The sequence below is a fragment of the Palaemon carinicauda genome, chromosome 1 (genome assembly GCF_036898095.1).
Source record: "Palaemon carinicauda isolate YSFRI2023 chromosome 1, ASM3689809v2, whole genome shotgun sequence".
Classification (NCBI taxonomy): Eukaryota; Metazoa; Arthropoda; class Malacostraca; order Decapoda; family Palaemonidae; genus Palaemon; species Palaemon carinicauda.
In genome coordinates this window covers 82,606,714-82,750,892 of record NC_090725.1, presented here as the reverse complement: position 1 = coordinate 82,750,892, position 144,179 = coordinate 82,606,714, and the positions used below count along the sequence as shown (strand labels likewise).

At 45.9% G+C, this 144,179-nt stretch overlaps 1 long non-coding RNA gene and 2 pseudogenes across 1 annotated transcript; 1 reads left to right on the top strand and 2 right to left on the bottom strand.

Moving 5' to 3' along the window:
• Positions 1 to 30,016: 30,016 nt before the first annotated feature.
• Positions 30,017 to 30,135, bottom strand: LOC137659200 (5S ribosomal RNA; annotated as a pseudogene).
• A 40,599-nt stretch (positions 30,136 to 70,734) lies between these two features.
• Positions 70,735 to 70,853, bottom strand: LOC137659289 (5S ribosomal RNA; annotated as a pseudogene).
• Positions 70,854 to 81,554: 10,701 nt separating this feature from the next.
• On the top strand, positions 81,555 to 134,706 carry LOC137642606 (uncharacterized). The gene is made up of 3 exons (XR_011044821.1): positions 81,555 to 82,041; positions 130,901 to 131,078; positions 132,621 to 134,706. It is a non-coding gene; the product is annotated as an uncharacterized lncRNA (long non-coding RNA).
• Positions 134,707 to 144,179: the final 9,473 nt, after the last annotated feature.

The window sequence follows — 144,179 nt, the reverse complement described above, 5'->3', positions numbered from 1 at the left end:
TAACCTCCATAACCTATCTTAATTAACTAAACCCTAGTGTAATCTAATAACCCAACCGACATTAACCAACCCTATGACGTATAATATAACCTGAACATCATGATCCAACTTATTTTAGCTAAATTATTAACACCCTTGATTACGCAGGTTAACGTTACGCCAAGCAGTTCAAACTACATACTAAGTGACTTACCCAAGCCCCACCACTTCCCATCAAAGTTTCCTGGGCTTAATATTAGCGCTAAAATGCTGAAAATTTGGTTAAATTAATACAGCCGAATAAATTAATCCTATATAAAATTCTAAGCAATTACGCCAAACGCAAACTCACTCGATTACGCCAAAGCGCACTCTGATCATTAGCAATTTAGTTAATAGGAAATTGATTGTTAAAAAGTCAAATAAAATAATCCAAACCAGACGACGACTGAAATGGAACGGAAAAAACAAACCAAAGTTAAAAACGCCTGTTTTTTTCTCTGAAAGAGAATGGAAAAAATGCAAAAATACATTTAAGGTTATGATTAGTAAAATATAAAATATTGGCAAAAAATGGTTCAACGCTTCAGGAAATAGAATGATTAACACTCACCAACCGCAGACATCAGTATGGGTTTTTTTTTCCACCATGGATGGAACCCTGAAGGCTATCTTGAATGAAAAGGAATCTAAGAACTTGTCGAATATGAAAAGTAATAAAAAAAAAACTTTTCTAAAATTCTAAACAATAATATCCATATACTGTAAGTCTAATATGATTTACTTTTAAAATTTAACATTTTTATACACCTTTAAACATTCTACTTGCCCATGACCATAAATTATTTAAGGATTAAAATTGAAACCTGTTTGCAAAAATAGTTTTTAATCTTTCATGTCTAAAGAGAAGTTTTGAAATATTTTCTTTACTAACTAAGGCAAGAGTTTACTATCATAAATTTTTCTCAAATAACAAGAACGCTCGGCCCAACTAGCAAATCTCTAGAACCACAAGAAAAGAATGTCTTCCTGTGTCCGTATCCTGTAATATTGGGGATCATAGTATCTTGCAGTAAAATGTACTAAAGAATTTAAATTTCTAGTGACGTCTTAAATGGAACAGCAGTGTGGATAAACGCAAATCTCATTTGGGCAATTCTTTCAAATGTATTGAAAGCTTTACCAATTGTGTGTTAGATCTTTAATAATTCTGCATTTTTTCGATATTTTCTCAACATTAGAATGTAATTAAATTAATCATAAATGTCTACTCAAGGATAGCTTTCAGGGTAGCATCATATACAGTGAGCTTTGACTATCTTGCATGCACTACCTACGGCACATTTAAAATAAAATTTCATGCAAATACGAAGGTTCTAACAATAACAAAATGTAAAAACGGAACAAAACATTTAAGCACACATAAGAGTATCAATTAAAATACTCATACATCAGAATGGCATATAAAATTAATCAACAATATTTGACATATATCATCAACAAATTATAAATATAATTGGCATAAAAAATCAATCAACAAATTATACAAACAATTGGCATATAAAATTAATCAACAAAATTGTATAATACAAAAATGCATTTAGAATTCAACAATATTCAATATACTTAATAAAATATCAACATAAACGGAACATACAAAATCAAAATACCAGGTGACAAAATTTTAACGAAACGAAAATTCGATATCAAAATTCGGTCTTGTCGTTACGCATAACGTATATACCGCATCAATCAACGAGTCAAATGAGTACAGTATTTGCATTTCCATATCTTGAATACAATTTCCATTTTATCACTGACAGATAAGGAAATTACCGAACTTCCGTAAACTGGCGTCGCAACGACTATGGTCACTGACGCAGGGATCACCACTGGACAAAATTTCCATCAATGGTAAAATTTCCTAAATCTTCTTAGATTTATTTTCTGTCTACAAGCGTCGTAACGACTATGGTCATTGACAACGGGATCACCAGGAAAAAATTTTCATCCTTGGTAAAAAAAAATTTCCTATAACACCTTTGATTCATTCTTCAAATTCTGTCTACTGGCGCCTAAACGACTATGGTCTTTGGCGCCGAGATCACCAGATACCATTTTTCCTTAGTTTTGATCTCTGGTACAGAATTGGTATTTTTCCTCAAGTTTCAACTTAGGAACAAAATTTCCCGATGCTCCTGGATAAAAATTTGTTTTTAGTCTATGGAGCGAGTTCTCATATACAATTGGACAAAATCAGTCATTTCAAGGTACACAGCGTTACAAGAATTAAATCAAATAAAGCACTACATAAAACAAAACATGCACTTATTTTGCAATCTTTACCAAAACTAAAAGGAAAATTTACGAGAAAATCTAAGTGTCAAGGCTCACGTGTATCATGGCAGACCTACCTTTCTGTATCTGTAAAGAAAAACCAAGAATATTATCAAAAGTTCATAAAATTAAAGATAAATTAAAATATAGGCAACAATACCTTAAGCAAACATGCTATTGTGCACTAGAAAAAAACTCTGAACAGTATATCCTTAAAATGACATATAATCTATTTGATACTCTAGAATCTAGAGTCTAGATGAAATAACCAATAAAAGATTAGTTTTAATGCTGAAATGCAGAATTACTGGAATAACACAAAAAGAATTTACTAAACTATCAAGAATTAGACTGTCAATTATTGGCCTCTGAATAGCAATTATAAATCACAAAAAAAAAGAAAAAAATAATAATAATAACAATGGCTCGACAAGCATCACCCTACTCGTGGCATCAGGAGTGGACTGCCGTTTCAGTGTTCCTTTCTTCCTCTACTGCCCTTCCTTGCACCGCCATGCTAGGGGCAAAAGGAAGAGACATTGTTCCCACCTTTCTTCGAGGTGGAAGGGGCTGGAGTAGCAGATCGAGATCTGGAGGCCTGTGTAGGCTTCTTCAGTGCTGACTTCAGAGGGTGGGGTGTAGAAGAAGCTCTTGGTGTGGCTATCTTTGAAAGGACTGGGCCCTTAAAGGTAACCTTAACGTCTTTCTGACAGAAGAGGGCCACAGACTCTAGCGCTGGGGCGTTCCTCAGGCAATTGTTTCTTCTTGCCCCACTTGACTCATGAAGATGGAACGAACTGGATTCCTTTTCTTCAGGACCCAGTTGGCCAAGTGGTTCACAGATTGACAAGTCAAATATATCACCGCCTTCTTACTTAAGAGGACTAAGTCTCTGTACTCCTTCATCTTGGGATATATCAAATCTTGAATTCAAGCAAAATAAGAAACTGCCCCTAACCATTGGTCGATACAGGAATTTGCTTGGAAGGTGGTTATGGGTCATGGAAGCAGCCTCCAAGGCAGCAGACTTGGGGTGCCAAGAATGAAGTGCCCTCGTGATTGAGGCTCTTCTCTTGAGTACCTGCTGTCAGCACTGCTACTGCTAGATCGAGAAGAAGAGATAACAGAACCGCACCTTCTGGCATGTAGAATCTGCGTTGTTAAGAGAGGACGTAAAAAAAGGATCTCGTTCGAGCGGCTCTACCATAGGGATTCTTTGGACCAGAGATCTGAGATTTGACTAAAGGCAGGGTTTCGACCAATGAGGGTCACCAAAGTGTTGATCAATGGCTATCATCCAGCCTTTGATGGACTCCATGGAAGCATCCCCAAGGTTGTTAAACTCACGGACAGGGGTTTGGGGGAGCCTACAGGTCTATCTGCTGAGTCATCAGCAGCCATTACCAGGCCATCTCTGGTCCTAGCTTGGGTCTGATCATATGTATATATGGTCAGTCTCTAGGGCATTGTCCTGCTTGTTAGAGCAATGTCACTGTCCCTTGCCTCTGTCATTCATGAACGGCCTTTAAACTTTTAAAACTATGATTCTGACTCCAGATTCTCCATCTCCGGTGGTAAAGGACCTGAGTCAGGTGACATAGGGTAGATAACCCCCAAAGATTCCTCTCCCCTCACGAGGGTGGAAATACACAACCCCTCAATGGTTTCCTCTTCCCTTTGAAGTGCTCACTAACCAGGCAATACTCTACAACGGAAGAGGGAACTGACAAAAGTTGCTTGGACTCCCCTTTGGAGGGTACTTTACTTTTTTACTTTAAAGGCTGCTTATCTGGTTCTGTTCAGCAGGGGAAACCCCTACTCTCTACAGGGCCTCCACTGTCGTTTCAAGATGTTCATTTGGGAGCATTCAACATTTTGCAATGCGTACTGTTCACTTACTGTTTGATCATCACTGTCAAAACACTCTCATGCTCGCTATTAAGACATTGAATAGAGTTTATCTTGCATAACATGCCTGGTTGTGAAGACTTGACCTCTGTGTTCTATCACTGCTGACCCCTTGGAACACAATTCCTGTTCAAATATCGCAGTTGGGCCTTCCTGTCGTGAGGCCTCACCAATTTCTAAGTCTCCCATAACCACCCCTTTTTCCCTTACCCTTGTGCCAGTTAGTGTGCTCCTTGCTGTGGAACTTTGTTCCTATCCCTGTGTACATGGTTTTCTAAGAGAGCTATATGTTAGTACTTTTAGGATTCGAACCACAGGACAAAGATGGATTGGTGCGGCATATGGCATCCCCCAACCTTCTTTTGATGCATCCGAAGAGAGCATCAGTTCCAGAGGCGGAACAAGAAAATTGGCCTCTTTGCAGAGGTTTTCGTCTGTGGTTCGTTCCGAGGGGGTCGGGAGATTGCATAGCAAGAAAAAACATCTCGAGATGATGTCAAGACAAGTCTACCTACAGATCAGTAACACACATGTGAGGAGGAAAAGCATACAGGAATTAAACTTGTGTCTGGAATGCGGTTGGAGAACGTTGAAAACATTTGTAACCGAGATTTCTCTTTCTTAAGACGAAAAACATTTCTATTTCTTCGTCTCCGATTGGTAAAACTGGCATAAGTATAGAAGGTTCCCTTCTAGGGAACAGATATGTTAATGAAAGTTTTCGGTCCAAGTATTTCTAAGAAAACTAAGACCTTTGATCGGAAAGAAAGGAAGGAAGTGCCTATGAAGGCAGACCATATATACAGTACAGTATGTCTGGTTACAGGAAGGTAGACGAGTAATGTATAACCTGGTTTCCAGTAAGGGATATAGCCATTACAAATTATTGGAAGGGAGTTCTGATTGTAGGCTCAGATTATAAGATGGTTTATAACCCTTGTTAACAGAATGATCACTTGCATGCATATGTACTTGCCCCTTTGTTTTAGCACATACAAAATCTTAGCCTCCAGTAAAAGTTTGAAAACAAATCAGGTTGCAGGAACAGTGCATGTGCAACAAATTACTACGTTAGTGCCCAAGGAAAATTTGATCGTCGACTAGCCGTAGTACTTTTTTAAGATGTGAGCGCATATGCTCACACACAAAATACTGTATACAATTACTGTAGTGATCATTCCTCGCTTTTACGCATATGTAGTTGGCATGAGTAATCTTTCCCTCCGGCTAAACGTTTGAAAATGAATCCGGTTGCGGGAATAATGTATGCGTGATGAATCGCAACATTATTGCCCAAGGTAAGTTTGATTGTCGACTAGCTGTAGAATTTTTTTAAATGTAAGAGCATATGGCCACAAACAAAACATACAGTTATTGTAGCGATCATTCCTCCTTTGGTTTGCCTATCCTCCTTGTGGGAGAGGCTTGCCAACATTCATACACAGACAAATTTGTCCCGCTTCCTTGTGGGCTAGCTTTGTAACATTCGTATACATAATGAAAGATGACCAAGTTGTTGCTATCGTTCAAAAACGTAAGCTAACACTGCTCCCTTCAGACTACTAAGCCTATTTTGTGTAAAACTGTAGAAACTGAGTTTGGGGCAATAACCTTAAGCTTTTGACTTGGAGAAACCACATGCGCCAGAATGGAGTTCTTACGGCCTTTATGAAGTTTAAACAAAAGCCTGGTGACGAGAACCCGAAGGAACTACGTGATCGTTACCTGGAGGTAGATGGAATCCTTAAGGCAACGTGTCGTGTGAACCCAAAGGGTTCAAGTGACCAAGGATAATGAGAACCCAAAGGAACTACATCATCATTATTTGGAGGGAGATGGCTTCGCTCAGGCAAGGTGTCGTGTGAACCATAAAGAGCGTTCACGCTGCGAGAAGGATAACGAGAACCAGAGGGATATACGTCATCGTTACTTGGAAGGAGATGGAATCCCTCAGGCATTTTGTCATGTGAACCCAAAAGGTTCATGCGACCAAGGATAACAAGAACCCTAAGGAACAATGTCATCGTTACCTGGAGGGAGATGGAATCCCTCACGCAAAGTGTCATGTGAACCCTAAACAGGGTTCACGTGATGAGAAGGATGACGAGAACCAGAAGGACGAGAACCAGAAGGAACTATGTCATCGTTACCTGGAGGGAGATGGAATCCCTTAGGCAACATGTCGTGTGAACAAAGGGTTCACGCGACGAGAATCCGAAGATTCTCTGTTATGCGAGTCGACAGACTATTCATAACGGTAGTCACGAGAGCCTATTCAATGTAACCATAGAGCTTAAGCAACAAGAACCAGAAGGTCCCAGGTTACAAGAGCCGGAAGGCTCCACGTAACCTGAACCCAAAGGCTAGATGTCCCGTAAGTCCGAGGGGCTAGCGAGACAAGAACCTAAAGATCCCAGGTTGTGGGAGCCTGAAGGCCAAAGGTCACGCAAGGCCAAAGGTCACGCAAGCCCAATGTGTGACAGTCACGAGAGCCCGAAGGCTCAACACGACAAGGACCCGAAGGTCCCCCCACTTGCCACAAGAGCCAACAGCTCAGCGTGACAAAAACCCGGAGGTCCCGGGTCGCGAGAACCAGAGGGTTCAGCGTAACCAGGGTTACAAGAGCCCAAAAGGTCAAAGCAATGGGAACCCAAAGGTTCCAGGCCATGAGAACCCGAAGGTTACGGGCCACGAGAACCTGAAGGCTCAATGTGACTAGGACCCGAAAGTCCCAGGTTGCAAGAACCTGAAGGAACAACGAAGCCAGAACCAGAAGGTTCGTTGTCTCACAAGCCCGTAGGCTTAGCGAAATGAGGACCCAAAGGTCCTGGGATACGAGAACCCAAAGCAACATCGAAACCAGAACCGGAAGGAACATCGCAACATCGCAGGGGGGGTGTTTGTCCTCCTAATGGAAAACATCGCTTAGGACAACACACTACCCCACCCTTGGGGGAGAAGCGAAGCACAAGGAGACCACTGACCACAAGCGGTTCTCTCTCACGAATGAGAGATGTTCCTCTGGAGGAGTAACAACCTAGGACTTTGCTCTTCTACCCGCCCTGGAGTAGAAGCAACGTCTTCGGCCACGAGACCAAGGTCAGACAAACAGACTGCAGTGCTTGCGATAACCCGAAGGTTCAAAAGGGCGTCTCCTACTGCAGGGGAAGGAGAAAGCCCAGGGAAAAGAGGGGTTAGAAACTCCTCCCAACGGACCTCTAAAGGGGAACGTCGAGCAGGAACCTCCAGAGAGGGAGCCTGCTCTGTCACAAAAAGCTGAAGTAAGAAATCACCTAGAACTAGTTTTCCCCAAGTCCAATGGGAAAAAACATAGGTGTACATCATGTGTAGGACACTGAACAATCTCTCGTGAACGAGAGAGAAGTCCTCCTGAAGGAGGACCTTGCCTTGGACTTTGCTTTCCCCCAGCCCAAGGGAGAGAAGCACAGTCTTCAGCGACGAAATAGCAGCTGAGAATCTTTGTCGTGCTGTCAGCAATTCTCCCCAAAAGAGGGAAGGTTGCTCTCCCTCAGAAGGAAGAGTAGCTCAACACCTGAGGAGGTTAACTCTATCTCGGAAGGGAAAGTTCTCCAACCCATGGAGGCAAACCTCTCTGCTTCCCTTCAACAAGCCTTGTTCAAGTTGAAGGTTGGCATCGAGTGCAACCTCAAAAACAGCAAGCAGCTTATGAGCTGCCCCCAGTAGCAGCGAATAGAATGGAGTGGTCGATTCCTCAGGAACGAACAGATCTGCTTCTACGTTGGCTGTTTTAGCCGAATGAAGAAGAACTGCATCGCTATCTGAGGAACAAATAAAAGTTACGATGAATACAAATCATATAACCGCTGGACAAGTTCAATAACAAGCAGTTAATAAATTTAACTTGAGAACTGAAGCAACTAATAGGAGCGAAACCTAGTCTGCAAGCAGTAAAGTTGAAACAACTCCCTTGAGGAACTGCCGGCCATGCACGTAAGAGGGAGGGCAGCAAGTAAGGAATTAGTAGTATCAACACAATGAAGACTCCCTTGCGGTGAAATTGCCGTAATACGCTATCACACAAACAGCACTTTAATACAAGTAACATAAATATATATAAAAACATGTGAATGTTTTCATATATATAACGAAAAAGAGACAATTAAATGTAAAACTATCAGCTGGCCATCCACGTAAGAGAGAGGCTCGTCCTTTCAGCTTCGCCGAAAGTAATACCCTTATAAATAACATAGGTTTGTATTCCAGTTATGGAACAAAGAAGAAATTATGAGGCTAGTTTTATATTCAAAGTTACACAAGCAGCCAAGATATCAAAAAATTGTGTTGCCACTACAACGTTCAATGTGACAGAGATGCTGGTGTGAGTTCGAAAAAAAGTGAGGTTACTATAACTTGAATCAGTGAATTTTTATGAAAAATAAATATGTTAATCTAGATTTTGCGCTACCGACATTAACACTACCATCAGAATTTTTGAAAGGTTAAAGAAAGAGAAAGATAAGGGTTGCTGAGAATGCACCCATAACTCGGTTTACATTTTCTCAGCTGAACTTGCATAGATAAATGTTGATTTCCTTGATGATATGGAATATTTCATCAAGAAGGCTATTTATCATGAACTTATGCCAATAACATGTAATTCAAATATGATTTGGTCACCCTCAAGGTGTGATTTTCATATCGGTTGTATAAGACGACACCCAATTTTCTGGAGTACATTTTAGGATTTATGGGTTGTCTTATACACGGAAATATACGGAAAACTACCAGGCTAGGACAGAAGATCTCGTTAGAACACTGTATTTGCCGAAAACCCCGAAGGGTTGGCGGGCTCAGTGGGAGAAAAATGAAAGCTTATCCCTCACGAAAAGACTAACTTTCACTTGAGTATCCAAGGGTGACAAGAAGCAGCACAAAACGCGAACTTCGATTGATCGCTGGCCAAGTCAAGCAACTGGTTGCAAAGCAACTGCTTCCAATAGGCATTGTTAGACTCCAAACCCCGGGACGCAAGATGCTCCCATGTGTCTGCCAACGGATCGGCTAACACAGACAGGAAAGTCTTCCTATCTAAATGACCTCTGATCCAAATCGCTGACCAAATCAATCGATCAGTGGCCAAACAACTGCTTCCAGTAAGTGAGGTTGGACTCCAAACCCAAGGGACAAAAGTTGCTCATGTGTGTCCGCCGACGGATTGGCAAACATAGATAGAATACACTTCCTCTCTAGAAGATTACTGATCATAATTGGTGACCAGATCAGGCAGTCAGCTGCAAAGTAACTACAGAGGCTAATTTTATATTCAAAGTTACACAAAAAATTGTGTTGTCACTAGAATGTTCGATGTGACAGAGATGATGGTGTAAGTTTGAAATAAAGTGAAGTTACTATAATTTGAATCAGTGGATTTTTATGAAAAATAAATATGTTTATCTAAATTTTTTGTTACCGGCATAAACACTACCATCAAAATTATAGAAAGGTTAAAGAAAGAGAAAGATAAGGGTTGCTGAGAATGCACCCATAATTCAGTTTACATTTTCTCAGCTAGACTTGCAAAGATAAATGTTGATTTCCTTGATGATATGGAATATTTCATCAAGAAGGCTATTTATCATGAACTTATGCCAATAACTTGTAATTCAAATATGATTTGTTCACCTTCAAGGTGTGATTTTCATATCGCTTGTATAAGATGACACCCAATTTTCAGGAGTAAATTTTAGGCTTCATGGGTTGTCTTATACACAGAAATATACGGAAAACTACCAGGCTAGGACAGAAGATCCTGTTAGAACACTGCATTTGCCGAAAACACCGAAGGGTCGGCAAGCTCAGAGGGAGAAAAATGAAAGCTAATCTCTTGATGAATGACTAACTTCCCCTTGAGTGCACAAGGGTAACAAGAAGCATCAGAAAATGCAAACCTCAGATTGATCGCTGGCCAAGTCAGGCAACTGGTCGCAAAGCAACTGCTTCCAATAAGCATTGATAGACTTCTAACCCTGAGACGCAAGATGCTCCCATGTGTCCGCCCAACGGATCGGCAAACACAGACTATTACTATTACTATTACTATCCAAGCTACAACCCTAGTTGGAAAAGCAAGATGCTATAAGCCCAGGGGCTCCAACAGGGAAAAATAGCCCAGTGAGAAAAGGAAATAAGGAAAAAAATAAATGAAGAGAACAAATTAACAATAAATCATTCTAAAAAAAGTAACAAGGTCAAAACAGACATGTAATATATAAACTATTAACAATATCAAAAACAAATATGTCATAAATAAACTATAAAAAGACTCATATCCGCCTGGTCAACAAAAAAGCATTTGCTCCAACTTTAAACTTTTGAAGTTCTACTGATTCAACTAACTGATTAGGAAGATCATTCCACAACTTGGTAACAGCTGGAATAAAACTTCTAGAGTACTGCGTAGTATTGAGCCTCATGATGGAGAAGGCCTGGCTATTAGAATTAACTGCCTGCCTAGTATTACGAACAGGATAGAATTATCCAGGGAGATCTGAATATAAAGGATGGTCAGAGTTATGAAAAATCTTATAAACATGCATAATGAACTAATTGAACGACGGTGCCAGAGATTAATATCTAGATCAAGAATAAGAAATTTAATAGACCGTAAGTTTCTGTCCAACAAATTAAGATGAGAATCAGCAGCTGAAGACCAGACAAGAGAACAATACTCAAAACGAGGTAGAATGAAAGAATTAAAACACTTCTTCAGAATAGATTGATCACCGAAAATCTTGAAAGACTTTCTCAATAAGCCTACTTTTTGTGCAATTGAAGAAGACACAGACCTTATATGTTTCTCAAAAGTAAATTTGCTGTCGAGAATCACACCTAAAATTTTGAGTCATACAAATTTAAAGAAACATTACCAATACTGAGATCCGGATGTTGAGGAGCCACTGTCCTTGACCTACTTACAATCATACTTTGAGTTTTGTTAGGATTCAACTTCATACCCCATAATTTGCACCATGCACTAATTCTAGCTAAATCTCTATTAAGGGATTCACCAACCCCAGATCTACATTCAGGGGATGGAATTGATGCAAAGAGAGTAGCATCATCTGCATATGCAACAAGCTTGTTTTCTAGGCCAAACCACATGTCATGTGTATATAGTAAGAAAAGTAATGGGCCAAGAACACTACCCTGTGGAACACCGGATATCACATTCCTATAACCACTATGGTGCCCATCAACAACAACTCTTTGAGATCTATTACTTAAAAAATCAATAATAATGCTAAGAAACGACCCACCCACTCCCAACTGTTTCAGTTTGAAAACAAGGGCCTCATGATTAACACGGTCAAAGGCAGCACTAAAATCAAGGCCAATCATACGAACTTCCTGACCACAATCAAAGGATTTCTGTACAGCATTGGAGATTGTAAGAAGGGCATCACATGCTCCAAAGCCTTTACGAAAACCAAATTGCAAACTAGGGAGTAGATGATTACCGTCAGCAAACCTATTAAGACGTTTTGCCAGAAGACGTTCAAAAACTTTAGATAATATGGGAGTTATGGAAATCGGGCAATAATCAGTGGGACTTGAGCTACCACAAACACATTTACATAGAGGAGTAACATTACCAATTCTCCAACAAGTGCTAAAAGCTCTTCTTCTTGCTAACTTGCGCAAAATAACAGATAACTTTGGAGCTAAGAAATCTGCTGTCTTTATAAAAAACAAAGGAAAAATACCATTTGGGTCTACACCTCCATAAGCATCAAGGTCCACCAACAGAGCTTTAATCTCACGAGATTGAAAAGCTAAACTAGTTAGTTTAGCCTCAGGAAAACAGGAATGAGGAAGTTCAAGTTTTTCATTACTCTGTTTACTGTCAAAAACATCAGCCAAAAGGGTTGCCTTTTCCTTTGGACAGTGAGTGACTGAGCCATCTGGTTTAAGTAAAGGAGGAACTGTTGCATCTACACCAAAGAGTGCAGATTTAAGGGTAGACCACCATTTATGTTCCTGAGTTGTACCAGAAAGTGTTTCTTTTATGGTTAAATTTTACTCCTTTTCAGTTGAGGCATAAACTCTCTGAGCAAAAGCTCGAAGCTGAGTATAGTTGTTCCAGGTCAAATCTGATCTGTTACCCTTCCAAAGGTGATAGGCCTCCTGCTTCTCCAAATAAGCACGTCTACAATCATCATTGAACCACGGTTTGTCCTTCACTCGGTACCTTAGCACATGAGAAGGGATACGCCTATCAAGTATGTTGACTAGATTCTCATTCAAAGGGACAACAGGCTCTACACTATTATATAATTGTGACCAATTCAAGCACAAAAGATCATGCAAAATCCCATTCAGTTTGCTTGGGATTTCATATAAATTTTACAAGAATATGATATATCAGGGACAGGCTGCTCAGTCTTCACTAATAATGAAATCAAGGCATGATCAGATGTCCCAACTGGAGAACCAACCTTACTAGTTATAATGCCAGTGTATACGAGGTCCAAGCAATTACCAGACCTGTGAGTAGCTTCATTTACGATTTGCTCAGGCATCCTGACATCTAAGGTCATTGATGCCGATATCATTTAGTCTACATATATATAAAAAAAAATAAAAGAATATTCAATTAAAACCATAAAAGTTTAATGTCATTGTAAAAGTTAAATAGTTTTCAGAAGAATCTTGGTAAGGATGAATGTGCCACCCTCACCTCGAGCCTCAAACAAATATCTATTCCGCAAGTTATTATAATTGGGACATTCGGTCAACAAATGCCTCACTGTTAGAGGTACCAAACAGTCGTCACAATATGGTTGGTGTTGGCCCTTCAGCAGAAACTCGTGTGTCAACCGAGTGTGACCAATACGGAGACGACAAAAAGACGTCTCCCATTTTCGGGGCATCATGTCATACCTCCAAGGAGATATGACATTTGTTACTTCTCTCATTTTGTTCCCATCTAGACTATCCCAGTGCTGTTGCCATTTATTGCAAAGCAATTTCTTGATATTAGGTAGGAAGTCATTACAGGGAATGGGATACCTTCTTGGCAGCAACTCTGATGCTGTATTCTTCGCCAATGAATCTGCCTTCTTATTCCCACACACCTACATGAGCTGGAACCCAACAAAATCGAACCATTATACCTCTCCTTCCAATAATAATCCATTCTAAAATCTTTAAAACTAGAGGGTTACTAGAATTAAAAACTTCTAAAGCTTGAAGGACACTCCTAGCATCACTAAAAATGGTAAAATTACCCTCCTTTTCCAACGCTATTATCTCAACAGCGGTTAGTATGCCATACAGTTCGGCAGTAAATATTGAAGCTGTTGGAGGAAATGCACCTCTACAATTAAAACCATTACTATGTACTCCAAATCCAACGCCAGCATCAGATTTAGAGCCATCAGTATATATATAAAAGTCGATCCTCTATGTTCTTCAATATGTTCCATAAACAGAGACCTGGATTCTAAGTCAGTCATATTCTTCTTAACTCCAATAAAAGATTTACATAAAGATATCTCTGGTAATTTCCATGGAGGCATTGATGATACCTTAAATGGAAGCACCTTAATTTTAATTATATCAAGACTGTTTAAAAATTGTTTCACCCGAAACACATAGGGTTGAGGAGATTTTGGGTGCATCTCAAAGTATGTTGAGTGACTTACATTGCTTGCAGTCTGAAAGGCTAAAGAATTAGGGAGTCTTTGCAATCGAAACCAATACCGAATAATAGCAGAAATTCGGTAAAGATCTCGCGGTAACTCTCCAGCATCAACAAGGAGACTTGGGATAGGTGGTTCTAAATGCTCCTGTGGACAATTTAATACCACCATGATGTATTGAATCTAATATCTTTAACCGGCTTGGGGTGGCCGAGGAGTATATTTCACATCCATAACTGATTTTGGAAAAAATCAAGGCCTTGTATAATTTCAAAATAGTATTGCGGTCTGCCCCCCATGATGTATGGGACAATACTTTTAAAATATTCGGAGCCTCGAGACATTTAGCTTTTTACAATTTTAAGTGAGAAACCCATGTAAGCCTACAATCAAATATCAAACCTAAAAATTTAGCTTCACTTGCACATGGTATCCGTTGACCTTTAATGTATATATCCGGGTCTGGATGTACTCCCCGGATACAACAAAAATGGACATTAGTAGTTTTACTTGTCGAGAACTTAAATCCATTCATATCGGCCAACTGGATAATTTTGTCAATGGAGAGTTGTATTTTTCTCTCAACCATTGCCATTCTAGCTCCAGTAAATGATATTGAGAGATCATCCACAAATAATGTTGAGAAAACATCCCGGGAAATGACTGAGGATATCCCATTAATTGCTAGTGCAAAAAGGGTTACACTCAGCACACTCCCCTGAATAACTCCTTCTTCCTGACACTTACTCTCTGATAGAGTTTCCCCCACTCTCACATGAAAAACTCTATTTGAAAGAAAAGCCTGAATAAATAGAGGCAGCTCTCCTTTCAATCCCAATTCATGAATTGTTTTAAGTATACCATATCTCCAAGTAGTATCATATGCCTTTTCAAGGTCAAAAAAGACTGTCACATGGTGCTGTTTGGAAGCAAATGCTTCACAAATAGAGGACTGAAGTCTTATCAACACATCAGTCGTTGAGTGCATTTTTCTGAATCCACATTGAATCGGTGATAAAATACCCTTCTTTTCAAGGTACCACATCAGTCTTGCATTGACCATCTTCTCCATAATTTTACATAAACAAGATGTCAATGCAATAGGTCGGTAGTTTGCTGCTGAAAACTTGTCCTTACCAGGTTTTAAAAAGGATAAAATAATGGCTACTTCCCAAACACTTGGGTAACTATGATCATGCCATATTCCATTAATAATGCTTAAAATAAATAACTTTGTATCAAAATGTACATGTTTAATCATTGCATATGGAATTCCATCGGGTCCAGGGGCTGTATCATTACATGTAACGAGTGCGGAATCAAGTTCTCTTTCAGTAAAAGGAGAATTATAAGATTCTTCCTTTCCTGTTGCAAAATTTAAGATTTTCTTTTCTTCAATGCTCCTGTACTGGTGACCAGGAGCTGCTACACTCTTGTGTGATACATTTGAAAAGTGGTCAGCCAGGGCATTGCTAACTTCATTTGCCTCAGTCACATACTGACTGTCAGGGAATTCCTTAGACATTTTTCCCTGGTAAAGATAGCACTGCTTATTTGTGATTAGGTATGGTAAAACAAATTCAGAAATTTAGAAATAACGTTTAATTACAAATTTTAATATATTAACACCACTATGGATTATGAAATTAAAAGATATAATATTGAAATAAGGAAATAAACAAATAACGAACAACAAAAATTTTAAGTAACCTATCTGTCTGACACCCTTTTAATATCAATTACAAAAATAATAAATTCACCAAAGGACTTGTTATGAATAAATAGCTCAACAATTGCTCAAGAAAAATAAACCTTACAACACAGTACATAACACAAGTCACTGTTCATGGGTCTCTATGACATTTATCATACGCAAAATAACACACCAATTTGGATTTCGGATTCAGTCACTTATATAACGTATGCTTCGATGTAACAGCGGGAACCTGTGATTATAGTTCGAGTATTTCCAAAAAGTGAAAAGTGCATCTATTGGTCCAGGATTGTTTAAGGTCATGCACTGTTTCCCCAAGGGTCGAGGATTACCCTAGTGCACGGCTAGGGGATTATAACGTGACTAAGGAGAATACAATATTTATTTTTCCAAGTCTATTATGGAACTGAAAATACAAGGACAAAATCGTTAACAGAAACTTCGCAAATACTGTAACTTCAAATCCAGTCAATAGATGGCGTTACTAACATTATGAAATTCCCTGACACTGACCATTCACTTTCAACACTGGTGGTGGGTTTGGGGTAAATTTGCCGGCAATCTTTTTTATTTTCCTCCATACAGAAGATGTTTGTGTTCTACAATTAATGGAGAAAACAAAAGCCACCCAAAATTGGCGTCTAGCTTCTTTCATGGCATGACGGAACTGTGCTCTACACTTTTTGTAGGATATCAAATTTTCATCTGTACGGCGTCTACGCAATCTAGTCAGAGATTTTCTGGTGGCTCTGTGCAAGGCTGCTAATTCTGAAGACCACCACGGGACTGGTCGTCTTTTGAATAGTCCTGTGGTTTTTGGAATCGAATTGATTCCTGCTGTATGGAGAGTTCCATTTAGTAGGTCTATGGCATCATCAACACTCAAACTGCTCTGCAATACCCTCTATTTCACTTAGCTCACGAAATTTAACCCAGTCTGCCTTGTCTAGATTCCATCGTGGCGATCTTTGTAAAGGCGGACCCTTGTTGGTGTTTATAAGGATTGATGCATGATCACTAATACGCCAATCCTCTAATGTCCTCCAATCGAAATCAAGAAGGTAGTTAGAGCTTGCAATTGAAAGGTCAATGCATGACAAGGTACCTGTCTGAACATGGAAGTGTGTGGGCTCTCCTGTATTAAGGAGCCCAACATCCTCGTTTTCCACAATTGATGACATATTGCCCCTGGTGTTTGCTAAAACATCACCCCACAAAGGATGTCTACCATTCAAATCTCCAAGTAAAAGAAAAGGTTGAGGGAGCTGTTGAATCACCTCTACTAAATCATCATACGATACGTTATCATTTGGAGGCAAGTACAGCGAACAGATTGTATATTTTCTCCCTATATCAATCTGTACAGCCACTACCTGCAGAGTTGTACGGACAGATAAAGGTAGTTGGGGAACATCTCTACGTACGTATGTGAGACTTACGCCATGGCTCCCTACTCCGTGATCATAAGGTGTCCTATAACTAATATGTTCGTGAGGACAAGGGGTATTAGCATCAAGCTTGCTCTCCTGTAGACATACAATTATGGGGGAATGCTCGTGAATTAAGAGCTTAAGTTCTTCATATTTGGTCCTCAAACCGTGACAATTCTATTGCAAAATGGATGAAAAAACTATGTATTATTTTCTGGAAGACATCTGTGATGAGGTCTTCCCATTGACAGTTTTTGATTTGACAATATTTTCTGTAGGCTTCTTAAGTTTGGGTCTTGATAAGTTAGGTTTTATATTAGCCTTTTCAGTGTTGTTCTTACCTAATGGATGGTGGACCTCTTCTTGAATTTTTGATTGATTCAAGAAGTTTTCCTGTTGATCTGAAATATCAACAGGCAAAACATCATATCTATTTGATATCATAACTTTGGTGTTTTTAATGGATGAGGGTGAGAGAGATGGAGGTCTCTCTCTCTCTCTCTCTCTTCCTATTGACAGGTGGTGATTTATTAGGTTTTGGTGTTTTCCCCACTACAGATGCACCTGATAACTCTGTTTTATGTGGAACCTCCATCAAATCAGGCAAAGATATAGCCTGAGAGAGGTTAGTGTTATCCTTTTTAGTGGGGGACAAAGGTTTACTAGAGGTGAGCAAAGTCTTACGTGATATTCTTGCCTTATCCTCTAGAATTCTATCAGTAGATGGCAAATTTCTTTTCTGGGGAATAGAGGCAGTATTAGGTGGGTTGGATGTCTCCTGCCTCATTTTTTCTCCTGATCTCAATACTTTTGCATAACTTGCTGATTTACTCAATAGTCTCTTGGCATGCCCCACACTTATGTATTCAATATTGTATTTATTGAGAGCAGCCTCTTCCAACTTATATTTCTGGCAGCTCCTATCAGTAGATTTGTGATTCAAATTGCAGTTTATACAATTAGCCTCTAGAGTACATTCTCCATGGTAAACATTGGACCAAGTACTACACATTTTATCATTCTTGCAAACTTTAGATGGATGCTCATATCTAAAGCAATTAAAACATTGCAGCGGCTTCTGCTTAAAAGTTCGAGCTTTAATTCGTTCATTTTCTAAGTAAATGTGGAAAGGCACATCAGCATCCTGGAAAGTCAGGATAATCATTGACGTTCCAGGGACTTTATGCACTTTCCACACAGTTAAAGGACACCTAGCCAATATGTCCTCTTCTGAAAACTATTATAAGTCTCTATTAAAAACTACTCCTCTTCCATAACATAAGTTTAGATGGGGTTTCACATCCAGCTTTATGTCATCGTTCTCTGTAATTAAATTGCAAAGTATAACAGATTGAGTTTCTGATTTGGCACTTATTAGGAAACTGTTCTTTCCAAAGGAGATGTATCTCCTGGTGTGATGGTACCTACTTTCTTTTGAAGAAATTTGCATATCTTGAAATAATTTCCAATACTCCCTTTTGATTGAGCAACAAGCAAATTTGGTGGTTTTGGCTTTCTCTGGGAGGGTACAACTACCTCTATACCTTTATCAATCCAATCTGCAGGTTCATATGCATCTAGATTCTTAGGTACCCGATCGCAAAGAGCACCCTTGAAATTCAAATTATTGATTTTAATATTCATGATATCATTGATCGCATTGAATGCTTCATCATGGTTATCAAATGATATCCATGAATCCCATTTGTCACCTTCAAGCCTCATTCTAATTTCCCTGATGTGACCATAACATTAAAATTATTTATACAGCACATCATAATTGGTTTCAATGGGAATCCGAGTGACATGAAGGATTCGCAAATTATCCATGTCACCCAAATTACTTTGTTTTTTAACATTAGTAGAATGGTCCTTTGGAGTTTCCAGGTCGTCAACAGAGGGGTTAGATTTTGAAGTAGAAGCAAGCCGGGTTATCCACCTCTTATCGGAGGATGTCAGTCCTCCTATCCCATGTGGCCCAACACGAGAAGAGGCTTCAGTGGAGACCAGTCCTCTATTAGAGAGGGGCTGCCTCTCTTAAGGTGGGCGTACACAGGTCAGTGGGGGTAGCTAGCCCCTCCCACCGACGACTCCAATGCCTGGCGTAACCCATTACTCGCAAATATGGGCGACTTAAAACCGGATCACTGGAGCCCGAGTCTTAACAGACTTGGTCGGCACCCAATGGGGTCTACCAGAGGGTGATGGCGTCTAAATTTGTACAGGTTGAGATGGTATGACATCCATCCCACCCTGTGACAAATCCAAAGCAGTCAAAACCTAAGTCATACAAGCCAAAGTCGTCAACTAGTTCATGCCAAAGAGGAAGAGATGGGAGAATAAAAGAAGTAATCAAAAGAATGGAGAGAAAGTGCTGACTAATTTAGTTGGATCAACAGTTGAGCACCGAGGTCCAGTGGGAGAGTAGTTCCCACTGTTCATCAGAGCCCAACTGCTAATCCCTAAGCCCCCCATCCTCCTCAAGGCTTCAGCATCTGGGGGGCAGACAGGGGTACACAGACGGAAAAAACTTCCTATCTAAATGACTTCTGATCCAAATCGCTGACCAAGTCAGGTGATCAATGGCCAAACAACTGCTTCCAGTAAGTGAGGTTGGACTCCAAACCCAAGGGACAAAAGTTGCTCATGTGTGTCCGCCGACGGATTGGCAAACACAGACGGAATAGACTTCCTCTCAAGAAGATTACTGATCATAATTGGTGACCAAATCAGGCAGTCAGTCGCCAAGTAACTACAGAGGCTAGTTTTATATTCAAAGTTACACAAGCAGCCAAGAAATCGAAAAATTGTGTTGCCACTAGAACGTTCGATGTGACAGAGATGATGGTGTGAGTTTGAAAAAAGTGAGGTTACTATAATTTGAGTCAGTGGATTTTTATGAAAAATAATCATGTTAATCTAAATTTTTCGTTACCGGCATTAACACTACCATCAGAATTATTGAAAGGTTAAAGAAAGAGAAAGATAAGGGTTGCTGAGAACACACTCAAAACTCGATTTACATTTTCTCAGCTAGACTTGCATAGATAAATGTTGATTTCATTGTTGATATGGAATATTTCATCAAGAAGGCCATTGGTCATGAACTTATGCCAATAGCATGTAATTCAAATGTGATTTGGTCACCTTCAGGGTGTGATTTTCATATCGGGTGTATAAGACGACACCCAATTTTCAGGAGTGAATTTTAGGATTTTTGGGTCGTCTTATACACGGAAATATACGGAAAACTACCAGTCTAGGACAGCAGATGGCATCAGAAGACTGCATTTGCCGAAAACCCTGAAGGGTTGGCGGGCTCAGAGGGAGAAAAATGAAAGCTTATCTCTCAAAAAAAGACTAACTTGCACTTGAGTGCCCAATGGTAACAAGAAGCAGCATAAAAGGCAAACCTCCAATTGATCGCTGGCCAAGTCAAGCAACTGGTTGCAAAGCAACTGCTTCCAATAAGCATTATTAGACTCAAAAACCCCGGGACGCAAGATGCTCCCATGTGTCTGCCAACGGATCGGCAAACACAGACAGGGGTAAACACAGACAGAAAAGACTTCCTCTCTAAATGACTTCTGATCCAAATCGCTGACCAAGTCAGGCGATCAGTGGCAAAATAACTGCTTCCGGTAAGTGAGGTTGGACTCCAAACCCAAGGAACAAAAGTTGCTCATGTGTGTCCGCCTATGGATTGGCAAACACAGACGGAATAGACTTCCTCTCTAGAAGATTACTGATCATAATTGGTGACCAAATTAGGCAGTCCAGTCACAAAGTAACTACAGTATTTCTAATAAACGAGGTTGGACTTCAAATACATGGAACACAAGTTTGTTCATGTGTGACCACCGACAGATTGGCCAACACAGAGAAAACAGACTTCCTCTCTATAGGATTTCTGATCCGGAGACTTCAGAGAAATCGAACGCCATGGTAGTAGAGGCTAGCCTTTTGCTACAGTTGCTCACGTTTAACAAACCTAGAGTGTTAATGGAGTCTTGAGTCTAATCAAGCATCTAACTCAGGGAATAAATCCCCAAAATGCAAGCATCTGCAAGAAAAATCAAAAGAGAAAAGATTCATTTGCCATAGCAAGTGAATGTAGAAAGAGGCATCTGTCTCATACCACAGCTGAGATCAAAGTCAAGAAGCTATACTTATTTCTGCTACCACTAGTAACAACAGCAATGGTTGTTGATACAATGTTTTTATACCATTTGCTATATATATATATATATATATATATATATATATAACATATCAACCTGTGCCGTCAACCTCTTTAGCCCAAACTCCCCATCCAGATCCACTGATTGCCAGGAGCGAAGCGCTCCTAGAGTCGATTCAGCAGATGATGGCAGTGTTCCGTAAGGAACAGCAGGAGATTAAGCAAGATCTCAAGGAGACGAAGAAAGAGGTAAGAGAAGTGAAACGCCCTGGCGTTTCCAGAGGCTTTTATAAGCCTCTTATGGTTTCTGATTTATCTCAATGCTCTGAAACCAACCCCTGGAGGTACACGGAGCATATGCTCATGATAGATGGGAAGCTCTATATCTCCAAGAAGTTGGGGGCCAAACCCCTTGAAGATCTTCAATTCTGGCCTAGCCTTTCGGCATACCCAGACTGTTATGTGAGACTGCAGGATGAGCCAGCATCCCGTGAGGAGACGGAACCGAAGGAAGTCATCGTCTTCGAGCATGACAAGGCACAGGCTCTTCTGTCCAAGACCCTAAATGGAGCCGGTTACACCAACTCCAAAGTCTCAGCATTGAGCAAGAGGCATCCTACCTTCATTGCTCCTTCCTCCAGAGCCTTCCCCTTCTCGGTGAAAGCTCTTGACTGTGTCATGAGAGCAGTCGATGCAGGCAAGCCATGCCCAGTGCTAGGTGAATGCAGACCATTATCTCTAGCCATGCCTACCTGCGAGGAGAAGTGGAACGAGGTTCATCTAACCTTCTCCGTCTCTAAACTGGATCCGTAGATAGCAGGTCAGCAGTTCAATGAGAACCTTCCAAAACTGCCTGAGCATCTTTTGAGAAGGGAACAGGAGACAAAAGAGACACTAGCCACTTCTTTGTCTCTTCAGAACTGCATGGAAATGTGTGCAGGCCTTACCAATGCCCCAGACATGTACATGGTCTTAGCCCAGTCTCACATGGGTACCCTTGTGAAGGACTTGTATGCCTTCATTAGGTCCAGGAGGGCCTGTAGAGAGCATGTGTTTGCTGTAGCAACGGCCAAACACGAACCCAGGAAGCTGATCACTTCATGCATCTGGGGCAAGGACCTCTTTCCACAGGATGTGGTTCAGGAGGTCATTTCCAAAGCCGCCACGGAGAATAGGAACCTTCTCCAGAAGTGGGGCATATCTTCCAAGAGGAAATCATCCTCAGACGCTGGTCCCCAACCTAAAAACAGGAAGACAAAGAAACCACGCAGACCTGCACAACTTCCAACCGTGACCATGGCCACAGCCGCAAACCATCTTTCAAATGGTACCCCAACAGCTAGTAGCTCAATCGTTTGCATTTAATCCAGGCTTTGAGAGGCACACAACTACCTTTCGCCCCAAAGGTAGAGGCTCAAAAAGAGGTTCCTCAAGAAACCCCTCAAGGGGTAGAGGAGGACGCGGTCACGGAAATAGATCCTCAGGAACATCTCAGCAATGAGATACCCCAGATAGGAGGGAGACACTTCCACTTTCGGGATCATTGGACCTTCGATCCCTAGGCCCACAGGCTAATCAAGAATGGACTCGATTGGAAATGGAACAAAATTCCACCCCCTTTTCCTCAATTCTTCCATCACTCCATCCCCTTATTGGAAGAATATACCTAAGAACTCTTGAACAAAAAGGTAATAAGGAAAATGAAGTCCATCAAATTCCAGGGAAGGTTGTTTTGTGTTCCCAAGGACTCGAACAAACTCAAGAGTCATTCTAGACTTGTCTCCACTCAACAAGTTCATCGAGAACGACAAGTTCCGGATGCTTACCTTACAACACATAAGGACCGTTCTACCAAAAGGGGCGTACACAGTCTCAATAGACCTGGCAGATGCTTACTGGCACCTACCAGTCAGCTGCCCCCTCTCCTCCTACCTAGGATTCAGGCTACAGAAGACGAAATATGCCTTCACAGCCATGCCCTTCAGGCTAAACATAGACCCAAGGATATTCACGAAACTTGCGGATACAATCGTCCAACAACTAGGCTTAGAAGGAATTAAGGTAGTGGTATACCTGGACGATTGGCTGGTGTGGGCAGCATCCAAGACAGCCTGTCTACAAGCAGCCACAAAGGTGACCCAGTTCCTGGAACACCTAGGCTTCACGATCAACCGCAAGAAGTCTCGCCTTTCTCCAGCTCAGGAGTTTCTATGGTTAGGAATCCATTGGAACTTACAGTCACACCGTCTCTCCCTTTCACCGAAGAAGAGGAGAGAGAGAGAGCGGGATCTGTCAAGAGACAACTGAAACTCAAGAAGATTTCAAGACGCCAACAGGAAAGAGTACTGGGCACTCTCCAGTGCTAAAAGCACAATTAAAAGTATGCGTCAGGAGTCTGGAAAAGATACGCATCAAATGCTCGAAGAGATCAACAAAGGTTGACACCAACCCAATGACGCACGCTCCTAAGGCCATGGTCAACAGTCAAAAGCCTAACACGAACAATTCCCTTACAACCACCTCAACCATCAGGGGTAATACACACAGATGCCTCCCTGGAAGGATGGGGAGGCCATTCCCAACAAAGGAAAGTGCAGGGGAATTGGTCGCACCAGTTCAAAACCTTTCACATCAACATCTTGTCAGCTATGGCAGTCTTCCTAACGTTGAAGACCTATCCCCTCGCAGATCAGTCCATATCAGACTGGTCTTGGACAGCGAGGTGATAGTAAAATGTCTAAACCGAGAAGGCTCGAGATCACCTCACATCAATCACGTGATGCTAGCCATCTTCCGCCTGGCAAGGAAGAGGAGATGGCACTTATCAGCAGTTCACCTGCAAGGGTTCCGCAATGTGACAGCGGATGCTCTATCCAGGTGAAAGCCGATAGAGACAGAATGGTCCCTAGACGCAGACTCATTCTCCTTCATCTAGGAAAAAGTCCCGGAACTGCAGATTGACCTCTTCGCAACGAGCGACAACAAAAAACTACCTCAATATGTAGCCCCTTACGAGGACCCTCAGGCAGAAGCGATAGACGCCATGTCTCTCAATTGGAACAGATGGAATCAAATCTATCTGTTCCCACCAACCAATCTCCTGCTGAAGGTCCTCAACAAGCTAAGAACCTTCAGAGGAACAGCAGCAGTAGTGGCCCCCAAATGGCCCAGAAGCAATTGGTTCCCTCTAGTTCTAGAATTGAAACTGAGGCTGTTCCCTCTACTGAACCCAGTGCTATCCCAACTGGTTCAGATGTCGACTGTCTACGCTTCACACTCGAGAACCAACAACCTACATCTCATGATTTTCTCGCCTTAGCAGCCAAGAAAAGGTTTGGGATCTCAAAAAACAACATCAACTTTATAAAAGAATACAAGTCAAATTCAACTAGGAGACAATATGATTCATCTTGGAAGAAGTGGGTTTCCTTTGTGAAAACAAAGAAATCGACAGAAATATCAATAGATTTCTGTCTCTCCTTCTTCATCTACCTGCATGAACAAGGCCTGGCTTCCACCACAATAACTGCGTGTAAGTCGGCTTTGACTAGACCTCTTCTTTACTCCTTTCAGGTGGACCTTTCAAGTGAAATCTTCAATAAGATACCGAAAGCATGCACTAGACTCAAACCAGCACCCCTCCAAAGCCCATATCACAGTCATTGGACAAAGTCTTGCACTACGCTTCGAACATGAACAACGAGGATTGCACCCTAAAGGATCTAACACAGAAAGTGATATTTGTTTGTGATAGCCTCAGGTGCTAGAGTTAGTGAAATAGTGGCCTTATCCAGAAATGAAGGCCATATTCAGTTCACAGAAGAGGGAGAACTGAACCTTTTCCCTGATCCTACTTTTCTCGCCAAAAACGAGCTGCCCACCAAAAGGTGGGGTCCTTGGAGAATCTGCCCTCTGAAGGAAGATGTCTCTCTATGTCCAGTAGAGTGTCTTAAGGTCTATCTTCGAAGAACTTCAGACTTCAAGGAGGGACAGCCCTTCCGAGGCGAAACCTCAGGATCAAACCTATCCCTAAAACAACTGAGGGAAAAACTCACCTACTTTATTCGCAGAGCGGATCCTGACAATACACCCGCAGGTCACGATCCAAGAAAAGTTGCTTCTTTGTTGAACTTCTTTCAACACATGGACTTTGATAGGCTCCACTCATATACGAGTTGGAAATCATTCAGAGTCTTCTATAAACATTATGCGAAGCAAGTGCACGAGATAAAACACTTTGTGGTGGCAGCAGGTAGTGTCATAAAACCTGTCTAGTGCTGCGATGAACAGTGGACTGTTTTGGGACTCAACAGTGTATCGGGTGAATAGGTGATAGCACCTTCGAGTGTAATACCTTTTAGTAAAAATCACTATGGTGATTTATGGACTGTTCTATATAGGTGCAGAATCTAACCAATAACACCAGTGCTGTGTGAACATTTGTACACACTGTTGAAGCATATCCAACATCTAAGTGAAACCAAACAAATTAATTTCACATTATTGAGTGGCATTTAACAAATGAATTAATATACAGTATGTATATTCTTCCCTTACAGGTTAAAAATATATATACTGTATACCATGATGTTCATATATGCAGGCTAGATTCCTTATCATGATACTTTAATATATTTTGACTTTGGCTATGAAAATAAAAAACAAAATGTATCTGCATCTTCTTTATCCTCAGAATTACGAATAAAGATTTCCAGAGCCTTTCTATTTTCCTTAAAATAGAAATCTTGTTAGTAGGATTTTTAAAGAACAACCAGGTAATCTCGAAGAAGTTTCCCTCTTGTTCCTACGGAAATGCAAACTTTGAATCCTTATAGTCGAAGTCGACAATTTCCCTGCAGGGGGCAGGAAGCCGTAAGTTAGTTCCAAACTTAGTGGATATGACAAATAACGGTAAGGTCATATATAAAGGTCTAGGAGACCATATAAGGAACTCATTCAAAGTAAAGGCACTTATACAAACCCACAGATATAATACTTTCAAGTTAATTCTCTGGTAAGCTTCCATCAGAACAACATGGCTGAGCCAAAAAAACGGATTTTGACCAAAGCGAAAAATCTATTTTTGGGTGAGATAGCCATGTCATCTTGATCGACCCACCCTTCTTTCAAAAAGAAAAAACAAACGACTATGTAATGGAAAGACCCCATCCGAAACTACTCTATCTGCGGCTATTCCAGCTTAAATGCAACAAGGAATAATGGGCCGTAGTAGTACAGGGAGGGGGTCAACCGGGTACCTTGATAACAGCTCCCCTTCGTTCGAAACTCTTCCCCCTCAAAGAGTAAAATCTATTCGGGTGAAGATTGCTATGTGTCGTATCAAGAAATACGTCTCCTGATATTATGCGATATCCTTAAAGATATATTAAGGATACTCGTGCCAGGAGTTAGAATTCTGGAGACCTAAGGTTAATTCTCTGGGAGTATCACTGTAGTAAAATATCCCTCAGAAAGCTACATTAAGGAACCTTCCATCAAGACAACATGGCTATCTCACCCAAAAATAGATTTTTCGCTTTGCTCAAAATCCGTTTACACACATATACATATATATATATATATATATATATATATATATATATATATATATATATAAATACATATATATATACACATATCTACATATATACATATACATATATATATGTATATATATATATATATATATATATATATATATATATATATAAATATATATAAATATACATACATATATATACATATATCATATATATATATATATATATATATATATATATAATTCTATATATATATATAATTCTATATATATATATAATTCTATATATATATATATATATATATATATATATATATATATATATATTTATATATATACAATATATATGACAAATTCGAAGATAATTTGTATTTTTCCTAACCATACAAACCTTAGCTATTTACATTGGGTTTACCTTTTAGCATAGATGAAATGGCGAGCCATTAGAATTTAACGAGGGTGTATTACCCCCGCGCTAGTTAGCGGGGGGTAGGGGCGTGGTAGCTAGCTACCCCTCCCCCCCCCCCTCACACACCGGTGAAGCTGACTTTCACTTAGAGGTAGGACTTGTCTTGGGGGACAGGGCTGGCGGGCAAATATGTGTAAATAGCTAAGGTTTGTATGGTTAGGAAAAATACAAATTATCTTCGAATTTGTCATTTGTTCCGTAACCGAAATACAAACCACGCTATTTACATTGGGTGACTTACCCCTTAGGTAGGGTGGAAAGTCCCCAGCCATACTGGCTTTGGCTTTACCCAGGGACTCAGAATCCGAGTGAGTCGCACTCGAGAAAAGGAGTCCCTGCACCTCACAAGTTCCTTGCTCCGCAAGGAACCGTGTGGCCTACATAAGCTTGTGTGTGAAGGAAGAAGTGTGACCCGTCCTAGGCAGTTGACCTGGAGTTCCAGAAGGAACTCTGGGTTAGGACGTTTCCAATACCACCTCGTCAGGGTATGGGGGACGCGACAGTATTGACTCAATACTCGGAACACAAGGAAGCATGGTTCACCTGCAGAGGTTCGAGGTCAGCTATGCAGAGACCAGGATGCTGCTTCCCAGTAGAGGGGATGATGAAGAAAGAAGTAAGGGCCAGACATACTTCTTTCGTTCATGCAGACTAAAACCTGATAACAATGCCCTCAGCCTTCTGCTACCTGTCCAAAAAGGAGCCTGAGGTTAGACCAGCTGTTGTGTAGCCACCACAGAGCGATAGAAAACGTATCGAAACTCCTGTGGGTCACGCCCTGCAGGAAGCGGGCTGCGAAGGTCATTAGACGCTTCCAGACTCCAGCTTGCAGCACCTGCGTCACAGAGTAGTATTACTCGAAGGCGAGGGACGTTGCGATGTATCCAACATCGTGCTGTAGGGCGACGTGACGGGGGAGGGTCTGGAGACAGGTCGAGATGAATGTCCTTGAGTCCGAGCTGAAGAGGTATACTGGCGACTCTCCCCCGTGTCCTCCTTGTGCTCCCAAATCGGCTGCAACTGAGGACAAACTACAGCTGTTCCCAAAGCTAACCCCTTGATTCCTTTACTGGCAAAAAGGAGAAGGTTTTGGGACATCAGATACAGAATGGACACTCGAAATCTTGAAGGAATTGGACCGAAGGGCTGGGACCCCAAGATTCTGAATCTAGCCAACAACTCAGGAGCGAACCTGAATGTTGCCTTCCCCTCTTCCTTAGAAAGGGGGGAGTCGTACGGGACCAAGAAGATTGCTTACACACTAGCCGTGGCCAGAGTGAGCAGGAGACCCAAGACGGAATACAATCAGAGGTCTGTCGTAAAGGGTCCTGAGAAGATCTCTTAAGGGACTAAAAAGTCCGAGCCATGCTCCAAGTTGGAGGTCTCACTCCGACTAGGGCAGGACGTTCGTAGCTTCGCATGAGCGAGGAAAGATCCAGCGGGAAGGAAAAAGTTATTCCTTTTCCTTTACGCCTGAAGGTCAGGGAAAGGCTGAGCGACAGGCTTCATTGCCGAGAGCGGAAAGGAGTTTCCTCCCGCCAAAAGGCAATAAGATCGTTATTGCTGGAGAAGAGGCCTCAAGGGAAGAGGTATATCTCCCACGGCACCAACCACCGAAGACTCTTCACTTCGCCTGGAAGACCCCTGCGGATGACTATCGCAGATGACGCGACCTCCGTCCCGCGACTGTAGCGGGTTGTCTCTTCTTGAGGAGGCGGCGTAGTGTCTCCAGGCATGAAGCCGAAGCGACGCCCCGGCTCGTGAAAGATGTTGCAGTGTGGTTGTTTGAGTAGTCTGTGCCGTGGGAAAAGCTCTCCCAGGAGTTCCGTCAGGGGAAGCAGAGGGTCCGGAAACCGTTCTGCGCATAGTCCCAGTGGAGCTCTCCCATTGAAAGGTTGACAGACAACCTGGTCTTGTTGAGACCCATTCTCAACAGACAAAAAGGAGGGAAGACACAGGCGTCGAAGTTGTCCCACCATCACCGGAATGCATCTTGCCAGAGTCTCAGGGTCTGAGACTTGGGGGGAAGAACAGCGGAAGCTTGAGGTTCCAAGATGTCGCGATCAGGTCCCCCAGACCAGGACTTGCTGGTTACTCAAGGCCAAAGACCCCCAGGTACACTCTCTCTACGAGGCTCTGCTCGGATAGTTGGAGAGAACATTCCTCTGCCTGGAATGAGAGAGCCGATGGTGGTATTGAGAGTATTTCAATCATCTCGGTATCACTACTGCAAGATGTGAAGGTGTGAAAATGCGTCCCCTGCTGGTTAGAACACGCCACAATCATGAAGTTGACGCGCACGGAGCGACTCGGCAGGAGCTGTAGGATCTGTAGAGGGGCCAGACTACGGCCCCTTAGCCTGCCTGAATGATGGAGAGGTATCCTTCAGGTCCTGACCATAGGCCTGGACCGGAACATGCCCCCCCCCCTTTTCTTTGACGAGTCCAAGAACAGCATCAAGAATGTGGGGAAAGGACGAGAATATCCACTCCCAACAAGAGGTTCCATAGGTCAACACCCATTGCAGGTCTAATAGTTCCGCTGGTCCCATAGGGGCCAGAAAGTCTGGTTGATCGTTGCCTGAAACCACCGGAACTTGGACCGCCCCACATGGAACTTATCCTGAGGCGACCGTTCGGAACTATAGACGGGTCAATGAGGAAAGGAGAACTAGGAAACGTTCCAAGGTAGGGCTGAAAGTTCTGCTTGACTGAGAACAGGTACTGCGACTCTCCTCAGCCTTGCCACAGTCAACTGAAGGGAAGGCTCGGAGGAGGTGGCAACAGAATCTGGCATCCCCAGGTGGTCACCCATCCAAGTACCGACCAGAACCGACGTTGCTTAACCTCGCTGGACGGACGAGAAGCGGGGTTTCCAACGTGGTAAGGCCGTTGACTCAATATCATGGCCAGATACTCCAGATGTTGAGGCAGAAGAAGAGAAGGCTCCTAGCAAAATACCATGAACCCCCACTCATGGTAAGCATCCGGAAGCTTGTCCCGACGCTGAAGAAGGTCGAACCCGAGCGTACCGAAGTTGACCAGACATCCAAAAAGCGAAGGAGGCGGAAGCCTGCACCTGAGCGGCCATGAGGAAAGCAGGGAGAGTTCTCTGGGGAAAAAAACCTGCGATGCCACGGCGGGATCGCCACACTGCATCTTAAGCAGGAATACCTGCAGTCTAGGCTGAATTCCACGAGCTTCCTGGAAGATGGATGGAATGGAAACTGAAAGTACCCGTCCTTCCGATCCAGGGCCTAAGGAGTCCTGTCGCCTCGTTACCAGTCTGATCGATTCTGCTGTTCTACGCTGGCCGAAGTTTGTTCGACAAACTTGATCAGGGCTGAGAGGTCGACTACGGAACTCCTGTCTCAGATACTTCCTTACAAGAAAGGATCGACTGAAGAAGCCAGGGGTGAAGCCGTCGATGATCCTATGGAGGACCTTCTCCTAAGGTATGGATCATTCTGCCCAAACAGGCAAACTCTCGCCGACCCTATGGCATAGAGGTTCAGAGACACTGAATTCGCTGACAGAGACGGCAGGCGCGATATCCTTGGCTGATCACAGAGATCGAGCGGGAATGGGCATCGGGAAGCTGTCATCCGGATGAGTAACCTTAGGCATCCTCCCAGCGTGAAACCTGCAAGGGGGTGGTGCCAATCCTAGAGTTCGTGAACTCTGCCCCCCCCCCCCCCCCCCCCCCCCCGGGGAGCCTCCCGTGCCATCTGTTCCTGACAGGAGGAAACTGCAATTGGACACCTTGTCTCAGTTGTCGTAGCCGGTCCGATAACTTAGGCCGACGTGGTTGAAAGAAAAAGGCGCTGGAGCCCTGCAGAGTCTGGAAGAAAGCGCCTTGGAGGAGTGAAAATGGAAGTCGACTTCCTCCGCACACCCGCTGTCTATGTCTCTGTCCTTGGGCACAAACAAACTCTTCTCAAGGATGGAAGGGTGTCTGAGGTTGTCGACATCCACGGATGAGACACCCGAAAGGAAGCCCTCGGTCAGCGCGTCCAGATGGTCCAACATCAAGCTTGCCCGCAAGTTCGATACTTAACGACGAAACGCCAAGGTGCCTGAGCTCGAAAGGAGGGAAGTACCCATGACCTTCCTATAGCTTCCTTGAACCAAACCTCGGGCCGTAACCGAGGAGGGAAAGGACCTGGTAAGCCCCTTACACGAGATGGAGAAGAGGAAGGGGTAAGCAGTCACCCCTTGGCCGATGGAGAAATCTCGAACGGAAAGCCCCCCGCCAAAAATCCTTCCAGGGAATGACGGGGAAGGGCTAACCCAGGTTCTGGAAAGAGGAGTGTTCCTCAGACCTCCCTGAAGATTCTTCTTATTCTTGCATGTGCCATGCTCTGCGTTTACGGGGTGAGGCCGTGTTCTGGAAATACGCTCCAGAAGAACTCGCCAAGCTGGCCATGCTGCGAAACCCCAATGGGAATCGTGGTCGCAATCGCCCTGGAGCTCGCGCGATGGAAAATCAATGATTTGCGCGTGGGCGAACGTGGAAGCGCCCATGCGCGGTCACGCAGGAACGCAAACAAAGGTGAGCGAAGGAGCCCAGAGGAGGGCGAGCGTGGTAGGAAGGGCGAGAGCTGGTGGTCGGCGAGCGATAACCCATAGGCGAGCAATGGATACTGCAAGAATTAAGCCGACGTTCGCACGAAGAAACACTGTCGGTTCGCGCGACGGACCCCCGTCGGTCCGCGCGACGGACCCCCGTCGGTTCGCGCGACGGACTCCCGTCGGTTCGCGCGACGGACCCCCGTCGGTTCGCGCGACGGACCCCCGTCGGTTCGCGCGACGGACCCCCGTCGGTTCGCGCGACGGACCCCCGTCGGTTCGCGCGACGGACCCCCGTCGGTTCGCGCGACGGACCCCCGTCGGTTCGCGCGACGGACCCCCGTCGGTTCGCGCGACGGACCCCCGTCGGTTCGCGCGACGGACCCCCGTCGGTTCGCGCGACGGACCCCCGTCGGTTCGCGCGACGGACCCCCGTCGGTTCGCGCGACGGACCCCCGTCGGTTCGCGCGACGGACCCCCGTCGGTTCGCGCGACGGACCGCCGTCGGTTCGCGCGACGGAGCGCCGTCGGTTCGCGCGACGGAGCGCCGTCGGTTCGCGCGACGGAGCGCCGTCGGTTCGCGCGACGGAGCGCCGTCGGTTCGCGCGACGGAGCGCCGTCGGTTCGCGCGACGGAGCGCCGTCGGTTCGCGCGACGGAGCGCCGTCGGTTCGCGCGACGGAGCGCCGTCGGTTCGCGCGACGGAGCGCCGTCGGTTCGCGCGACGGAGCGCCGTCGGTTCGCGCGACGGAGCGCCGTCGGTTCGCGCGACGGAGCGCCGTCGGTTCGCGCGACGGAGCGCCGTCGGTTCGCGCGACGGAGCGCCGTCGGTTCGCGCGACGGAGCGCCGTCGGTTCGCGCGACGGAGCGCCGTCGGTTCGCGCGACGGAGCGCCGTCGGTTCGCGCGACGGAGCGCCGTCGGTTCGCGCGACGGAGCGCCGTCGGTTCGCGCGACGGAGCGCCGTCGGTTCGCGCGACGGAGCGCCGTCGGTTCGCGCGACGGAGCGCCGTCGGTTCGCGCGACGGAGCGCCGTCGGTTCGCGCGACGGAGCGCCGTCGGTTCGCGCGACGGAGCGCCGTCGGTTCGCGCGACGGAGCGCCGTCGGTTCGCGCGACGGAGCGCCGTCGGTTCGCGCGACGGAGCGCCGTCGGTTCGCGCGACGGAGCGCCGTCGGTTCGCGCGACGGAGCGCCGTCGGTTCGCGCGACGGAGCGCCGTCGGTTCGCGCGACGGAGCGCCGTCGGTTCGCGCGACGGAGCGCCGTCGGTTCGCGCGACGGAGCGCCGTCGGTTCGCGCGACGGAGCGCCGTCGGTTCGCGCGACGGAGCGCCGTCGGTTCGCGCGACGGAGCGCCGTCGGTTCGCGCGACGGAGCGCCGTCGGTTCGCGCGACGGAGCGCCGTCGGTTCGCGCGACGGAGCGCCGTCGGTTAGCGCGACGGAGCGCCGTCGGTTCGCGCGACGGAGCGCCGTCGGTTCGCGCGACGGAGCGCCGTCGGTTCGCGCGACGGAACGGCGTCGGTTCGCGCGACGGAACGCCGTCGGTTCGCGCGACGGAACGCCGTCGGTTCGCGCGACGGAACGCCGTCGGTTCGCTCGACGGAACGCCGTCGGTTCGCGCGACGGAACGCCGTCGGTTCGCGCGACGGAACGCCGTCGGTTCGCGCGACGGAACGCCGTCGGTTCGCGCGACGGAACGCCGTCGGTTCGCGCGACGGAACGCCGTCGGTTCGCGCGACGGAACGCCGTCGGTTCGCGCGACGGAACGCCGTCGGTTCGCGCGACGGAACGCCGTCGGTTCGCGCGACGGAACGCCGTCGGTTCGCGCGACGGAACGCCGTCGGTTCGCGCGACGGAACGCCGTCGGTTCGCGCGACGGAACGCCGTCGGTTCGCGCGACGGAACGCCGTCGGTTCGCGCGACGGAACGCCGTCGGTTCGCGCGACGGAACGCCGTCGGTTCGCGCGACGGAACGCCGTCGGTTCGCGCGACGGAAACCGTCCGTACGCGCGACGGAAACCGTCCGTACGCGAGACGGAAACCGTCCGTACGCACGACGGAAACCGTCCGTACGCGCCGTCGGTTCGCGCGATGGAATACTGTTAGTTCGCGCGGGCGAACATTGGAGAGCATGTGCACAGTCGCGCATGAGCGTAGACGTGCAGGCACGTAGACGTGCAGGCACGTGGGCGTGCGGTCGAGCGGGAACGTGGGCGTGTGGCCGCGCGGGTGAGCACAGGCGGTCGGGAGACCAATGGCGCGTTGACGAGCGATGGCCCGCAGGAGAGTGATGGCGCGTCGGCAAGCGACGGAGTGTTGGTGAGCGGTCGTGCGTTAACAAAACGCTAGCGAGCAGATGAAGAATCGCGCGGGTGCGTAGGCGATTGCCAACGTGAGAGAGACTAGTGATGGTTAGCGCGCATCGCGCTAACAGAAGGCACGCAGGTGCATCAGGAAGGTGAGCGCTGAAGCAAGCTGTTAATCAGGCGATCCTAGACGGTCAGAAAACCGTTGGCGCCCATTGGTGCGTGGCAAAGAAGGGCGCGCAGATGTGCGCTGGCAAATGAAGAAAGCTGGCGCACAGAAGGACAGAAGAAAAGGTGAGCGCTGGCGAGCAGGAGGAAGATCTACGGCAAGACTCAGCTACCGGAGATCGTGGTCCACAGCAGGCGAGCGCTAGATCGCTACTGATGGTGATCAGGGGAACTGACACGCATGGCAGATCGATGGCGATCGTTGAAGCGTAGGAGATCGCTGGCGAGCAGGTGAACGTTGACGCGTCTAAGGTCGCTGGCGAGCTGATGATCGCTGACGAGCAGAAGGCAACGCGTGGAAGCCTGCGCATAGAAGAAGAGTCCTTGACCCAGAACTGAACCGAAGTTCTAGATCGCGAGGGCGAACGTGGGCGCACAGGGCGCGTAACAGGAACCAACAGGAACAGCAGAGATGATCATCAAGAGAGCGCTAACGAACAGGAGAGCGCTGACGAACAGGAGAGCGCTGACGAACAGGAGAGCGCTGGCGAACAGGAGAGCGCTAGCGATCAGGAAGCGCTGATGAGCTGGAGAGCACCTGTGCGCTAACACTGAGCAGGAGCAGGAGAGAACACAGCAGAAGGGCGCGCAGGGGAACCCTGACACGCAAGGAAAGAACCCCCGTGGGAGGCAACCCTTTGCCCCGAAGGGATCGTTGTCCGTCGGGAGACAGATGTCCGTCGGAAGACCGTTGCCTGTTCGCCGGGAGACTGATGTCCGTCGGAAGACCGTTATCCGTCGGGAAGACCGTTGTCCGTCGGGAAGACCGTTGTCCGTCGGGAAGACCGTTGCCCGTCGGAAGACGGGGTCAGACTGCTGTCCATCTGCACCAGGGGCGGAAGATCAAGAAGAAGGAGTTGTAGGCTGCAAATGGAGATTCAAAAAGGCGCCTCTTAGCACCCTTATAGGGAGATGAGAGGCCCTTATGACGAGGCGGACGGTGAGCCTTACGGCGAAGGAGGCCAACAGCAACAGCAGCAGAAGAATCCTCCGAAGAGGAGTCTCTATGAGTGTACTCTCTCGCGAACGAAAGAGAAACACTTCGTAGAATAGACTGGTCAGCCAGTGACCTAAAAGAAGCAATCCTCCGAAGAGGGGCTCCTGCAGCCCAGCCCCTTGAGCGAAACTGCAGGTGTGACCGCTCAGCACCAAGAGCATAGTTGCACGAACAAAAGGCAAGAGAAGAACCCCCCAAAAGGGGAAAAACTCAAGCCTGGACAGGAAAAACTTCCTCGGAAGGAAAGTTACCCACCCAAGGAGGCAAGCCTCCTGAGAGTTCTAAAATGAGCTGGAGAGCTGTTAATCGTCACGGGAGTACTTCCAGTAGAAGGAGACACGCCCCTGACGAAAATCCAAAGGGGAGGCAGCAACAGCCGAATCCCCAGGCTTCAACAAGACAGCTCACACCGTTGCCATATTACAGAAATGAACTAGATCGGTAGGCTAACTGTAAAAAATAAAACAAAAATCATTAGTACACATTCATTCCCCCGGGAAGGCTCCGAGGAGGAATCCAGAGGGAAAGGAAACAAGAATTACACAACAGGCACGTGCCCTCACAACCACTTACACTCACGGAAGGAGAGCTGTAACCAAAACAGAATTATAACCATTATAATTATGAAACTATGTAATTATGTAATTTAAAAATGAATGAACACTAAGGAAAGAACGAAAACCCCGAAAGGAATCGTTCTACAAGCTGAAAAATTAACTACAATTAGATTCATAAACTAATTGAGACAAAACGTACGGCATAGCAACCCCCCACACGGGAAGGAAGCTACAAGGGGCGTAGTAAAACGTAGTAAAAGGGTGAACGACCTCAAAAGAGAGAGAGAGAGAAAGACCGAAGTCAAACTCGATCAGAACCCATAAAATTATGCCGTGGTGGCCTAACTGCCGAGGACTCCACGGAGATATCGTACACTACACACACAACTCTGAAAAGGAAACTTACTGATTTCTATACTCAAATATATATACAAACATGAAAAAATGTTTACATATATATTGAGTAAAAGAAAAGTAAGTGATTAAGTAAAGACAAAACAAACAATGGCTGCCAAGCGAGGACAAAGACAGAGACGTCTGTCCCAGTCCGAGCCAAAAGTGAAAGTGAGCTTCACCGGTGTGTGAGGGGGGGGGGGGGGAGCGGTAGCTAGCTACCACTCCCCCCCCCCACCCGCTAACTAGCTCGGGGGTAATACACCCTCGTTAAATTCTAATGGCTAGCCATTTCAGCTACGCTAAAAGGTAAACCCAATGTAAATAGCGAGGTTTGTATTTAGGTTACGGAACAAATATATATTATATATATTATATATATAGATATATATATATGTATATAATATATATATATATATATATATATATATATATGTATATTTATATATTATATACAGTATATAAAATATATATATATATATATATATATATATATATATATATATATATATATATATATATACATACATTATATATATATATATATATATATATATATATATATATATATACATATATATATATATATATATATATATATATATATATATATAAAACCATTGTTGGAAAACCAAGATGCTATAATCCCAAGGGCTCCAACAGGGAAAAAAAGCCCAAACAGGAGATCCTTTTGTTGCAATGGTCTCGAGCTACGATGATTTGCCATTACGTAGGCGCTACCATTAAGTACTTAAAAATCATTAAAACTATTTTGAGTTACAATGCTTGGTTCGTTGATATGATTAAGCACTTGCTGATGTGGAGAGCAGCTATGAACATTGCCTGACAGTTAATTAGTGCATTACACATCACTTTAGCAATAGTTTGTCCTCTTTGTTCTCAATATGCATTTGGAATTTGAGTGCTGCTGTGTTCTGCATATTTTTTTGCCTTTTTTTTTTTGCTGTCCATCATATGTGATAGTGTGCATGCCAACCATAGGAATAAAGGCAAAGAATTGTTATACTGTATGTATTACTTTTATCTACTAGTACAGCTGGTCTCTCGAGTTACGATAGGGATCCATTCCAATGATGTATTACAAGCTGACTTATGTCATAAATTTGGTTTTATATACGGTACATAAGATACGGTATGTACATACATACACATTGTATATCTAATATACTTTAAAAAACAGAGAAAACAATCCCTTACCATTCATAAATAACTGCATCCTTAGCCTATACATAATAATACCTGTACCCTGTGCAGTACAGTACCTACACTAATAGGCCGTAATTCTAATAGATAATATGTAATACACATAACAATTCTTTACCTTTATTCCTGTGATTGGCTTGCACACTGACATCAGCAGTCTCTCTTACACTTTCCAGGCATGATGCACAGCATAAAGAGACACAAAAATAAGACAAATTTGTAATTTGTATTTTTCCTAAAATACAAAACTGAAGCTCTTTATAAGGGTATTATTTTGGGGAAGCTGAAAGACAATTCATTGATTGATTGATTGATTTGAAGTTTTCTGGACGAGCCATGATAATTTTAGTGAGGGATAACTACCCCAACTGCTAGTTAGCGGGTGGGGGGCGGGTAACTCGGCTACCGCCCCACACTCACACATGGGTTGAACAACTACTTTGCTTTATTGTTATGACTTCTGGGGGACAGGGTGGCAAGCCAATTTGTATAAATAGCTCCAGGTTTGTATGTTAGGAAAAATACAAATTACTTACAAATTTCTCATTTGTTCCTGCACAAATACAAACCCTTCGCTATTTTTAGAGATGGCTCACTCTTAGGAGGGAGGAAGTCCTCACCAACTGGCCTTGGTAATGACCTGGTGGGTTCTCACTGCTTCGATATGTGATATAAGTAGTAGGAATCCTATCCTTGCTAAAAACAAATGCTATGCACTATTAGCGGCCAGCAGAAGTTTGTGTTTGCGAAACTAGCAATACGGCTGGTCTCAAACGTAGGAATTTTACCCAATATCCTCCCTCGAAGAGATATTGGTGATGTAACAACGTATTATTTCTACACTTAAGATGCACAGGGGAAATGAGTCTTGCCTGCAAAGAGGTGAGGTCAGCTGTGCAGAGAACCATAGAGCTGAATTCCCCTGAGGGGGAGAATGTGAAAGAAATAAAGGAGCCAGTCAGTCTTACTCATTCCCCCCAGACTAACCTCGGTAACCTAAGCCTCAACCCTCTGCTATTTTTCCATCAAGGAGCTTGAGGTGTTTAGACCACTTGCTGTGCAGCCACCACAGGACCAATAGGAAACATATCCTTGTTCCTGTGAGTTATGTCTTTCAGGTAGTGGGTGGAAAAGGTCATTTGACACTTCCACACGTCCACTTGTAGTACCTGAGCCACAGTGCTTCCTTTTGAACGCCAGGGACGTTGCAATGTCCTTGGTGTCATGAGCTCTGAGTCGTTTGGAAGGAGGAGGGTCTGGATTGAGAGCAAACTCAATTACCTTCGAAATCAAGGAGGAAATGGTATTTCTTGTGACCCTCCTCTTGACCTTCCACGTGCTGACACATGGGGGGCGAGCTGCTGCCGTTCTTTTAAGGTAACACCAGACTCCTCACTGGGCAGAGTACCAGGTGGTCTGGATCTGTGGTTACAGACTGAAGACTCTCTATCCAGATTAGGACGAACCTACAGTCCAGCACACCCGGATTTTGAGTATTAGCAATGAAACTCAGGGATGAAGCCGAGAATTACTTCTCCCCATCTCATAGAGTGGGAGATGTCGTAAGATATACCATGGAGCTCACTAACTTTTGGCCGAGGCCAAAACGAGTAGGAACACAGTCTTCCATGTAAGGTGACAATCCGTTGCCTGGCATAATGGTTAGAAAGGAGGACCCTTCAGAGACTGAAGAGCCTGAACCATGTTCTAAGAAGGAGGTCTAAGTTACGACTGGGAACAAGTAATCTCATAACTCCATATGAGTAAATAAAGTTCCAACGAGAAGGAAATATCTACTTCTTTCAGTTTAAAGGCAAGACTCAAGACTGAACAGTAGCCTTTGACTGCCGAACCAAGAGAAGCATTTCTTCTTGAAGGGGTAAAAGGAACTCCACTATAGTTGAACAGTAGCATCAAGCGGAAAGATACCCTTCCATGCCACCCACCACAGAAAACTGACCACTTCGCCTGGTAGACTTACGCTGTGGAGTGTCTAAGGTGTTCAGCCATTCTTCTCGCAACTCGTTGCGAAAAGCCTCACTGTGTGAAAAGGTGCTGGACAGTTTCCAGGCATGAAGACGAAGTGATTGTGAATGTTGGCATGTGGTTGTTTGAGTAGATCATGACATGGAGTGAGTTCTCTCGGAACCCCCATGAGGAGTTGCAGAAGATCAAGGAACCATTCTATGATGCCATCGTGGAGCTATTAGAGTCAGTAGGAAGTTCTTGCTTACTTACTGTGGTATTGTCCCTCATCAATACCACGGAGTGCACCGCTAGGAACTGGTGGAACTGTTGGAGGGCAAGGAAGGCTGCCCTAATCTCTAAGAGATTTATGTGCTCATACCTTTCGGATTCAGACCATTGGCCGGCGATATTGTGGTGCAGTATGTGAGACCCCCACCCTTCTTTTGACATATCTGAAAAGAGCATCAATTCCAGGGGAAGGAACAAGGTCGACCCCTTTGCAGAGGTTTTGGCTTCTCAGCCACCATCTGAGATCCATACATTCTTGTCCTATGTGGAGTGGAAGATCCCTAGAATTGGTCAATTGATTCCATTGGGATATTAAGACGCCACTGGAGAGATCTCATCCTGAGGCAACTGTTGGGAACTAGACGGGCCAGAGAGGAAAGGTGACTGAGCAGGCGTAGCCAGCTATGTTGGGAGCCCTTCTCATCTGAGGATGGGCTATGCTACCTTCTTCAGTCTCTGAATTCTTTTGTCTAATGGAAACGCTTTGTGCCTTCTGGTGTTTAATAGCATGCACAGATATGCCAGTTTCTGAGAGGGAAAGAGGTAAGACTTCTCGAGGTTTACCATGATCCCCAGATCCTGGCAAAATCTTAGTAGCTCGTCTCAGTAGCAAAAAAAGTTGCTGCCGAGTCTGCCAGAATCAACCATTCGTCCAAGTGTCTTAGGAGACAATTGCCGAATCTGTGGGCCTATGATGACAAAAGCGTGAACACCTTGGGTGCTGTGGAAAGACCGAAACACAGCACCTTGAACTGGTAATGTTTCTGGTCTAGCATGAATCTTAAGATACTTCCTGGAAGACGGATGGATTGAGATCTGGAAGGATGCATCCTTCAGGTCTAGAGAGCACATGAAGTCCCGTGGTCTTATTGCTTGACGGACTGTGCCGGCTGTCTCCATCCTGAATGGAGTCAGTTCGACAAACCTGTTCAGGGCTGAGAGGTCAATGACTTGTCTCTAGCCTCCAGACACCTTTCTCACAAGAAAGAGTCGAGTGAAAGTCTGGGGACCCGTCGAGGACCTCTTGGAGAGCACCCTTCTCCAACATAGTCTGGACTTTGCCTGAAGGGCTAACTTCTGTGCGGATACCTGCGTAAAAGAGTTTGATGGAAGTGGTACTCAAGTCAGTGGAGGGAGAGAGTGAATGGGATGTGATAACTTGCACAAATCGCCTCGATTGTCCAGGGTTCGACCCCATGATGCAGACACCTCTGCTAGCAGCTTTGCAGGCATCCCCCCAACAGGTGGATGTATGGGAGGACTGCCCGTCCTAGTGGGATCGGCCACAGCCAGATCCCCTTCTACCCTCACTTTTTGCCTCAAAAGAACTGCTGAAACACCTTGGGGCCCTGCTGTTTTGGGTCCCTAGCCCTCTTTGTCGGCGGTTTGATGGTTGGTCTCCTTTGTGACTGAAAAGGGTAAGGCTTTGATATTAAAGCCTTCTGGATGAGAGTCCTGGTTAGACTTTCTCCACTTCTCAGCTACCCGCTCACATCCTCAGGATTGAACAAGTAACTCAACCTCTCCTCTTCAGAATGGTGTTGGCCCCAGGGTTCACCACTTGATGAGAGAAGAACTCGATTGCCCGAGTGCTGGACAATAGGAAAGTCTCCATAGACTTCCTTGTGGACTCCCGAGACCAGTCATGGGACCAGATCAGTTGTCCAACAGAACCCAACCTAAGGTCGAGCCACGAAGTAGCCTGCATGGCATACTTAAAGAGTTTCTCTTGGTTGAGAATCTCAAAGGGTGAGGATGAAAGTTGCAATCCCACAAGCTTCTCGTAGGACATACTCTTTGAGAGTGCCTCTATCGAATGATCCAGAAGCAAGGTTGGGAGAATCTTACCGAGGATTTCATAAAACGTACTCTGCAGCACATAAGGTGGTGGGAGGAGTTTGGCGCAGGTACTGGCACGGAGGGAGCAAGATGAACCTGTTGCCTAAGACACAGCCTTCTGTTTGCCACTTTTCAACCCCTTTGACCAGGGGCAAAGCTGCACTGGTCCTAAGGGGTCTCTGGGTGCCATAGAACTGGTTGCGTACCGTGTCTTTTCCCTCAAGAGGGTCTGCCAGATCATTGATGAAACGAATGCAGGCTAAAACCTGGCAGAAGGCATGCTCAGTCTCCATCCGTTCACTCTCTGTCATCATAGGGGTAGCGGTAGCTTGCAAAATGTTGTCCTTAAGATCGTTCTGCTCATCCAATTTCGAGCTCTCATCCATAGGAGCCCGGAGAGGGTCAAGGTCATCATCAGGAAAGGCCATAGACAGGGAAACCCCCATGGACATGCTCAAATGAAGTTCCCTTTGCCTCTCTGGACAAGGTAGGGGAGGTTTGGCTGCGGATTTGTGCATGGTAAACAAATCCTTCAGCTCTCTGCGCTGGGGCAGAAGTTCCTCCATCAGTGTAGGCCTTGGAGCCTACACTATCCTACGGGAGAGATGGGATTGCGCAGGAGGAACCACAGCACACTGCGTCGAATGGCGTTCCTCCCTTGGCATTATCTCTAAGGATATAAGGAGGAACGAGTCCGTAAAGGATGATGTCCTGTCTTCCTTAGGAGGAAATGGTCTTATCCTCTTCCTTCTTCCTGAGGGATCTTGAACTGAAGTTCCGGAACACTCTCTTCCTGAGTCCTATTGCGAGGAGCCATGGCGTTCTCCTTGCTGAGTCTTCTGAGCTCCTTCTGGGGTCAGCAGGAGGAGAGGAACTCGGGATGAGAGGAGGCAACAAGGGAATCCTGGTTGTGCTTCCTAAGGATTGGAACAGGCTTTGATCGCCGTCACGGCTTGCCGCATAACATTAAATAATGCACGCAGCCATGGGAGGTAGCTGGCTCCCAATGTACAGGGAGGGAGGTCCTCGGGCCAATACGGAACCCTGGGTTTCTAAACCTCTGCAGGAATCTTAGCTCTCTTGCCTGCAGGCAAGACCGGAACAGGCCTTCCTTTCGGGGGAGGATCTGGGCGTTGTCGTGTGGGCCACAACAGTCTCAAAGCAAGAGGAGGCCCACGAGACTGGAGAGATTGGTGGGAATCTGTCCTGGCGGAAAGTTTACCTTGGGAAAGGACACCTTCTGCAACCAAACAAGGCGATGGAATCTCGTCCAAGGACGAAGAAATCACTGGAGGGGAACGAAACAGATCTCACGAGGATGGAAAACCGCAGAAACCTGTTCTATTGTGTGACGCTGCCACGTCACAGGACACTGCTCCATCATGTGAAGCTGCCACGTGACGCGACGCTGGTCTCCTACGGAAGCGCAGCAAGAGACCGAGTTGGTCCAGAATAACCTTCATCATATTTTCCAGAGGAAATTTTAGGTGTAGCTCACACCACGGTATAAAGTTTTAATATACTGGATAATCAATAAAGAAAGAGGTCACTTTCTTTATCCTGTACGGTCTCAACAAAAGGCTGTACAAGGCAACACCAAGTATGTTGGAAAAACTTTAGTGTTATAATATATTCTATACTACAGTGAACCCTCGTTTATCGCGGTAGATAGGTTCCAGACCCAGCAGCGATAGGTGAAATTCCGCGAAGTAGTGACATCATATTTACCTATTTATTTAACATGTATATTCGGAATTTTAAAACCTTCCCTTGTACGTAGTACTGTTAACAAACCACCCTTTAATGTACAGAACACTTAATGCATGTACTACAGCACCCTAAACGAAAACAGGCACAAATATTAAAGGCAATTTTATATCATGCGTTTCCTAAACACCTAAAAATCACGATAAAAAATGGCAACCAATGTTTTGTTTACGTTCATCTCTGATCATAATGAAGAAACAAACTCATTTAGTGTACACATAGGCCTATATGTATAGGTTAGTTTTTGCATCGATTATATTGATTATACAGTATGTTGATTTTTTATTACCAATGTTTTACTTTATTTTTCTTAGGACTTCCAAATGAATGTTTTTCTTTATGACGCCGCCTGAAACGACGGCGTCATAAAGTACTGTACGCTCAGTAAACAACCACGCTCAGAACAAACAAGGCATTTAACGCGCATGATGATAGTGATAAATAATGATACAGTACAGTATTTACAGTAAAAGCATTTACAAAATATGTTACCTTACAAATATAATTTACCGTATCTATATAAAATCATACAGTACTGTACTGTACAGTACATATTGTACGTAGCAAAGCAGGAAAACAATTTACGAGAGAGAGAGAGAGAGAGAGAGAGAGAGAGAGAGAGAGAGAGAGAGAGAGAGAGAGAGAGAGAGAGATTGTTTTACGTACGTACTGTAAATGTAAATTTTAAACAAAAAAAATCAATTTACGAGAGAGAGAGAGAGAGAGAGAGAGAGAGAGAGAGAGAGAGAGAGAGAGAGAGAGAGAGAGAGAGAGAGAGAGATTGTTTTACGTACGTAAATGTAAATTTTAAACAAAAAAAATATGATAGGTTACAACATGTAGACTTTTAAAACCTTCCCTTTAACTTAATGCATACAGTACAGTACTAAACTATAAAACAGGCACAAATACAGTATTAGAATGTGAGAATATTAAAGTAAAAAATAAAGATTGTTACTGTACTCACCACGAAAGAAGTTCAAGAAAAACTTGAATGATGATGGCGATGAATTTGCTGCACAGTAGAAATGATGATGATGAAGCTGATGATGTGTTCTACTGTGCAGCCAGGTAGTATTTTACGTCTCTTCAGACGGAGGTGTCTTTTCCTGGGACACCTCTTCAACTTCTTCCTGGGAAACTTCTTCAATTTCTTCCGAAGGCGTACTAGCAGGAGGAACTGGCTCTTTTTTGCGAGGCTGGAAGAACATTGTGATCGGAAGTTGTTGCCGCTGCTTCTTTTTTCGATCTAAGAGCATCTTGTAGGGAGTCATTATGTCATCAACCTTGTTGCAGAATTGCATCGACCAAACCATATCCTCGTCCCACTCTTGCAACATTTCTTTCAACTCCTTCGCATGGTTGCAGGCCTTGGCAAGCCGTTCTAATGTTAAGCCCATTTCTTCAACATTTTCTTGGGTCTCTTCCTGGGTTTCACTCTCTTCTTCGCTTGCCGATTTCGTCAGGTCTTCGAGGTCTGCGTCAGTTAGGGGCTGGGAATGGCAGTCCAACAACTCATCGACGTCTTCAGTCGTCATGTCGCCAAACCCGTCACCTCCAATTATGGCAGCCAACTGCACAGATTTGCGTATTGCAGAGTGTTGGATTTCAGCAGGTGTAAATCCCTCGTCGTCGTAAACAATCTCGGGCCACAACTTCTTCCAGCTCGCATTCACGGTTGCAGGTTTCATCTCTTGCAGTGCCTTCTGAATATTCTGCAGGCACGTGGCTATGGTGTACTGCCGCCAGTACGCCTTCAAGTTAAAATCTTCATCCTCATTATCTTGGGCAGCATCCACACACGCAACAAGGTCCGCCAAGGTATTCTTCGTGTAGAGGGCCTTGAACGCCCTGATAACCCCCTGGTCCATCGGTTGAATTAATGACGTGGTGTTGGGTGGCAGGAACTCAACCTGAATGCCCTCATGCGACAGGTCAGTTGCGTGTCCACCAGCGTTATCCATTAGGAGAAGGATCTTGAATGGCAAGCCCTTCTCTAAGAGATATTTGCTGACTTGCGGGATAAAACACTGATGGAACCAGTTGGAGGTCAGCATCTTCGTAATCCATGCTTTTTGATTATGCATCCAGTACACGGGAAGGAGATTCTTATTTTTATTTTTCAAAGCGCGAGGATTTTCCGACTTATAAATAAGCCCCGGCTTTAGCAAAAATCCAGCAGCATTGCCACACATCACGAGGGTAACGCGATCCTTGAATGCTTTAAAGCCAGAGGCTTTGGCTTCCTCTTTGAACAGGAAAGTTCGCGATGGCATTCTCTTCCAAAACAAGCCGGTCTCATCCATATTAAAGACTTGTTCCGGCTTGTATCCACCTTCGGCGATAATATTCTTGAATGTCTGGTTCGCGTAAGTTTCAGCAGCGGCAGTGTCAGCCGAAGCAGCCTCGCCATGCAGGGAAACGCTTTTCAGGGCGAAGCGTTTCTGAAACTTCGCGAACCATCCTTTGCTAGCGGAAAAACGTTGTTTCTGAGGCTGGGAATCAGTGGATGTCCCTGGTTGAGGATCATCTGCATCATCATCTTCTTCACCATGGTTGCCGTCGTCGTCTTGAGGTTCCTTTGCAGCAAAATTCTCATACAAGCTCAAAGCCTTTGTTCGGATGGTGTTCGTATCCAAGGCTATGTTCTTCTTCCGGCAGTCGGCAATCCACACAGCTAAAGCACCTTCCATGCGTACGATCGTTTTATTACGCGTTGTAACGACTCGCTTCGCTGATCTGCTAAAGGTGATTGCAGCCGTCTTTCTAATGTTCGCCTCGTCCTTCTTGATATAGCGAACAGTAGATTCGTTGATCCCAAAATGGCGCGCAGCGGACGCGTAACTTCTACCATCTTTTAACATATCGAGAAGCGTAACCTTCTCAGCAATCGTCTTCATCCTTCGGTGCCGTTTAGGCTCACTACCAGCCTTAGTAGAAGCAGAACGCTTGGGAGGCATTGTACAGTAGGATTTGACAAAAAGTTCAACTTAAAAAGGTCGCACACAGCACAGATTAAACTTCACAAACTTAAGAACGTCTACTCAGCGATACGCGGGAACAGAGAGTGGACGACCCGGGCCCGCGAGAACCTAGATGCTGGAAGCTGGAGATGAGGGCAAAACACCAATCACAGGCTAGATAACAAAACTTGAGTTCTGATTCGTCATCTATCAGCGCTTGAACCAATCACAACCCGTCTTACAGTATATGATGCGTAGGTTACCAACTCATACAAGATATCCCACGCATTAATAATAATAATAATAAATACAGTAATGATAATAATACAGTACAGTACTGTAATAATAATAATAATAATGATAATAATAATAACAATCATAATTTTATTAACAACAACAATAATAATAATAATAACAATAATAATAATAGCTTTACGTATGCTACAGTATTTTATTCTTTTGTAGGATGTGTGTGTGTGTCTCTCTCTCTCTCTCTCCTCTCTCTCTCTCTCTCTCTCTCTCTCTCTCTCTCTCTCTCTCTCTCTCTCTCTCTCTCTCTCTCTCGTACGCTTATTCGAAATGTGATTTTTGCAACAAAGAATATTATTGGATGCAGTACTACGTACGTATACATACAAAAGATTCATGGAAAAGAAGCACATCCATTACATTTGTAGTACGTACAGTAGTAGCCATCAGCAGCCTTACACCATTCTAATATTGTATGACTGCATCTGATTTGCGTTTCATGTTCGATTTAATTTTACTACGTACTGTATACAGTACTGAATTATCGTATGATAATAATACAGTAATAATAATAATAATAATGATAATAATAACAATAATAATTTTATTAACAACAACAACAATAATAATATTAATAACAATAATAATACACGTAATAGCTTTACGTATGCTATTTTATTCTTTTGTAGGATGTGTCTCTCTCTCTCTCTCTCTCTCTCTCTCTCTCTCTCTCTCTCTATCTATCTCTCTCTCTCTCGTACGCTTATTCGAAATGTGATTTTTGCAACAAAGAATATTATTGGATGCAGTACTACGTACGTATACATACAAAAGAATCATGGAAAAGATGCACATCCATTACATTTGTAGTATGGTAGCCATCAGCAGCCTTACACCATTCTAATATGGTATGACTGCATCTGATTTGCGTTTCATGTTCGATTTAATTTTACTACGTACTGTATACAGTACTGTATTATCGTATGATCACATTCTCTTTTCGTGTTTTATTTCTTTCTGTGCTGAATTATATATCATATGTAATGCAATGAACAATCAGTAAGAGCAGATATTACTAATTACAGTATTAATGGAATTACAGGTAACAAAATATCGTATTTGGGGGTCTTCAGATTTCGCGGTATTTTCGAAATTTCCGGAAAATCCGCGATATGTATATATATATATGGGTTATGGAAAAAACCCGCGAAGTGGTGAATCCGCGATGGTCGAACCGCGAAGTAGCGAGGGTTCACTGTATAGTTTTCTCCATGCAGTATATACTATACTGTAAAAATACTGGCTACTGTATATAATATAATATCCTGCCGGCCGGCAGGTACCCTAGTATAGTTCAAAGGTATATTACCTTCAGACTATTGGGCGGCAGATCGCTGGTTTCAGTGTGTGTGCCAGCCGGCAACCAAAAAACAACAGTACCCAGCTGCCGGCCGCTAATCGTAGTGGCCGGCAGATCTTATGGTGTGCTTCCGTTGCTGGCCGGCAATGGTAGGTGATACCTATGCCGGCCGGCAGTAATTAAGAACCAGAGAACTTCCACCCGCCCGGCTGCTGGCCACTTAAGCCGGCAGCCGGGCTAGGGGTACAATACACTAACAAGAAAAACAGTATGTATGTAAGGATATAAGGTGGCACTGCCTTACAGCCTTTCATCCAGAAAGAGTGAACATAAGGAAGGGGAGAATGTAACATTCAGGTTTCCTTCTATCCATCGTCTGCCGGGCTCTACCGACATAAATGGATGGTAGACCAAGGGAGGTCTGGGGGACACACTACAGAAGTTAGGCCTCTGCCGGCCGGCATGTTTCTGCCGGCCGGCAGAGGACTGAGCCAGTCCCACATCCTAACCTACTATAGGTACAGATGTAGAACAACGGCCAAGAGTTGTAATAGCTGGGCCATTACTTAGGATAGGGGGGAAAAGGGTCCTGCAAAATTTGCTCTAGTATGAGATTTACCCCAACGGCTAAGAAAGCTCATCCTAGCCTAGGGTTTATCTATAGGGAGGGAGGTCAGCAATACTTGCCACCTTCCTCAATACCAAATCAATGTTTGATGTTGCTATTCACTAGGAAATGGAGAAACTCATCCTCCAATCTGAGAATAACAACACTGGACTAGTCTGCTAGACCACTAGAAGAATGAATCATCTCTTACAGAAACCTTCGGATGTGGTCTAGGGAGGCTAAGCCTCCTATGTCTGTACCTAACCTAGCAAAGGAATCTCATTCTCTATGCCAGAAAGATATAGACCAGAGACTAATTACTCTGATGTTCTGCCCAAACCTGAAACCAGTCACTCTGGTTACAGGATCAGGACAAAAACACCCTAGTATAGTTATACCTGAATACTATTCAGTTAAAACCACTAGGATTAAGCCTAAGGCTTAACTCAGAGGGAAAAGGGGATTGAACTTAATCTCCAGAGGAGAAAAGAACAACCGGGGAAGTGTGCGAAAGTATACTAAATCCCCATAGGCTACTAGCCTAGGCGCGGTGAGAATCGATTACCTAAATCACCGAAACTCTCGTACACAATCTTGGAAGATGAATATTCAACAATATCTTACATGTATAAATATGCCTATAGCTTCAATAAATTTAAAACACTCGGAAATCTGTAAATCATGCATGAAAGTACTAGGGCCAAACGCCTAGGCTACGCAGCCTAGCGTAGGCCAGGATCGGTTACCACAATCGCCTTAACTGAATTTACTAACAGCATCATATAAAGAATTCCCATTTGGAAAGATAAATAGCTAGATTTATTAAAGCATAAAGACCGGGAACGACGCTTTGGCTAACTAAATGACTCATGCATAGCGAGCTACAGCGTCCAGGACGCCTCCGGTAGGCAACAGCTCTTGTTTACGTTAATATGACAAATTTGTAGATAATTTGTATTTTTCCTAACTATACAAACCTTAGCTATTTACATGGGGTAATTACTTTGGCGCAGCTGAATGACGAGCCATTAGAATTTTAACGAGGGAACTAGGGGGGTAGGGAGGGGTAGCTAGGTAGCCACCCCCCCCCCACACACCTGTGCTTGAGCTCACTTTGCTTAGAGGTAGGACTTCACGGGGGAGAGGACTGGCGGGCAAGTTTGATTAAATAGCTAAGGTTTGTATAGTTAGGAAAAATACAAATTACCTACGAATTTGTCATTTGTTCCGTAACTGAAATACAAACCACGCTATTTAATATGGGTGACTCACCCCCTAGGAAGGGTGGCAAGTCCCAGCCAGTACTGGCTTTTGGCTTTGCCCGGGGACTCGGTATCTGAGTGTGTCAGCACTCAACAAGAAGGAGTCCCTGCACCTCGCTAGAACCTTGCTGCGCAAGAGCTGTGGCCTACGTAAGCTGTGTGTGAAGGTCTGAAGTGTGACTCGTCCTAGGAAGTTGACCTGTAGTCCTTTAGATGGAAACTTTAGGCTAGGACTCTCCCAATACCACCTCGTCAGGGTATGGGGACGTGACAGTATTAACTTAATACTAGGAACACAAGGAAACATGGTTTACTGTACCTGCAGTGGTTCGAGGTCAGCTGTGCAGAAAACCCAGGATGCTGCTTTCCCCAAGAGAGGGGAGGATGAAGAAAAGAATAAGGGCCAGACAAATCTTTTCATTCATGCAGACTAAGACCGGGTAACAATGCCCTCAACCTTCTGCTACTTGTCCATTAAGGAGCCTGAGGTTTTAAACCAGCTGTTGCGCAGCCACCACAGGGCTGATAGAGAACGTATCGAGCCTCCTGTGGGTCATGTCTTGCAGGTAGTGGGCTGTGAAGGTCGTCTGACGCTTCCACACCCCTGCTTGTAGAACCTACGTCACTGAAAAGTTCTTCTTGAAGGCCAGGGACGTAGCTACACCCCTGACATCATGTGCTCTAGGTCGACGTGACGGAGGAGGGTCAGGATTCAGGGACAGATGGATTACCCTAAAAATCCATGCTGAGATAGTATTCTTGGTAACCCTCCTCTTTGTTCTCCCAGTGCTCACAAACAATGCCTGCACTTGGGGATGAACTGCAGCCGTTCTTTTGAGATATAGCCTCAGACTCCTTACTGGGCACAGTAGGAGATGGTCTGGGTCATCTGTTACAGAACGAAGATTCGAAATCTGGAAAGTCGAGTCGAACCGAGGGTCGGGCACTCCCGGATTCTCAGTCTTAGCAACAAACTTAGGGACGAATCTGAACGTTACCAGCGAGGAATAAATGTCCACTCCTTTGAGCCTGAAGGCTAGACTTAAGGCTGAGCGATAGCCTTTTACTGCCGAGACTGAAAGGCGTATTTCTTCTCACATATACACGAAGAACTCCGCTATAGCTGGAATAGTGGCATCGAGTGGAGAGATACCCCTTCCACGACACCAACCACAGAAGACTCGCCACTTCGCCTGGTAGACCCTTGCGGATGACTTGCGAAGTTGACCAGACATCCTGTTCGCAACTTGTTGCGAAAATCCTCTCTCACAGAGGAGATGCTGGATAGTCTCCAGGCATGAAGTCGAAGCGAAGCTATGGCTTTGTGGAAGATGTTGGCGTGTGGTTGTTTGAGTAGCTTGTGACGTGGAGGGAGTTCTCTCGGAACCTCCGTGAGGAGTTACAGAAGGTCCGGGAACCATTCTGCGTGATGCCATAGCGGAGCTATCAGGGTCATTGACAGATTGACTGATATTCTGGTCTTGTTGAGCACCCTCCTCATCAGACAGAACGGGGGAAAGGCGTACAAATCGATGTTGTCCCACCGTTGTTGGAAGGCATCCTGCCAGAGAGCCTTGGGGTCCGGGACCGGGGAGCAGTACAGAGGGAGCTTGAAGTTCAGCGCTGTAGCGAACAGATCCACTTTCGGGGAACCCCACAAAGTCAGGACTTTGTTGGCTACTTGAGGATCCAAAGACCACTCGGTACTCACTATCTGCATCGCTCTGCTCAGACTGTCGGTGAGCACATTCCTTTTGCCCGGAATGAAGCGAGCCGCTAGTGTGATCGAGTGGACTTCGGACCATCTCAGAATCTCTACTGCAAGATGGGATAGCTGTTCTGAAAAGGTACCTCCCTGCTTGTTGATATAAGCCACCACTGTGGTGTTGTCGCTCATCACCACCACAGAGTGGCCCGCCAGGACTTGGTGGAACTTCTGAAGTGCCCAGGAACACGGCCTTCATTTCTAGCAGGTTTATGTGAAGGTACTTTTCTGATTCTGACCACAGGCCTGAGGTCCTGTGGTTCAGAACGTGGGCCCCATACCCTTTCTTTGATGCGTCCGAGAACATCAAATCCGGGGGAAGGACGAGAAGATCCATTCCCTTTCGTAGGTTCTCGTCTGCCACTCACCACTGACTGGAGGTCTGTCCGTTCCGCATGACCCACGGGGACCAAAGTGTCCGGGGAGTCGTGACCCTGATTCCACCGGGACTTGAGTCGCCACTGGAGAGATCTCAATCTAAGGCAACCGTTGGGAATGAGACGGGCCAGGGAGGAGAGGTGGCCGAGGAGACGCAACCACGTTTGGGCAAGAGAGCTCAACGACACTGGATTCGCTGTCAGGGGAGGTAGAGAAGCTGTGAACGGGACGCGATAACCCTGACCGATTACGGAAATCGTCCAGGTATCTACCCAGAGTTGCTGCCACCTTGCCGTGCAACTCTGTAGGCATCCCCCCACTGGTGGACATGCAGGGGGACTGCCAACCCTAGCGTTTACGGCCTCGGCCGTTTCCTCTAGGGTTCTTGCCTCCCCTGGAGGACTTCCTGCTCCTTCTGCTCTTGGCAGGAACGGGCTTAGACACCTTCGGCTTTGCTGATGTCGTCTTCGTGTCCTTAGCCGGACGGGGCTGTTGGGCTGCTGCAGGTTTGTAGGGCCTCGATGTCAGGGCCCTATGGATGAGGGAATCCTGGTTGGACTTCCTCCACCTCTCAGCGGTTAGCTCCACGTCCTTAGGCTCAAACAAACACTTACCGAGCACGGAAGAGTGTCTGAGCCTGCTAACATCTGAACTGGGGACCTTCTGGTGGAATCTCTCAGCCACTACGTCCCGTCATTTGAGAATCGTATTGGCCCACATCCTCGAGACTTGGTGGGCCAGAAACTCGATGGTCCGCGTGCCTGAGAGCAAGAAAGTCTCCAGTGCCTTCCTGGTGCTTTCTTTGGAGAGGTCCTCAGACCGCACCAGGATGCCCAGAGACCCCAGCCAGATGTCAAGCCAAGAAGTTGCCTGCATGGCACACTTGCGACCTTCTTCTAGCTTAGGATCTCTGTAGCTGAATAGGACACGGGCCAGTTGGAGAGTCTCTCTAGAGGGACTCCCCCGGTGAGTTCTTCCACGGAGTGGTGAATTGGAAGACCCGAACAAGACTCCTCAAGGATCTCAAAGTAGCTCCTCTGATGGACTCGAGGAGGAGGGAGGAGCTTGTTACCGGCGCTGGATCTGCTGGAGGAGGCAAGCTCAGAGAGCTGGTCCTCGACCTTGTCCCTGGTACTCTTCATCCCCTGAGACTAGGGCAAAGCTGCACTGGCCCTAGAGGGTTTCTGGGTGCCGTAGACACGGTCCAAGACCGTGTCCTTACCCTCACGAGGAGGAATCTCTGGGTCTGGAATCCCGTTGAGGTTCCTCATGAGGGTCAGGACTTGCCAGAACGCGTGTTCTGACTCTTGGTGCTCTCCTCCTGAAGGACTGGCAGCAAAGTCTCCTGTCCCCAGTGGCTCTTCCTGGGGGGACACGTTGACATCCTCGGAAGGTCTAGCTGGCTCCTGTCTGATCCTTGTTGACGACTTGGGAATCGTCTTAGAGTCCTTTGGTTCCCTCCTGGGAGGGATACAGGACTCGAGTAACGATGGGTGCAGGCTCTTTTCCACCCCTGGACGAGAAGACTTCTCAGGGAGAGGCGGAGTTTCCCCCATTGGTGCAATGGGGGAACGGTCCGGCTCATCCAACTCTCCTGAGGATGGGTAATCCTCATCTGCAGGGGAGGGGAGACAGAATAGCCCTCGGAGGTGTCTCCACGGAGGGGACTCCTCTCTTCCTCTTCAGGGGGAAGGAGGCCGCCACTGATTTGTGACCCATGTCAGAGAGGACGGGGCTTCATAGCCTGCACAAGAGCTCTGACCAGGGTCCCGAACCAGGGCTGCTGGCTGACAGTCGCGCTGTCAGACACTCCCTCTGGAGGGAAGGGGATCATTCGATCCCTTGGAGGAGTCGACAAACGAGGGTTCGCTTGAAAAGCTGAAACAAGAGAGTCCTTAGACCTGTCCAGGAACCGCCCCTCCTGCGGCGAGCGCGCTGTTCTGCGCTTGCGGGGAGGGGAACGAGATGATGACCTGTCAGCCTGGCGACGATTGCGCTGGAGGTCGCGCGATGGGCCCTGTCCAGGATCGCGTGCCATAGGAATCTCGCGCTCGCGTGGGCGCGCACGCATGGGTGCGGGCGTGAGAGGTTGGTGGAGCGGGCGCAAGGGCGCGGTGGCGTGTAGGCGGTGGCGCGCCTCCTGCGCGGGCGCGTAGGCACGCAGGAGATGGCGCGGGTGAGTGGGCGCGCGTAGGAGATGGCGAGGGCGTGTGGCGCACAGGAGCTGGATCGTGAGGAGGCTGGATACGAGGGCGCGTAGCGTCCTAATGTGGAACTGACGGGTGCGAGAGAGTAGTGGCGCGTAGGCGCGTATCCGGAAGAACCGGGCGAGGGCGCAAGTGCGCAGGTTCGAGATAGCGCGAGGGTGGGTTTGCACGTTGGAGCGCAGGTGGGCGCTGATCCGTTTGAACAGGAATATTAACCTGTGGGCGTGCTGGTGTGCGCTGCTGCGGTGGGCGCGCAATCGGATTAGGGCGCAGAGGTGTGCGCTGTTGGGTTGCATGGGGTGCCTTGAGAGAGACTGAAACCTGGCGCGCAACCGGAGCGTCGCGCGCGACTGGAGGAGCGAGTGCAGGATAGCGCGGTCTGGAAGGAGAGCCCAGGGGTACCTGGGAGCACCCGTGCGCTAACTTGGCACCTCCTGGACTGCGCGCTGGGATGTAGAAGCGCGCTGGTGCATTGGCGAGCGCGTGAGCGCTGTGACTGGAACTGCGTGCAATGGGCGCACCTCGCGCCTAACTCCAGAAGGGCGCTGCGAGTCCAGAGGTACCTGTGAGCGCCTGTGCGCTAACCTAGGCGCCTCTTGGACTACACGCGACGTGGCAGGAACCGGAGAACGCTGGGGCGCAGGTGGGCGATTGTGCGCAGGTGAGCACTGGCGCACAAGATCAGAAACTACTGGTGGGCGCCGGGGCGCAGAAGGATGTGGGCACGCATGGGAACCCTGGCGCGTAACAGGAACAAGGGCGCGCAGCCGTGCAGGTGAGCGCTGTGACGCTAAGACTGGAACGGTAGCAGCAGCAGCATGAGGGCGCGCAGGTTGAACCTGGCGCTTGAGGGCAAGAGGTACAGATTTGCGCTCAAGTCCCTTATGCCCCGAAGGGTCCGGTGCCTGCGCAATGGCAGGTTCAGGTGGCACGTAAAGCGCATCAGCATCCTCGAAGAGTGACGGCAGGTCAGCAGGTCTAGAGGGAGACTGGTCACAGGGTCCCGAAGGACGACCTTCCTCCGAAGGGGATCGCGAATGATCCCCGGAGAGGACTAAGGTGGTAGCTGGCAGGATTGGCGAACGGCGAGTCGTCTCCTCCGCAGAGGTCTGTGGTGACGACGAGCCGAAGAGGCGCCTCCTAACTCCCTTGTGAGGGAAAGGAAGACCTCTACGGCAAAGGGTAGGACGAGCCTTCCGCCTTATACGCCCACGAGGGGCCGTGGGGTCAGCAGGCTGACCATCGTAAGGCCTCCGAAGAGGAGTCTCTGTGAGTGAACTCCCCCGCGGGGGAGAATCACCGGCAGGAGGGACCGTAGGACTTAGTTCCTCCCTCGAAAGGTGTTCGGAGGGGGAAACTAAGCCTTCAGCTACCTCAGCAACAGGAACGGGGGTTTGACTAGACCCACGAGAGGCCTCCATCACAACAACATCAACAACAGACAGAGGATCTATCCCTGCTGTAGTTGGCGATTGTTTGACAGCTGCACCAAGTTTGATCATGTCAAACAGGGCTTCCCTGGAGGGCAAACCCTGCAGCCCCAAAGAAGCCCAAAGCTGCAACAAATCATTGTTATTGACAGATAAATCAATGTTCATATCCTCCTCCGGGGGAGGATGGGCAGCCGCCTCGCTATGGGAGGCAACTACCTCTCCCGCACCCCGGGATCGGTCAACAGCAATACGGTTTACGCTACCACTCCCCGGCCTCTTGGAAGAGACCGCTCGAGGGGGAGCTTCGGAGGAGAAAATGGCTACGGAAGAAGAAGTCTTGGCATTTTCTCTCTTCAAAGAAGCTTCTGAAGGAGAAAGATCCCTTTTAGACTTTTTCTTCCGGCGCCGGGCAAACCTCTCCCACTGGGAGGTAGACCACTCCCTACATTCGATACATACATTACCGCTATCACACCGTTGGCCCCTACAATGAGGACACAAAAGTCCCACAAGGGCGGCCGGGAAGTCCAGGGCATGTACGCATAATCAGTAGAGGCCAACTTCAAACACACTGTGAGGAAGAAAAAGCAAAAACAGATTAATGGCAGTCAAAGCGAGGGAGAGAGCAAACAGGTCTGTTCTCCGCCCGAGCCAAGAGTAAAGTGAAGCAATCACCGGTGTGTGTGAGGGGGGGGGTAGCTAGCTACCCCTCCCTACCCCCCCGCTAACTAGCGGTGGGGTACTAAACCCTCGTTAAAATTCTAATGGCTCGTCATTCAGCTACGCCGAAGTAATTACCCCATGTAAATAGCGTGGTTTGTATTTCAGTTACGGAACAAATCACTTTCGATTTAATTCAAAACAACGAGAGCTTATATTTATACATAATAATGATAATACTAAACTTTCCAGAGGCAGAAGAGGCTGGAAAAAGCATCATAATGTTGAAATAAATCCAAGAAGACGAGAGAATCACAAGGGAAACACCGAGTAGTAGAGCTACGCGATATGGAATAGAGATGGCGCAATCGGCGGCATTGTGTACACACTCGAAGTGGGATAGGAGAGGTACCTTATTAACAGCTCTCCTTTCATTCTCATTTTTCGTTTTCTTGCCACTTTGATTCCTCGAAGTGTTAACTCTGTTCGGGGTGAAGATAGCTATGTGGCGTGTCAAGAATACGTCCTCTGATATTACGCGATATCCCATTTAGATTTATCTAGGGATATTTGCTCCAGGAGTTAGAATTCTGGATACCTCAAGGTAAAATTCTCTGGGAATATCACCGTAGTCAAATATACCCTAGGAAGCTACCCTAAAGGAACTTCCATCAGGACGACATGGCCTGAGCCCAAAAATTCCCTTCAGCAGATGGTCCACTTCAGAATTAGACCACATAATCTTCGACTTGCTCATGGCTGACCTGAGTAAGGAGTCAACGAGTCTGGAGAAGTCTCCCTGGGAAGAGGCAAGAACTCCCAAACCGGGAACTTCCCCAGTTGAATACCACAAACTATATCTGGAGGCCAGTCGAGTTGGAGGAAAGGAAAAGGAGGCCTTCCCCAGATCCTTCCTTTTGGTTGTCCATTGGTTGAGAGTTGAGAAAGCTCTCTTAACTGATCGTGCCAGAACCATCTTCTTGAAGGAGGATGTTTTTGGGGGTCTGCCCTTCAAAAACTGAGAAGGTGGGCTTTGAGGCATAGGTTGCGTAAAGTCTTCTGGATACAGAGATGTTAAAACTGTCAAAAGCTTTTTAAGGTCAGCTGCCTGCAGCGAATCCTGAAATTCGTCCTCTAATTCAGCTAAGGGAACATCGATTCCCTGAGTCGAATGGGTAGGAGACAAAACCGCGTCATCCTGTCGGTTATTGTCTGCCAAAAATAATTCATCCTGTCCTGAAGGAATCTCATGAAGGATATCATCCAGTTGCGAAGAAGCATCACGTTTACGTTCTGTAAGCCTCGAGGGAGAGACAGGTTCCAGTGCTTCCAGCATAAGTTCATCATGCTGTAAGGAAACATCAACATCGTGAACCCCATGCGAGGGTAAATCCTGTTCGCGTGCGTCCAGCGTGCGTTCAGCATGTTGTATGTCAACAGCGTGACGCGAGGGAACGTTAGCTGCGCGTTCAGAAAGTCGTGAAGGAGACAATAACTTGTCTATCCTGTTGCGAGGACAAGTCGTGACTATATGCGTCCATCATGCGTCCAGATTGAGACTGTTGTATGTTTCATGAGAGGTATCAGTGTGCTGCATGCGTCCCGTATGCCGAAAGTCTACCGCGAGCCGCGAGGAAACGTTAGTATCGCGTCCAGCAAGTCGCAAAGAAGAGACAACTGTTTATCTGATATGACACGGGGACAAAACCTGACTGCTGCATGCGTCCAGGTTGCCGCGAGCTTCCAGATTGCTGCATGTGTCCAGATTGCCATGAGCTACCAGCGTGCTGCATGCGTCCCGCATGACCGTTAGTCGTGCGTCCCGCAGATCGCGAAGGCGAGACAACTGCTTGTCTATCTTGTTGTGTGGACAAATTTTGACTGTATGCGTCCAGCATACGTCCAGACTGATGTCCGCGTCCAGAATGTCGCGATCGAGAGACCAGAACCTTGTCGCTTGCCACAACACGAGGGAACGTTGCTGAGTGTAGGAGAAATACGCTGTCCGATAATGTCTTGATTAATGGAAGACCCTTTTCTTGGTCTATTGATGTCTTTAGTTTCTTTTAGACGCAATTTCTCTGCCCGAGAATCGTAAGCGTGAAACGGACGAAATCGACCTCTTTAATTCAGACAAATCAGATACATGATGAGCGCCGTGTGCGCTAACTGAACGATATACTGATCGCTGCAAGGGATCGTCAACTGTAGTCGGGCGACCACCAGGGGAATGTCTTTGCGACATTTCCAGCGTGTCTTGTACGCGATCTGAACCGTGTACCGATTGTTGTGAGGGATCGTCAACAGTATTCGGGTAGTCACCAGGAGAAAGTACTTGCGACATTTCCCAATCTGGAGGAGGAGAAGAAGCTTGTACTGATGTAAACTGAGCACCTTCTTCCTCAGACAAACTATGCGTCTTACGTGAATGTTTCGGCGCTGACACGTCGTCTTCGTCCGAAAGGAAAAGCTCCGGCGAACACCAGTCACTGCAGGATGGTTTATTAGGAGACATACGTCTCTTGAATGGTCTTGAACGCAGTGGTTGGCGCCAACCACGTCGCGGTTTTGCGTCGTCCGACAAAGACACATACATTTTAACCTCGCCTTTCCAGCGGCGAGGGGGAGCGACCTGGGGATCGTCAACATGATCGCTCGAGGGGACGTCCGTTCGCTGATCAAGGTCTGACATATCCTTTGGCCTTTCGAAATTCCTTCTCCCAGGGGTTGGGGAGCATGGAAGAGGTTGAGGGCTGAGATTAAGACAGACACGAACGGACGCTTCCTCCACTTCACTTTAACTATTCACTATTTTGCTTTGCAAGCCACACAATGCACCCCACATAACTTCTTTTTCCGTAGTTAGGGAACGAACCCGTGCGCCTAAGGCTGAAATAGCAGCCATCACATCCTTTAAAGAAGGTTCACTTACCTCCAACACCATATTGGGGTCTGGGACTACTGCTTTAGGAATAGGAATATTAGAATGTACATTGCAAGGAATATCACCATCAGAAGATCTATTAGAAAGCACACTGGTCAATTGAGACCTTCTAATTCTATCCTTTTCCAGTCGCTTAATATAGTGATAAAAAACATTCGACTCTGAATCAGACAAAGATGACAAATTCGTAGGTAATTTGTATTTTTCCTAACTATGCAAACCTTAGCTATTTAACATGGGTACAGTAATTACTTTCGGCGTAGCTGAAATGACGAGCCATTAGAATTTTAATGAGGGTTTACTACCCCACCACTAGTTAGCAGGGGGTAGGGAGGGTAGCTTGCTAACCCCGCCCCCCTCACACACACCTGTGCTTGAGCTCACTTTGCTTAGAGGTAGGACTTCATGGGGGAGAGGACTGGCGGGCAAGTTTGATTAAATAGCTAAGGTTTGTATAGTTAGGAAAAATACAAATTACCTACGAATTTGTCATTTGTTCCATAACTGAAATACAAACCAAGCTATTTAATATGGGTGACTCACCCCCTAGGAAGGGTGGCAAGTCCCAGCCAGTACTGGCTTTTGGCTTTGCCCGGGGACTCGGTATCTGAGTGTGTCAGCACTCAACAATAAGGAGTCCCTGCACCTCGCTAGAACCTTGCTGCGCAAGGGCTGCGGCCTACGTAAGCTGTGTGTGAAGGTCTGAAGTGTGACTCGTCCTAGGAAGTTGACCTATAGTCCTTTAGATGGAAACTTTAGGCTAGGACTCTCCCAATACCACCTCGTCAGGGTATGGGGACGTGACAGTATTAACTTAATACTAGGAACACAAGGAAACATGGTTTACCTGCAGTGGTTCGAGGTCAGCTGTGCAGAAAACCCAGGATGCTGCTTTCCCCAAGAGAGGGGAGGATGAAGAAAAGAATAAGGGCCAGACAAACACTTTTCATTCATGCAGACTAAGACTGGGTAACAATGCCCTCAACCTTCTGCTACTTGTCCATTAAGGAGCCTGAGGTTTTAAACCAGCTGTTGTGCAGCCACCACAGGGCCGATAGAGAACGTATCGAGCCTCCTGCGGGTCACGTCTTGCAGGTAGTGGGCTGTGAAGGTCGTCTGACGCTTCCACACCCCCGCTTGTAGAACCTGCGTCACTGAAAAGTTCTTCTTGAAGGCCAGGGACGTAGCTACGCAACTGACATCATGTGCTCTAGGGCGACGTGACGGGAGGGTCAGGATTCAGGGACAGAAGGATCACCCTACAAATCCATGCCGAGATGGTATTCTTGATAACCCTTCTCTTTGTTCTCCCAGTGCTCACAAACAATGCCTGCACTTGGGGACGAACTGCAGCTGTTCTTTTGAGATATAGCCTCAGACTCCTTACTGGACACAGTAGGAGATGGTCTGGGTTATCTGGAAAGAGTCGAACCGAGGGTCCCGCACTCCAGGATTCTGAGTCTTAGCAACAAACTCAGGGACAAAGCTGAACGTTACCTCCCCCCCCTCCCCTTGAATGGGCGATGTCATACGAGAGACCATGAAGTTCACTGACTCGCTTGGCCGAGGCCAAAGCTAGTAGGAATACCGTCTTCCAAATTAGGTGGCGATCTGAAGCCTGGCGTGATGGTTTGTAGGGAGGTCTCTTAAGAGACCTGAGAACTCGAACCACGTTCCATGAAGGAGGTCTCACTTCCGACTTAGGGCAGGTAAGTTCATAACTTCGAATGAGTAGAGAAAGTTCCAGCAAGGAAGAAATGTTCACTCCTTTGAGCCTGAAGGCTAGACTTAAGGCTGAGCGATAACATTTCACTGCCGAGACTGAAAGGCGAATTTCTTCTCGCAAATACACGAAGAACTCCGCTATTGCTGGAATAGTGGCATCGAGTGGAGAGACACCCCTTCCACGACATCAACCACAGAAAACTCGCCACTTTGCCTGGTAGACCCCTGCGGATGACCTTCGCAGGTGTCCAGACATCCTTTCCGCAACTTGTTGCAAAAATCCTCTCTCAGCGAGGAGATGCTGGATAGTCTCCAGGCGTGACGTCGTAGCGAAGCTACGGCTTAGTGAAAGATGTTGGCGTGTGGTTGTTTGAGTAGCTCGTGTCGTGGAGGGAGTTCTCTCGGAAGTTCCGTTAGGAGTTGCAGAAAGTCTGGAAACCATTCCGCGTGATGCCATAGCGGAGCTATAAGGGTCATCGAGAGATTGACCGATATTCTGGTCTTGTTGAGCACCCTCCTTATCAGACAGAACGGGGGAAAGGCAAACACGTCGATGTTGTCCTACCGTTGCCAGAGTGCCTTGGGATCAGGGACTGGGGAGCAGTACAGCGGGAGCTTGAAGTTCAGCGCTGTAGCGAACAGATCTACTGTCGGGGAACCCCACAAAGTCAGGACTTTGTTGGCTACTAGATGATCCAAAGACCACTCGGTATTCACTATTCGAGACGCTCTGCTCAGACTGTCGGCGAGCACATTCCTCTTGCCTGGAATGAAGCGAGGCGATAGTGGAATCGAGTGGACTTCGGTCCATCTCAGTATCTCTACTGCGAGATGGGATAGCTGCTTTGAAAAGGTACCTCCTTGCTTGTTGATGCTTGTTAAAAGCCTGCATGACCGCTCTGACCAGGGACCTAAACCAAGGCTGCTGACTGACAGCTGCGCTGTCAGAATACCCTCTGGAGGGTAGGGGATCGTTCGATCCCTAGGAGGAGCTACCCAAGGAGGGTTTGCCTGAAAAGAAGGAGAAAAGTCCCTGGACCTATCCGGAATCCTCCCTCCCTCAGGCGAGTGTGCTGTTCTGAGCTTGGGGGGGAACGATGATGACCTGGCCGCGCGTTGTCCTGCAGCCTCACGCGTGGGATTGCGCTGGGGATCGCGCGATGGGATTTGCCCTGGGTCGTGCGTGCGGGCGAATGTTGGCGTGCACGCGGGCGCGCGAGGGCGCGTGCTGGAGATGGCAGAGGGGGCTCAGAAGGCTGGATGAGTGCTCGAGCGTGCGAAGGCCCACAGGATCTGGCCGAAGAGCCCGTGAGGGCAATAACGTTGGGGGCGCGCGCGGGAGATACATCCCTTGCGCGCGGGCGCACATGAGACCGCACACCTGGCTGTGGTGGTGGGCGCGCAGGGGGCGCGTGGACAATCTTGTGGGCACGTGTCGGAGACTGCGAGCAGGTGAAGGATGGCATGCAGGCGGGGTCTGATGGCGCGTCGGCGATCGATGGCGAGCAGAGGAAGAGGTTACCTTTCCCATTGCATCCAGATCAGAAGATCGTGGGCGCGCAGGAGATCGTTGGCGCGCAGGAGAACAGGGGCGCACATGGCACGTAGCAGGATGAGGGCCCGCAGTAGCGCGGTGGCGAACAGGAGAGCGCTGGCGTGCTATAACAGAAACATCTGTAGGTGAGCGGTAGCGCGCAGGGGAGACCTGGTGCGTAAGGGACTTATGCACAAATTTGTGCAAAAGCCCTTTATGCCCCGAAGGGACCGTTGCCCGTTTTACAACGGGATGATTTGGCGCCCACAGCGCGTCAGCAGCCAGGAACGGCGACGACAGGTCAGCAGGTCTGGCGGGTGGAAGGTCGGCGAGCCCTTTGTAAGGACGACCTTCCACCAAAGGAGATTGCGAACGATCTGCGGAGAGGTCCAGGGATGTAGCTGGTAGAGTCGGAGAACGACGGCGAGGTTCCTCTGCGGCGGACTGCGGAGATGATGAACCGAAGAGGCGCCTCCTAACACCCTTGTGAGGTGAAGGAAGGCCTCTACGGCGAAGAGGAAGGCGGGCTTTACGCCTTATACGCCCTCTGGGGGGGCCGTGCGGTCAGCGGGCTGACCATCAGCAGTCCTCCGAAGAGGAGTCTCTGTGAGTGAACTCCCCCGAGGGGGAGAATCACTGGCAGGAGAGACCGTTGGACTTAGTTCCTCCCTCGAAGGATGTTCGGAGGGGGGAAATAAGCCTTCAGCTACATCAGCAACATCAGGAGCAGAGGTTTGATACAACTCATCAGAAGCCTCTGCCACAACAACGTCGACGATAGACAGAGGATCAACCTCTGCTAAAGTCGGCGATTGTTTGACAGCTGCCCCCAACCTGATCATGTCAAACAAGGCTTCCTTGGAGGGCAAACCCTAAAGCCCCAAAGAAGCCCAAAGCTACAACAAATCATTATTAGACACATTTATATTAAAATCCTCCCCCGGGGAAGGAGGAGGAGCTGCCTCGCTACAGGAGGCAACTCCCTCTCCCAAACCCCGAGATCGGTCAACAGAACTACGGCCTATGCTACCACTCGACAGTTTCTCGGAAGAAACCGATCGAGTGGGAGCTTCGGAGGAGGTTTGGGCCACGGAAGAAGAGCTCTTGGGATTTTCTCCTTTCAAAGAAACCTTCGAAGGAGAAATATCCCGTCTGGACTTCTTCTTCCGGCGCCGAGAAAACCTCTCCCACTGGGTGGTAGACCACTCCCTACACTCACCACAAACATTATTCTTATCACACCGCTGCCCCCTACAGTAAGGACACAAGGTGTGGGGGTCCGTTTCGACCGCCTACATATACATGCCACAAGGGCGGTCAGGTAATCCAGGACACTTACGCATCGCAGAGCCCAACATTACACACACTCTGTCAAAGGAAAAGCAAAAAGATTAGCAATGGCTGTCAAAGCAGGCGAGGGTGACAGCGGACACGTCCGACTACCACCAGAGCCGAGAGCAAAGTGAGCTCAAGAACAGGTGTGTGTGTGAGGGGGGGGGGTAACAAGCTACCCTCCCTACCCCCGCTAACTAGCGGTGGGGTAGTGAGCCCTCGTTAAAATTCTAATGGCTCGTCATTTCAGCTACACCGAAAGTAATTACCCATATTAAATAGCTATGGTTTGTATTTCAGTTACGGAACAAACTTGCATTCAACACATCTGTTACTATACGTACAAACCTGACCTCTGCAACCACTGCATATTGAATGAGGATCAATAGAGGCCTTAGGCATACAAGTCTTGCATCCTCTAACACACTTTCTTATAGAGTCAGCCATTTTATACAGAAAAAACAATCCAGGTCAAAATCCAACAGTGTCTATTTAAATCGATAGTGAAAAGTCAAAAGACTATCCAAACACAAGCAGCGAAAGTCATTAACAATAATCAGACAAAAGGTACTTCACCAAACTGTAGAATAAAGTATTAACAGCGAAACAAATTTCCTAGGTGTTGACTCGATCAACGACAGGGAATTTCTGAAGAATGTTGGGGATGGTTCTGGTAACCTATGAGAGATGGAGCTTATGTATGACCACCTACTGTCATGGCGGCGATTGCCGCGAAATTGAATTTCTGTCGTGCCACGTCGAAACACGGGATTTAAGCTATATATATATGTAACTACCAGGGAAGTTACATATTTAAAAACATAAGTTACAATATTTAATTGTTTAATTTACCTAATATTTATAGTAAAATAACAAATTTGTAAGTAATTTGTATTTTTCCTAGCATACAAACCTGGAGCTATTTATAATGTATACTTTTTCGGCGTAGCTGAAAGACGAGCCATGATAATTTTAGTGAGTGATAACTACCCCATCCGCTAGTTAGCGGGTGGGGGGTGGGGTAGACTGGCTACCCGGCTCACTCCCACCTCTCGGCTGAGTAACCACTTTGCTTTATGGTAGGACTTCTCGGGGGACAGGGTGGCGGGCCAATTTGTATAAAGAGCTCCAGGTTTGTATACTAGAAAAAATACAAATTACTTACAAATTTGTTATTTGTTCCGGGGTAGATACAAACCCTCCGCTATTTATAGGGTGACTTACTCTTAGGAGGGAGGAAGTCCTCACCAACTGGCCTTGGTCATGACCCGGGGTCCTCTCTATTTCGATCTGTGATCGATAGTAGAAGGGACCCTACCCTCGCTAAAATAAAGTGCCAATATGAGGTAATGCACTGATAGCGGCCAGCAGAAACTTGTGTGCGAGTGTAACTAACAGTGTGGCTTGTCTTTAACATAGGAACTCGAGTACAAAACCTATTGTTTTTAAGACTTACCCAATACCCTCCCTCAAAAAGGTATTGGGGACGTAACAAAGTATTCTTCTATACTTAGGAGGCACAAAGGAAACGGGTCTTACCTGCAGCGAGGAGAGGTCAGCTATGCTGAGGCTTGCAGAGCTGTTTTCCACAGAGAGGAGAAGGTGAAAGGAAGAAAGGCGCCAGGCATTCTTATTCATTCACACCAGACTAATCCGGGTAACCTCAGCGCTCAACCCTCTGCTACTTGTCCATCAAGGAGCCTGAGGTGTTTAGACTATTTGTTGTGCGACCACCACAGGACAAATGGAAAAGGTCTCCATGTTCTTGAGGGTTACGTCTTTGCAGGTAGTGGGCCGTGAAGGTCGATTGACGCTTCCACATGCCCACTTAAAGTATCTGCGCCACAGAGTAGTTTCTTGAACGCCAGGGACGTAGCAACGCCACTGACGTTACGAGCTCAGGGTCTTAGGATGGAGGAGAGTCTAGATTGAGAGCAACCTCAATTACCTTCCGATCCCAGAGGGGAAGAAAATCCTTGAGATCCTCCTCTTGACCTTGCCCGTGCTGGTCAACAGTGCCGACACACGGGGGGAGAGCTGGTATCGTTCTTTTAAGGTAACCCCAGAGATTCCTCACAGGGTAAAACCCCAGTTGATGATTTTCAGTTACCGAATGAAGACTTTATTCGAAATGGGCTGCACCTAGGGTACAGCACACTAGGATTTTGAGTCTTGGCAATCCACTCAGGGACGCCACTGAGGATTACTTCTACCCGTCTCCTAGAGTAAGAGACATCAGATGATGGTTCATGCAACACACTAACTCTCTTGGTCAAAGCCCGAGTGAGTAAAAAGGCCGTCTTCCATGTAAGGAAGCGATCTGCTGCCTGGCATAAAGGTTCATAGAGACTGAAGGACCCGAACCGCGTTCCCAGGAGGAGGTTGAGATCCGACGGGAGACAAGGTATCTCAAACTTGTATAAGCAAAGACATCGATGGGAGAGAATCCCCTTCCACGACATCAGTCACACAGGACAATACACTTCGCCTGGAAGATCGACGCTGAAAAGTGTCTGAGGTGCCTAGACATCTTTTCCGCAACTCGTTGCGAAAGGCCTCTCTGAGAGAGGTGGTGTAGGATCGTCCCAGGCATGAAGTCAAAGCAAAGCTAAGGCTTAGGAAAGTGTTAGCATGTGGCTGCTTGGAAGATCGTGTCGTGGAGGAAGATCCCTTGGAACTCCGTCAGGAGCTGTAGAAGGTCCGGGACCCATTCTGCGGGTTGCCATAGCGAAGCTACTGGAACTCCATTAGGGGCTGCAGAAGGTTCAGGAACCATTCTGCGGGATGCCATAGCAAAGCTATTGGAGTCATTGATAAGATCTTGCTTATCCTGACTTGGCTGAGGACTTTTTCACCAGACCGAATGGGGGAAAAAAGGCACACCTCTAGGCCACCCTACCAATCTTGGAATACATCTTGTTTGAGGGCCTGGTGTTCCGGGACTGGGGAACGGTCGAGCGGGAGCCTGAAGTTCAGGGCCACTACGAGCATAACCACAGTCGGGGACCTCACAAAGTTAAGACTTTGTTGGATGCAAGATGATTCCAAGACACTAGGAGCCCACTATCTGGGTGGTTTTGCAAGCACATTCCTGTACCAGGAATGACGCAAGCAGAAGGGGGCAACTAGCTGTCTTCTGTCCATCTGAGGTTTCGTACTGCTAGATGGTTCTCTAAGAGAGGTGAATGCTGGTACCTTTCTGAATCGGGCCAACGGACGAGGCTGAAATGGTGCGGCATATGACCCCACCCCCTCTCTTTTGATGCATTAAAGAGAGCATCAGATCCAGAGGGAAGACGAGAAGACAGGCCTCTTTGCAGAAGCTCTCATCTGACACCCATCATCAGCGGATTGTCCAGCGGTGAGGGGGGGGAGTGCATAGCAATAAACACATCTCGAGATGATGTCGAGACATGTAACTAATTGCATGTTCTTGCAACGAAGGGGAACAGCCTGTTCTCCCTCCAACTGCCACTAAACCAGTGTGGTTGGCCGAATAAAACTGATACCATACGGAAAACCAGTTAATCAGTACAGCTTATGTTATAACAGCGAATCTCCATAGAGATCGTTTTCCGGACAAGAGACTACGGTAATCACCAAACGCATCCAACCAAACCCAAGAGGGGATTGAGACGTATCTTCAATCTATTGTTGGGTGGGTAAAGAGCATAAGTCTACTGCGGAGTAGTAATCCCGAACTGTGAGCATGACAAGCATACATGCGTAGTTCGACATAAAAGTCGTGTCCGGAACTCAGTTAACGTTCGTAACGGAGGTTTCTCCTTCTTAGGACAAAAAACGTTTGTACTTCTCTGTCTCAGATCGGTAACCTAGCATTTATATTAAATGTTCCATACTAGGGAACAGATATGCTTATGAGAAGTTTCCAGCCAAAGCCTTTGTAGGAGACTTAAGACTTTCGATCGGGGGAAAGGAAAAAATGCTTATAAGGAGGCAGAACGTAAATGCCGTATGTCTGCTTACAGGAAAGTAGCCAAGTAATGTACTGAATAACCTGGTTTCAGTAAGGGATATAAATATGCAACTTAATAGAACGGAGTTCTAATTGCAAGATGTATATAGCCCTTATTGAGTGAGAGAGATTGCTTGCACGCATATAAGTACTTGTCCATTTGCGCTAGTGCATGCGTATTCTCTGCATCCAGGAAACGTTTGCAACGAATGTTGCGGGCATGATGTATGTGCGACGAATCGCAACATTATTGCCGAAAGAATTTTGATCGTTGACTAAATGTAATACAGTATTTTCTTGAATGAGAGCGAACATGTTCTCAAACAAAATGACAAATTTGAAGATGATTTGTATTTTTCCTAACCATACAAACCTCAGCTATTTACATTGGGTTTACCTTTTAGCGTAGCTGAAATGGCGAGCCATTAGAATTTAACGAGGGTGTACTAGCCCCGCGCTAGTTAGCAGGGGGGTAGGGGAGTGGTAGTTAGCTACCCCTCCCCCCCTCACACACCGGTAAAGCTCACTTTCACTTAGAGGTAGGACTTGTCTTGGGGGACAGGGCTGGCAGGCAAATATGTGTAAATAGCTAAGGTTTGTATGGTTAGGAAAAATACAAATTATCTTCGAATTTGTCATTTGTTCCGTAACCGAAATACAAACCACGCTATTTACATTGCACCTCACAAGTTCCTTGCTCCGCAAGGAACCGTGTGGCCTACATAAGCTTGTGTGTGAAGGAAGAAGTGTTACCCGTCCTAGGCAGTTGACCTGGAGTTCCAGAAGGAACTCTGGGTTAGGACGTTCCCAATACCACCTCGTCAGGGTAAGGGGGACGCGACAGTATTGACTTAATACTCGGAACACAAGGAAGCATGGTTTACCTGCAGAGGTTCGAGGTCAGCTATGCAGAGACCAGGATGCTGCTTCCCAGTAGAGGGGATGATGAAGAAAGAAGTAAGGGCCAGACATACTTCTTTCGTTCATGCAGACTAAAACCTGATAACAATGCCCTCAACCTTCTGCTACCTGTCCAAAAAGGAGCCTGAGGTTAGACCAGCTGTTGTGTAACCACCACAGAGCGATAGAAAACGTATCAAAACTCCTGTGGGTCACGCCCTGCAGGAAGCGGGCTGCGAAGGTCATTAGACGCTTCCAGACTCCAGCTTGTAGCACCTGCGTCACAGAGTAGTATTACTCGAAGGCGAGGGACGTTGCGATATATCCGACATCGTGCTGTAGGGCGACGTTACGGGGGAGGGTCTGGAGTCAGGTCGAGATGAATGTCCTTGAGACCGAACTGAAGAGGTATGTACTGGTGACTCTCCCCCGTGTCCTTCTTGTGCTCCCAAACCGGCTGCAACTGAGGACAAACTGCAGCTGTTCCCAAAGCTAACCTCTCGATTCCTTTACTGGCAAGAAGGAGAAGGTTTTGGGACATCAGATACAGAATGGTGACTCGAAATCTTGAAGGAATTGGACCGAAGGGCTGGGACCCCAAGATTCTGAGTCTAGCCAACAACTCAGGAGCGAACCTGAATGTTGCCTTCCCCTCTTCCTTAGAAAGGGCGGAGTCGTACGAGACCAAAAAGATTGCTTACACACTGCCGCGGCCAGAGAAAGCAGGAGCCCCAAGACGCAATACGATCAGAGGCCTGACGTAAAGGGTCTTGAGAAGATCTCTTAAGGGACTAAAAAGTCCGAGCCATGCTCCAAGTTGGAGGTCTCACTCCGACTAGGGCAGGGACGTTAGCAGCTTTGCATGAGCGAGGAAAGGTCCAGCGGGAAGGAAAAAGTTATACCTTCAAGTCTGAAGGTCAGGGAAAGGCTGAGCGACAGGCTTCATTGCCGAGAGCGGAAAGGAGTTTCCTCCCGCCAAAAGGCAATAAGATCGTTATTGCTGGAGAAGAGGCCTCAAGGGAAGAGGTATATCTCCCACGACACCAACCACCGAAGACTCTCCACTTCGCCTGGAAGACCCCTGCGGATGACTATCGCAGATGACGCGACCTCCGTCCCGCGACTGTAGCGGGTTGTCTCTTCTTGAGGAGGAGGCGTAGTGTCTCCAGGCATGAAGCCGAAGCGACGCCCCGGCTCGTGAAAGATGTTGCAGTGTGGTTGTTTGAGTTGCCTGTGCCGTGGGAGAAGCTCTCCCGGGAGTTCCGTCAGGGGAAGCAGAGGGTCTGGAAACCGTTCTGCGCATAGTCCCAGTGGAGCTCTCAGGGCCATTGAAAGGTTGACAGACAACCTGGTCTTGTTGAGACCCATTCTCAACAGACAACAAAGGAGGGAAAGACCCCCAGGTACACTTTCTCTACGAGGCTCTGCTCGGATAGTCAGAGAGAACATTCCTCTGCCTGGAATGAGAGAGCCGATGGTGGTATTGAGAGTATCTCAAATCAACTCAGAATCGCTACTGCAAGATGCGAAGGTGTGAAAATGCGTCCCCTGCTGGTTAGAACACGCCAGAACCATGAAGTCGACGCGCACGGAGCGACTTGGCAGGAGCTGTAGGATCTGTAGAGGGGCCAGACTACGGCCCCTTAGCCTGCCTGAATGATGGAGAGGTATCCTTCAGGTCCTGACCATAGGCCTGGACCGGAACATGCCCCCCCCCCTCCCTTTTCTTTGACGAGGCCGAGAACAGCATAAAAAATGTGGGGAAAGGACAAGATTATCTACTCCCAACAAGAGGTTCCATAGGTCAACACCCATTGCAGGTCTAATCGTTCCGCTGGTCCCATAGGGGCAAGAAAGTCTGGTTAATCGTTGCTTTGAAACCACCGGAACTTGGGCCGCCCCACAGGGAATTTATCCTGAGGCGACCGTTCGGAACTTTAGACGGGTCAATGAGGAAAATAGAACTAGGAAACGTTCCAAGGTAGGGCTGAAAGCTCTGCTTGACTGAGAACAGGTACTGCGACTCCCCTCAGCCTTGCCACAGTCAACTGAAAGGCTCGGAGGAGGTGGCAACAGAATCTGGCGTCCCCAGGCGGTCACCCATCCAAGTACCGACCAGAACCGACGTTGCTTAACCTCGCTGGACGGACGAGAAGCGGGGTTTCCAACGTGGTAAGGCCGTTGACTCAATATCATGGCTAGATACTCCAGTTGTTGAGGCAGAAGAAGAAAAGGCTCCTAGCAAAATACCATGAACCCCCACTCATGGTAAGCATCCGGAAGCTTGTCCCGGCGCTGAAGAAGGTCGAACCCAAGCCTACCGGAGTTGACCAGACCTCCAAAAGGCGAAGGAAGCGGAAGCCTGCACCTGAGCGGCCATGAGGAAAGGCAGGGAGAGTTCTCTGGGGAAAAAAACCTGAGATGCCACGGCGGGATCGCCACACTGGATCTTAAGCAGAAATACCTGTAGTTCAGGCTGAATTCCACGAGCTTCCTGGAAGATGGATGGAATGGACACTGAAAGTACCCGTCCTTCCGATCCAGGGCCTAAGGAGTCCTGTCGCCTCGTTACCAGTCTGATCGATTCTGCTGTTCCACGCTGGACGAAGTTTGTTCGACAAACTTGATCAGGGCTGAGAGGTCGACTACGGAACTCCCGTCTCAGATACTTCCTTACAAGAAAGGATCGACTGAAGAAGCCGGGGGTGAAGCCGTCGACGATCCTATGGAGGACCTTCTCCTAAGGCATGGATCATTCTGCCCAAACAGGCAAACTCTTGCTAACCCTATGGCATAGAGGTTCAGAGACACTGAATTCGCTGACAGAGACGGCAGGTGCGATATCCTTGGCTGATCACAGAGATCATGCAGGAATGGGCATCGGGAAGCTGTCATCCGGATGAGTAACCTTAGGCATCCTCCCAGCGTGAAACCTGCAAGGGGGGGGTGCCAATCCTAGAGTTCGTGAACTCTGCCGCTCCCTCTAGGACTATGCCCCCCCGGGAGAGCCTCCCATGCCATCTGTTCCTGACAGGAGGGAACTGCAATTGGACACCTAGTCTCAGTTGTCATAGCCGGTCCGATAACTTAGGCCGACGTGGCTGAAAGAAAGAGGCGCTGGAGCCCTGCAGGGTCTGGAAGAAAGCGCCTTGGAGGAGTGAAAACGGAAGTCGACTTCCTCCGCACACCCGCTGTCTATGTCTCTGTCCTTGAGCACAAACAAACTCTTCTCAAGGATGGAAGGGTGCCTGAGGTTGTCGACATCCACGGATGAGACACCCGAAAGGAAGCCCTCGGTCATTGCGTCCAGATGGTCCAACATCAAGCTTGCCCGCAAGTTCGATACTTGACAACGAAACGCCAAGGTGCATGAGCCCGAGAGGAGGAAAGTACCCATGACCTTCCTGTAGCTTCCTTGAACAAAACCTTGGGTCGCAACCGAGGAGGGAAAGGACCTGGTAAGCCCCTTTCACGAGATAGAGAAGAGGAAGGGGTAAACCAGTCACCCCTTGGCCGATGGAGAAATCTTGAACGGAAAGCCCCCCGCCAAAAACCCTTCCAGGGAATGACGGGGTAGGGCTAACCCAGGTTCTGGAAAGAAAAATGTTGCTCAGCCTCCCTGAAGATTCTTCCTATTCTTGCATGTGCCATGCTATGCGTTTACGGGGTGAGGCCGTGTTCTGGAAATACGCTCCAGAAGACTCGCCAGGCTGGCCATGCTGCGAAACCCCTATGGGAATCGCGGTCGCAATCGCCCTGGCGCTCGCGCGATGGTAATTCAATGATTTGCGTGTGGGCGAACGTGGAAGCGCCCACGCGCGGGCACGCAAACGAAGGTGAGTGAAGGAGCGCAGAAGGAGGGCGAGCGTGGTAGGAAGGGCGAGAGCTGGTGGTCGGCGAGCAATAACCCATAGGCGAGCAATAACCCATAGGCGAGCAATAACCCATAGGCGAGCAATGGATACTGCAAGAATTAAGCCGACGTTCGCGCGAAGAAACACTGTAGGTTCGCGCGACGGAACACCGCCGGTCCGCGCGACGGAACACCGCCGGTCCGCGCGACGGAACACCGCCGGTCCGCGCGACGGAACACCGCCGGTCCGCGCGACGGAACACCGCCGGTCCGCGCGACGGAACACCGCCGGTCCGCGCGACGGAACACCGCCGGTCCGCGCGACGGAACACCGCCGGTCCGCGCGACGGAACACCGCCGGTCCGCGCGACGGAACACCGCCGGTCCGCGCGACGGAACACCGCCGGTCCGCGCGACGGAACACCGCCGGTCCGCGCGACGATACACCGACGGTCCGCGCGACGGAACACCGCCGGTCCGCGCGACGGAACACCGCCGGTCCGCGCGACGATACACCGACGGTCCGCGCGACGGAACACCGCCGGTCCGCGTGACGGAACACCGCCGGTCCGCGCGACGGAACACCGCCGTTCCGCCCGACGGAACACCGTCTGTCCGCGCGACGGAACACCGTCAGTCCGCGCGACGGAACACCGTCGGTCCGCGCGACTGAACACCGTCGGTCCGCGCGACGGAACACCGTCGGTCCGCGCAACGGAACACCGTCGGTCCGCGCGACGGAACACCGTCCGTCCGTGAGACGGAACACCGTCGGTCCGCGCGATGGAATACCGTTGGTTTGCGCGCGGGCGAACATTGGAGAGCATGTGCGTGTAGGCGTGCAGACACATGGGCGTGCGGCCGCGCGGGTGAGCGCAGGCGGTCGGGAGACCGATGAAGCGTAGGCGGGCGATGGCGCGTTCTGGCGAGCGATAGCCCGTAGGAGAGTGAAGGCGCGTTGGCAAGCGATGGCGCGTCGGCAAGCGACAGCGCGTTGGCGAGCGGTGGTGCGTTAACAAAACGCTAGCACGCAGGTGAAGAATCGCGCGGGCGCGTAGGCGATTGCCAACGCGAGAGACACTAGTGATGGTTAGCGCGCATCGCGCTAACAGAAGGCGCGCAGGTGCATCAGGAAGGTGAGCGCTGAAGCAAGCTGTTAATCAGGCGATCCTAGACGGTCAGAAAACCGTTGGCGCCCATTGGTGCGTGGCAAAGAAGGGCGCGCCGATGTGCGCTGGCGATTGAAGAAAGCTGGCGCACAGAAGGACAGAAGTAAAGGTGAGCGCTGGCGAGCAGGAGGAAGATCTACGGCCAGACTCAGCTACCGGAGATCGTGGTCCACAGCAGGCGAGCGCTAGATTGCTACTGATTTGTGTTCAGGGGAACTGACACGCGTGGCAGATCGATGGCGATCGTTGACGCGTAGGAGATCGCTGACGAGCAGGTGAACGTTGACGCGTCTAAGGTCGCTGGCGAGCTGGTGATCGCTGGCGAGCAGAAGGCAACGCGTGGAAGCCTGTGCGTAAAAGAAGAGTCCTTGACCCAGACCTGAACCGAAGTTCTAGATCGCGAGGGCGAACGTGGGCGCACAGGGCGCGTATCAGGAACCAACAGGAACAGCAGAGATGATCATCATGAGAGCGCTGACAAACAGGAGAGCGCTGGCGAACAGGAGAGCGCTGACGAACAGGAGAGCGCTGGCGAACAGGAGAGCGCTAGCGATGAGGAGAGCGCTAGCGATCAGGAAAGCGCTGATGAGCAGGAGAGCGCCTGTGCGCTAACACTGAGCAGGAGCAGGAGAGCGCCTGTGCGCTAACACTGAGCTGGCAGAAGGGCGCGCAGGGGAACCCTGACACGCAAGGGAAGAACCCCCGTGGGAGGCAACCCTTTGCCCCGAAGGGATCGTTGTCCGTCGGGAGACTGATGTCCGTCGGAAGACCGTTGTCCGTCGGGAAGACCGTTGCCCGTCGGAAGACGAGGTCAGACTGCTGTCAATCTGCACCAGGGGCGGAAGAGCAAGAAGAAGGAGTTGTAGGCTGCATACGGAGATTCAAAAAGGCGCCTCTTAGCACCCTTATAGGGAGATGGGAGGCCCTTACGACGAGGCGGACGGTGAGCCTTACGGCGAAGGAGGCCAACAGCAACAACAGCAGAAGAATCCTTCGAAGAGGAGTCTCTATGAGTGTACTCTCCCGCGAACGAAAGAGAAACACTTCGTAGAAGAGACTGGTCAGCCAGTGACCTAAAAGGAGCAATCCTCCGAAGAGGGGCTCCTGCAGTTGCCCAGCCCGTTGAGCGAAACTGCAGGTGCGACCGCTCAGCACCGAGAGCATAGTCGCACGAAAAAAAGGCAAGAGAAGAACCCCCCAAAAGGGGAAAAACTCAAGCCTGGACAGGAAAAACTTCCCTCGGAAAGAAAGTTACCCACCCAAGGAGGCGAGCCTCCTGAGAGTTCTAAAATGAACTGGAGAGCTGTCAATCATCACGGGAGTACTTCCAGTAGAAGGAGAAACGCCCCTGACGAAAATCCAAAGGGGAGGCAGCAACAGCCGAATCCCCAGGCCTCAACAGGACAGCTCACACCGTTGCCATATTACAGAAATGAACTAGATCGGTAATTGTAAAAAAATAAAACAAAAATCATTAGTACACATTCATTCCCCCGGGAAGGCTCCGAAGAGGAATCCCGAGGGAAAGGAAAACAAGAATTACACAACAGGCACGTGCCCTTACAACCACTTACACTCACGGAAGGAGAGCTGAAACCAAAACAGAATTATAACAATTATAATTATGTAACTATGTAATTTAAAAATGAATGAACACTAAAGAAAGAACGAAAACCCCAAAAGGAATCGTTCTACAAAGCTGAATAAATAACAAATACAATTAGATTCATAAACTAATTGAGACAAAACGTACGGCGTAGTAACCCCCCCACACGGGAAGGAAGCTACAAGAGGCGTAGTAACGTAGTAAAAGGGTGAACGACCTCAAGAGAGAGAGAGAGAGAGAAAGACCGAAGTCAAACTCGATACCCATAAAATTACACCGTGGTGGCCTAAACTGCCGAGGACTCCACGGAGATATCGTACACTACACACACAAGCACAAATCTCTGAAAAGTAAACTTACTGATTTCTATACTCAAATATATATATAAACATGAAAAAATTTTTACATATATATAGAGTAAAAGAAAAGTAAGTGATTAAGTAAAGACAAAACAAATAATGGCTGCCAAGCGAGGACAAAGACAGAGACGTCTGATCCAGTCCGAGCCAAAAGTGAAAATGAGCTTCACCGGTGTGTGAGGGGGGAGGGGTAGCTAGCTACCACTCCCCTACCCCACCCCCCGCTAACTAGCGCGGGGGTAATACACCCTCGTTAAATTCTAATGGTTCGCCATTTCAGCTACGCTAAAAGGTAAACCCAATGTAAATAGCGTGGTTTGTGTTTCGGTTACGGAACAAATATACAGTTATAGAGGCGATCATTTCCCCTTTGGTTTACCCCTCCTCTTTATGTGAGGGGCTAGCCAGTATTCATTACACAGAAACGGATGTCTAGTTACCTGTGGGCGGGGTTTGAAACGTTCGTAAACGTAATGAAAAGTTGCCCATGCTGTTGCTATCGTTCTTTTAACGTCAGCTAACAATGTTCCTTCGGGACTAATTGTTCGAAACAATAACCCTGTAAAGATAGAATAAAAAGTCTCGGAATCCTATCGTGTAAAAGGCAAGTCATTATACCCACGGTACAATGACGGGGAAGGCTGCCTCCATCAAACGGTAGGACCGAGTTCAAGACAAAAACCTCCCGGTTTTGTCTTAGCTAGAGCGCATGCTCCGGGAAGGCTTTAACAATACCCATTGAAGTTCTGTAAAAACTTCTCAAGAACGAGTCTCCCGAAAAGGGAGAAGTCTCGTATGTGGGGCTTGCTTCAAGAAGGCCAGACATAATTGCCATTGACCGCTTACACAAAGGGATTGCCATCGACCGCTTTCTCGCTAGTGAGAAAACTACCGTCTAAATCAGGCAAGGCCTGCCAGGGGAAATGAACTGGAATGTAAAGAATTTTTTTTTTTTTTTTTCATTCCTCACTCATTTCCGTCTGCTAACCAAATCACTCGAAGAGGGAAGGTGGAGGAAAGATGACGGTGGTTCGTTCGAAAACGAAAGGATCGGTGCTGGCGAAACCAGACTAGCTGATGTAGTAATCAGCTGGGAATGTAGAGTGACGTATCAAGTCACACCTTTGGAAGATCCATCTCGTAGGGGGGTGGGAGGTCAACCATATAGTTTTCAGAAAAAACTCTGGATTGCGTAAACCGAGAGATTCAGATGAGAACCTAGGGGTTCAGAATCTATTTGTGAATTCCTTTCTCATGACCTTAAGGGATGTTGTGCCGAGAACCCGCAAGAACTCTGTCGCTGATTCCAGATGGAATTTTCAGGAATCGTGTTACATGACCAGGACCAAAAGGAACTGTGTCATAGTTACCTGTAGAGATTCGTAAACCCCTAGGCAACAGGCATCCCTCTGTCATAAAACTCTTGATGACGATGGGCATGCGCGAACAATTCACGGGACGAGAGTTCGAAAATTCTACCATGAGGGTAAAACTCCTGTGCACTCGTGAACACTTCGCGCAACAAGAGTTCGAAAAACTCTGTCATAAGAGTCGTTCGCGCACTTCAACTGATTGCATGCGCCTACATGTTCGTGCGTGCATGCCAATTTGGTCATGCACGCCAAATTGGACGCGAACGCCAATCCGGTCGTGCACGCCAATTTGGTTGTGCACACTACTCCGGTCACGCGCCCCAATTTGGACGTGCACGCCAAACCGGTCATGCGCGCCCGGTCGTTTTTGCGCACTAAAGGTTGGTCGTGCGCGCCAATTTGCGCGCGAAAGCTCTCAGTGTGGCGAGAGTACTCACTACTACATTCACCTGAAGGTTCACGATAGCCTGTGTTGTGTGAGCGCGAACGGTCAACACAACAAGAGTCCGCAAACTCTGTCATATAGGTATGGCTATGATCCCGAGAACCCAAAGGTTCAGCGTGAACTGCGTTGTGAGACCCCGAAGGGTCAGCGCAAACGAGAAACGAAATTTTCTCTGTCACGAGACCCCGAAGGATCAGTTAGATTAAGGGCACGAAAGACCATAGGCCTAACATAGCCTGTGTTGCGAGACCCCGAAGGGTCAGCGCAACGAGAAACCGAAGTTTCCCTATCACTAAACACTGAAGTGTCGGAGTGACTAAAGTTACGAGAGCCAAAGGGTTCGGCGTAACTAATGTTACAAGACCCCGAAGGGTCAGCGTAACGAGAAACCGAAGTTTCCCTGTCACAAAACACCGAAGTGTCCGAGTGACTAAAGTTACGAGAGCCCAAGGGTTCAACGTAACTAATGTTATGAGACACCGCAGGGTCAGCGTAACGAGAAACCGAAGTTTCCCTGTCACAAAACACCAAAGTGTCCGAGTGACTAAAGTTATGAGAGCCCCAAGGGTTCAGCATAACTAATGTTACGAGACCCCGAAGGGTCAGCGTAACAAGAAACCGAAGTTTTCCTGTCACAAAACACCGAAGTGTCACAGTGACTAAAGTTACGAGAGCCCAAGGGTTCTGCATAACTAATGTTACGAGACCCCGAAGGATCAGCGTAACGAGAAACCGAGGTTCCTCTGTCACAAGACCCCGAAAGGTCAGCGTGATTCATGGCACAAGTTCCCGAAGGCTCAACATTACCATCATTACGAGAGCCCGAAGGTTCAGCGTATCTGAAACCTGAAGGTTTCGAGCGGAGTCCCGAAGCACTCCTACTGTCACGAGAACCCGCAGGATCAACATGACGTGAGCCCGAAGGCTCAACGATCACGCCAGCCCAAAGGGTGATCGTAACGAGACCCTGAAGGATCAAGGAGAACCAGCAGGTTCAAAGATAACACCTCCGCATAAGAGGTTTGTTCTCCCGAAGGAGAAAGCCGCTTAAGATAAGGCTCTCGCTCCGCCCCTGAAGGAGAACCATAAGCGTAACGGGGGACCGCCAATGGACAGAGGCGGTCTTCTCTCGAGAACGAAAGACTCGTTCCCCCGAAGGGATAACCTGCTTCGGAGAAAGCTCTGCCACCGCCCCTGGTGGATCAGTAAACTCCTACAAGTAATTTCTCGTGAACGAGAGGGAAGTTCTCCCGAAGATCGCCTAAGAATAGCTTTCTCCCAGCTCTTTGGGAATAAAGAGAAGAGAAGTCCTCCCGAAGGAGGACATCGCCAAAAACAAGCTTTCTCCCAGCTCTATGAGAAAAAAGTGTAGGCTTAATAAAATCCCTCTCGCGAACGAGAGTGAAGTCCTCCCGAAGAAGGACATCGCCTAAGGCAAGGTTTCTCCCAGCTCTATGGGAAAAAAGCGTAGGCGTAAAAATCTCTCTCGCAAACGAGAGAGAAGTCCTCCCGCAAGAGGACATAGCCTAAGTAAAGCTTTCTCCCAGCTTTATGGGAAAAAAGCATAGGCATAAAAAAATCCCTCTCTCTCTCTCTCTCGCAAGAAGTTTCCCTCAAAGGAGGAACATCAAGTTGAAGGTTGACAGCAAATGCTACCTCGTAACGAGGGCAGCTCACGAGCTACCACATGGAGCGCAAGATAACGAACAGGGCGGCCGTAGCACTCGGCCTTGTGTTCTATGTCGCTGCTACCTGTGAAAAAAGGAAGGAAGTTGTGATCAATTACAATTCATGCTCCGTTGCACAAAATACACTATTCGGGGAATAAGACACCTTCCTTGTAAGATAATTCAGTAATGAAACAAACACACGGCAGTGTTGAGAACCTGCCGACCATCAGCTGCAGGGTAGGGCGGCAATGACAACTCCCTTACGGCGTAGGCAGTCGGATACACTGTCAACAGCAATTAAAGCTACAAGTATCTAACAACGTATGTTTCCATTTATACATACATACACTCATATATATGTAAGATAAATGAAAACACACAAGAAAACGAAAAATAAAACAGAAAAACAATAAAGGCAAGTCTTTGCGGGAGAGAAAGGCAGCATGTACGTTCTCTACCGAGCTATAAAGTAAAGTGGTTACTCATCCGAGAGGTGTGAGTGAGGGGGGTAGCCAGTCTACCCCATCCACCACCCTCTAACTAGCGGATGGGGTAGTTATCCCTCACTAAAATCATCATGGCTCGTCTTTCAGCTGAGCCTAAAGTATACCCTATAAATAGCAGAGGGTTTGTATCTACGCCGGAACAAAAAGCTGATAAAGAGCGCGCAACAAAACAACAGCAGATCTAGGCTGCGAACAAAGGAATGGGGCACCAGAGACGTAAGAGGGCACTGTAAGGTGAGAGGATATGTAACGGCTCCTCACTTATCCTTCCCCTTAGCTGATTAGACTAGGTAAAGTCTATTGGGGGTGCAGATATCTAAGGTTATCTTCAGATACGTCCCTGATTATACACGATATCTTCAGATAGTTGTTCCGGGGGTTAGAACCCTGTGATATCTGACTGTAATTCTCTTGTAATATCACTCGCAGAAATATTATACATTACTGTAGGAAGCTGCCGAAGGGACCTTCCATCAGGACGACATGGCTCGAGCCATGTGTGTTTAATGTAATAGCCTTTTGGTAAAACTGAAGGTCTTCTGCAACCTATAGGATAGACCAAAATAAAAACTGAAAACACTGGCTTAATATGTTGACTTCAATAATTCCTTGTTGACTCCTCTCTTACTGATTTTTACGACTATATTTGTTACAATGATCGTGATCAAATCCTGAAAATCCTTATTCCCTCCTATATAATAAAGAGAAAGTATCTGGCTATTTATACAACTATATATAAATTTTTCAGTCATGCTCCGAGGGGAGAGGGAGTAGTCATATTCTGGTGAGAGGGAGGTACCCCAAGAGGTACACTCGGAAATCACACGCTCCAACAAATTGCTGAACCAGCAGGTAGTAGTTCAGAAAGGAGAGTGGGAACGGTTGTATGTGTGTGTGTACATATCTATCTAAATATTTAGTAATTTATAGTACTTTTGAAGTTTTTAACTCAAATAATCTTATGCTGAGATATTTAGGGTGAATGAAGTTCGTTGGGACAAGCGAAAAACTTTATTACTCGTCAAATCTATTTTCTTTATGGAGGAAACTGTTCTTTGTTTGAAGCTATTTTTACGATTTAAGACATATGATTTAGTGTTACCCTTCCAAAACTGAAGCTGGTTGGGAAACAACCCTTTGAATTGAGACTTAGTCTTAGGGTAGGCTAAGAATACAGCAATCTAAGAGGGGGTCGCAGGAGGCGAGGCGTGCACACCCCTTGGAAGTAAGAAGTTAAGGATATGGCTTCTAGGTTGGATGAGGGATCTTATTTTAGGCGGTTCTTGGATTTTTTCCTTTTTAAAACGTGGTTTATAAGTTATACATTATAGATTTTACACCCGTCCTGTCCCAACCAACTACAAAGGCTCCAGAAATTTCTTAACTATAATAATTTTGTTTCCAAACTGAATATTTGTCTACAAGATAAATTAAAACATTGCCCAATGTTCTGTGAATAATTACTAGGCCTACTAAGATTATAGTGTCGAAGCATTGAATCCAAGTTTACCAGTAGGCCTACTATATGGGGTTTAACACATTATTAGTACATGGGAGCTAAGAGCTATTAGTAGTCTGCAGTGGCATTATGAGCTACTGGTTAAATTCAATTGGAAACATGGAACGTGTACGACTGTTTAGGAGAAATCACAAATCTGATGACGAATTTGAGCACATACACTGTAAATTGTCGCCTTGGGTTGATGAATCCTCTGCACAGAAGATCCTCCAGAAATTACTAACATATTAAGGCACATATCTACCTAATGGAGAAGCACATTTACAAACGTTCAATGAAGAAATTCATGAATAATTTGATCAGGTTTACAACAAAATTGTTAAATAAAAGCCATTACCTCAACTCCTTGAATAACACGTAGTCCTTGAACGCCATTAACGCTAGTAACCTGAGTTCCAGCATTTCTTCGTAGTTCGTAAACACCACCATAATCAATCTTAAATCTCTTGTTTTGATAAAAATATCCAGTCTCGTTGTATCAAATAATCAACACAAGTGATAATTTTATTTTTCATAGTTTGTATATGAGGATTTAAATAAAGCTAAACTTTATAATTTGTCCAATAAAGACTTTAGGTATTTAATACAAAAAGTTGGACACCATCTTAGTATATTTATATTGACAGTTCTTCGCAAATAGTTATCACACTTTAACGGGAAACAAACTTTAAAATTAAGCTAATTCGAGTTTAAAGTGAAAATATAATTTATTCATCTGAGACATAATAAGTATTCCAGTAATACTATAACAATATACTATAACGATATTCTATCAATATTAGTAGGAACTGCCCCGACTGGACAAGCTTTGGTCAATCGGTGAAAATTAAGTTGCAACTTACTTAGATCATCCTAAAACATCTGCATCTTCATGGTAGGTATTGGAATGTGGTTTGATACTTTAATTTCTCGCCAAATTGATTTTGTGTTCTGTACCCTTCTGACCCTTACTGCTGAGCCATATCATTTTCCCTCCTCCCCACGTAAAAGGACTATGGGGTTCTCCAATGGTTAAGAGTAGTGTTTGAGTGGGGAATTAAAAAAAATACAGTGCATAATTACACCTCACTCTAATGTCAGATAGACATAAAGTTCTTCAGAAATGGTTGGAAAATATATAGGCTACCAAACCAGGTTTCGTCTACTGTACTTGATTGGAAAACTAGGGGTACGTCATTACCTAACCTAACACCCTTCCATGTCTTAGGGTGACCGGATTTTGAAAATCGGAATAAGGAACTCTCAAATTAGGGGTGTAGGAGCGTTTTTCTGGGGAGGGGTGTTGTTAAAGTTTGAAATGGCACCAACAGGGGGTTCTGCAGGTCTCCTCCAGAAAAACATAATGAGGAAACATCCTTAGATGCAATTTTTTCAATGATCTTTATGTGACCAATTACAATCTATACACAATGATTATCATTAAATACAGATAGGCCTACTTTATTAATTTGCCTAAAACATACTGACGATGTAATTCTTTACTGTAAATGTATTTGTAATATCGTTGGAGTCAAGGTTATCGGTTTTCTAAGCATGCTATGGTTTTCCTTACAATTTAGTGTATTTATCACTTGTTCATCAGTTCCAGTTTTATCTTTAGATTTTTAATGGCGTTTGTATTTTTAATTTTGTTTAATTCATATTTTGCAGAAGGTAATATCCAATGTTTCAATATATACTTCATAATGCTGCATTGGTTATAAAAAATCAAGATTTCAAAAAGGTTTTTCTACTAGCAAAAAACACACACCCATATATATATATATATATATATATATATATATATATATATATATATATATATATATATATATATATATATATATACACACATATATACAATATATATATATATATATATATATATATATATATATATATATATATATATATATATATATATATATATATATATATATATATATATATATATATCTGTATATATATATATATATTTGGGGCTCAAGCCATGTCGTCCTGATAGAAAGTCCTTCCGGCAGCTTCCTACTGTATGATATTTCTGTGAGTGATATTACAAGACAATTACCGTCAGGTATCACGAGGTTCTAACCCCCGGAACGACTATCCTAAAATATCGTGTATAATCAGGGACATATCCGTCTAGGAAACTAGGAGACTAGGGGGAAGGATGGGTGAGGAGCCGTTACATATAATCTCCCCTCATGGTACCACTGTACGTCACTGATGATGCCATTCCTTTCTTCGCAGCGTCCTATTTTGTACATAGTTTTTCGAGTGCACTTTTTTCAGCTTTTTTGGAGTTTTTCCACGCATAATGGCTTCCTCTTCGTCGTCTAAGTTGAGTACCCTCTTCTTTTACAGTTTGAATTAGCTTCCACTGTCTTAGATCCCCTCGGGGAGTGGTTATTTAGCTTTTTTAAGCGATGAGAGAGCCATGTGTTCCGATTCCAGTTAGCCATTGGGCGTCATGTCGCGTTCCTGACCGCCCTCTTATTTTGTGTTCATTTAGTCTTATTTCACTAGTGTCACATTAGCTAGCCTTATTTTTAGCATTACGAAGCCTTCGGCTCTGTTTTGTGAATACATTTACCATACATTAATGTATTTAAGTTTTAGTGCGTGTCAGTCCCAGCTAGTCTTGCTTAGAGAGTGGTAAAGTTTTAGTTGGACACGGGCTCGCCGATGGCGATCATGTCTTTCTTACTGGACTCGTTGGCAGCGGCCATTTTACCCTTAGTTTTTTTACCTCGGTTATACTAGTTTACTGAGCCCTTATGCCCGCCTGCGCTCAATCCCCCGGTTTTTCTATCTATTAGGCTTAGCCTAGCCTGCATCGGCGAACCCATTGGTCTGCCATGTTGCATTCGCTCGTGATCTGTTATGCTAGGACTGTGCAGTCCATTGGAGCCCCCTTTGCGAAGATTTATCGATCGACCCGCGACATCCTATATTTATTTTATACTGGCTTCGCCGTCTCTGACGGCGTGGTACTTGTTTTAGAGTCATTCTAACCTTTCCTGGGATTCAGGGTGCGGCGGCCCAGAGTGTCTCTGTCTAGAGACTCTCCCTCGTTGGGATAACAATCGAATTAAACCCAGATTTCTTTCTGAGCCTGACATCCTTGTTGTCGCCTCTGTTCTTGGGATTGTTTAGGGAATGCTCATATGGTGCATGGGTATAGCTACACCATGCCGTCACCTCTCTTTTATATCCTAGCCTTTCCGGGACTGACATTGCATGAATTTTATTATTATGCTGCTGTATATTTGCATTTGTTGATCATGGGGGTTGGTTCCCTTTGGGATCTGACCCTCCATGGTGCCAGCATGCTTCTCCCTGAGGGGGTAAGCTGTCAGACTAATGGCAGTGCCTGTACCTAACAGCTTTACCGCCACCTATCGGCACACTATCCTATAGTACTTGTGCCAGCGATACGTCGCTACTTACGGCAGTGCCACCACTGGGGACACTGCCTTCACCTATGGCAAGGTGTTTTCTGCGGAAACCCTTGCCGTTTAACTCCGCCGCCCCTAGGCACCATTGCTGTTACTGGCGGTGGGGCTAGTACTAGTTTATGGGAGTGGATGTCTGTTCCAGTGCCTTAGGGCATAGAGGAAGCTGGCGGCAATGCCGTTAGCCCCCTGGCGCTGCCGGTACTTCCGGCAACGCTGGTACCTCTAGGGCACATGCCTTCCTGTCCTCTTTATCTGAGACCGCTTTACCTAACCTAAAGTGGGTTCTGTACTGACTGAATGTGAATTCAACTGCAGGTCAACATAAAGGCCTTACTCCTTCAACTTTTGAGGCTTCTTTATGTATGCTGGGCCTTTGAATCCCTTTTTAAACATCTGACTTAGCCGGTAGTTATGTATATAGCTATACGTCCCTGACGTCCGGCAGAAATTTCAAAACTCGTGGCAATCGCAGATTGGGTAGCCAGGTGTACCACCTGCGCGCCCCTAGCAAGGTACCTGGAACTATTCCAGGATTCTTCAGATCTTCCCTGCCGCTCACGACGGCAACATCGTTGGATTTTTCACTCGCTGTAACCTGTATAATTGCAGTCATCTTGTTGATGTACAATTTACTGTTGGCTTTCGCTAGTTTGGTTTTATTTCGATAGAGAGTAGTGGTTGGGTTATGATCCATATGTTCATAACTTGAAAGCGGTAGGTTTAGGAGTTTTTTCCCGCCTACTGTAAAAATAACAAACCTACTCTTAAAAACATGATGGCGGTAGGTAAACACTCCGCCAACACCATGACGTCACAATCATATGACGTATTATTATTATTATTATTTGCTAAGCTACGACCCTAGCTGGAAAAGCAAAATGCTATAAGCCCAGGGGCCCCAACAGGGAAAATAGCCCAGTAAGGAAAGGAAAGAAGGAAAAATAAAATATTTTAGAGAAGAGTAACATTAAAATAAATATTTCCTATATAAACTATGAAAACTTTAACAAAACAAGAGGAAGAGAAAATAAATAGAATAGTGTGCCTGATTGTACCCTCAAGCAAGAGAACTCTAACCCAAGACAGTGGAAGACCATGGTACAGAGGCTATGGCACTACCCAAGTGTAGAGAACAATGGTTTGATTTTGGAGTGTCCTTCTCCTAGAAGAGCTGCTTACCATAGCTAAAGAGTCTCTTCTACCCTTACTAAGAGGAAAGTAGCCACAGAACAAATACAGTGCAGTAGTTAACCCCTTGAGCGAAGAAGAATTGTTTAGTAACCTCAGTGTTGTCAGGTGTGTGAGGACAGAGGAGAATCTGTTAAGAATAGGCCAGACTATTCGGCGTATGTGTAGGCAAAGAGAAAGAACCGTAACCAAAGAGAAGGATCCAACGTAGTACTGTCTGGCCAGTCAAAGGACCCCATAACTCTCTGGCGGTAGTATTTCAACGGGCGGCTGGTGCCTTGGCCAACCTACTACGCTTTTACTGTGTAGTATGACTTGCATATTTATTTCTTTTTCTATGCAGAGAATGGAAAGTAAAATTCTACTTACAAACCAACATTAAGTTTTTATAATATGAAAGGAATATATTATTTTTAAGAATATATGTGTCCTATTAGTATACTTTATTTAGATAATCATCAATCTATTTTCAGAGTTTAAATAAAACTAGCGTACAGTTAAAGTTACGCTACGTTGTTCTCAGTCAATTGATACAGTCTCACAAATTACTTTGTATCGTTATTTATGAAAAGTAAAATTCTGCTTACAAACCAAAAGTTTTTTAAGCTCATGAAATATAAAAGGAATATATTATTTGTTCCTTAATTGAAATACAAACCATGCTATTTAATAGGGGTATTACTTTCGGCGTAGGTGAAATGACGAGCCATTAAAATTTAACGAGGGTTTACTACCCACACTGCAATATATAAGGGTTTATGTCTAAGACAACTTCAGTTGTTTGTGTGTATGAAACATATTTAATTTTAATTTTCTTTTGTATCCCTCAAGCCCCTCGATCCAAAAAGTCTTAATCTGTTATTATTCCTTTCCAGGTATTGACAGCAGCCCCTACACTCAGTAGGGAGTGTAAGGGAAGTTTACTCTTGAGACTTGTATATGCATATAGAAAACAGAGTATCTGTCTAATACTGCTCATAACAATTATGAATGTAGAATATTTCCTGTTACCAGTCTGTACTAGTCTGTGATGCTGTTCTATATCCATATAACTTTCCTGGAACTAGAAGTAAGCTACTGTGTTGCTATTTGAGAGTGTGTCATAAACATTAATAGTTAACAGGAGCTATTGAAATGGCATATCTGGTCAGAGGCCCAAGAAGTGAATTCCGATGTTAGGAAGAGACTGACTGTTCGAGGTTAGCCTGAATTCAGACTTATTCTAAACCCCTTCCAAGAGTGAGAGACTTAGGTTATACTGTTGTTGACAAACTTTTCTAGACATAGTTATTGTGGGCCCGCAGGGATCTGCACGGCAGCCTATGCGGCCGTCTGTTCAGAATATGATAAATTGTAAGTGACTTTGCAGCTTAGTGGTGAACTGGATATTGAAGGGACAGTATTGATTCAGGGGAAAGTATGGTAGCACAGTATTTTCACAGATTTATATGTTCTTATGGGTAATTTCTGGTTTGTTTGTTATTTGGGGAGCTGGAGTGTAAAGGGCTGATAATTTTGCCCTAAATCTGATTATTGGAATTGACATAAATGTTTACAAATAAATTTTTTTGTGTGTTTTTATGAATATAGCATTTCATTCTAGTTCCTTACACCATGGTGTCTTTTCCCCAGCCACTGTTTTTTTAAGCTCTCATACGTACAGTAATTTATCATAATTCTTTCCTCCCACACTGTGTTCCATTATTAATTATAATAAATGTTCCCTTTCACCTAATGTTCGGACCCTCACTGGAGCTTAAAACCATCTTACCTAAAGAATATAGAGCTATATTTAATATTCTTCTGATTTCCCAGAAACGAATCAACGTTCTTCTTACATGTTAATCCAGCTAGCCCAATGAAAGGTATGATAAATAACAAGATTCAAGCTGGGTCCCCTTGCCCATTATAAATCAAGGGGTGGTGCCCAGAGCTCCGTTCTCTTGACCTGTTACTTAGGTTTTTTTGGGTATTCCACCGTTGTATATTTGTTGTGTAGTGAACGTCGGGTTGTGGTCGGCATTCGGACACTAGGCAGTTCGGGTGCTACTTCTGGCCACAGTCTGCAAACCACTACAACACCGCTAGTTAGCAGGGTTAGGGGAGGGTAGCTTGTTACCCCCCCCCTCCCCCCCCCCCCACACACACACACCTGTGCTTGAGCTCACTTTCCTCTCGGCTCGGATGGTAGACGGACGTGTCCTCTTTCATCCTCACCGCTCATTGGCACCCATTAATGCTTTTTTTGCTTTTTCTTCGTGACAGGTTTGTGTGAAGTTGGCCTCTGCGATTATGCGCACCTGCCCTGGATTACCCGACCGCCCCTGCAGAACATTCATGTCAGCGGTCGAGACAGACCCTCACACCCTTTGCCCTTAGCGTAAAGGTCAACGGTGTGATAGTGATAACAAGTGTGGTGAGTGTAGGGAGTGGTCTACCTCCCAGTGAGAGAGGTTTTCTCGGCGACGTAAGAAGAAGTCCAGGCAGGATATTTTTCCTTCGAAGGGTTCTTTGAAAGGAGAAAACCCAAGGACTCTTCTTCCGTTGCTCAAACATCCTCCGAAGCTCCCACTTAGTCGGTCTCTTTCGGGAGACCGTCGAGTGGTAGCGTAGACCATGGTACTGTTTTCCAAGCTCGGGGTTCGAGAGATGGCGTTGCCTCCCCAAGCGAGGCAGCTCCACCTCTCCCCCCCCCCCCCCGGGGGGGAGGATGTGTTACTAACCCATCTTTTGCAGCTTTGGTCTTCCTTGGGGCTCGAGGGTTCGCCCTCCAAGGAAGCATTACTTGACTACATCTGATTGGGTGCCGCTGTCAAGCATTTGCCGACTCCGGCAGAGGTTGATCCTCTGTCGATTGTCGACATTGTGGTGTCAGAGGTATCCAATGCGGTATCTCCTAATACTTCTGCCTCTTCAAATCCCACAGTAGCTGAAAGCTTAATTTCTCCCGTTCCTGCTCAACCTACGAGGGAGAAACTAAGCCCAACAGTCTCTCCTGCTGGTGTTTCTCTCCCTCGGGGGAGTTCACTTACAGAGACTCCTCTTCGGAGGACTGCAGAAGGTCAGCTTGATAATCCAACGGCCCCCAGAGGGCGCATCCGCCGCAAAGCTCGCCTTCCTCTATGCTAGAGAGGCCTTCCTTCACCTGCAGTGAGGAGGCGCCTCTTTGGTTCATCATCTTCTTTGCAGTCCACCGCAGAGGAGCCTCTTCAGCGATCACCGACTGTTCCTGCTATGGTCCTGGACCTCTCAGCGGATCGTTCGCGATCCCCTTCGGTGGAAGGTCGTCCTTTTAAAGGACACGTCGACCTTCCACCCGTCAGACCTGCCGACCTGCTGTCTCCGTTCCTGAGGGCTGATGCGCGCTACGCGCCAACGAATCCTGACTTTCATGCTCGTCAGGCGTCGAACCCTATTACGGGGCATCGAGGGAGTATGTGCCATCGCGCGCATACTTCCCTCACGCGCCATGCCGATTATAGGCATACGCGCCAACGTTCTCCTGCGCATCAGGCTTTGCCTGAGCTAGCGCACTCATGCTCACCTGCGCGTCAGCGCGCAGTACATCAACCTCCTGTGCACCAGCAACCTCCTGCGCGCCAGCGCTCTCCTACGCGTTAGCGCTCTCCAACACGTCAGCGCTCTCCAACGCGCCAGCACTCCTGCGCGCTAGTGCTCTCCTGCGCGCCAGTGCTCTCCTGCGCGCCAGCGCTCTCCTGTACGACAGCGATCTCCCGCGCGCCAGCGTCCACTCACAACGATCATCTCTCCTGCGCGCCCACGATCTTCGGATCTGGGCGCTGTTGGGAAGTCTAAATTGACTTCTCCTACGCGCCAGCGCTCACCAACGTGGCAACAGCTGTCTCCAGCGCGCCATTGCACCGACACGCTCAGTCTCCTATTCGCGCCCACGAGGATACGGGCGCGTGCCCATTCTCTCCTGCAGTTGCGTGCCACCATGCTGACGCGCGCCCTCGCGCTCAGGCTTCAACTGTGCGCCCGCGCGCCAGGGGTATCTTTCCTGCGCGCGCGCCCTACAACATCCACTGGGGTGCGCGAACTCTCGCCTGCGCGCCCGCTTGTTCAACACCCTGATCCTGCGTGCGTGGGCGCGCCATCAGTGTCCTGTGCGCCCACAGTCTCCCGCGCGCGCTCCTATGCGCAGTCATTCTCCTGCGCGCCCTCGCAATTGCCTGCACGCGCATCAGCAGTCAACCGCGCGCGACCCAGGGTATTCTTCATCGCGTGAGCACCATTACGTGCCCCTGCGTGAGCATCAATACCCTCCCGCACGCGAGGCTGCGGGACTACTCACGGCAAGGTTGCCATCGCCGCATTCCCCTCCCCGCAAACGCATAACAGCACGCATTGCGGCGGAAGGGAAACATCCAGAAAGGTCCAGGATCCCTTTTTCTTTTCAGGCGAATCCACCTTTGGGAACTCCTCCCAGGGATCCGTCTATCCCTGTCCCTCCAGAGGGAGTGTCTGACAGCGTGACTGTTAGCCAACAACCATGGTTCAGTGCTCTAATCAGAGCGGTTACGCAGGCTTTCAAGCTTGTTCTCTCTGAATTGGGTCACAGATCCTTGGCTGTTTCTACTCCTCTGAAGAGAAAAAGAGAGTTCCGAACGTGGTAGCTTCTCCGAGAGCTAAGTTGACTCCACGCAAGCCTTCAAGGCAGGTTTCTTCACCCCCCCCAGACTTTTTCTCCTTCCCTGTCGGATGAGTACTTCCCGTCCTCAGGGGAATCACGTGAGGTGAGACGTTCCCCCATCGCACCAATGGGGGAAACCCCACCTCACGCTGAGAAGTCTTCTCGGGTAGGGGCTGAAAAGAACTTGCCACCGTCTATGTTGGAGTCCATCATCCTTCCCAGGAAGGAGTCGAAGGACTCGAAGACGGTACCAAAGTCCTCTACAAGACCTAGGACGGAGCCAACTAGCCACTCGGAGAACATCTGCGAGTCTCCCCAAGAAGAGCCTTTGGGGACAGGAGACTTCGCTGCAAGTCTGACTTCAGGAGGAGAACTACAAGAGTCAGAACATGCATTTTGTCAAGTTCTGACTCTAATGAGGGCTCTCAATCGGTTTGCCGACCCAGAGATCCCTCCTCGAGAAGGTAAGGACACGGTTTTGGACCGCGTATTTGGCACTCAAAAACCTTCTAAGGCCAGTGCGGCTCTGCCCTGGTCTCGGGGTTAAGAGTACCAGGGATAAGATCGCTGTACAGCTCTCCGAGTTGTCCTCCTCCAACTGTTCCAGTGCCGGCAACAAGTTTCTCCCACCTCCTCGCGTACAGCAAAGGAGGTACTTCGAGATCTTGGACGAGCCTTGTTTAGCTCTTCCTCTCCATCATTCGTTGGAAGAGCTTACCAGGGGAGTCCCTCTTGAGAGACTCTCCAACCGGCAGGTCTCGTTCTCGGCAACCGAGATCCTTAACCAGGAGAAGGTTGCGAAGTGTGCTATGCAAGCCATTGACATCTGGTTAGGGACCTTAGGTATCCTGATACTCTCTGAGGATATCTCCAAAGAACATACCAGGAAAGCTATGGAGACGTTCCTCCTCTCAGGCACTCACACGATCGAGTTTCTGGCCCACCAAGTCTCGAACTTGTGGGCAAACACCATCCTGAAACGTCGGGATGCGGTGGCTGAGAGGTTCCATCAGAAGGTCCCTAGCACCGAGATCAATAGGCTCAGGCATTCTTCCTTAGAAGGAACGAACCTGTTTGAGCCTAAGGATGTGGAACAGGCTGCTGAGAGGTGGAGGAAGTCCTACCAAGACTCCCTCCTTCATAGGGCTTTGACATCTAAGCCCTATAAGCCTCCAACACCCCAGCAGTCCCGTCCGACTAAGACCACGAAACCAACGGCAGTAGCGAAGACAGTGGTGCCTAAGCCCTTTCCTGTCAAGGATAGGAAAGGCAAAAAGTCCTCCAGAGAAGGTAAGAATCCTAGAGGGAGTAGCCGAGGCCGCAAATGCTAGGATTGGCAGTCCCCCTGCATGTCCACCAGTGGTGGGATGCCTACAAAGTTGCACAGACAGGTGGCAGCAACTCGGGGCCGATTCCTGAACGATTTTCGTAATTAGTCAGGGATATCGCGTCCCGTTCACAACATCTCTACCTCCCCTGAGGACGAATCCAGTGTCATTGAGCTCCCTTGCCATGGGATCAGCAAGGGGACAAGCCCTTCGGGCAGCAGTCCAGACCCTGTTGAAGAAGGGCGCTCTCCAAGAGGTCCTCGACGGGTCCCCAGGCTTCTTCAGTCAACTCTTTCTTGTAAAGAAGGCGTCTGTAGGCTGGAGACCAGTCATCGACCTCTCGGCCCTGAATAAGTTTGTCAAACAAACTCCGTTCAGCATGAAGACTGCAGACACAGTTTGACTAGCAGTAAGACCGCAAGACTTCAAGTGTACACTGGATCTAAAGGACGCGTACTTCCAGATCCCAGTCCATTCGTCTTCAAGGAAGTACTTAAGATTCAGCCTAGACAACAAAGAGTACCAGTTCAAGGTGCTGTGTCTCGGTCTTTCCACAGCACCACAGGTTTTCACCAGTGTTCACCCTAATATCTTCGTGGGCTCACTGGATCGGCATCCTTTTCCTCCGTTATCTGGACGACTGATTGATCCTAGCAGACTCGGTGTCATCCCTTCTTCAACACCGGGACAAACTTCTGAGACTTTGCCAGGATCTGGGGATCGTGGTAAATCTCGAGAAGTCCTCTCTGCTTCCCACTCAAAGACTGGTATATCTAGGCATGGTTATAGACACCAATCTCCACAAAGTCTTCCCATCAGACGACAGGATAGTAAGGCTGAGGAAGGTCGCAAGCCCTTTTCTCAGACGAGAAGAACTTCCAGCCTAATCGTGGTTACATCTCCTCGGTCACCTTTCATCATTGGCTCGTCTAGTTCCCAACGGTCGCCTAAGGATGAGATCCCTCCAGTGGCGACTCAAGTCCCGGTGGAATCAAGGTTACGATTCCCCAGACGTCCTGATCCCTATGGGACCTGCGGAACTGACGGACCTCCAGTGGTGGGTGACAGACGAGAACCTAGGCAGAGGAGTGGATCTTCTCATCCTCCCCCCGGATTTGATGCTGTTTTCGGACGCTTCAAAGAAATGGTGGGGCGCCCACGTACTGCACCACACGACCTCAGGCCTGTGGTTAGAATCAGAAAAGTACCTCCATATAAATCTCCTAGAGATGAAGGCTGTCTTCCTGGCCCTTCAATAGTTCCAACAATACCTGGCGGGTCACTCTGTGGTGGTGATGAGCGACAACACCACAGTAGTGGCTTACATCAACAAACAAGGAGGTACCTTTTCGAAGCAACTATCCTATCTTGCAGTAGAGATACTGAAATGGGCCGAAACCCACTCGATTCCACTATCGGCACGCTTCATTCCAGGCAAAAGGAATGTGCTCGCCGACAATCTGAGCAGAGCGTCTCAGATAGTGAGTACCGAGTGGTCTTTGGATCATCTAGTAGCCAACAAAGTCCTGACTTTGTGGGGTTCTCCGACTGTGGATCTGTTTGCAACAGCCCTGAACTTCAAGCTTCCGCTGTACTGCTCCCCAGTCCCTGATCCCAAGGCTCTCTGGCAAGATGCTTTCCAACAACGGTGGGACAACATCAACGTTTACGCCTTTCCTGATGAGGAGGGTGCTCAACAAGACCAAAACATCGGTCAATCTCTCAATGACCCTCATAGCTCCGCTATGGCATCACGCGGAATGGTTTTCAGACCTTTTGCAACTCCTAACGGAGCTACCGAGAGAACTCCCTCCACGGCACAATCTGCTCAGACAACCACATGCCAACATCTTCCACAAGGCCGTAGCTTCCCTACAACTTCATGCCTGGAAACTATCCAGCATCTCCTCGCTGAGAGAGGATTTTCGCAGCAAGTTGGTGTCAGGATGTCAGGACATCTGCGAAAGTCATCCGCAGCAGTCTACCAGGCAAAGTGGAAAGTCTTCTGTGGTTGGTGTCGTGGAAGGGGTATCTCTCCACTCGATGCCACTATTCCAACAATAGCGGAGTTCCTCGTGTATTTGCAAGAAGAAATGCGCCTTTCAGTCTCGGCAGTGAAAGGCTATCGCTCAGCCTTGAGTCTAGCTTTCAGGCTGAAAGGAATGGACATTTCATCATTGCTAGAACTTTCTCCACTCATACGTAGTTATGAACTTACCTGCCCTCAGTCGGAAGTGAGACCTCCTCCATGGAACGTGGTTCGAGTTCTCAGGTCTCTTAAGAGACCTCTCTATGAACCATTACGCCAGGCATCAGATCGCCACCTAACCTGGAAGACGGTGTTCGTACTAGCTTTGGCTTCGGTCAAGCGTGTTAGCGAACTTCATGGTCTCTCGTATGACATCGGCCATTCAAGGGGATGGGGGGAGGTAACGTTCAGCTTTGTCCCTGAGTTTATTGCTAAGACTCAGAATCCTGGGGTAGCAGATCCTCGGTTCGACTCCTTCCGGATTTCTAGTCTCCGTTCTGTAACAGATGACCCAGACCATCTCTTACTATGCCCAGTAAGGAGTTTGAGGCTATATCTTAAAAGAACAGCTGCAATCCGTCCTCATGTTCCAGCATTATTCGTCAGCACAGGGAGGACTAAGAGGAGGGTCACCAAGAACACCATCTCGGCATGGATTCGTAGGGTGATTCATCTGGCCTTGAATCCAGATCCTCCTCCGTCACGTCGCCCTAGAGCACATGATGTCAGGGGCATAGCTACGTCTCTGGCCTTCAAAAGAAATTTTTCAGTGACACAGGTTCTTCAAGCTGGGGTGTGGAAGCGCCAGACAACCTTCACAGCCCACTACCTGCAAGACGTGACCCACAGGAGGCTCGATACGTTCTCTATCGGTCCTGTGGTGGCTGCACAACAGCTGCTTTAAAACCTCAAGCTCCTTATTGGACAAGTAGCAGAAGGTTGAGGGCATTGTTACCCGGTTTTAGTCTGCATGAATGAAAAGGTTTGACTGGCCCTTATTCTTTCCTTCATCATCCCCTCTCTTGGGGAAAGCAGCATCTTGGGTTCTCTGCATAGCTGACCTCAAACCACTGCAGGTAAACTATGTTCCCTTGTGTTCCTAGTATTAAGTTAATACTGTCACGTCCCCATACCCTGACGAGGTGGTGTTGGGAAAGTCCTAGTCTACAAGTTTCTATCTAAAGAACTTCAGATTAACTTCCTAGGACGAGTCACACTTCATTATACCTTCACACACAGCTTGCGTAGGCCGCAGTCCTTGCGTAGCAAGGTTCTCGCGAGGTGCAGGGACTCCTTATTTCTTGGGTGCTGACACACTCAAATAACGAGTCCCTGGGCAAAGCCAAAAAGCCAGTACTGGCTGGGACGTCCACCCTTCCTAATGGGTGAGTCTCCCATATTAAATAGCGTGGTTTGTATTGCAGTTACGGAACAAATGACAAATTCGTAGATAATTTGTATTTTTCCTAACTATTCAAACCTTAGCTATTTAATCGAACTTGCCCGCCAGCCCTATCCCCCTTGAAGTCCTACCTCCAAGCAAAGTAAGCTCAAACACAGGTGTGTGTGAGGGGGGGGGGGGCGGGTAGCAAGCTACCCTCCCCTACCCCCGCTAACTAGAGGTGTGGGTAGTAAACCCTCGTTAAACTTTAATGGCTCATCATTCCAGCTATGCTGAAAGTAATACCCCTATTAAATAGCTAAGGTTTGTATAGTTAGGAAAAATACAATTTTAAATATGTAACTTCCCTGGTAGTTACATATATATAGCTTAAATCCCGCGTTTCGACGCGGCACAACAAATTCAAAATTCATGGCGATCGCCGCCATGACAGTAGGTGGTCATACATGAGTGCCATCACTCTTAGGTTATTAGAACCATTCCCAACATCTCCAGAAATTCTCTGTCGTTGATCGAGTCAACACCTCGGGAATTCTTTTCGTGGATATATTACTTTATTCTACAATTTGGTGAAGTACCTTTTGTCTGATTATTGTTAATAGCTTTCGCTGCCTTTCAACTATCGAAGATATTATATAGGATAGTTTTTTTGCGGGTCCAACTTGGACAGTTTAAGTGAACTTGATTTCAAACAAAGATGTCCAGACCCAGTAATGGCTCTTCTGTTGTTAAACTTTGGTTGTTGGGCTAGACCAGCTTTCGAGTTGCTCTTTCTTCCCGCACTGTAATTAACAGGGAGCATGTATGTATTTGTTTTCGCTCCTTGCTTGTATTGAGGGATCAAAGATTTTTCACCCTACTTTATTAACGAAAAACTCTTAAAGTTATAATGGAAGGAAGACATTTTCTACATTAAACATTGTGATGTTACTATTTAGTAACGTAACTCTTAGCAGAGCGGAATGTGATTACCTTGTAGGAATTCAGTCCGTCTTCGTGATGAAGTCACAGTCCTGTGACGTAATCCGCTTAGTATGACTTGCATTATGTGAATTATTTTCTATCTTGCAAGAAATTTTTAAAATACTGTATTAGCTTTCTAAGCATAAGTATGTTTATAATGTAGGGAAATATATTATTTTCAAGTATATATTTGTCCTATTAGTATATTTCCCTTAGTCAATTTTCGTTTAGATTTTTCCGAGCGTACATTAATTTTACGCTAGAGTATTACTAAGGGAGATATCAGATATTAAACGATCATTTTTGTTTCACAATACTTGTATCGTTTTTTAGTATTTCGCTTTTGAGAATACTAATATTATTCATATATCCTATTGTATTTTGATTCTGGCCCTTGACTAAAGAGAATATTCTCTCGCAACGGGCAGATCTATTATGATCTAATGTGAGATAGTTTAAAGAGCTAGTGTTCAATGGCACATATAATGATGCAATGCAGTCAAGCTATGATAAGTAATACTCTTGTCAATCGTTTTTGTTTTCACAATTACTGGTATCGTTATTTTATATTTCGATTTTGAAAATACTAATATTAATCACATATTGTATTGTATTTTCTTTCTAGCCCTTGACGAAAGAGTATAATCTCTCGTAACGGGTAGGTCTATTAAGATCTAATGTGAAATAATTAAAAATGCTAGTTTTCAGTGTCAGTGCGGTGGAAGGTGCATTCGTTCGTGCCCGTCATAATCCCAGCCGGGGACCTCTTCCATGCTCCCCAACCCCTGGGAGAAGGAAAGTTGAAAGGCAAAAGGATATGACAGACCTTGATTAGCGAACGAACATCCCCTCGAACGATCATGTTAACAATGTACAGATCGCTCCATCTTAATAGAAAAGTGAGGTTAAAATGTATGCGTCTTCATCGGACGCAAAAATCGCAACGTGGTTGGAGCCAACCACTACGTTCTAAACCACGTAAGACACGTATGTCTCCTAATAAACCCTCCTTTAGTGACTGTTGTTCACCGGAGCTGTTCCTTTCGGACTAAGACTACGTGTCAGCACCGAAACAATTGCGTAAGACGCATAGTCCTTCAGATGAGAAGGTGCTCAGTTTACGTCAGTACACTCTCCTTTTCTGCCCCCATATTGGGAAATATCACCGGGTCTTTCCCCTGTTAACCACTTGGACAGACTCTAATGCTGTTGACAGACGCAGACAAGGCGCGCTAGAAGTATCGACAGTTGACGATACCTCTCAGCGATCACTACATAGTTCAGTTAGAGCACACGACGCTCATTATGTATCGGATTTGTCAGAATTAAAGAGGTCTATTTCGTCTCTGTTGACGCTTACGATTCTCGGGCAGAAAAAATACACCTAAAAGAATCTAAGCACAGCGATAGACCAAGAAAACGGTCTTCCGATAGTATCGGACAGCATAGTTCTCCGATACTCAGCAACGCTCCCTCCCAGCGATCAGCTCGCGTTGCGGCAAGCGTTAGGACGGACGCATGCGGCAGTCTGGTCTCTTCCTCACGGCAGTCGCAGACACCAGTCTGGTCTCTCCTTCACAGCAGACGCAGACGCCAGTCTGGTCTCTTGGGGGAGATCTCTCACAACAATCGACATACAGTATACAAGTATCGACAGTTGACGATACCTCTCTGCGAAACGCTCCCTCGCAGCGATCAGCTCGCGTTGCGGCAAGCGTTAGGACGGACGCATGCGGCAGTCTGGTCTCTTCCTCACGGCAGTCGCAGACACCAGTCTGGTCTCTCCTTCATGGCAGACGCAAACGCCAGTCTGGTCTCTCGGGGGAGATCTCTCACAACAATTGATACATAGAAGTATCGACAGTTGACGATATGCAGCAGTCTGGTCTCTCCCTCACAGCAGACGCAGACAATACGGCAGACACACACGCCACGGCGGACGCATGCAGCAGTCTGTAAACTCACGGCAAAGTGGATGCATGCGGCAGTCTGGACATAACTGGACGCATGTAGTCAGGTTTTGTCACACGTCACTGTAGACAAACAGTTGTCTCTTCTTTGCAATTGACTGGACGCGCTTCCTCACGGCTCGCGGCAAACTCACGGCATTCAGGACTCATGCATTAGACTGATACCTCTTATGGAAACATACAAGAGTCTCAATCTAGACCCATGATGGACTCATATGGTCGGGACTTGTCCTCGCAATAGGATAGACAAGTTTTTTATCTCTCCTTCGCGATTATTGTAACGCACAACTAACGCTCCCTCGCTTCATGCTGTTGACATACAACATGCTGGACGCACGTGTTCAAGATTTTCCCTCACATGGGTTTACAGATGTTGTTGCTCCCTTAGAGCATGATGATCTTATGCTAGAAGCAATAGAACCTGTCTCTCCCTCGAGACTTACAGTACTTAAACGTGATACTTATTCGCAACTGGACGATATCCTTCACGAGATTTCTTCCAGACAAGATGAATTATTTTTGTAAGATAATAACCGTCACAATGACGAGGTTTTGTCTCCTACTCATTCGAATCTGGAATTGATGTTCCATTAGCCAAATTAGAATCTCAGGATTCATTACAGTCAACTGATTTAAAAAAAAAAAAATTTGGTTCTGGCTAGATGGGTTAAGAGAGTTTTCTCAACTCTCGACCAATGGACATCCAAGAGGAAGGTTCTAGGGAAGGCCTCCTTTTTCTTTTCCTCACTCAGGTCAACCATGAGCAAGTCGTAGTTTATGTGGTTCAATTCTGAAATGGACCATCGGCTGAAGTAAACTTTTAGACAATAAAAGTCTTCAGCCTTATGGACTGGACTCTCGGAACTCTCGCAGAAGCCACAGACCCTAGGAACAAGGCTCAGATACATCTGATTGCCTGTTTGGTTAAGGCCTGGAGGGATGTCCCCATCGAACTTTCCGCCCTTTTCATGGCAGGAGTTCTTAAAAGAGAACTCAGAGGATTGCGACTGGAGGTCAAACTCGCAGATTCTCAAGACAACAAACCGAATAAAAAAGTGAGACGTTTTATGCCTTCCATGTCGTCTATACCCCTAGAGCTGACAACAGTCCACTCAGGAGACAAGGCAGCAGCTCTTTAAGAACAAGTGAGCCTTATGCTGTCAAAATCATTCATAGTTATGTAGAGGACACCTCCTCGGAGAGGTTTTACAACATACTTTTCCTAGTCCTGAAAAACTCGGGGGGAGGGGATGAAAACCTGTTCTGGACGTCAGTCCATTGTACACATAAAGGGAGTAAGGTTTTTTCTTTGTACCTAGATGACTGACCACTCAGAGCAGAATCACAAGTAAAGTGTCTGGAAGCTCTTCAAAGGATAATGCCCTTAACGCAACAGTTAGGTCTGATGGTAACCTGGCCAAATCTCAACTAACACCCTCCCAGAATTTAATTTTTCTGGGGATGATAGTCGGTTCAGTTCGCGTTCAAGGCGCTCCAGAAATGTCGCAAGGACTTTCCCCTGGTGGTCACCCGGCTACGGTTGACGATCCCTCGCAGCAATCAGCACACGGTTTAGTTTGCACGCACGGCGCGCTTCATGTGTCTGGTCTGTCTAAACTAGAGAAGTCGATTTCGTCCCTGTTTGACGCATACGATTTGCGACAGGGATCTATGGATAGAGTCTCAGCGGGAATGACACGTAAATATCAAAGAGCTAGTGGCCATTCACCAAGCCCTGATTACTTACTTCATAGAAATGGAGAATAACATCAAGAGGGATCTTCTCAGCAGAAGAAGGCAAGTTCTTACTGCAGAATGGATCCTACATCACGAGGTGTGCACCAACCTTTGGATGATTGTGGGGTCAACACTCGATAGACCTCTTCGCCTCACAAATGACATAGAGGTTGCCGGTATTTTGCTCTCCAGTACCAGACCAAGAAGCAGTCGCACTGGACGCTTTTCTTCTGAACTGGGAAGGTCTAAACGTGTACGCTTTTCCTCCATTCAAGATCCTGGACAGAGTCCTGAAAAGATTCAGGGATTCGGCCAACGTCCGCATTACCATGATAGCTCTTTTTTTTTGGTCTATGAGACATTGGGTTGCGGAGATGATGGAGTGGCTGGTAGATACCCCCAGATCATGACCACTATATGGGTTGATTAATCTGAGTGGTACGTATTTAGAGTGCGGTGCAGGAATAATAGTTTTTTCTCTACCAATACCTCTATAGCCAATATAGCAAAGTTTTTCTGTTGTATCTACGTACAAAAGAGAAGCTAGCTATGCCTCGCATCAAGGGTTACCTCAGCATATTAACCTCTGTCTTTCGTAACCGACACATTGGCGTGTCAGGTAACAAGGATCTCTCAGACCTCATTAGATCTTTTGAGACGAACAAGAGGAAGGACAATCCAACCTCCTCGTGGAACCTAGATGTAGTCCTGGCCTTTTTAACCTCAAGTAGGTTTGTACAGTTGGACTAGACATCTTGGAAGTATCTTACTAAGAAGACTTTTTCCTAATTTCATTGGCTTCAGTCAAAAAATTAGGAGAGTTAAAAGCCATCAGCAAGAAGATGGGCTTTAATGGAGACAATGCAATTTACTCCCTTCAGCTAGGCTTTCTTTTCAAAGACGAGACAGACAGCCTCTGATGCTCAGTTAAAAAGCCCTCTTTGCCTTTATCAAAGAATACCCTGGCTTTATTTTCATTAAGGATTTGATAGGGGAAACTCTCCAAGATTGTGAGTAAGAAGTTTTCCCTATCCTTAAGGTAAAACCACACGAGGTTAGAGCTGTAGCAATTTCTATGACTTACAAACACAATAGGTCAATGAAGTCAATTTTGGAGCCTACTTTCTGATGAAGTAAATCAATCTTCACAGACTGCTATCTCAAAGATGTCCAGACCCAGTATGAGGATTACTATTCCCTGAGTCCATACGTTACCTTCGGCTTCGTAGTTGGAGAAGGGTCTACTGCCTCTTCCCTATAACTTTATATATACCCTTGCCTTTTTTTCTTGTACTTGTTCACAGCTTGTTTGCGAGGGTTGTCGCAGCCTTCCGTCAGTCTCTGATGCAAGTCAAGTTAGTTTTAATGCGTTCACAGTTTGTCTGTGAGGCTTGTCGCAGCCTTCTGTCAATCTGGGATACAAATCAAATTAGTTTTAATATGGAGTAGGTGGTCAAAATCAGTATCATTGGCTATGCCAGGTTTGCAAGGGTGGTGGTCTAGCTACTCTAAGGGTCGTGGACCTTGTGGCAGCCCCAAGAGACTTTTCAGCCCCCTGAGTGGATCGCTGAGTCTCTTAAGGAACGCAGTCGAAATGAGGCAGTATCATTGTTGTAACGCAGAATCAGTATCCTTGGCTATGCCAGGTTTGCAAAGATGGTGGTCTAGCCACTCTAAGGGTCGTGGACCTTGTGGCAGCCCCAAGAGACTTTACAGCCACCTGAGAGGATCACTGAGTCTCTTACTGAATGCAGGCGAAATGAGGCAGTATCATTTTTAAAGCTAGCTTCCTTATCAAGTTAGAATGCCAGAATCAGTATCCTTGGCTTTGTCAGGTTTGCAAGGGTGGTGGTCTAGCCACGCTAAGGTCGAGGACCTTGTGGCAACCCCAAGAGACTTTTACAGCCCACTGAGTGGATCGCTGAGTCTCTTAACCCTGGATAGGTACGCTCCTCGGACACCCCTTTAAGGGTATACTCGGACGCGAACGACCCCGACGCCAAAAAAAATTCTTGAAAAATCAGTTTTTGCAGTAACCTCCTTTTTTCTTTTGCCAAAAAAAACTTCAATGAATGCTTAAAACAACTGTAAAGATAAATACTACTCATCTGCAGAAAAACTATTTATTATAAATATTTTAAAAAATTAAGTAGAAAAAAAAAGACCTGACATAAAAATTCATAAAAAAAAAGTTTATACATATATACACAAATCCTTTTAGGAATTGATTCTTGAATGTTTAGGACACATCTTGATGTATTTTGGATGAAGTCAGACCCATGGAGGTGAAGATCTGAAATGAGAAAAAAAGGGTAACTTTTTTTGGCCAAAAAAATTTGTCCAAATTTCATGAATTTTTTTGGGTACCCAAATGAAATAGGAAGTGGCTAATTTTTTTAGGGAATAAACATATGTTATCCTAAAATAGAAATATGTAAAAAAATCTTCATTATTTTGTAAATTACATTTATATCAGGGGCCATATCTAAAGGTAATTTTTTGAGTACTTAGAAATTTCGTAAAAAAATACATATATTTAATATATAATATGATATTTATGTAGGTAAAAATATACCAAAATATCACAAATTCTATAGGGAACAAGAATATATATAGATAGGGCAGCTTACGCTTCGGATATGTCCACAAAATGGCCGCCAACCACACTGACTCAGACTCCCTAATCTGCCACTTGAAATGTAGGAAGGGTATGTCAATTTCAAGGTGTTATTTACTACTCTAATTATTATTGGATATGCATAAAAATTGTATGGTGGGTTGCTGGATAATTGTCGATTATTTTACGATTATAAAATTAAAATTCTGACCCAAAAAAATTTTTTTGAAGGGAAATAAAATCGAAAAAAAAAATGTAAAACAATATAATATTTTAGCTAAAAAAATTTGATGATATTCAATCAAAGAAAAAGTAAACAAAATTTTCCGACAAATAAACATCTAGAGGAATCATTACTCTGTGATAGGAAAATCGAACACATTCCTATATATACGCCATATCTGGCTAAAAAAAGAAGATAGGCATGGGTAGCCAGATCATCTAGAAACACTTTCCAACACTATAAAATTATAAGTTTTGCGACACTACTTGCCAATTCCTTACGGTAACATGACTAAGCAAAAAAATGCAAAACAAATAAAAAGGGGCAATCGTGGAAAAATGGCCATTCTAATATACGGCATTTCAGAAAAAAAAAATTTCAGCCACGTGCTAGGCAAACCATCAAGGCACATTTTCCGACAAATAAACATATAAATGAAATATTACTCTGTGATAGTTCCTTAGTACGTAGTAATTTTGAAAGAAATGGGAAAAAACGAAAAAATGGCAATCACAGGAAAATCGAACACATACTTATATATACGCCATATCTGGCTAAAAAAAAAATAGGCATGGGTAGCCAGATCATCTAGAAACACTTTCCAACACTATAAAAATATAAGTTTTGCGATACTACTTGCCAATTCCTTACGGTAACATGACTAAGCAAAAAAATGCAAAACAAATAAAAAGGGGCACTCGCGGAAAAATGCCCAACATTCTAATATACGGCATCTCAGATAAAAAAAAAAGACATGCACGTGTTAGCCCAACCATCAAGGCACACTTTCTAAAACAAACATGAAAAAAAAATCAATAATATACGGCAATTCCTTACTACGTAGTAAATTTTTACAAATATTGAAAAAAAACAGAAATTGGCAACCGCAGTTAAATACCCAATATACCAATAACTACGTCGTATCTGACAAAAACAAAATCACGCATGGGTAGCCAGATCATCTAGACACACTTTCCAACACTAAAAAAGCAAAAGTTTTACGATACTATTTCGCAATATCTTACGGAAAAATGACTTGGCAAAAAAATGAAAAAAAATGAAAAAGGGACACTCGCGGTAAAATGCCCGACATTCTAATATACGGCATCTCAGATAAAAAAAAAGACATGCACGTGTTAGCCCAACCATCATGGCACACTTTCTAACACATAAACATGAAAAAAAGATGAATAATATACGGCAATTCCTTACTACGTAGTAATTTTTACAAATATTGAAAAAAAAACAGAAATTGGTAACCGCAGTTAAATACCCAATATACCAATAACTACGTCGTATCTGACAAAAACAAAGTCATGCATGGGTAGCCAGATCATCTAGACACACTTTCCAACACTAAACAAGCAAAAGTTTTACGACCCTATTTGGCAATATCTTACGGAAAAATGACTTGGCAAAAAAATGAAAAAAAATGAAAAAGGGGCACTCGCGGTAAAATGGTCCTCGTGGTGATGAACGACATTTTAACTAAAAAAAAAAATCATGCACATGGTAGCCAAACAATCCACCAAGACTTTCCACAACTGATAACCTATACAAGTTGCACCATTCTACGACAATTTCATAATACGTAATAACTTTGATAATTATGCAAACTACCTTAGAAGGGTAAACTCGGTCGCGAACGACCCCGACGCGTCTCAGAAATCGGGGAAGGAGTACAGCTACAGCAATGCACATCTGGACACTACTAGAGCGTGTAGGGGAGAAACCTCCTGCAGGTCGATCACCCACAAATTCAGTCACGGGGGTGAGTCACGTGAGAAAAACCTGTTTTTTTTTGACGCTCGGGGTCGCAAACGACCCATCGTACCTATCCAGGGTTAAGGAATGCAGGCGAAATGAGGCAGTATCATCGTGAAGCCAGCTTTCTTATCAGGTTAGAACCAGATTGTTAGTACGACTATTGTAGTTATTAATAATTATACGAATTCCCAAGGGAATGAGGTTTTAAACCCACCTCCAACTGTGAGAATCAGCTATATATATGTAACTACCAGGGAAGTTACGTATTTAAAAAATGGTATTTTTATTATAAAATAAATTTTTAAATATACTTACCTGGTAGTTGCATATATAAAAGGGCCCTCCCTTCTCCCTTCTGAAAACAGACATCGAATTTCTGAAGATGTTGGGAATGGTTCTAATAACCTACGAGTGATGGCGCTCATGTATGACCACCTACTGTCATGGCGGCGATCGCCACGAATTTTGAATTTCTGTCGTGCCGCGTCGAAACGCGGGATTTAAGCTATATATATGTAACTACCAGGTAAGTATATTTAAAAAATTATTTTATAATAAAAATACCATATTATCTACGAATTTGTCATTTTTAAGGATATATTTGTCCTATTAGTATACTTTATTTAGATAATCATCAATCTATTTTCAGAGTTTAAATAAAACTAGCGTACAATTAAAGTTACGCTACGTAGTTCTCAGACAATCGATACAGTCTCACAAATTACTTTGTATCGTTATTTATTTTCGTTTTCTATATTGGGATTTCTAATATTAATCAAATAACCTATTGAATTCTCATTCAAGGCCTTGGTGGATGAGTAATATCTCTCGCAGCGGGCAGGTCTATTTATGGTCTTATGTGAAAGAGTATAAAAAACGGATTTTGAGCGAAGCGAAAAATCTATTTTTGGGTGAGATAGCCATGTCGTCCTGATGGAAGTTCCTATTAGTAGCTTCCTAAGGGATATACAGTATTTACTACAGTGATATTCCCAGAGAATTTTACCTTTAGGTCTCCAGAATTCTAACTGCTGGCGCGAATATCCTTAAATTTTCTCTCAAGGATATCGCATAATATCAGGGGACGTATTCTTGACACACTACATAGCAATCTGCAACCCGAATAGCGTTTACGCTTCAAGGGGGAAAGTGGCAGAATTAGAAGGGGAGCTGTATCAAGGTTACCCTAGTTCCCATACTACTATTGAGTATCACAACAGCGTCATATCCAAGATGGCGGACATTCCTAATTCTGTAGCGATTTCGCAATGGGTTTCGATGATATTGGTAGTCGTCTCCCTTGCCCCTAACCTAACGCTGGGGCTATAGTATACTCCCTTACCTCCCCAGTTACCTTTCCTAAGGTAATCTCCTCCCTCTGGGGTAGCCTAGGCTACATTCTACCCCTCCGTACCTCGATATGCTTTCGGGTAAGGTTAGGCTAGGATTTTTTCCTACCCCACTCATTGCCATAGTACATGCGCTTTGAGTCTGGGACGGAACCTCAGAGTACCAGTCGTTCGCCCCCAGCTCCTTCTGGTCCCTGCTGGAGGGTGAAGGTGGTGGGGCTCTGCCCTTCCCCCTAGTCCACACTTGGTTGGGTTAAGTCTCGTCCTCCCTGTGGCCTAGCGACTTGTCCTCCCCCTACCCTTCCTAGTCTAGGAGACTAGCTCACCTAGCCTAGGTTAGGCAGTCCATGGGATTCTGCTTCTTTATAGTTTAGGACAGGACATTAGTGCTGTACCTACTCTGTGCTAACCTACCCTAGACTGGAGAATGGACTCTTCCAACCTAGATAGGCTAGCCCTGAACAGAATCCCCACCCCTGGGAGTGTCGGTGGGAGCTCCGCCTCCCCCTACACTCCCCCTCAGGACCCTCTTCCCTCCCCCTCTATCCCTTTGGTGTTGGCTTAGCCTTCACACCCCTGTCCGCCGTCCTACAACTCCACCGAGAGCCGGTGGGTTGCCGGTTCGGCTCGGTCCTTTCGTTGGTTGGTCCGTACTGCTGTGCTGCCCGCATATAATCGAACTATGGGTTAGCATTCATCGGTCGGTCTGCCGGCGGAGGACCTCCCTTCTTGAGTGTTCTTCGGCCCTCCCTTGGGCCGCCACTGGCAACATAGCCGACTGCCGGCTCTCTGCCACCGGAGGAAAAGGAGTACCCCTCCCTTTCATTTGAACACTCTTTCCGGAGGAAGATTGGATTGGGTACTGGGTATTACCCTTCCCTCTCTCTCCTCCTATCCTATCCCTCTCTTTCTTAGTGCCGGTCCACTGCCGGCCCCACTCTGCCGGCGCCAGCTGTCAGAGTCTTCGGTGCCCTACCTGTCTCATTGAATGATGTCAGTGTCGGTTACCGCCGCCGGCTTGCCGGCGATCTGCCATCACCCCGGGTGTCACCCTCTCTCTCTGCCACATAGACTGATGGCTGGGAAGGGTCCATCCTTGATGGGGACCTGCCGGCGCTGGTTGAGCCTCCGGCATGCCGCCAGGCTGCCGGCGCCACCATTCCTGTTGTTACAGTGGACAGTCACTCCTCCCTCCTGCCGGCCCCGTGCCGGCAGCTAATATTGTGCAGCTATGGATAATAGCCAGTACACCTATGGTATAGTTATACCCTAGACTGAAAACTATTATGTATGGTTGTACAGTAAAAATTTTCCAGCATATTCTGCGCTTCCATGTGCAGTCTTTTGCCGGGACCTAATCTGATAAGGGGGCCTAGCTTATCCCCCCTTTTTTCTTATACACTGAATGAATTCAGCTTCTTTCTCTTACTGTACCTAATTACCTAGAGGAAGCCTAAGCTTGGCTCATCCATCACGGATGTTTTTTCCTCCCCCTAAGGCCCATGAAGGTCTTCTGGAATTACTTACAGCATGGGGTCACGGCAATTGGCTGGGCGAGATGCACAAATATGCGTCTTTCCTACCTCCTTTCCAGCTTGCTTATCCTAAGCTTTTACACTCTGGAATCTTATATTATAAGTGTACGAACTTATTCTAATCTAAGATTAATGTAAGTCATGTTTGTGTTGACTTCCTAATACTCATTTCCTCTTTCTTTAACAGGAGGAGTATGTGAAGTGTGAGAGCACCTTCTGCGGTGTTCATCGCCCTAACTTTTACGGCCACCTGGCGTGCCGGACTCACGCCGGTTGTTCCGTCACGAAGGGGAACCTTCGCTACTGGGATCCGCAGGCCTGTAACGTTTGCAAGGGTCTACTGGATGAGGCATTCGACGACCCTCCGTCAGCAGAGGCTAGGGATAATGCCCGAGAGAAACTGCACAAGTGGGTGCGCGGGTTTCAGAAAAACTCCACGGGCCCCTATCTCCCAAGTGAGAAGATGAGAGCCATGCTCTTCCCTAAGGCATCTGCTGATGCCGTTATCCCTAAGGATGAGATCCCCTGCGTCCAACTAACGGTCGAACCGGATGTTGCGGCCGTTCTCCAAGAGTGTCGTCTCGACGAGGTGGAGAGGATGTCGGATGTGTCTGAAAACACCAAAAGGACCCTCATGACGGAGGGTCAAGAAGAGGAAGAGGATTAGGTGGAGGCCCCTGATTCTGAGGACGAGGTCGCCCGTGCGCCCTCCTTGACTTCCGTCGTGGTCTCTGAGCCCGTCCCCTCTACATCTGCCACCACGATACCTGTGGTACCGGGCACCCAGGATACCATCCAAGCTCTGGTGGCATTCCTGGACGAGAAGTTCCGCAAGGGGCATGCGGACCTCAAGAGGGAGCTTATGACCTTTAAGAAGCAACCAAAGAAGATTTCCGTCAAGGATCTTCCCTCCTGCTCAGTGACCAATCCCTGGAGGCATGCAAAATACATGCCAATCACGACTGGACGCATCTTCATCAACGATAAGCTAGGTGCCGTCCCCCTTGAAGAGGTGGAGTTCTACCCCAGCTTTGACGCCTACCCGGACTGTTACATCCGTCTCAAGTTCGAACCAGTCTCCAAGGAGGAGACCGAGCCTAAGGAGGTCATAGTGTTTGACCATGCCAAGGCTCAAGCTATGCTGGCTGACTGCCTCAAGAGCAGAGGATATACCAACTCCAAAATGCCGGCGCTGAGCAAGAAACACCCGTCCTTTCTTGCTCCTCCCACCATGGTCTTTCCCTTAACAAAAAAGGCCCTGAATTTCGTGTTAAAGGCGGTGGAGGAAGGAAAACCCTGCCCTACATTGGAGGAATGTAGGCCTCGCTCCCTTGCCCTACCTCCCGATGATAAAAGCTGGAAGGACATCCAGCCTACCTTCATGGTTGGAAAGCTGGAGGCTGACGTCGCTGGACGTCAGTTTAATGAAGACCTACCCAAGCTCACCGACTATCTCTTGCGTCGAGAACAGGACACGAAGGAGAGGCTGGCCGCCTCTCTGTCTCTTCAAGTACAACTTGAGACAATGGCCGGGGACACTTGGGTCCCGGACTACTACATGGTTCTTGCAAAGACCCACCTTGCAACCTTGTTGAAGGACTTGTACAGCTTCATCAAGGCCCGAAGAGCCTGTAGAGAGTTCGTGTTTGCGGACGCCACCGTTAAACACGAACCCCGGAAACTCATCTCCTCCAACATCTGGGGCAAATACCTCTTTCCAGTAGACCTGGTGAAAGAGATTGCGGACAAAGCCGCCACTGAGAATCGGAACCTTCTCAATAAGTGGGGCATGTCCCTAAAGAGGAAATCTTCTAAGGATGAGGATCCACAGCCTAAGAAGAAGTCCAACAAGCCCCGACCCCAGCAGTGTCAGACCAAACGCCAGTTTCCGGCACCCGCTACTCCCCAGCTAATGGCTCAACCACAGCAGACATTTCAGCTGGTCCCTCAGCTGGTGGTGGCCCAGTCACCAGTTTTCACCCCTGCCTACGAAAGGCAATCCACTACCTTTCGCCCCAGAGGTAGAGGCTCCGGCAAGGACTCCTCTCGTCATCCATTCAGAGGGAGAGGAGGAAGGGGAGTAAGCGGCCGAGGTGGTAAACCCTCGGGGAAACCAGAAGCAATGAAGTGCTTCCGGTGGGAGGAAGACTCCGCCTCTTACAGGATCGTTGGACCTTCGATCCTTAGGCCCACAGCATCGTCAAGAAGGGACTAGGGTGGAGCTGGATAAAACCACCTCCAGTCTTCCACCAATTCTTCCAACCCTCAACCCCCATCCTGGAAGAATATGCCCGAGAACTCTTGAACAAGAAGGTGATCAAGAGGGTGAAGTCCACCAGGTTCCAGGGAAGACTGTTTTGTGTTCCCAAGAAAGACTCAGACAAATTCAGAGTCATTCTGGACTTGTCCCCTCTCACCAAGTTCATTGCAAACAAAAAATTCAAGATGCTGACTCATCAACAGATAAGAGCCCTACTGCCTCACAAGGCTTACACGGTCTCAATAGACCTGGCGGACGCATACTGGCACATTCCAATGAATCACCAGGCTTCCTCCTTCCTAGGATTCAAGCTTCAAAGAAGACAATACGCCTTCAGGGCTATGCCCTTCGGACTCAACGTGGCCCCAAGAATCTTCACGAAGCTCGCAGACACGATCGTCCAACAGCTACGCCTTCAAGACATCCAGGTGATGGCTTACCTAGACGATTGGCTGGTCTGGGCGACATCGTTAGAAGAATGCTCGCGTGCCTGCAGAAAGGTGACCCAGTTCCTGGAACATCTGGGTTTCAAAATCAACACCAAAAAGTCTCGACTGTCTCCAGCTCAGAAGTTTCAATGGTTGGGAATCCATTGGAACCTTCAGTCACACCGTTTTTCCATCCCTCTGAAGAAAAGGAAGGAAATAGCCGGATCTGTCAAGAGACTTCTAAAATCCAAACGGATTTCAAGATGACAACAGGAACGAGTGCTCGGCTCCCTACAGTTCGCCTCAGTGACAGACCCAGTGCTACGAGCACAGCTAAAAGATGCATCGAGAGTCTGGAGACGAAACGCATCCATCGCTCGAAGAGATCTCAAGAGACCTCTGCCAACCAGGCTTTGCTCACTCCTCAAGCTGTGGTCGGAGGCAAAGAACCTGAAAAGATCAGTTCCTTTTCAACCACCACCTCCGTCGGTCATCATCCACACGGATGCCTCGCTAGAAGGATGGGGAGGCCACTCTCACCAGCGACAAGTTCAAGGAACATAGTCTTCCCTATTCAAGACGTTTCACATCAACATCTTGGAAGCCATGGCGGTTCTTCTCACTCTGAAGAAACGGTCTCCTCGTCCTTCAATCCACATCCGTCTTACTCTGGACAGCGCCGTTGTGGTCAGATGTCTCAACCGTCAGGGCTCACGATCGCCGCAACTCAACCAGCTGCTGTTACCCATCTTCCGCTAGCGGACAGGAAGAAAAGGCACCTCTCAGCAGTTCACCTACAAGGATTCCGCAATGTGACGGCGGACGCTCTATCGAGGACAAGCCCCATAGAGTCGGAACGGTCTTTAGACGCAAGATCATTCTCCTTTATCTCCCGTCAAGTCCCGGAACTGCAGATCGACCTCTTCGCGACGAGCGACAACAACCAACTTCCTCTATACGTGACTCCATACGAGGCCCCTAAGCGGAAGCGGTGGACGCCATGTCCCTGGATTGGAACAGATGGTCCAAGATTTACCTGTTCCCTCCACCCAATCTTCTGCTGAAAGTCCTCTCCAAACTGAGAACCTTCAAGGGAACAGCAGCCCTAGTGGCTCCCAAGTGGCCCCGAAGCAACTGGTTCCCTCTAGTCCTGGAGCTACAGCCCAAGCTGATCCCTCTGCCGGACCCAGTTCTCTCCTAGCAGGTTCAGAAGTCGACTGTCTTTGCTTCATCAAGGAAAACCAGAGACCTTCATCTCATGATTTTCTCTCCTTAGCCGTGAAGAAAAGGTTTGGAATCTCGAAGAAATGTTTAGACTTCTTAGAGGAATACTAAACAAAGTCTACCAGAAGGCAATATGAGTCATCCTGGAAGAAGTGGGTGTCCTTCGTCAAGGCAGAGAATCCCACGGAAATAACCATAGATTTTTGTATGTCCTTCTTCATTCACCTTCATGGACAAAGCTTAGCAGCCAATACGATTTCCACTTGTAAATTGGCCTTGACAAGACCACTACTGTATGCCTTCCAGATAGACCTGTCCAACGAAATCTTTAACAAACTTCCGAAGGCATGTGCTAGACTCCGTCCTGCACCTCCACCAAGACCCATCTCCTAGTCTCTGGATAAGGTGCTCCATTTTGTCTCTAGCCTGGACAATGAATCTTGCCCTCTGAAAGACTTGACTCAAAAGGTGATTTTCCTTTTTGCTCTCGCCTCGGGAGCACGAGTCAGTGAAATAGTGGCTTTATCTAGAGAAGAGGGCCAGATACAGTTTGCTGAAACAGGGGAACTTACCCTCTTCCCTGACCCAACGTTTCTCGCTAAGAATGAACTCCCTGCTAAGAGGTGGGCCCCATGGAGAATCTGCCCTCTGAAGGAAGATGTCTCTCTATGCCCAGTAGAGAGTCTAAAGGTATATCTTCGAAGAACTTCAGACTTTGGCGGAGGACAACTCTTTAAAGGAGAAACATCGGGTAGTGATTTGTCACTTAAACAACTAAGGGCGAAAATCACCTACTTTATTCGCAGAGCGGATCCTGACAGTACACCCGCAGGTCATGATCCTAGAAAAGTTGCCTCTTCCCTAAATTTCTTCCAAGGAATGGATTTCGAAAGCCTTCGATCTTTCGCAGGCTGGAAATCCTCAAGAGTGTTCTTTAAACACTATGCGAAGCAGGTGCACGAAGTCAAAAGATTCGTGATAGCCGCAGGTAGTGTATTGAAACCTGCTGCTTAGTGCTGCGTAGGACAGTGAGTTATTTCGGGACTCTAACTCAACGGGTGCCTGTGTTGACCCTAGTGCGATACATAGTGATTTTAAGTGCCACTTAGTGGCACAAAAGACTGTTCTTCTACAAGGTGAAGTAACAGACTTGAACACGTGTGCCACATGTTTATTTGGACATGATGTGTATTGTGACTTAAAAGACTTTTAGTTCCTTTGGAACCCATGTGTGTAATGGCAAGTTTTCCTTTTCAGATTCCACACCCTTGTCTTATGTTTATTAATCAATAGTTTTATTGTAAATTATTTATCCTATTTCATATTATCGCGAATATTTTCTTGAATAAAATAGAATTTTCGCTACCATATGCGTCTTATTTCGCCCCTCTATATGAAATACACTACTGTTACTGAGTTTTATTTGCCCCTATTTTATCCTCTATTATAATTCATGTTATAATATTGCTCCTGTCTGATATAAGCTCACCTAAAAAAAGTGAAATATTTGTTCCTATACAAATAATTAACTTTAATGATCTGTCCACGAGACCGACAAGATCCTCATCTACAGGTGAGTTTGTCTTCATCAGGATACTTCGAGATGTTCCTATCGTCCGAACAGGACTTCCCTGCCAGGGGGGCAGGAAGCCATGTTATAGTTTATGCCATTGGTAGTGACATGTAACGGAGATGTCACGGTCTTTAAGGTCATCAGACCAAAGGAATATTGTTTGAAGTAGAAGGCACTACCGAAACGGGGAAAATCCATGATACACTAATTCTCTGGTACACTTCCATCAGGACGTCATGGCTTGAGCCCAAAAAACGGATTTTGAGCGATGCGAAAAATCTATTTTTGGGTGAGATAGCCATGACGTCCTGATGGACCCGCCCTCGTTCTCTATTCTGGCCCGTCAGGCCCCTCCCTTTCTTATTGTATCATGGAGGCTGACAGATACGCTAGATAGAATCAGGAATGATTGATTGATTCAAAGTTTTCAATCAATCATTCCTGATTCTATCTAGCGTATCTGTCAGCCTCCATGAGCGCGCGGATGTGACGTAAACCAAGATGGCGGCCAGCTATGGCGGCCGTTTGTTTACATCGCTAGGTACCGTAACAGTAACGCAGGAGGAGAGTTTTGTAACGGCTCCTCCTGATACTTGCCACACTTCCCCTCGAAGCGTAAACGCTATGTGGGGTGCAGAGAGCTATGTGGCGTGTCAAGTATACGTCCCCTGTTATACGATATCCTAAAGGGAAACCTTATGGGTACTTGGGCCAGATGTTAGAATTCTGTGAAACCTTTAGTTTAATTCTCTGGGAATATCTTCTGTGGTCATATATACCCTCAGGAAGCTACTGAAGGAACCTTCCATCAGGACGTCATGGCTATCTTACCCAAAAGTAGATTTTTCGCTTCGCTCAAAATCCGTTTTTAGACCGGTTTGACAGCTCCTAGAGGTCTTAAGCCCCCAGGGTGGATCACTGGATCTCATATAGGGAAAGCGGACATAATGAAAGAATTCATTGAAGTCAGCTTCCTTATCAGGAACGAACCCTTAAGCTTGTTTATTAACTCTTAAATAGAATTCCAACAATGTTGGCTGTCTCTGACCCTCCACCAAAGGTGTCAATCAGCTATATATATAACTACCGGCTAAGTCAGATGTTTGAAAATGACAAATTCGGAGATAATTTGTATTTTTCCTAGCCATACAAACCTTGGCTATTTACATAAGGTTTACTTTCGGCGTAGCTGAAAATGAGCCATTAGATTTTAATGAGGGTTAACTACCCCCGCGCTAGTTAGAAAGGGGGTAGGGGAAGGGGTAGCTTGCTACCCCTCCCCCCCCACACACCAGTGAATTGTCTCACTTCACTTAGAGGTAGGACTTGTCTTGGGGGACAGGGCTGGCGGGCAAATATGTGCAAATAGCTAAGGTTTGTATGGTTAGGAAAAATACAAATTATCTCCGAATTTGTCATTTGTTCCGTAACCGAAATACAAACCACGCTATTTACATAAGGTGACTTACCCCTTAGGAAGGGTGAAAAGTCCCCAGCCTTACTGGCTTTGGCTTTACCCGGGGACTCAGAATCCGAGTGAGCAGCACTCGAGAAAAAGAGTCCCTGCACCTCACAAGTTCCTTGCTCTGCAAGGAACGTGTGGCCTACATAAGCTTGTGTGTGGAGGAATAGAGTGTGACTCGTCCTAGGAAGTTGACCTGGAGTCCTTTAGACGGAATTCTAGGCTAGGACGTTCCCAATACCACCTCGTCAGGGTATGGGGGACACGACAGTATTAACTTAATACTAGGAACACAAAGGAGCATAGTTTACCTGCAGAGGTTGAGGTCAGCTATGCAGAGACCAGGATGCTGCTTTCCCCAAGAGAGGGGAGGATGAAGAAAGAAGTAAGGGCCAGACATACTCTTTCTGTTCACGCAGACTGAGACCGGGTAACAATGCCTTCAACCTTCTGCTACCTGTCCAGTAAGGAGCCTGAGGTTAGACCAGCTGTAGTGCTGCCACCACGGGGCCGATAGAAAAAGTATCGAGGCTCCTGTGGGTCACGTCCTGCAGGTAGTGGGCTGTGAAGGTCGTTTGACGCTTCCAGACCCCAGCTTGTAGCACCTGCGTCACAGAGAAGTTTCTCTTAAAGGCCAGGGACGTAGCGATGCCCCTGACGTCGTGTGCTCTAGGGCGACGTGACGGAGGAGGGTCAGGATTCAAGGCGTGATGGATAACCCTTCGAATCCAGGCCGAGATGGTGTTCTTGGTGACCCTCCTCTTAGTCCTTCCCGTGCTTACGAACAACGCCTGCACGCGGGGACGAACTGCAGCTGTTCTCTTTAAGTAACGCCTCAGACTCCTCACTGGGCATAATAGCAGATGGTCTGGGTCACTTGTTACGGAACGGAGACTAGTGACCCTGAAGGAGTTGAACCGTGGGTCCGGCACTCCAGGGTTCTGAGTCTTGGCAACAAACTCAGGGACGAACCTGAACGTTACCTCCCCCAATCCCCTTGAATGGGCGATGTCGTATGAGAGACCATGAAGTTCACTAACTCGTTTGGCAGAGGCCAACACGAGTAGGAAAGCCGTCCTCCAAGTCAGGTGGCGATCAGAGGCCTGGCGTAATGGTTCGAAGGGGGGTCTCTTTAGAGCCCTGAGGACCCGAACCACGTTCCATGGAGGAGGTCTCACTTCCGACTGAGAGCAGTTAAGCTCATAGCTACGTATGAGTAAAGAGAGTTCTAGCGAGGAAGAAATGTCCACTCCTTTTAGCCTTAAGGCCAGGCTTAAGGCTGAGCGATAGCCTTTCACCGCCGAGACCGAAAGGCGCATTTCCTCCCGCAAATACACGAGGAACTCCGCTATTGCTGGAATAGTGGCATCGAGTGGAGAGATACCCCTCCCACGACACTAACCACAGAAGACTCTCCACTTCGCTTAGTAGACTCCCGCGGAGGACTTCCGCAGGTGTCGAGACATTCTTTCCGCAACCTGCTGCGAAAGGCCTCTCTCCGTGAGGAGATGCTGGATAGTCTCCAGGCGTGAAGCCGAAGCGAGGCTACGGCTTTGTGGAAGATGTTGCAATGTGGTTGTCTGAGTAGCTCGTGCCGTGGGAGAAGTTCTCTCGGAGGTTCCGTTAGGAGTTGCAGAAGGTCCGGGAACCATTCGGTGTGATGCCATAGGGGAGCTATTAAGGTCATAGACAGGTTGACCGATAGTCTGGTCCTGTTGAGCACCCTTCTCATCAGACAAAACGGTGGGAAGGCGTACACGTCGATGTTATCCCACCGTTGTTGGAAGGCATCTTGCCAGAGAGCCTTGGGGTCCGGGACTGGGGAGCAGTACAGAGGCAGCTTGAAATTCAAGGCTGTCGCGAACAGGTCCACTGTCGGGGAACCCCACAAAGTCAGGACTTTGTTGGCTATCTGAGGATCCAAAGACCACTCGATACTCACTATCTGCGAAGCTCTGCTCAGACTGTCGGCGAACACATTTCCTCTTGCCAGGAATGAAGCGAGCTGATAGTGTTATCGAGTGGACTTCGGACCACCTCAGAATCTCTACTGCAAGATGGGATAGTTGTTGTGAAAAGGTACCTCCCTGCTTGTTGATATAAGCCACTACCGTGGTGTTGTCGCTCATCACCACCACGGTGTGGCCCGCCAGGGTCCGTTGGAACTGTTGAAGGGCCAGATACACGACCTTCATCTCTAGCAGGTTGATGTGTAGGTACTTTTCTGATTCTGACCAAAGGCCTGAGACCCTCTGATTCAGAATGTGGGCCCCCACCCTTCTTTTGACGCGTCCGAGAACAGTGTCAAATCCGGGGGAAGGACGAGAAGATCCACTCCCTTTCGTAGGTTTTCGTCGATCAGCCACCACCGCAGGTTCGCCTGTTCCCTGGGTCCTATAGGGACCAAAGAGTCCTGGGAATCGGTGCCCTGATTCCACCGGGACTTGAGCCGCCATTGCAGGGATCTCATCCTGAGACGGCTGTTCAGGACCAGACGGGCCAGGGAGGCTAGGTGACCTAAAAGACGTAACCATGATTGGGCTGGAAGCTCTTCCTGCCTGAGGAAGGGCTCTGTAACCCTCCTCAGCCTTGCTATCCTGTCGTCTGATGGAAAGGCTTTGTGGAGATTGGTGTCTAATAACATGCCTAGATATACCAGTCGTTGGGTCGGCTGCAGAAAGGACTTCTCGAGATTTACCATGATTCCCAGATCTTGGCAAAGTCCCAGAAGCCTGTCTCGGTGTCAAAGAAGGGTCGACTTCGAGTCTGCCAGGATCAGCCAGTCGTCCAGATATCAGAGGAGACGGATGCTGTTCCTGTGCGCCCACGACGAAATCAGGGTGAAAACACTGGTGAACACCTAAGGTGCTGTGGAGAGACCGAAGCACAGTACCTTGAACTGGTAGGTCTTGCTGTCTAGGCTGAATCTCAAGTACTTCCTGGAAGACGGATGGATTGGGATCTGGAAGTACGCGTCCTACAGATCCAGTGTGCACATGAAGTCTTGTGGTCTCACTGCAAGTCTGACCGTGTCTGCTGTCTCCATGCTGAACGAAGTTTGTTTGACAAACTTGTTCAGAGCTGAGAGATCGATGACGGGTCTCCAGCCTCCAGACGCCTTCTTTACAAGAAAGAGTCGACTGAAGAAGCTGGGGAGCCGTCGACGACCTCTTGGAGAGCATCCTTCTTGAGCATGGTCTCGACTTCTGCCCGAAGGGCTAGCCCCTTTGCCGATCCCATGGCATAGGAGCTCAACAACACTGGATTCGCTGTCAGGGGAGGTTGAGATGTTGTGAATGGGACGCGATATCCTTGGCCGATCACAGAGACCGTCCAGGAATCGGCCCCATGTTGCTGCCACCTGTGCACGCAACTTTGTAGGCATCCCCCCACAGGTGGACACGCAGGGGGACTGCCAATCCTAGCGTTTACGGCCACGGCCGCTCCCTCTAGGATTCCTGCTTCCCCTGGAGGACTTTCCACCCCTCTTGTCCTTGACAGGAAAGGGCTGGGGCTTAGACACCTTCGTCTTAGCTGCCGGAGCCTGCTTTGGTGTCCTGCGAGGCTGCTGTTGATGCTGTTGTGTAGCTTAAGGTTTGTAGGGCCGAGATGTGAGGGCCCTTTGGAGGAGCGAATCATGATTCGACTTCCTCCACTTCTCAGCTGTGCGTTCTACATCCTTGGGCTCAAACAAGCTTCCTCCAAGGATGCAGGCATACACGGCGGGGACCTTCGGATGAAACCTCTCGGTCACCGCATCGCGTCGCTTTAAGATCGAGTTGGCCCACAGGTTGGTAACCTGGTGGGCCAGGAACTCAATGGAGCGAGTGCCCGAGAGGAGGAAGGTCTCCAGGGCCTTCCTATTGCTCTCCTTAGACAAGTCCTCGGAGCGCAATAGGATGCCCAGAGAACCCAGCCAGACGTCCAGCCACGAAGTGGCCTGCATGGCACACTTCGCAACCTTCTCCTGGCTAAGGATCTCCGAATGTCACCTGCCGGGAGGAGAGCTTCTCAAGAGGAGTTACCCTTGTGAGCTCTTCCACCGAGTGGTGGAGGGGAAGAGCTACACTGGACTCCCCCATGATCTCAAAATACCTCCTCTGCTGTAAACGAGGAGGTGGGAGGAGTTTGTTCCTGGCAGAAGAACGGCTGGAGGAGGCGAGTTCCAAGAGCTGGGCTTTGACCTTGTCTCTGGCACTCTTCACCCCCTGGGACCAAGGCAAAGCTGCACTGGCCCTTGGGGGTTTCTGGGTACCATAGACTTGGTCTAGGACCGTATCCTTGCCTTCGCGAGGGGCGATCTCCGGGTCCTTGAACCTGTTGAGTTGCCTCATCAGATTCAAGACCTGCCAGAAGGCATGCTCAGGCTCATGCTGCTCTCCTCCCTGTGGACTGGTAGCTAAGTCTCCCGTCCCGAGAGGCTCTTCTTGGGGAGACACGTGGACGTTCTCCCGGGGTCTGGTTGGCTCTTGACGGATCCGTGAAGATGACTTAGGAATCGTCTTTGAGTCCTTGGGTTCCCTCCTGGGCGGGATACAGGACTCCAGCAAAGAGGTCTGGAAGGTACCTTCCACGCGAGACGTTTCTCTTCCTGGAGGTGGGGTTCCTCCCATTGGTGCCGTGGGAGAGGCCCTCACCTTGCTGGACTCTCCTGAGGACGGAAAGGCTTTGTCCACAGGAGAAGGAGAAAACGACCGCGAAGGGGATGGAGCCTTCCTGACGGACCTCTTAGGAGCCAACTTCTCCCTGGGAGAAGTCACCACGAAGTCCACTCCTCTCCTCTTCAGCGGGGATGAGTCTGTCTTTGGTCTGAGTCCCAGATCAGTGAGGGCCGGCTTCATAGCCTGCACTACCGCTTTCATCAGGTGACCAAACCAAACTGACGGGTAACGGACGCAGTGTCAGTAATCCCCGGTGGAGGGAAGGGGATCTCCTGATCCTTCGGAGTGGAAGCAACGGGGCCTACCTGAAAAGAAGAAAGGGAAGAATGTTGCCTGGACCTCTCCGGTGACTCTTCCTGGTCCTGGATGAGAGCCCTGCGCTTGCGCATTGGCGATCTGGAAGTACGCGTCCCTGTCGTAGGCACAAGCTGCGGGACCCGGCGAGAACGGGGGTCGCGCTGGCGCTCGCGCGATGGAGCATTCAGATTGTCGCGCGCGGGTGGCTGCTGGAGCGCGGGCGCGTTTGCGCGCGGGCGAGTGGGCGCGAGGGTGTGCTGGCGAGGGGGCGTGTTGGCGCGCAGATGAAGGTGCGCACGGGCGCGCAGGTGAATGATCGCGCGAGGGTAGAGGAGATCGCTGTCGGTCAGGAGAACGATGAAGCGCAGGAGATCGATGGCGCGTGGGCGAGCGATGGCGCGTGGGCGAGCGATGGCGAGTGGGCGAGCGATGGCGCGTTGGCGCGTTGGCGAACGCTGACGCGTCGGAGAGCGATAGCGTGATGGCGCGTTGGCGAACGATGGCGCGTAGTACGTGCAGGTGATCGACCGCGCGCAGGAGATTTAGCGCGTGTGCGCGTCGGAGACTTGTGACGATCCGAGTCATGGGCGCATTGGCGAGCGCTTGCGCACATGCGAAGGATCGCGTGGGCACTCAGGAGATTGTTGGCATGCAGGAGGGTGTCGACGCGCAGTCAGCTGGGGTGCAGGATCAGATGGCGAGGAAACGCGCAAGGGCGAACACTTGTGGTCGGGCTCAGAAGACGACTCGTGGGCGCGCGAGTGTGTAGGAACTCTTGAAGTGCGCACTGTTGCGCAGGCAAAGATGGGCGCACAGGAGTGCGAGGGCGAGGCGAAGGAGTAAGGTCCTTGCCTGCGTCCAGATCCGAAGATCTAGGGCGCGTGGGAGAGCGTTGGCACGCATCAGGAATAAGGTGCGCAGGTGTGCGCTGATGAGCAGGAGATCGTGGGCGCTCAGGAGACCGATGGCGCGCCTGGCACGCAGCAGAAACAGAAGGGCTAGCAGGGCAGCGCTGGCGAGCAGGAGAGAGCTGACGAGCAGGAGAGCGTTCACGAGCAGGAGAGCGCTGGCGAGGTGAGTATGAAGGCTGCAGCTCAGGGAGAGCGCATGTGGGCTACTGCGCGCAAACGCGCAGCTGAGCGCGCAGGGGAAACCTGACGCGCAAGGGATTTATCCACACCGTGGGAGACATCCCTTTGCCCCGAAGGGACCGGTGCCCGTCGGGTGACGGGGTGAGAAGGCGCCTGCTGCGCATCTGCATCCAGGGGCGAAGGTAGGCCGGAAGGACTGGAAGGTCTGGCAGGCGTAGGAGATCGTGAGCGATCTGCGTAGAGGTCCAAGGACGTGGCTGCTACGGTCTGGTCCCGACGAGAAGAATCCTCTGCAGGGGAAGGCGGCGGTGAAGACGACCCGAGGAGGCGCCTCTTAACTCCCTTGTAGGGAGAAGGAAGGCCCCTACGGCGAAGAGGACGACGACCCTTACGGAAAAGGCGACCTCGAGGAAGGGCATCCACATCGTCAGTCCTCCGAAGAGGAGTATCTGTCAGTGCGCTCCCCCGAGGAGGAGACGCACCCGCAGGAGAGACCGTGGGACTCAACTTCCCCCTCGAAGAATGTTCGGAAGGGGAGGCTAAGCCTTCAGCAACGTCCACAACAGCAGCAGCAGCAGAGGTTTGACCAGACCCGTCGGAAGCCTCTGCCACAACCACGTCGACAATAGACAGAGGGTCTACCTCTGCTATTACCGGCAATTGCTTGACAGCAGCCCCCAACTGGATCAGGTCAAACAGGGCTTCCTTGGAGGGCAAGCCCTTAAGCCCCAAGGAAGCCCAAAGCTGAAAGAGATCATCATTAGACACAGCATGGTCATCATCGTAATGAGAATCAAAATCCTCCCCCGGAGGAGGAGGGGGAGCTGCCCCGCTATGGGAGGCAACGCCCTCTCCCGCACCCCGAGGTCAGGAAACAGAACAATGGCCTACGCTACCACTCGACGGCCTCTCACGAGAGACCGACCGAGTGGGAGCTTCGTAGGAGGTTCGGGCGGCGGAAGAAGGGTCCTTGGAGCCTTCCTTCTTCAAGCAGCCCTTGAAGGAGAAAGGTCTCTCTAGGACTTCTTCTTACGCCGCCGGGCAAACCTCTCCCACTGGGAGGTAGACCACTCCCTGCACTCACTACAAGTTAAGTCTCTAGCACACCGTTGACCTCGACACTGCGGGCAAAGGGTGTGTGGATCCGTCTCGACCGCCGACATGAAAGTTCCACAGGGGCGGCCGGAGAGTCCAGGGCACTTGCGCATAATTGCGATGAAGGTAGAGGCTAACTTCCAAACACACAAAGCTGGAGAAAAAGGAAAAACAGATTAAGGCTGTCAAAAGCGAGGACGAAAGACAGACACGTCTGCTCATCGTCCGAGCCAAAAGTGAAGTGAGACAATTCACCGGTGTGGTGGGGGGGAGGGGTAGCAAGCTACCCCTTCCCCTACCCCCTTGCTAACTAGCGCGGGGGTAGTTAACCCTTGTTAAAATCTAATGGCTCGTCATTTTCAGCTACGCCGAAAGTAAACCCTATGTAAATAGCGTGGTTTGTATTTCGGTTACTGAACAAATGATATTTTCATAATAAAATAAATTTTTGAACATAATTACCCGGTAGTTATATAAAATTTAATTCCCACCCTCCTCCCCTCTAGAGACTAGGGGCATGGAAGATCTGAGGAATCATGGAATGGTTCCAGGTACCTCGCTAGGGGTGCGCAGGTGGTACACCTGGCTACCCAATCTGCGATTTCCGCGAGTTTTGAAATTTCTGCCGGACGTCAGGGACGTATAGCTATATATATAACTACCGGGTAAGTATGTTCAAAAATTTATTTTATTATGAAAATATCGTTTTACGGAAGGTCTTCTAGGCCCCGGCATGGAAATAACCACTACATATGGTTATTGGTTTTCTATCAATTTGCCCATTCCCCTCTGAGGGTGTGGATTGGATAGATGAGGGATAACTAACTCTATAATCTAGTTCCCAATCCTGGCTCTTCCCTAAGCAATTATCATCATATAATTATAGCCCTTGGGTTGGTATAGACTCTTGCTCATTGATCGATGCATCAATTGCTTAAACTATTAAGTTTACCCGTACCGTTGCCTTCTAATTGGCTATTTCTCTGCGGAGCTATAGGAGCGCCGGTTCTGTCCATGAGCACCCCCCTCCTCTTTGGGCCTGTAGCAACTGACTCTAAGCAGGCTATTTATTCCAATCTAACATCGTTTGATAGGGGAATGGACATTTTGTACTTTATCTCCTTCTCTCTCACCAACTGCATTTACACATAATTTGTGGATTACTATTCCCTCAATTGTCAGCATAGAATGTTACTAACCCATTTCTTGCAGATTTTGGTGACTGTTAGAGGACTCAATTTTCATTTAAACTTTTTCTCCTTACAGGTGCTGCCTAAGACGGAGATGCACTGTAGAGTGCAGATTTATGCCAGGACCATGAGGCATCCTCACGGTCACGATACTTGCCGCACACATGCGAAGTGTCGGAGGATGAAGGGTCCAGTCTCATACTGGGACCCCTAGGATTGCAGTGTGTGTAAGGACGTGCATCACTCTGGATGGGTCTCGAAGGATACCTCCGATGACGACCACGTGTTCTTCCAGAGGTCCCTTCGCACCTGGGTAAGAGGGTTCAAGAGGAACTCGGATCCGAAGGCCCCTTACCTCCCCTCGAACGAGTGAAAGGATATCCTCTTCCCCAAGGCGGCACCTGATTCGGTTTTGGGCTACTTTGAACCTAAACCCCTTCCAACAGTCCAGCTGCAGGTCAACGAAGCGTTGGGTGCAATGAGCCTAGACTCCGAGAGGATATCTACGGTCTCCTCTCTCTCCCCGGGTAAAGAATCAGCTCTCCTTTTCACGGTGGAGTCAAATGAAGAACCCCTCCCTCTGGTGGATGACTCTTACCTGCTGGAGGTGGATGATACAAGTTTGGGAATCATCAAGGATTCAGTGGTGTCTACCACTTCAGCCCCCACTACGACAACGTCCTCCCTGTCTACGGTGACGAATACCTCTTCCGTGACGGGAGCTGTTCCTGCCTCTTTCCCCCCACCTTCTCCTGCTGGGCTCATGGAGCCCCCTCAGTTCCCAAGTACCTCTGGTACTACAATGGATCCGGTACTTATGGCTGACATGAAAGTCTTCATGGAGGGGAATCAGCAATACCAGCTGATGATGTTCAGAGCCTTACACGAAGAGATCCAGGCCTTGAAGAAGCAAGAGGAGCCGACTAGGGATAAAGTCTTGCCCTCCCAGCTACCTTATTGCACCCAGCAAAATCCTTGGAGGTATGCTGGCCACGCCGTGCTCTCCGAGGGCATCCTCTACATTGGCGAAGGGCTGGGTTCCAGACCGGTGGCGGATCTGGACTTTTACCCCGACATTGATGCCTACCCCTTTGGCTACGTAAGGCTAGCTGAGGGGGTTCCGTTGAGGGATGATACCATCCCTAAGGAAACGATCCTCCTGGAACACACAAGGGCTCAGCACCTGGCAGTGAAAGAGATGAAGACGGCAGGGTGTATCAATACACAGCTTGGCGCCTTCAGTAAGAGGTTGGCCACCTTCGTGGCTCCGGACAAAATGGTCTTCCCCTTTGCCTCGAAGGGCTAAGTGGCAGTGGAGAAAGCCATTCGTGAGGGTAAGCCTCTCCCAGCTTTGGAAGAGTGCAAACCGGTCTCACTTATCTTACCACATGATGCCGACCACTGGACCGATGTCCAGTTTACTTTTGCTGAGGGTAAACTGGATAAGGATGCTGCCGGCCGCCAGTTTAATGAGAAGCTGCCCAGGATTCCTGAACACCTTCTTAAGGCTGAGCTGGAGGCCAGAGAAAGGTTATCAGTGTCAATGTCTGCAGTGCTTCATGGAGATGATGATCGGGAATTTTACAGATTCCCCAGTCTTTTCCTTGTTGGCGAAGACTCATCTCGCCACCTTTATGAAGGACCTTTATGCTTTCTTTCAGGCCCGTAGAGCCTGAAGAGAGCATGTACTTGCCACAGCTACCATGTGCCACGAGCCGAAACGTCTCATCGACACTAGCATCTTGGGAAAAGACCTGTTTCCTCAAGTTGGTGAAGGAAGTCACAGATAAGGCTGTCGCAGAGAACAAGAGCCTTTTCCAGAAGTGGGGGATCTCCTTGAAGAGGAAGTTCACCCCCCTGGGGGAGGCCCACAACCCAAGAGGTCTCATAAACCGACCTATCATCGGAGGTCGTTTGCTCCTCCCCCTGCCGCCATCCCTCAGACTGTCTACGCTGTGCCCCAGCAAGTGGTGACACAGTCCCCGGCCTTCAACCCTGTGTATGAGCAAGGATCGGGTCGTCTTCCTTTCGATCTCCCAAGAAAGAAAAAGGGGACAGAGGCCGCCCTGACAAAGGAGGCAAGCCCAGAGGTCGGGGACATCGAGACAGCAGAGGAGGAAGAGGTTCATGTCCTCAACACAAACAATGAAGATCTCCCGGTAGGGTGACGGCTGGCCTTGTTCAAAGACCATTAATCCTTCAGTCCTTGGGCACAGAGCGTCATTTCCAACGGGTTGGGTTGGAAGTGAAAACAAAGGCCTCCAAAGCTCAGGAGATTCTTCCAGAAAACAACATTTCATCTGGAACGATATGTACAAGACCTTCTGAAGAGAAGAGTTATCCGTTGCACGAGATCTAGGTCGTCTATTTTGTGTGCCAAAGAAAGATTCGAGCATACCTCTAACTATTCTCGACTTGTCCCGTCTAAACCTGTTCGTTCAGTGCGACAGGTTCCGTATGCTGACTATTTCGCAGATACGGACCTTACTACCCCATGAGGCTTACACCGTCTCTGTAGATCTTACCGACGCTTATTGGCATCTTCTAATAGGTCGACGCTTCTCCCCACTACCTTGGTTTCAGCCTCGTGAGAAAGGGCTGTGTATTCAGAGCTATGCCATTCGGGCTCAACATAGCTCCAAGGATTTTCACGAAGCTTATCGATGCAATCGTACATCAATTTCCTTAGAAAGGCCTTCAAGTAGTGGCGTACCTGGACGACTGGCTAGTGTGGGCTCCCTCAACACTGGAGTGCTCGGAAGCAGTCACTCAAGTTGTACGGTTCTTTCAGTCCATTGAATTTCAGATCAACTTCAAGAAATCAAGACTGGCCCCAGCTCAAGACTTCCAGTGGTTGGGGATTAGTTGGAACCTCAAGTCTCACTCCCTACCTATTCCTCCCTCCAAGAGAAAGGAAATAGCGAAGTCAGTCAGGACCCTGATCAAGTCGGAAACGATCACCAGGCGACGCCAGGATATTGTTTCTAGGATCTTTACAATTTTAAATATAAAACTTACCCGCTGGTTATTTAAGAATGGCTAAAGTCCCTAGACGCCCGGCAGAAAATTCAAAATCTCGCGGCTATCGCAGATATGCCAGGTGTACACTAGCGCCCTCGCGGTATTCAGGTAGAACTATACCAAACCCTTCAGATCTTCTCTGCCACCATTGCTGGCTGGAACTATTGGAAATTCTCTCGTTAACTTTCTCTGTTTTGGACGGTTATTTGGTGATGTACTCCGTTTGTTGAGTTTAGGCTTTCGGTTAATTGATTTCCTTTTCATTTGTTCTTGAAATCTTTTTGTTTGGGGTTATTTTAAATAATTTAACCTTGGTTTATGTTTTCGGTCTCTCTCTTACCAATTCAATATGGCCGACCCCTCCCCTGTAATTCGGAAGTGTGTTAAAGGTTGTCGTACTCGACTTCCTAAGGCTTCTGTGGACCCTCATAGTATTTGTATTAAATGTAGGGGAAAGTCTTGTTCTTTTGGGGATCGGTGTGATGAATGCATTTCGTTAACCGATAGCAAGTGGGTCACTTATGAACATTACATTAAAAGATTAGAGAGGGACAGGGTTAGGCGCAGTTCATCTCGTTCTATTGATTTGTCCTTACCTAATGTCATTGATCCTATTCCTTCCCCCGTAGTGGTAGATCAACAACCGAAGGAATCTTCTATGAAGGATATGTTAACCGCGATTCAGGCTCTCGGTGAAAGAGTTGAGTCTTTAGCGGCGTAAAAATCAGATTTTGTCCGAAATTAATGTGCTGAAAAACCAACCAAATGTGAAAAGTGTTTCCAATGTGTTTAGTGTGTTTAGTGTTGTAGAGGGTGCGTCTGCACGATCCTGTCGTTCGCCCAGCCTATGACCTCTTTCAAGCTCCCGAACCCATGGGAGAAGTAATGTCGGATGGCAAAAGGAAACGAGAGGCTTCATCAATCGTACAGACGTCCCCTCGAGCGTTCCTGCTGTCGTAACACAGGTCGCTCACCCTCATCATAGAAAAGATGAGGTTGGTGCATTATCACATTCATCGGATGAAGGTTCGTTTAGCGAGACCTGGCGTCACTCTTCCAGACTGCTCAAAAGGAAGTCTCACGCGATCGTTCAGCATCACGAATCGCCTCCGCATCGACCAGGCTGTAGTACCTGGGATACGCCTGAGCGTTTTCATTCTCTTGATGGTTGCACGCCTGCGAAACGCTCTGACAGAGGTTCTGTTGTAGATGTTGATGTGTTACAGTCTGATTCAGAACTTATGCCTGTTTCTGGTGTGACGGTTCATGCACCGCCGCTTCCGTCAGACTGGCTTTCGTCGCCTGAAAGTGGGTATGAAGGTTCTGGACAAGCTTCGATCTTTCAAAGGGACGCGGGCTCTGGTGGCTCCTCTGTGGCCAAAAAGCAACTGGGTTCCCATGGTCACAGAATAGAACCCCAAGTTGGTGCCTTTGCCAACCCGATTCTGTCCCAGGAGGTACAGCGGGAGATTGTCTATGCTTCATCATGGAGAACGAACAACCTTCATCATATGATTTTTTCGCCCTAGCCCTGGAAAAGAAGTTCCAAATTCAACGTGATAAGTTGGAATTTGCGGAAAACTACAAGTCGTCTACCACCGTGACTCAGTATGAAGCGTCATGGAAGAAATGGGTCAAATACGTCAAAGACAAGAATCCAGGGTCAATTACTATGGATTTTTGTTTAGGGTTCCTGAATGATTTGCACGCTCAAGGTCTAGCTTCCTCCACGATTTCGTCGTATAAATTGGCCCTCACTAGACCTATACTATACGCCTTTGATGTTGACTTTAACTCGGATCTTCAACAAAACTCCGAAGGTTTGTGCAAGGCTATGGCCGTCGGCTCCACCGAAGCCTATCTCTTGGTCTTTGGACAAAGTTTTGCAATTCGCTTCGGACATAGGCAATCAAACGGCTTCTATTCGTGATCTCAGAAAGTCATCTTTTTAATTGTGATGACTTCCGGTGCTCGTGTTAGTGAAATTATGGCGCTTTCTAGAGACGAGGGCCACATTAAATTTGTGGATAATGGTGAGGTTAATTTATACCCTGATCCCACTTTTCTAGCTAAGAATGAACTTCCTTCTAAACGTTGGGGTCCATGGACAATAGTTCCCCTACCAGGTGATCCCTCCTTGGGTCCAGTGCAGTGTTTAAAAGTGTATTTACTAAGAACTGTGCAGTTTAAGGGTGGTCAATTGTTTAAAGGGGAAACAGTGGGGTCTCATTTGTCTCTGAAAGAGAAAGCGCAAAAATTACTTACTTTATACGAAGAGCTGACCCGGCTAGTATGCTATCGGGTCACGACCCTAGGAAAGTGGCTTCCTCCTTGAACTTTTTCCAGTATATGTCCTTTGAGGGACTGCAGGCATATACTGGTTGGAAGTCGACTTGGGTTTCCTTCAGGCATTACCTGAAGCAATTGGAGGAGATACGCTATTTTGTGGTGGCTGCGGGAAGTGTTATCAAACCCGCTGCAACGACGTAGCCCACAGTGCATCCTAGGGCACTCCTCCAGCTTGTTATTAGCAATGAGTAAACAGTTGGTTTTTGCTTCAAGGAAAAAAGAAAAAATGCAATTAATCATTTCCTTTTCAGGTTCATATGTCTCTCTCCGACGCAATGTTTGTTCCTTCAGTGCTACAGCCTAACTGTCTAAATGATAGTTAAACTATATCGCATTTTTTTCGGGTGATTACCCCTATATGTACATATGTGATCATTTATCTATTGATCAGGTTTATCTTGTCATAAGTTCCTTACGGTTCCTTGTGTCATGTATTTGTCCCCTAATGTTACCTTATGTCTGGGTATGGATGGGATGTATTTACTTTGTATATAAATTTTCCATATGCGTTTTATTTTATGCCCTATAATTATGCTTATAATTACCATAGCGGCAATAAATTTAGTCAGCCTCCTTATTATTATCCTTCCTGAACATAATTGGATTCATTTCTCCTGGCGGATATTGGTTCCATATGCCTCCTTCAGTTTCGGGTTCTTTAGGGTTCCCGACACTAAACTCAGGTGATTTTCCAATTGCGGAGGGCGGTCCTTTGGTCCTTATTGCCTCCTTGTCGGACCATCATACTTGTCAATACTGATTCCTGAAAACTCATCTTCATTATCAAGTCTCAAAATCCAACCATCTGGAGACTTCTATTACTGTAGCCTCGCCAGGTATAGATATGAAGTCTATCCATGTGAAATCACTCTCCTATTTTTGCCGTTACTGAACTTTGTAAACTTTGATTAATCCTTTTTTTTTTTTAGTTGCCTTTGAAATTGTTAAGATGTCCAGTCCAGTATTGTTGTAAATTTCACGGAATAAATATATAAGGTTGATTTATCCCAACTCGTGCCCTTTTAGCCTATTCCTTTTCTGATTAATTTACATGAATTACTAAAGAATTGGAAATTGAAGTTTTTAATAATTTGGAATAGTTCCTTTGAAGTGGATTTAAATTGTTTATTAAACTAGACGAGAGTAAGTTAAATTGAAACAATAAAGATAAGATTGATAACAGCAGGTGCACTCCTTTTCTTAAGTGCTTCGAAGGTGAAGATCTTCATCTCTGAATTAAATCAAGTAGTCAGAATTTAGAGTAAGTAAATAAACCATAACACTACTGCTCTCTTGCAGCTTTACCAATTTGTGTAAATTAATTACCTGCCCAGCATCTCATTGGGGGTTTCTAGGACAGAGCCTAAATAGCGTGAAGCATTTTATGCCGAAGTAACTTTCTCAGGACAGTACAGTAATGTGAAGGTTTAATAACTGCAACACCCGATGTATTGTCCCTGACGATATGCTTGAATGGTTGTGCTCATATCCCCGGGCAAGATCTTGTTGCATGGAGGTTTTTCTGAAGCACATATCCCACACATTAAAATATCTTCATATATATATATATATATATATATATATATATATATATATATATATATATATATATATATGCACACACTATATATGCATGCATCTTCTTTCCCACCGCTATCTCGACATGAAGGGATCGGTCGCTTCAGGCATGGCTTATAATTTGGCAGAGGGTTTTTATGATCGCATGTTGTCGCAGTTATCAACCACAATTATTGGCGGTGGGCTTAACGTCTGGCTTAATAGTCCAAATGCAAGGCAGCAGCTGTCCTTTCAGTTGCTTTCTACGACATGCAGGACGTATGGTGGTGGTAATTTTACAGCCTTACTACAGGGATGTATCTTCTTTGTCTGTATCTTTTTCCACTTTTTTTGTTGGGTCGATGTTTCTGGCCAGCGTTCTCCATCTACCCATGTCCCACACTTCATCACCTTCGCTTAAGTCTCCCTCTCCTTCTCCTTCTCGTTCCCTGTACCTCCATTTCCATCACTCCGAGAAAGGTAATGTAATGAAACTATAGGGATGTATATATATATATATATATATATATATATATATATATATATATATATATATATATATATATATATATATATATATATATATATATACATACAAGAAAAATCCCAAGACGTCATATGACCTCTTTCATTCACATAGCCACATAAACTTTACCTACTTATGTAGGAAAACAAATGTATTTGATACCTGTAAGCCCATGTATACTTGATTGCGCACCTTGTCAAATAAAATCCTTCGACAAGCGTCCGTGCATTCAATCCAGGTACACTCATCAGCTTCGGGCTTCGATGTAATTTATAGCTACAGTCTACATTTAAGCCAGCGTATAAGCGTTGATGTTAATCACCTCTTCAATAATGACTCGGCAAGCGTTAGTCGATTTGCAGTTAGGCACATAATCCAGGTATTATAATTAATGGCGAGTAATTTATGTCGTGTAATTGAGGAGAACAGAAGATGGAGACTCCCGTAATTGTTGGAAAGAGATGGCCTCGACGTGATGGCGTCAGGATAGTAGTCGATTGTCAGGTATTCTAATTGTTTTATTAACGCGCAGGTGAAATGATTGGGAATTTTATGCCTCTAATTAAAAGATTTTCCCGTACGACTTAAGACTGAAAGAATGAAAGTTAATGATGTTGACTTTTGTTTTTAACTTCCTCGTGAAATGGATTTTGAGTTTATCGTAAGATCTCTCTCTCTCTCTCTCTCTCTCTCTCTCTCTCTCTCTCTCTCTCTCTCTCTCTCTCTCGTGTAGGCACATGGTATATGGCTACAAACCATTTTTCATACGAATATAATTCAATTTTTCTGGCATTTTACAGGAATGAAATTACAACAGCAATCACCTTAGGAGAACAGACATTTATGGGAACATTTTTCTCCGACCAAGGTGTTAACCGTTCACAAGTAGGCCCCTTTCTATTTGGAGGAACAGCGTGTCTGCACCCCAAATCACCATCTCTTCCCACAGGGCAACATTGTCCGCTGTAGTAGTCCCAAGTAAGTAGACTGAACTGACTTATGTGAATGCCCGTTGGCCCCACGAGGGAGAAAAGCTCATTTGTCATGTAGAGGACATATCCTCCCACAAGGGAAGTGTATTATAACTTCATTTCTTAATTTTATGCCCTATACTGAAGTTAATTTCAATACCACTTCTTGAAGAGGTCGCATAATTCAAATGAGGAGTTCTGCTTGCAAGATATTGGGTGACTTGTTTTATCTGGTATCTTCCTCGCAATCCCGGAGACTTAGTATTGTCAGTATACGCTTATGTTTGGAATCCAGTATGTATATATATATACTATATATATATATATATATATATATATATATATATATATATATATATATATATATATATATATACATATATATATACACACACACATATATATATATATATATATATATACATATATGTATATATATATATATATATATATATATATATATATATATATATATATACACACATATACACAGAGTCCAATCTCAAACTTTTAAATCAGTGGCAACATTGTACATTTATCTATTGTACATTTATCTTTAAGTGATCCTTTCCTCTCCGCCACAAGGTTTGATTTGTGTTCGGCACCGTTTCTTCAATCCAATTGAATCAAAGATCAGTTTTCGTGACAAGTAACTTTGAATTTGAGTTAGAGACGATACTCGTTGCAAAATGTTCTTTTGGGAAATATGGCCATAGGATTTTCAGCTCGGGATTTTTTTTTCTTTTTTTAGAATTCTTTGTTTCATCTTTTGCTCATTCCAGTTAAGTATGTTTTTGGCTAATAGTGACATTAATAAATGTATATCAGTACTTGCGTTGATATGAATCTTTATTTTCATTTTATATTTAATGAATTTTCTTTTCGAACTATAGATAAACGTGTATGAAAAGTATCCGTATATTCTACTTCAAATAGTAATGAATTATTTTATTTTTACTGTAATTATTAGTGAAGAGTGATGACTACATCTAACCCAGAGGTTTTTTGTACGCTAAGAAACATATCCTCAGGGGAGAAATGTCGCATTGAACAACATTTTTGTTCCTGCAATAGCTTTTATTAGGGGTTTGCTTCAGGCTGGAGTTTCTCTTTTATTCATATGTAATATTTTTAGTTACCTCCCATCATTCTCTTCTAACCCGTCCTATTGCGCTCTACATTAAGATTTTTTCTTTTTTGTACCTATAGGCGATGAAATCTGAAGGTAATGTTATTCGTAGCGTTGAGTAGATGCGTAGTGAAAGAAAGTTGAGCACTACAGTGTTAGTCGCATTAGGTTTAACTAAGTAGTCTTCGTTAAAATTCTGTTTATATGGATACCGGACCAACTTAACTCTGTGCGTTTGATAGGTAATGATCGGTAAATAAGGTAATTTAAGGCTTATAGGCTACATAACCGCATAGAAAAATTGTTCTGTGGGATTTCAATAAATATGCTACTTTTGGATTGCATATTTGTAGAATGTCCCTGAATATAAACTAATCAAAGATATACCTTTTTATTAAATATTTCATTCTACTTTTTCAGAGAACTGGTAGGTGTAAAACATCTAATACACGCGAAAAGATACCAATCTTGGCATTCTATATATTGTAAGCGATCCATCATATCATTAAAGGTTTCGAAGATTTTATTGAACATTGCTCAGCGAGCTGTACTTGGTAGGGCCATCTTTCAGGCAATGCAACACATTGACAGCGTGCTCGTCAGATTTGTTGTTAAGGGAGAGATGCAGACTGAAAGGAAAAACCAGTTTTTATTACATCATTCCAAGTGGTCAATAAATTTTGCCTAAAAATATGACCAAAGTGGTGTATTAATAAAACCTGTGACACAAATGCTTAAACGTATCAGTTCTTATTTATGTCAGTTGCCACTTGTTGCCAGAAATTTCAACTCATTAACATTCATGTTGTGAGTTCATTACTCAATAAAAGTGCAATGATTATCTCTGACATTTTCTTTATATGTACTTCTTTTTATATCCTTGCTGTATTGAGGACTAAAACATGATTAAAATGTATTGAAATTATGGGTTATATATTTGCTTTTAAAGTAAATAAATATGCGTTCATTAGCTTTAAATAATTTCTTATACTGAGGGAGTAAGATAATCAGGAAATTTTTTTTTTATTTCCTTCGATGGATATAATATACAAGCGTAAAATGTTTACTGGGTAAACAAACGATATTATTTTCATTGAGATGTATCAGCATCGGATTTTTTTTATATATATCTATATTGTATTTTTCCATGTAGAATCTCATCTAGACATTAAAAATATTCGCTGAGCATTTTTAATCACTAATATAAAACAGGGCAAGAGGTTCAATCCTAATAAATGATAATGTTTAATATATTACTTCTGAAATTTCATTGAGGTGATTTTGTCCTATTTAGTTTGATTGGATATTTTTGAAAGTTATGGTTTTCTTTCATGTCACTACAGTAGTTGATACTGGATTGAGATGAAAGAAAAGCTTGTCGGTCAAATCGTAGTCTCAGATTTTTTTTAATAATTCCATATCATCTATGTACGTTTCATGTGCTTTTGGTAAGAAGCTTGCTTTGAGGCTTGGAATAGATACCTGCTTGATTTTTCCATTATCTGTAAGCTCCCTGGAAGTTTCCACTGTGGTCAAATTTCCTAAGACTCATCTTATAGACTATTCATTTCCATTATGTCAGTCTAACAGTGATGCACTGTCCTGTAATTGTTTTCCGTGAATTCTGGTAAATTTTGATGTGTCAAACAAGTGTCACTTAAAACCATGCCATTTTCTATGCTGCACCAGTTATACTTAGTTTTTTTTTTTCATTCTATCTTTCGTTTCCAATAATGTCACAATACAATTTCTGTTATGGCTATTTTGATATTTTGCTTATTCTGGTTAATTTCTTAGAAATCACTTGCAGCCATGATGAAGGCAAAGAGTTGAGTTTTGGTATAGCCGTAAAAGTTGTTGTAGTATGTGCTCGTGAAACTTAGATAATGATTCTTGGTGAAGTTAAAGACCTTAGTTTTACTGAGTAACTAAGTGATTCTAATTTTTATTTTTCAAAATTATTTACCGCTTCCTCATTTCCGCCACCAATCTCTCTCGTAAAGAGTTGTTCTTTCATTTACCCATGGGCATACAGGCACTAAATCTATCTGGTTTTAACTTTATATTCATTATTATAATGTTAATGTGTAGAATTGGGGAATTTATGTTTCAGAATTCTTTCAGAAATTTCAGAAAAGATACTAAAATATTAACGAAGGAAATACATTATCTTCAAATTAGATCAGTTTCAAAAGAAGAAAAGCTTTGAATCCGGAATTACAGTGATCATCTATGCATGACACCGATCATCCGTTAGGGTGATGTCCTTTCGATTTAACAATACAGTATTCTTGTATCTTTTATGACGATAGCTTTACTGAAAAGGAGGCAAAATTCCTAGGGTACAGAATAGAAAAAAATTTTAATGGATGATTATATACCTGTAGATGGATGTTAAAATTACTTCTAATTTTTGACTGAAGAGAATTGTGTTTTATGCTTTTTTTCGTTATAAGTAGAAGATGCAGTTATCTTCTGTCGAAATTGCTGTAATTGAGGAACATGGCAATACATGCGACGCTGAAAACTATTCAGGGGGTTGCCATTGCTTAACCTAGTTGGTACAAATTCGTAAAATACAATTCAAAGCAAATGGTATTACATAATTTTATAATTCATTCCTATAAAATTAGTTTCATTTATCCTTTCTTTTGCCTTCCATTAATTTTTTAACCTTTAAATTTTATACCATGTTTACTGCTACTTCATCTCGAGATTTTTTTTTTTTTTATAGAAAATAGGACCGAAGAATGTATAAAAAATCAGAGCTTCTCGCATTGCCTTATTTTATTTTGTATTATTTTAATTGCCTCGACTGAGGATTTTGAAAGTACATCATATCACTGAAAATACACCTTATGCATCTATAAATAAAGACATTTTATAAGTAGATCTTCCTTTCTGAACTGTTGTTAGTTACGCTCAAATTCATTTCGCCTTTGTGAACGTGCGTGTATGGAAGCATGTAAGAGCGTGCGTGTGCGTGTATGTACGTAATTGATAGCGTGCGTGTATGTACGTACCACCACATTCCACTCGTTCGTACCCCATCATTAGCCTCTATCCATCTTGAGTGCCCTGGGGGCAACATTTCCCCCAAGGGGCCCCACCCGTATGGTGGCCACGCCCCTAGTGCACGGCCGTGACCAAACACATTTGTAATCTCGCCCAGTGTTGACATGATGCTGCACATGTTAGTCACACCTGTTAGGTGGGTCACCATCGCGCGAGATGCTCTTCCTCCCCAATGTAGTTTGTAGCAGACTTCCCTTCCCTGTCCCATGGGAGTCGAGGTGCTTTGCCATCACTCGGCTTCCGTTTTCTTTGGGACATAATGTCAACCCTATTTTGTTGTCACAGAAAATGTACGCCCTCTTCTCTGGGAAACGTTTGGAGTCAAGGCTGTTATGGAGTCATAAATCAAGGCTCTATTATATAATCTGAATTATACTCATCTTTAGAGTATCAAGGACGGTAAACTCCCCACAAATGAAATAAAGAATATATTAGAAATTAAGATTGCACTTTTTACTTATATGTGGTGTTGGGAATGTGAAAGACGTCAAATACAGACACGGGAGTTGACATCTTAAAAGAAGTGTTATACTTTGATGATATTCGAAGATGTGATTCTCAATTGTCGGTCATCAAAGGGAACAAAACTCGCGAAGAGAACCCCAAATGAAACACTGAAACTCTTATATTACTTTGATTGGACAACGTTATACAGTCAACTGATATTCATTTTTTCCTTCATTCAATATCCGGAACATCGCTGTTAAGCAAGATTATTGTCTATCGAAACACTCTCTCTCTCTCTCTCTCTCTCTCTCTCTCTCTCTCTCTCTCTCTCTCTCTCTCTCTCTCTCTCTCTCTCAAATAAGTTAATCGATTTTTAAAGTTATGTTTAAAAGGGAGTTGTAGTTCGCCATGGATGGTTTAACCAAGGTAATAACCGAGGTGAAAATAGTGAAAGATTTTAACTGATTTTTCTCATATATCATAGTAATTTTTTTTCGTGTTTGCTGACATTGAAAGTAATATTTCAAGCAATATATATGTCATCAGCTGTAACAAGGCAACTGCAGGACAAAGCCCTCAGACATGGTCTTTCACTTGCTTCGGTATATTGGCTTTTATGCTAGTATATGCCTACAAATTTTCTTAGCTCGTCAACTCATCGTCTTCTCTTCATTCCCATGCTTTTGCAATCTAGAGACCCATTCTGTTATTCTTAATGTCCATTCTCTTTCTTTGTCTTGCCCATGTCCATTTCTTTTTCAAATAAGTTATTAGAATATCCTCTATTTTAGTGTGCTCTCGTATCCATGTTGCTCCTTTTTCTGTTTCTTAGTGTTGTTCCCATCATTATTCTTTCCATAGGTCTTTGAGTTCTAATTAGATTATGTTAATACTGGTAGGACCATCTGATTAAATACTTTTCTTTTAAGAGAAAGTGGCATTTTAATTATTATAATCTCATTTTGTTTGCCAAAAGATCACCATCTCATGGTTTCCCTTCATTTAATTTCGATCTCATGTCCTTGGGAAACATTGACTGTCTGTCGTAAGTACATGTATTTACTAGTAATTTCTAGAGGTTCGGCCATAACTATTATTTGTTTTATCTCTGCATATTTATTGAGCATGAACTTAGTTTTACTCATATTAATTTTCAGTCATACATTTCTGTTTTCTCTATTCAAATCTTTTATCATCTATTGTAATTCCTCCCGTGATTCGCTAAATAGAACTACGTCATCTGCAAATTTTAAGTTGTTTAGGTATTCCAATTTAATGTTAATTCCTATATTTTCCCAATCTGAATTCTAGAACTTCTTTCAGGCACACTGTAAATAATTTTTGAGAGATGGGGTATCCCTGTCTAAAGCCTTTTTCAAGAGTCTAACATACGATTCATTTATTTCTTGCCTTTGAAGGGCTTTCATTACTGCTGAGGTTTTGACAGAATCAAAAGCTTTCGCGTAGTCTATAAATACCATACATAGTGGTATGTCATACTCTGTTGATTTTTCCATTAACTGGTTAATTGCATGGATGTGGTTAGTTGTTGAATACTACTTCTAAAACCTCCATGCTGTCTTGGTTGATTGAAGTCTAGTTTTCTTTCTATTATTACTAAAAGTGAACAAATGGACGGTAATTATTTAGGTCTTTTAGTCTCCCCTTTTGTGAATTGGTATTATGGTAAAGTTTTTCTAAGCTGTAGGTATAGAGCATTCTTTCAGACATTTTGTGTAAAGCTTAGCGAGTTTTACTACTATGAAATATCCTCCATCTATTGTTAAATCAGTTGTTAGGCCATCTTCTGCTGGTGCTTTGCCTCTTTTATGTTTTTTATTACATTTTTTACTTCTACTGTTACATTTGGTAATGGCTCAGGTGTTTCTCATTATTTCTATTAGCAAAGCTATTTCTTATATTACTATTGTATAACATTATATAGAAACCCTCTGCAATTGCTATCATCCCATCGCTTATTTTTTCTTATTTCCATTTTCATCATTAAAAACAAATATCTGTTAGTGCCCTATTCCAAGTGTTTTTTCATCAATTTGATGCTTCCTTTCTTTAGTGTTTCCTCAATTTTCGTCTGATTGTGTATACAAGGGTTTTTACCCTTCATATTCAATCTGTTCTTTATTAGGTTTTTGGTATCCTGATAATTTTCCTTGATCTTGTTTGGGAATTTTTCCAACTATCTCTTGTGCTGATTCCAATACAATTTTTATAAGATTACTGTTCATTTATTTACTTGCTTCCATTTCATCATGTAGCTGGGAGTACCTATTTTGTATTACTAAACTAACTCAATAATAGAGTTTGCTCTTATCACAGGAGTGTTTATTTTCCTTCTTAAAATTAGTTTTTTCTTTTTCTTTCCTCAGATCTATACAAATTTATCTGATCATAACTTATTATGTTCCATTTGCAATAAATTTTAGAATGCTGTTCCTTCCCCTTTCCTTTCTTCCTCTTTCTGTAGCTTTTGCAAAACCTTTGACATTGCTATGATTCGAGATATAAATGGTTACCTTGAAGTTTACCTATTTTTAAGTTATCGGCTGTGTGAGCCACAAAATAGTATTGAATGAGCAGAGAAGGAAATAATTGTAAACAAAGATGGACACCAGGCAGTATTTTGTGATGTTTTTCATTCAGTTAAAGTTTATTTGTCTCTTTACCAAGTAGTCAGTAGACCTCAAGTTTTCACAGACCTTGACCTGTTGTACTGTACATCGCAAAAGGAAGTGCTAGAATCTGACAGCGACGGAAATAACATGTCTGCACTCGGTTTTTGCTTTACCGCTTCCATCATTATGATAGGCCTCGAATAAAAGGGCAATAACTGCATTACTTCTGTTGCTCTACGCTCTGTATAAAAGTCTCGTCACTGCCAGTCCAGTCCTTTTCCTGTTCCTTCCCTCCGATGTCAAAGATGACGATCACAGTGTTTAAGAAATTAGCTGGAGATGATTGCCGAGAATGACCACACCTGAGGAAAGGTTCCGGCAGCACCCTCTCATTTGCATGGTTGCTCCTCTGCAGGTGAAATTCTTTCTTGGCTTCAATTGTAAGAAGGGCAGAGAGGGCAGAAAGGCGGGCCATTGCCGAAAGCGAGTCGTAGGAAACTCCCCTTGGCGTGTGTCAAAATTTCGGACTTCTTGCATGTCACAAGAATTCGCTTTGCGTTTCAGTCTGCAACTAAAACTTTTGTCTGTAACTGAACCAAAATGGTGAAAGGTAAAGTAAATGGTGCTTCAGACAAAAAAAAAAAAAAAAAAAAGACAAAAAAAACGCCAGAGGAGTTCGGAAGGGAAAAGAATTTGTACCTAGGAAAATCTGTTGTTTCAATGGCTTCGTGGTTGCTAAAATATCAAATTGATGTATGCATGAAATACCAGAGAGAGAGAGAGAGAGAGAGAGAGCATATTTCTCGGTCAATCTCTACATATAATATAACAACTTTCCCCTAATTATCGTAATATTGACCAAGCTGCACCTCTAGAAGGGAAAATACGTTGCCTTTCCAATAAGGAAAGCAGCTCAGCATTGAAAAAGAAATATAGAAGTAAAGGATACGTTGTAAGAGACAAGTAACAAAAACGCAGTTGGTGAGATACACCAATTAAAGGGCAAAAGAAGACTCGTGCTCAATTTAGATATATTTTCATATAGTTTGATCTGATGACGTTGCAGTGGTTCAGTTTCATGATTTTGAAGACAAGAAAAAAAAGGTATTGGATATGATACCAACGGCAGCAATAAAAAAACTAAAAGACGCTTCCCTGCAGGTATTCATGCTTGAACGTATTTTATGATTGCGATCGAAGAATCTCTGGTATTAGAAAATTAATGTTTTGGAGCTTTCTACTGCAAGTTTACGTCGGATCATATTATTTTTTTTTTTATTTAATAATTCTCAAGCAGAAAAAACGAGCATCGGTTCAGTTTATGATAAGAATACTGTTGGTTCAAGTGATAATTGTAATCGTGAGTCAACTAGAAAAATAACAATTAAATACTTTTATAAACATTTTATTCAGATAAAACGGCCGTAATGACAACAGTTATGTTAAAAAATTATATTCGTTGGTCTTTTTGGGAACATTGGCGTGTATGAGAAATTATATTTGTTGGCCATTTGAGAAAAGAGATCAGTATTGAAATAATGCTTCTATAATCTGATGACAACGACTCAAAATTAAAACTTATGATCCCCAGACGTGTTTCTGTTTTCTATAGCAAATCTTAAGAAATAAAGTGTCATATTGGCTAGATATCTGCTTGCTACCGCTACAGTACGATTTTTCTATAACATATTTCTCCACCTCGAGCATAATTTTTAATTGTAGATTTTGAATTTGTGATTTTTTTCAAAACAACTTTTAAGTCATTATTGTTTGTAAGTAATATTATTGTGTTTTAAGTATATTCATACGTGAGCACATAAAAAGCAGGCCCCGAAAAGTATTATTTCATACATGTGTATCTAAAGTGCATTGACGTTTTTCACATGAATTTTTATTCCAAAATGACTCCAACGGATGTGAACTAAGTTTGGAATAGATACTTAAGATTCTATTTAATGAGGTATGTTAACCGTAATATTTCCTGCTGGTATAGAAACGGTGGAAAACGTCTTGTGGAAAATAATGAAACGGAGAAGTGGAGGAGGGTGGTGATGGCTGCATAATCGTTTGACCATCCTTGGCATTGCAGTTTGCAAGACCGTCATCATGTATGCACCCAGCGATGATGATACGAGACGTCGTGGAACACATTGCGTGCGATGGCCAGCCTCGGATCTCTTGGTAGGGAAAAGTGGAATCGCCAAGGTACCAATTTCTCCCAATTTCGATGCCTATCAGGCGGTATGTTTGCATCTATAGATCTGTAGGTGAGCACAGGACAAAAACGCGGTTGGAGCTTATTATCGCTTCCATCCTCTCGTCCCGCCTTTATTCCCCCCACAGCCTCCTACCTCCCCCTTCCCCCTTCCGGCCGCCACATGAATAGTTATTGTTAGGTCGGGGGGAGGAGAATGGAATACATTGGATACGTTTGGATAAGATTCGTTCTGGTTTGTTACTGGATGCAAGTGATTTCGGTCCAATAGAAGTTATCAAAAGTGGAGGTTTAATGTGATTTTTTTGTCTAGTTTTTTACTGTCAGGTTTTCATTATCAGGTGTATCGTGTCGTCACCACGATTTTTTTTTCTTTTTTTTTCAGTTTTTGTTTCCAAAGATTAATGAGCTTTGTGAATTCCTTTAACAGTAAACATTTCTACTCATTCGTTGTCCATGTGGTTATCATTCTGTGAAGACGGAGGCCGATTAAAAGAGAGAAAACAGCACATGCCACAAGAAGCAAAGCGTTGCCGTCTTTTTTTCCCCTTGATTCTGCAAACGGCGATGTGTGAAGGAGCAAGCGAGCGAGCGAGACCTCCTTCGCATTGGTCGCGTCAGTAGCGTGCAAGAGTAGGCGCCCTTGGCGAGGGTTCGGACAATCGCTATTATCAATCATTATCAAGCCCACCTGACTCCTTTATTATCTAAGTACTGCCCTCTTTCATAATGGCGAGGATGGCCTGATAACACCTGCATGGCAGCGCCACTTTTTCTATGATTTACAGTCGAGTAACGCACCGAAATTGTACAGTTTTTGGCCTGCCTTGTACGGCCACTCACTGCGCATATTTTATCCGTATTTGGGAGTGATCGGGAGTCATTTTGAATTAGAATTATGTTCACTGCCTCGCCTGAGTGTTTATCATGTCTGTACAAAGATATGTAAGAGTCAAGCGTATTCATTAGTTTTGACTTAGGTCTAATTTTTTAACTTGAAAAAACCTGACAACCTTATACAGACATTGCATCGTTAGCTGCAGTTGCCTCTGTCAATATGAAGCAAAGAAAAATAAATAAAAACAAGGGAATGTGTAAATGTAAGTTAGGAAGTGTATCTAGTTTGTACGCGCACATCCCACACACACATATATATATATATATATATATATATATATATATATATATATATATATATATATATATATATACAGTATATATATATATATATATATATATATATATATATATATATATCTGTCTGTGTGTCTGCCTGTCTTACTATCTGCCTGTCTCTCTGTCTGTCTGTATATGTATGTATAATTTTATTACTAACTCTTGATAAATCTCTATATCAAGTCACAAGTACCTTTTTAACATCGAATTCTCTGCACGGACATGGTTCGAACCTTTTCCGTCATTTTATAAATAAAGGTGACGGTTGACTTGACCATTTGGCTATGAAGAGAGATGAGAATTAATTCCGAATCAGCCTTGTGAATTCCTGTCGAATTCAGGTTTACTTCCATTGAAATAAACCCATCTTCAAAGCCGATCGGTACGTTTGTAACACTTGGCTGGTATATGAGAATTTTATCACACATGATTTTCATATATATTCAAATTATCAGTTGAAGCTCAAGAACTACAAATTTGGCCTACGATGTCTGACATTTAGTGTCTGATATTCATTAATCATTTGGAAAGGATGCAATCAATATTTCCTTTCAATTGAAATTGATATACACACTTCATAAGAAAAATAATTTCAGACAACCACACAGAATCCGTACCTTTTGTTTTTGTGTCATTTGTATTTGTTCTTGATATTAGAGAGTAATATGATTAATTCCTCTTTCTTCTATTACTACTGCTGTAGTGCTAGAGAGTTATGGGGACAGTACTACATTGGATCCTTCTCTCTGGTTACGGTTCATTTTCCCTTTACCTACACATACACCGAGTAGTCTGGCTTATTCTTTACATATTCTTCTGTTCTCATACACCTGAGAACACTGAGGTTACTAATTAATTCTTCATCTCTCAAGGAGTTAACTACTGCACTGTAATTGTTCAGTGGCCACTTTCCTCTTGGTGGGGGTATAAGAGACTCTTTAGCTATGGTAAGCAGCTCTTCTAAGAGGACACTCCAAAATCAGACCATTGTTCTCTAGTCTTGGGTAGTGCCATAGCCTCTGTACCATGGTCGACCACTATCTTGGGTTGGAGTTCTCTTGCTTGAGGGTACACTCGGACACACTATTCTATCTTATTTTTCTTCCTCTTGTTTTGTTACAGTTTTTATAGTTTATATAGGAAATGTTTATTGTAATGTTGTTACTCTTCTTAAAGTAATTTATAGTTCCTTATTTCCTTTCCTCACTGGGCTATTTTTCCTGTTGGAGCCCCTGGGCTTGTAGCATGCTGCTTTTCCAACAAGGGTTGTAGCTTAGCAAGTACTGTAATAATAATAATAATAATAATAATAATAATAATAATAATACTATTATTGCATCTATTGGGAGAGGATCTTACAGAGTGATTATGGCGTAAACTTACGCTTTTCAAAAGTATCTTGTGAAAATAAAAAAGCTTTGCAATGTTAATAATTTCATGTAATTTTTTTTCTTTAATTCCCTTCCTGTCATTACTCTGTCCTTTACAGGGACAAACACATTATTATAGAACTTACTAAATTTAGTTTTGATATGACTTCCATGAGTATATGAAACCCAAAATTTGAAAAGTACATTTTCATATTGTCTGTGAATATTCTGTTTTTCAGCAGAAACTGAATTTTGTGTTGTAAGATGATAATCTTTATTTTATTGATTCCTTATTGGCAGTATGGATAAAATTGTGTGTACTCTGATGCCGTCCTGATTTGCATTTGGTTCACATAGCAACAATGCAACGCATTTCTTTTATAAAATCTTTCCTTAGGGCTCTTATAGGCGAGGATCACACTCAGGATTGTTTCAGTTTCATGAGCAGTATCCAGGAGCTCCTTTTTCCCTAATATTCCTTAAGTAAAACCATAGATAGTAGGACTGTTTCTCACCCAAAATTTGTTAATACTACCGGGTTTGGGTAAAAAGACAAAAAAAGGTTAGCAATCTTTCCATATTTAATCAACATGGGTGATATTTTCATATCAGAAACCTGTATGACAATCCTATGGTTAAATCGTCAGTTAGGGAATAACTTCTCAAATATTTTCTTATTAATAGCTTTCATAAATGAAGAATGCTGTTGGCATTTTCTGTTTGTAAAGTTGCCCTATATACTTAATTATACTTAAACTACCGAAGATATGCATGAATTTTATGATGAATCAACAGGGGCTTCTGTAAAATTCGTAGAGTAATGATTATGATTCTTCTTCGTCTTTCGTCCTTATCAACCCCACCGTATTGCAGGGTCGGCTGATGATCGAGTCAAACTTTTCCGTCTATTTTTATTCGTTACATTTACTTCTCCAAGTCCAACCTCACCCATATCCTTCCTCACCACATCCATCCACCTGACCCGCTGACGCCCAACACTCCTCCCCATCACCGGCATGCTCTTAGCTCTCTTGATTGGTTCCACCTTCCCTCTTCTTATTAT